This window comes from Cervus elaphus, chromosome 20 (genome assembly GCF_910594005.1).
Source record: "Cervus elaphus chromosome 20, mCerEla1.1, whole genome shotgun sequence".
Taxonomy (NCBI): Eukaryota; Metazoa; Chordata; class Mammalia; order Artiodactyla; family Cervidae; genus Cervus; species Cervus elaphus.
In genome coordinates, this window is record NC_057834.1 from 133559545 (window position 1) to 133681380 (window position 121836).

Consider the following 121836-nt stretch of genomic DNA (forward strand, 5'->3'; position numbering starts at 1 on the left):
GAAAACTAAGATCATGGCATCTGGTCCCATCACTTCATGGCAAATAGATAGAGGAACAATGGAAACAGCGAGAGACTTTATTTTGGGGCGCTCCAAAATCACTGCACATGGTGATTGCAGCCATGAAATTAAAAGACTCTTGCTCCTTGGAAAAAAGCTATGACCAACCTGGACAGCATATTAAAAAGCACAGACATTACTTTGCCAACGAAGGTCCATGTAGTCAAAGCTATGGTTTTTCCAGTAGTCATGTATGGATGGGAAACTGGACCATAAAGAAAGTGGAGTGCTGAAGAATTGATGCTTTTGAACTGTGGTATTGGAGAAGACTCTTGAGAGTTCCTTGGATTGCAAGGAGATCCAACAGTCAATCATAAAGGAAATCAGTCCTGAATATTCATTGGAGGGACTGATGGTGAAGCTGAAGCTCCAGTACTTTGGCCATCTGATGCGAAGAACTGAGTCTTTAGAAAAGACCCTGATGCTGGGAACGGTTGAAGGCAGGAGGAGAAGGGGACGACAGAGGATGAGGTGGTTGGATGGCCTCACTGACTTCATGAACAAGAGTCTGAGAAAGCTCCTGGAGTTGGTGATGGACAGGGAGGCCTGGAGGGCTGCAGTCCATCGGGTCTCAAAGAGTCAGACACGACTGAGTGAACTGAACTGACGTTCTGGGCATTAGGACATGTACATCTTTGGGGGCTAAGATTCAATTTAGCATAGCATTTTCAATTGAATGCATCTCAGGAGTCTTTAAATTTTTGCTCCTCTTTAAAGAAACTGCATCCTACCACCAGCTCTGATGGTGTTTGCAAGAGGGTTTATACTGCAGTTGCAAGGAGCACAGTGCTAGTGAATTAGAAGCAATTGTGTATAAGCCTCCAAGCATGATCTGGGCAGCTTGGATGGTTCCCCTTCTTTCTCATATCCTACATTGTAGACCTTTTATGATAATAAAAACCATCCCTCCTCTTCATCATCAATATCACTCTCCTCTTCTCTTGTTGGGACAAATTGCTTCTTTGTTTTCATTCTTAACTTGACCACTGGGAAGACTCAAGGATGATCTTCCTAAAACACAGCTCTGGAGATAACCCTGTGATAAAGCTCTTCGATGCCATGTGCTCCCAAGATACATTCCAAAGTCCTCTCGCAGGCTCACACAAGGCCCCCTCCCACCTGCTCAATCTCCTGTCCCTCAGTCCAGCTTTTGCCCTTAAACTCTAGCCACACGCATCTATTTGCTGACAGGCATTCCATGTTTGGGCTTCCCAGATGGCTCAGACAGTAAAAAATCTGCTTGAAGTTGGGGAGACCCGGGTTGGATCCCTGGATTACGACGATCGCCTGGTGAAAGGGAACGGCAACCTGCTCCAGTATTCTTGCTTGGAGAATCCGAGGGACAGAGGAGCCTTGAGGGCTACAGTTCATAAGGTTGCAAAGAGTCAGACAAGACTGAGCAACAAACACACACACACAAATCCCGTGTTTGGTTCTTGCTCCTGTAGGAACATGATGGACAGGTAGTTTTTCTTATCCTCCTATTCCATGTTGCGGCATCTTCATCCTCTGCTACACTGCGATGCTTAAATCAGGTACCAGGTCTCACCAGCCTTGGAGACTTGGGTGCTCAGTGTTAGATCAGTTCGTGGTTGGTGCTCAGTTAGTGGTGGGTTGATGAACGAATCAAATGATGGGTAAAGAAATAAATCAGTGAGTAAAGAGAGGGGAGAGAGGGAAATACAAGAAGGTGTGTCTGCGCTTGGGCGCCAGGGTAGGCTTGCCGTTGAACCACAGACAGCACTCATTGGATGGCAGCTCGTGAGAACCGCAGAACATACAACTCAATGTCAAGACCTCCCGTTAAGGTTTGAGGTTCAGCAATGACTGGGCATGAACTTGGGCAGCAGGATAACAACCCCAGGGAACAAAAGGGCATTTCCATATGTGGGAAATTGACTTCTGTGACTTATTTTGTTCATTTGGCTTTTACTGATCGCTGGCGACTCAGAACAGTAAAGAATCTGCCTACAATGGGGGAGACCTGGGTTTAATCCCTGGGTTGGGAAGATCCCCTGGAAAAGGAAATGGCTAGCTACTCCAGTCTTCTTGCCTGGAGAATTCCATGGACAGAGGAGCCTGGCGGGCTACAGGCTCCACACAGAGTCTGAAACGACTGAGCAACTAACACAATACCACGTGCTGGGCACTGTTCCAGGCCCGGGGGAAACGCCTGTCGGGAAGACAAGGCTGCTGCCTCCCTGGTGAAGCTGAGTAAAGGTTGGAGGGAGAGAGAGGTGGTCGGTAACACGGAGCAGCAGAATCGAACAGCTGGTGGTGATCGATGCAGGGATGGGAAACAGGACAAGGCACCAGAACACAGAGTGATGACTTGGGAAATCAGGGAGGACTTCCTGAGTGAGGGGATGGTTGAACAGAGACTGGAGGAGAAGGCTATTAAGAATATAACAATGATGATAATGAGCATTTCTGAATGCTTCCTGGGTGCCAAGTATTATCTTGAGTGTGTGGCATGGATTAACTAATAAAATCCTCACCAAATATCTGTGAGGATGGTGTAATTATTATCTGCATGTACAAACAAGAAAACTGAGCCCAGAGAAGTCAAGGAACTTGTCCAAGGTCACACAGCCAGCAGTGAGTGGTGGTCTGACTCTCGAGTCAAAGCCCACAATTTATTAGATGATAATAGTAATAACAGTAACCACAGTGCATATTGCTTGAGAAAGGCAGTGCTCTAGGTGCTTCATGTGGGTTAACTCATTAGTTCTCAGAAGAGCCCTGGGTAGATAGTATGATTATCTTCACCATTTACTAGGTGAAGAAACAGGCACAAAAGAGGTTAAGAAACCTGCGCAAGATCACGCAGGGGCAATGGTGGACACAGTGCCCTCCTGGAGCCTGAGTTCTTAACCTCCACCCTGCGCATCCTCAAAGCAGCCACGTGCTGGAAGATCTGGGGAAGATGGGAAACACCAGGAGCTGGATGAGGGCAAGAGGCACAGGTTTTATCTCGACTTCAGTGGGAGGCCACCCGAAGAGTGTAAAGAGGGGGCTGATACAGTCTGATGAGGGCTTTGACGAGATGGCTTTGGAGCGTGGGAGAGTGGATCGTGGGAGCAAAGCTGGCAGATCAGCTTCCAGGAGAGAGGTGGTGGAGCCTGAGCGGGAGGAGCGAGCAGCAGCAATCAGAGAGGCGGCGGGCTTGGGGTTTGCAGGATTGGAACTGGAGGCAGAGACAACAGGGATCACGGGTGGGTTGGGTCACAGCGGAAAGAGAAGAATCGGGAATGACTCCGGGTGGAGGATGACTCCAGAGGCCCGTGAGCTGCCCTGGGGAGGGTGCAGGTTAAGGGAGGGAGGAGATGGCTGGGACTCAGACACCGTGGATGGGACCTACCAAGGCTGGGATGTGCATATTGGACACATCAGTGAAGACGTCAAGGGCAGTCCTTGGAAATCCCTGAAAACATAACTTGTCTCACAATAGGAAGGCTGGACAGGACAGCTGAAATAGCCCTGACCTTTCTCTGCTTTTGATTTGGGCCACCTTGCCTCCCCGTGCCTCTGAGCTGAGTAACTCTTAGTGGGTGTGTGTGTGTGGGTATGTGTTTGTGTGTGTGCACGTACCTGTGTGTGTGGATATGTGTCTGTGTCTGTGCATGTATCTATGAGTGTGTAGGTACGTATTTGTGTGCATGCATGTCACTATGAGTGTATAGGCATGTGTTTGTGTGTGTGCAGGAGCTGAGTAACCCTGAGTGTATGTGTGGGTACGTGTTTGTGTGCATGCATGTATCTATGTGTGTGTAGGTATGTATTTGTGTGCGTGCATGTGTCTATGTGTGTGTGGATAGGTGTTTGTGTGTGTGCATGGATCTAGGATGAGTGTGCAGGTACATATTTGTGTGCATACATGTATCGATGTGTGTGTAGGCATGTGTTTGTGCATGTATCTCTGTGTGTGGGCACATGTTTGTATGTGTCTGTGTCTAAGCATGTATTTAAGTGTGTACATGTACCCATGTGTGTGTAGACGCGTGTTTGTGTGTACATATCTGCACACGTGCCTGTAACAGAGAGGTCAGACAGAGGGCTCTGGAACCATGCAGTCTGGATTTGTTCATAATGTAACTTTTGGCAAGTTGTCTAAGCCGTCTGTGCCTCAGTTGCATTATCTGTAAAATGGGGTTGGTGGTAGTAGTGGTGCCCCCCCCCCCCCACTCCAGGTTTTCTGGGAGGTTCCATGACTCGGCACGCATCAAGAACCAAGAAGTGTGCCTGACGCAGAACAGGTTCTCCATAAATATTAGCTGTTGTCACAGGTGTACACATGCACATAGTTGCAGAGCGAGTTTGTGATGGTAAATTTCAGAATTTAAATTTCTGGTAAAATCAGAAACTCGTTACTGAGTGACTGGTCCAATGCTTTCCTGCCTGAGATGCCATTGTTACAGAGTGGATCTAAGGAGGAAAGCTTAACCGAAAGCCTGTCCTCGGCTGTTGGATGGACTGCCTCACCGAAACTGACCAGAATCCCGACTCAGACACCAGTTTCTCCTGCAAGACTCTTCTTACTGGACTGAATTCATCATGTCCAGTCTTTCCCTTCAATGTGTTTGAATTTGCAGCCCCTAGCCTGGATCCTGGGCTTCCTTGGTGGCCCAGCTGGTAAAGAATCCGCCTGTAGTGTAGAAGACCTGGGTTCGATCCCTGGGTTGGGACGATCCCCTGAAGAAGGGAAAGGCCACCCACTCCAGAATTCTGGCCTGGAGAATTCCATGGACTGTGTAGTCCATGGGGTCGCAAATAGTCTGACACGACTGAGCGACTTTCACTTTCACTTTTCAGCCAGGATCCTGGCAGCCAGCCAATGCTAGTTGGATGGATGGGACTTCTAGGGGTCAGCAAACTGTAGTGGTTGCTCTTACCTTGGAAAACATCTTTCCCGTCAGGTTACTTTGGGGACAAATATTTAGTTATCATTTGGGGTAGCTTGGCTATTTTTGATTCTGACTCTTGAACCCTTTTCCACTTAGGGACCACTCTGTGGGATGGTAATACTTCTAACAATCCTAATTGTCCACTGTTTGCATGTTCTTTTTTCCATTACACTTCATCACCCATAGCCATCATGCTTTTAAATAGCATTCAACCATCCTTTCTGTCTTTGGATGGGTTTCCCCTCCCCCAAAGGAGAAAGAAGACGAAGCAGTTCCGCTAATCCAAGTGGGCCTGGAATGCGTTTTTCTTCTCGCACCATTACCACATAAAAGTGGTCAGAAATCACTCAGAGAGTCTTTTGTCTTCTCTAGCAAAGTTTCAGTAATTTGGGTAAAAGGGAAGAAATGGGTTCTTATTGCCCAAAGCGCTAAAATGGGATGGAGAAAGGTCATATAGGCCAAATGGACCACTGTGCGTATTTTCAATATTCAAAGAGTTTCATTTCTTCTCACACTTGGGAGCTGGAGCACACTCAGGCTGGAGGCAGGCCAAAAACATTTCCTCAAAAGACACTCTTCCATCTCACCACCCCATTTGCTTCGTCTATCGGAATTGCAGATTTCAAAGTGCACTTTCCTCCATGGCTCTTTGAAAGAATCTACTTGAAGTCTCATAACCCACTTTCTGAGTTCTGTCCATCAGCGTCACGGACAAGCTTGTCTGACAGTCACAGAGTGTTTGTACATTGTTGTCAGCATACACGGCGGTGTGTTAGGAGCTTAATTCTCTCAGCATTGCTGGATGTTCACTGATTCTTTACCCTTTTCATGACCCCGAACTGAGAGCTTTACAGGGGGTGCTGGAGGGGAAGACACTGAGTCAGGGAGGTCAGGGACCTTGTCCAAGGTTGCCCTGGAGCCTGGGATTGAATCCAGGCCTGTCTTCCAGAGGTGGAGTGCTTGATGCTACAGTATTCTGTCTTATTCTGAGCGTTCTTATAAAAGCCTCAGGAACATTATCACAGTTTACATTTATGTTAATGAATATCAAATACTTGCTCTCTGAGTCTGAATTGTTCTTGGTCCGTTTCACTTTGGTACCTCTCGCATCTTCATCTCCCTCTCTCTCATCTCCATCTCTGTCTCTCTCGGTCTTCATCCACATGTTCATCCTCTTCTCCATCTCTTTAACCTGCCCCTGTCTCTGTTTTTACCTCCATTTCTATTTGTCTATAAAAACTCCTGTTCATTCTTGCATCTGGTCCCAGTGTTGCTTCTCATATGAAAAGCGACGTGGCTGACATAGCAAAGGCATTGGAGAGCTTCATCTAGTCTCTTGGGTCTGGTGTAATGGAGGAGGGCTAGCCATGAGTGTGAGAGAGTTTTAAGCTCCTGCTTCTTATCAAATCACTCAGGAAAACTCTGATCTCTAAAGAGGTGTCAAGCCACACAGTTCCCTTGTCAGATCACCTACAATGGAAGTGGGAAGCAGTGAAATTTAAGTGGCCCAGGGCAAGTCAGGCTGAGGCTGGCCAGTGCTCAGACACCTTGAACTCATGGCTAGAACAGGAGCCCCCCACTGGAGACCAGAGGAACGACTGGTGTCTTAGTGGGCTGGCTACTTCTGATTCTGTCAGGGGAGCAGAAATGGGGGGCTCGGGAGATGACTGAGGAGCACAAAATCCAGAGGGACCTCTTCTCCCCTAGGCAGAGATGGTTCCTGGGTTCACCTGAAGGACCATTTTCAGGTGGGCGGCACTTTATCCTGACCACTTTTCTGGTTTTCCTACCTTTCTCATGGCTGCTGCTCTTGGAGCTGAATGTGGTCCTGGCAGAAATCTGGTTCTTTCTGTTAAAGACATAGCATCCTTGATCCTGACTTCTATCTGCTGAACCAGGATCTGCCGTTAACAAGATCCTCAGGTGGCTCACGTGCACATCAGGGACTAGTTCAAGCAGATGGTCGGGGAAGGATGGTCTCATGAACTCATGGGAAGTTGCAAGTGCAGCCTCTCCCTGAAGGCTGGACTCCTCATGTAATGCTCACACGGGTCCTCCTGCCCTGGGGCAGAGGCTGTGTCCTTGCAACCAGCTCCAGGGGAGCAAACCCAGTCAGAGGGTGAGGCTGCCAGGCACAGCTGTGCCCAGTCTTTGGGGGGAAGGATGCGGGAGAGCTGGTCCAAGTGCCTGGAGAGGAGGCGGCCCCAGTGGACCTGGAAGTTGGGAGTTTAGAGAGGGAGCAGCTTGGGGAGATGGAAGGGAGCCAGGACAGGGCCCTTGCACATCTGCTGATGTCTGGGCTGTGTTTCTTGGCCTCTGTTCATCTCCTATAGGAAGCCTCTGTACCAGGGGTGGGGACCGCGGGGGAGGGCAGGACAGCCCTGCTTTGAAGATGGGTTCCTTTGGGGACATAACTGGCTGAGACATCTCTCCCATGACCCGTGGGGTCTGCAGTAGCTCAGAGTCAGTATATAGCACATATTGTGTATATTCTGCACATAGTACGTGTGGCTATTTACTATACTATACTGTATATATGGGCTTCCCTGAGAGCTCGGTTGGTAAAGAATCCACCTGCAATGCAGGAGACCCTGGTTTGATTCCTGGGCTGGGAAGATCCCCTGGAGAAGGGATAGGCTACCCACTCCAATATTCTTGGGCTTCCCTTGTGGCTCAGCTGGTAAAGAATCCACCCACAGTGCAGGAGACCTGGGTTTGATTCCTCTGTCTGAGAAGATTCCCTGGAGTATTCAGGCCTGGAGAATTCCATGGACTAGTTCATGGGGTTGCAAAGAGTTGGACACGACAGAGCAACTTTCACTCACTCACTTACTCATACTGTATATATAGTATTTATGTATGGTAGATACATATAGCATATAGTAAGGAGACAGCCGGTATAGCAGAAAGAACCCAAGCTCTGGGTGAAAAGTGTGTATGTTGACCTTGTTCTACCCTTGTAGACAAGGAGCCTTGGGGGTGATGTTGGGGGTCCCCTAGGGAGTGTGACCGCTCCTCTGTGTGGTGGCCCAGCTCCCTGTCCCGGGACAACACTTTCCCTGACACCCACTGGCCATGCTCGGCCTTGTTCAGCTGACTGCATTTCAACTGCTGGCGCTTGTTTCTTTAGAGCTGTGGTGGTCGAACTCCGTCACACCTGAGAAACATCAGATTCCTGGTTCAGCAGGTCTCGGGGGTTGGGGGGCATGGATGTCATTTCCAAGCCGAGGCCCTGAAAGGCTGATGCAGGAGGTCATGGGTCACAAAGGGAAACATGGGCGGAATCACTCTGGGGCTCACCTTCCTGCCTCTGTGGGAGCTGGGAGACAGAAAAAGGCGCCTGCCCTGTCTGCAAAGAGCTGCAGAGCTGAGTGGACAAAAGAAGTCAGAGGAGGAAAGGATGCTAACATGGTCAGTGACTCCGTCGTGGCCATCCTTCCAAAATTCCCCCCAAATCCTGGCACAGCCTGAGATGCAAGTGTTAGGATCCCCCATGGCGGAGAAGGAGCTGGGAGTTGGGGGTTAAGCTGCTTTCTCGAGCTCCCACAGTTGGCAAAAGCTCAGAGTCAATTTCATTCAATATTTTTTGTGTGTGTGTGTATTCACCTGAATAGTCAGGGAACTTTCACCTATTTTATTTAGGTTTTCATTTATTCAAATTCCAACCAGAAGCTAAATACAATTGGAAATGGGTAAGCACTAAGTTTTACTTCAAAGGTGTAGGATCATTCAGATTTACTCCAATAAAAGTAAGCAAGCCTTAAGCAAAGTTTTTCTTCATTTAAAAGAAAAGTAAAATAAAGAAAAAACAAAACAAAAACCATACAGTAGTCTTTCCTTATGTTCATTGGGCAAAATGAGTTCTGCTTTTAGAACTTTGACACTCAATGGTGTTTTTTTTCCCTCCCCGCACAATTTAAGATTCCAACTTTAATAACTTTTCTATGTAAAAAAAAACCCCTAAGTTTTCCTTTAGGATGGGGGTAAAAACCAGTATTTCTGCACAATTTGCTGGAATTTTTTTTCTTTATAATAAAAATCTCTTCTTCTCAAAACCAAAAAAGCAAAAACCAAAAGGAAAGTCCTCTGCCTATTATGGCTACTGCAGCTATGAATATATTGCTCAGTTTCATAGCCACTTAGCTACTTCAGACTCCAGATCTGCTTTAACATGTGTAATTGTACCCATACTTGGCAGAATACTCTTTTGTAACAGCAATTTGGGGGAAAAGATCTAGAAATAGAAGACATACATTTATGAGTACCAGGAAACAAACATGACCCAGTAAGTAATATATGAAGCAAGACTGCCTACAATGAGATACTTTTTCATTTAACACTTTAAAAAATTATTTTTCATTGACATAAGAAATCATTTCATTCAGTTCAGTTCAGTTCAGTCGTTCAGTCATGTCCGACTGTGACCCCACGGACTGCAGCACGCCAGGCCTCCCTGTCCATCACCAACTCCCCGAGCTTACTCAAACTCATGTCCATTTGGTTGGTGATGCCATCCAACTGTCTCATCCTCTGTCATCCCTTTCTCCTTCTGCCTTCAGTCTTTCCTAGGTATATTTTAAACCCCAGATGTAATTGTACACTCTGTTTTGTAACTCACACCAATTACTTGGCAGCATGTATATATATATATTTTTAGAGATTTTTATTATGTGGACCATTTTAAAAGTCTTTATTGAATTTGCTACAATATTGCTTCTGTTTTATGTTTTGGTTTTTAGCCTCAAGGCATGTGGGATCTTAGCTCTCCAACCAGGGATCCAACCGGCACTCCCTGTGTTGGGAGGTGAAGTCTTAACTGGACCATCAGGGAAGTGCTGGTAACACGTATTTTGAAACTTTCCCTGCAAACACAGCTCTAAATCCCCATGTGCAATGGCACTACGATGGTTCACCCGAGGAGCGCCTCCTCCTTCCCCCCGTCTCTCCACCTCCCCCCGCTCAGTGCTCACCCCCCTCTGCTCTCGGCTTTCCTTCTGCCAGCCTGGGGTCACTGCTCCACCACCTTTGACAAGGATTATTCCTCCACAGCAGAGCAGTATGCAGTTGGTACTTCAGTCTCTGTAATTTCCTAGCTTTCTAGCCTTTTTCAGTTCACAGCTTGGTTTTCAAACTAAACGTTAGGCTCTGCTTTCCAATTCCTTTGCATCTCTAAAAATACCTGGAAAGATGCTGTGCAGATTGCAGTCTAAGGACAGAGAGGACCAGATCCATGGTCTTGCCTATATGTGCGTGTACATGGGTTGTATGTTGGGAAGGAAATTGTGGGGGTTAAGGGTATGAGAGTTTTTAGTCCTAGGGTCCACATTTGTGGCGATTTTGAGATTTCTCTGATTCTCTCTGCTTCTGGCTAGATCTTTTCTTACATGGGTCCTCATTCAGAGGTGACCCCAATGTTCCTAGTTTTCCACAGTCCCCACCCTTCCCTATTGCTTCACACTAGGTCACATTATTCATTTTCATTACCTGTCTGACCCTTGGAGTATTTGTGGCCTTATCTTAAGCTTTTTCTTAAAGATTTTCTTTGTCAACAGGGTTTCCTCCCTGAATTGAATAAGCTTTCTCTAGGAGTTACCACTATAATTAATTATGTCATATCTCTCCTTTCACATCTTGATCAAACCCTTCTGTCTTTACAAAATTGCCCCTTGACTTCCATTATATTTAATCTCTAGCCTCTTGGCATTCAGTTGACCCTTTAATCAAATTTTAAATTATACCATCCTATTTCTACTTACCTGAAATGTATACTTCATATATGACTACATAACAGAATCACTCAGTTGGTAAAGACTCCATCTGCAATGTGGGAGACCTGGGTTTGACCCCTTGGTTGGGAAGATCCCCTGGAGAAGAGAAAGACAACCCACTCCTGTATTCTGGCCTGTAGAATGCCATGGACTGTAGTCTATGGGGTCGCAAAGAGTCAGACATGACTGAGAGGCTTTCACTTCACTTTTCAAGGAACATTAACTATAACAAAATGGTTTAAATGATGCTTGTGGTACATCATTTAAATAAAATGACTGAAAATTGTCCACCACTGATTATTATTTTATCTCTCCTAGTTTAGTTTTCACAAAGACAAAGTATAGTTTAAAGGGGACATGGAAATAACAATAAATTAATAAAGCCAACCTTGCTGAGCTAAAAAAAAAAATATTTATGTATTTATTTGACTGTTGTGGCATGCAAGTGTGGCATGTGGGATCTAGTTCTGTGACCAGAGACTGAACCCAGGCCCCCTGCATTGACAGCAGGGAGTCCTAACCACTGGGCTGCTGGGAAGCCCCTGGCCTTGCTGAGATCTCTTGTGACTTGCACCTCAGCCCTGCCAGCCATCCCAATACTGAATATATGTTGATGTGGAGAAAGTTAACAAAACTGATGAAAATACATGTGTTAAATTTCCTCTACTTAAGAAAATTTCTTAATCTTAATCAATAGCTTTTAATCTTTTAATTAATCTTGTTATGACTTTTCATAATGAGCGTTTCCTATTTCATTTGTGGTTTTTTAAAATGTGCCATAATTGTAGAAATTCAGCTTTAGTTTGTTTAATACTATGATATAATTGGCAAGCCGAGAGTGGGGATTTGGTATCCTGCTTTATGAGCATTTAAAATACTCTGTTCTGTGAATATGCATTCTTTACTCATAGTCAATGGCTACGCTGCCATTGTATTTGGTGCCTGGAGTTTTTTTTTTTTTTTGTTCCTCCTCTTAAAAGAACCTCAGAGAAGAGGGTGGGGCTGAGAAGGCTCAAGTTATAAAAAGCCTCTTCCTTTTGCAAGCTTATCAGAGGAGCAGGATCCTTGAAGAAAAGCAATTCCTGTCTGATAAACTTCCACGGGTAAGTTACCAACTTTTACTTTTCATCTTTCCATAAGTATTGCAATTGTGTAACTTGTAGAATTGATGTGAGTTTAGTGTCTCTGAGGAAGACACCCTTTGTTTTTTCTATGAAGGTAAGAAACTAAAGGAAGATGAAATTGGAAATTTCTCAAAGATCTGTGTGGATAAGCAAAATGCTAGTGCACAGGTGTCTTTAGTCTTATTCGGATTTATTTAGAAATGTAGAAATCTGTGCTAGATTTTTGAGTGATTTAAAATAGATCTGCAGTTTTTTCCCTCTGATTGGCAGAGTCAGAAATGTCCTCAGATGAGTTTTACTAAAAAATCAGCATCTTACGTCCGCAACTGACTACCTTAACCAATCTTATGTTTCCAAACCTATTGGGAGCTAAACAGGTTGTTCTTTTTTTTTTTAATTTTTATGACTTTAATTTTTTAAACTTTTAATTTTGTATTGGAATATAGCTTATTAAGAATGTTGTTGTGATAGATTCAGGTGAACAGGGAAGGGACTCAGCTGTACATATACCTGTATCCATTCTCCCCCGAACTCCCCTTCTCATCCAGCCTGCCTTACAACATTGAGCAGAGTTCTCTGTGATACACGGCAGGTCCTTAAAACAGGTTGTTCTTAAATCTAGACTATGGTGACATATAAATGAACATTCAGAAAGTATGCATTCAGATGGTCAATGGTCTTGATAATAAAAGGAGAAAGGTATATTTGAGTTACTTTTACACACTGTGGTTCCTTTAGTTTTTTTTTCAGCTTCTGAAACATGCTCATTGCTTGTATCATTTAGAAGCAAGAAAGAAACTCCGAGGAGTTGGATGAATAATTAAAGGTTTTTTTTTCTATTTAATTTTGAAGCCATTATTGCTAATGCTGACTTTTTCAGTGTAAAGATTCTTAAGCAGAAAGTAAGAAAATGGTTATTCCTCAAGTCTGTTCTATATGTATGCCTACAAATATGCTTCTTATGGTAGGAGTTTTAGCTTGTCAGTATCGTAGAGGATAAAGAAATTTCTTCCAAGTTTAGGGCTTTGGATGTACAGTTCTTTAAAATTTGGAACAAAGTTGCTATCATCCATTATTAATTTTTTTCGGTTTTGCCTAAGAACTGATGTGATTCTTGGCATCACATCAGACAATAGAGTTCCAGGCACCACAGGGACCCTCTGCCTTTCTCCTTCAAGCATCTTTTGCTGCCCTGTCCTGCCTCCTGTCTCTTTCCTATTATCTTTGGTTCAGGATACGTGGGGATTTCCCTGATGGCTCAGATGGTAAAGAATCCTCCTGCAATGCAAGAGATGCGGGTTCAGTCCCTGGGTGGGAAAGATCCCCTGGAGAAGGGAATGGTTACCAACTCTAGTATTCTGGCCTGGAGAATCCCACGGACAGAGGAGACTGGCGGGCTACAGTCCTTGGGGTCTCATAAGAGTCGGACGCGACTGAGCGGCTAACACTTTTACTTCATGTGGGATTGATGACTTTAGGAGCGCCATTGGTTTCTGCCATTTCCCCAGTTTTTAGCCATCTATTCAAATCCCAAAAAAATACGGTCAACAGAGGCAATTAGAAAAGCAGGACGATTCCTGTAACCAAACAAATCTCAGTTCTTCTCTAAGGGAGAATGAGGTGTGGAGACAAAGGTGTGTACAGACCTTGCAGGTCACTGTAACTTTTGCAGGCATTGCTGTAGCACTTTTGCCAAAGTGAGAATTAAGAAGATTTCTCTGGATGGTGTCATTTATATTTGAAGCCTTTGCAAGTGTCACACTCATCATTACAATGAATAATTGATGGGAGTGGAGAGTGGAGATGGCTGGGGTTTGGTATGGGGCCTTTTGGAACGTTTTCATCAGAACATGAACAATTTGCTTCCTGTCTCATTCAGGGTTAGTAAGGAGAACTTCTTATTTATTCTTCTTTTTCTTTCTGATTTTTTGGAAATCATAGAGAGACTTTGAACTTGAAAATGGCATCTTAGAACTGGTTTGGACTTGGTGATAGGCAGGCTGAAACACAACTTTTAAAACCAAAAGCCTTTCATGCGTTAGAACAATAACATAGCAAGTTGATTTTTGTTTTCGTTTTGGACTCACAGGACGAAAAAGTATTCTGTTGTTGATGGGTGACCATTTGAAATTTCTAGACTATTTGAAATTATCATGAGTGTCAGCCATAAAAATAATGTCAGCCTACTCCCCTCAATGAACAAAACAAGGTTTTTAATTCTTTAAATTTTGATAGTGTGTTGATACAGTAAATATAACAATCTTTTCTTTCATAAGGGCTTAGTAAAGTGGCAAAAGGAGCTTAAATTTTAAGGATTAGACTCTCAGGCCAGGCTGCTTGGTTTGAATGTTGTATACCCTGTTTATCAGCTGTGTGACTTTGGGGAAGTTACTCTATGTCTCTGTGCCTTGGTTTCCTCATTCATTTAAGAGGGAAAATAATAATCCATATAATTCATGGGAGGATTAGAAAAGTTGACACATGTGAAGAGTGTAGCATAGTGCCTGGCACATAAGCAGCTTTACATAAGACAAAGCTGTTATTTATTCCTAGCTTGATGAAGATATATGTGTCATATGCTGTCAGGACAAATCGTGTTGTTTATAAACTCAACTTGAAACCACAAAAGAACACTCAGCCAAAGTTTTCTTGAGAATAATTTTATTTTTTTCTAGTCAAAGATTCTTTTGTTTTCTAAAATTTTGGTACCATTATTTCATTGAGTCATATACTCAGAATATTTTCATTTTAACATGCAACCAATATAAAAATTATAAATGCCACGTTTTACATTATTTTTTTTTTCATTTTAAATCTTCAAAATACACTGTGTATTATACACTTACAGTGTATCTGTTATACCAGTCACATGTCACATGCTCACCAGGCACAAGTGGCTCCAGCCTGCTGGACTGGACAACTCAGGTCTAGAGCCTGTGCTTCTTAGCAATGTAGTGTTTAGTAGTAGCTTCCAGACTGAAATACTAGGATTATTGTTTGTAACAATGTTATAACTGACCATAGAACTTTACAAAATTAAGGGCTGGATCAGGATGAAGAGAGAAGGGTTATTGGATTTCTTAATTCCAGACTATTTCCAGAGAGGTAAGAATCTCTTACTTAGGCTTCTCCACGTCTTGCTCCAAATAGCCCCTCTCCCCCTTCCTTGTTTTTTATTTTTTTGTGAATGAAAAGAGATGGCAGAAGGTGGATGAATACTAATATTGATAAGTGTTCACTCTTGCACCCAAGGCTTATGAATCGAGGTTTCTCTAAATACAGACTGAGGGCTTCCCTGATGGTTCAGTGGTAAAGAATCTGCCTCCCAATGCAGGAGATGTGGCTTTGATCCCTGGATAGGGAAGACCCTCTCAAGGAGAAAATGGTAACCCACTGCAATATTCTTGCCTGGAAAATCCCATGGACAGAGGACCCTGGTCGGCTACAGTTCACAGGGTGGCAAAAGATTCAGACACGACTGAGTGACTCAACAACAAAATACAGACTGAATACATAACACGTGACCTCCTCTTAAGTGTCCAGTCCATTACATGCTTGTGCTTGAAAAAGATTCCAGTACAAGCTTTGAAAAAAACCTGATTGGTGTTATTTGTTGCCTCCTGGCTAAGCTGAGTGGTTCTGTAGCAGCCTCAGCAGCATCAGGAAACATGTTAGAGTTGCTGAATCTGCATCCCACCCCAAGTCTGTGGGGTCCCTGTGGCGGGGGCGCGGCCCACAAGTCTGAGTTTGAGTGAGGCCCCCAGTGATTTGCTGCCCAGTCATCATGTGTTTCCATGTGGGAAATTGGAGAAAGTGGGCAGTGGTTAGCACAGAGCTGCCATCCTGGTGTGGATGGTAAGCAATATCTTCACGATCTATGGTAAAGTTGGAAACCGTAAATGCTGGTTCAGAATCCACTGTGACTTTAATTGTCATGGAGGTAACTTTCCTGGTGGCTATTAGGACTCCATTAATTTAATAAGACCCATCTGCAATCCGAGAGTAAGGACCATAAGTAAAAATAATTGAGATATTAATGAAAACAAGAAAGATTTTACATCATTCAACAAGTAAGAAGGAGATCAAACCAGTCAATCCTAAAGGAAATCAACCCTGAATACTCATTGGAAGGACTAATGCTGAAGTTGAAGCTCCAATACTTTGGCCACCTGATGCAAAGAGCTGACTCGTTGGAAAAGACCCTGATGCTGGGAGAGATTGAGGGCAGGAGGAGAAGGGGATGAGAGAGGATGAGATGGTTGGATGGTATCACCGAGTCAATGGACATGAGTTTGAGCAAACTCAGGGAGACAATGAAGGACAGGACAGCCTGGCGTGCTATAGTCCATGGGGTCACAAAGAGTCAGACATGACTGAGTGACTGAACAACAAGAAGTTAGTCCTAAATCTGGCCAAACTCTCAGACATTTCTATACTGGAGCCATCATTTTTCCCCACCACAGAATTACTTGCACTGCATTTTACCTTAGTGGTGCATCTTCCACTGGCATTCAGGACTTTATACGAGATGGCCACAGAGTTTGGTGCTGTAGGTATTACAGGGTTATGTCAAGATGTCTCCTATTGTGTGGCCCAGTGTTCTTTTTATACAGGTTTATTTCTTTTAACTTATTATTTTGAGATAATAACAGACTCAGAGTAGCCTGCCACTCAGAGTCAAATGGCTGCCTCTGAGGCTCTCTTAAATTGTAGTTTGGAAACTGTCACTGCTTCTGCACATGCTAAGAGTCAAATTGCTGCCTTTCACACATTCTCAAATATGTATGAAACAGTCACATAGGATTATCCATTTGAAATTGAAAAAATAGTACAGAGAGATCCCAGGTCACCTTCACCAGGTTCCCCACAAAGGTAACATCACACAGAACCAGAGTATAATATCAAAACCAGGAAACCGACACTGGTATCCTCCGCAGACTTTATTTATTCAGATTGCTCTCATCTGCATGCGCAGTGTGTGCCTGTGTGCTCAGTCATGTCTGACTCTTTGTGGCCCCATGGGCTGTAGCCTGCCAGGCTCCTCTGTCCGTGGGAAAAGCCAGGTAAGAATACTGGACTGGATTGCCACTTCCTACTCCAGGGGATCTTCCCAGCCTGGGGATCGAACCCTCTCCTGCATTGGCAGGTGGATTCTTTGCTACTGCACCACCTAGGAAGCAGGTGTAGAGTTTTATGCAATTTCAGCATGAGTAGATTTGTGTAACCACCACCACAATCACGTTGTGGAACTGTTATACTGTTACTGCTAGAAAAATCCCCCACGTGCTGCCCCTTCACAGTCTCACCGTCTGCCCCATCCCACCCAAACTGCAGGTGTTGTTTGTACACTGGACTCTGGATCAGGGAATATGGGTTTGATCTTGCTTTATGGACTCTGTGAAACGTGAAACTGACCGTGTTCCCTTGCTTTGGTCCCTTGCAATTAGGCTGCAATATCTAGCCATGCCCCACAAGCAGGCTTTCCATGTGCTGCAAAAGCCCTTCACTTTACTAGTTTTCCTCTCATTTTAATCTCTGCTCACATCTTTCTCTTCGGTTCCTTGGTATTCAATAATATCTTAGGAATTTCTTCAAATATTTGTGCACTGAGATAGAATACAAAAAACTTAATGGGCAACCCCCCCCCCCCCGCCCCCGCCAATTTCCACCATATCTTCTCCATTTATTCTTTAAACTCATCACCCCCTTCAAAACCCATTTCTTGAACTGCTGCAAGTTGTGCGGGTGCCTTCCGACCTCCTCCTCCTCCACTTTCTGAGGGTGATTTCTGCTGCATTCACATTTGTATTGGCTGAGGTTACAGTTGCTACATCACAATCTTTCCCCTCCAAACAATACACATATTGCCACAGCCTCTAGCTTACAGTCTTGGAGAAGTTTAATGCTAGCCCAGTTTCCTCCCATCTGTAATTTACTTTTTTCCTGCTCTACTGCTTATATATGCAATGCTTTTTGTTATTTTGAATGCTATAACCAGTAACAAACTTAATTAGAGGAAGAGACAGAGGGAAATTTCAGATACTGAGGTGGATTTCTGGACAGATCTAAAACTTTTGAGGGTTGTTCACAATGTCTTTTTTTAGATGTAGGGCTTTCCTTTCACTGGACAATTTTCACTTAACAGTCCTTACATTGTGAAGTTCAACCAGAGTCTAAAGCCTGTAAAGATTCCAAGAACACCTGAGATTTAGTTTGTACCTGTATCTGGGTCATTTTTAAAGCTACTGTCACCTTTAATTCAAGAAAATTCATTGTCCTGAATATTTTTAAAAGTCAAAAATCAAGACATCCTTAATAAAGTTTCAAATTTAGACATTAAAATGTATATGAAAGTACAAAGGACACAAACCATTCCTAACATCCATACACACCAAAGAAATTTTCTGTTTTATCTGCTTGTATGGCTTTATCTTTATTTTTAAATAATTTCACTGGGTACCTTTAAGCCTATTAATTTCACCTGGCATGAGACTTTGGTTTTTTTTTTTTTTTTTTAATATTGAAGACTCAGTTGGCAACCCACTCCAGTATTCTTGCTTGGAAAATTCCATGGACAGAGGAGCCTGGTGGGCTACAGTCCATGGGGTCGCAAAGAGTTGGACATGACTGAGCGACTTCAGTTTCAGTTCTTTCTCTACTCCAGGGAAGATTTATCCTATCGACGTTTGCTATGTCTGCTGTGTGGAACTTTTTCTTCTCTCCTTTTTTTTAAGCAGCTGATTATCAATTTATTTAAAAGGCTGATTTAGACATTGGCAATGGCGGCTTCCACCTTGACTTCTGGCTCAATCTTGATGGAAGGGATCTGCTTGACAATCTCAGAAGGACTGTGTGGGCCCAAGAGTCACTTGTGGATCCTCGTCTGGAATCAATTCCAAGTCTTAGAACCGTCACCACAAGGAGTTTTCCTTGTAGTTATTCTCAGAGTCTTGGGAGGCATCCAAACAGGTCCTTTTACTTTGAGATTCTTTTCCTTCATGCCTCTGATCAGGTCAGCACATACCTTCTTCAGAGACTTCACATTGAAGCTGGTGAGGGTGATGCTACAGGAATTGAGAAATGGGCTTCCTGGTGGCTCAGTGGTAAAGAGTCCACCCACAATGCAGGAGATGTGAGTTCGATCTCTGGGTTGGGAAGATCCCCTGAAGAAGGGAATGACAACCCTTTTCAGCATTCTTGCCAGGGAAATCCCATGAACAGAGGAGCCTAGTGGGCTCATGGAGTCCATGGAGTCACTAAGAGTCGGACAAAGCTGAGCATGCACGCTTGGTGTGTTTATTTGAATTCCTCTTGACATTATATGTTTCATTATTGAAGAAAAGTACATCTTTCATTTTTTCCCTGAACTTTTGGTAAAGAATCCGCCTGCAATGCAGGAGACCCCAGTTCAATTCCTGGGTTGGGAAGATCCTCTGGAGAAGGGATAGGCTACCCACTCTAGTATTGTTGGGCTTCCCTTGTGGCTTAGTTGGTAAAGAATCCGCCTGCAATGAGGGAGACCTGGGTTTGATCCCTGGGTTGGGAAGATCCCCTGGAGAAGAGAAAAGCTACCCACTCCAGTATTCTGGCCTGGAGAATCCCATGGACTGTGTAGTCGATGGGGTCACAAAGAGTTGGATTCGATATGCACTTTTACTTTTACACTTTTACTTTTGAAATTCTGGCCTGTGTTATGAAGCTAGTGCTTTCCTGATGCATTGGCCAACCCTACAATTTTTTAAGAAGTAGAATAATAGAATAAATTGCGTGTGTGATTTACATGAAATCCACCTTATCAGACATCATATCCACATTACGGGGCATGTTTGGTGTCATTTTACTGGTGGAGTCTTACTTGGGGAGGTCCCCCTGGGGGGGCGGTTAGTCCATATCCGGTGCTATCATTTTCTTGACTCCATTTTCCTACTCCTCAGTGAGAATTTCACTAATTTAGAGAACTGCGCTCAGAGAAAGCAAAAAGATGGCCCTAGACTTGAAACTCATGCTTGACAACATTATACTCCACAGCCCTCCAAGTGGTGGACTGTCTCTTTCATGTGGATACCAAATATCTCATTTAAACATCTCACTTCTGATCCAGAGAAAGTAATATCCAAGAGATGACCTTGGCTAGGCTTTAAGACCATAAGAGTTACGTATTATGCTTATGTCATGTTCCGTTGTGTCGTGTCACAGTTTGGGAGTTACACGATCATGTATTCCAGGATGTATGTGAAACTCCGACCCCTAAGTGTTGGGGTTTTGGGGAATCAGCCCATCACCTTTAACTTCTGAAGCTTGGTAAACCATTTACAAACTCACTTCTCCTCAAGTAAAGTCGTTCTTTCTTCTCCATTCCAAGAGACGGAAGCCGCAGACGTCTCCTGGCTGCCCTCGTGGTTGGTTGGGAGCAAGTGTGTAGCCAAGCCCCAGAGCAGATGTGTCCAGATGCTTTCGGGCAGCACAAACCTTTCCCCAGAGGGAGCCTGTTAGGAAGGACCCTGAAGATACACATCTGAAGGAGCAGCACTCTTCCCACAGCTGTGGGGAGGGGTCCTTGAGCCTCTCACCACCGGGAAGCCCTAAGCTCCACCTTTGAGACCACTACTCTAAACTCGGCTTTTTAAACAACTGCTCTAGAGTTTCCAAGTGTGCAGTGTCACAGGCGTGCAGCGTCCCCAGCCAGCCTCTCGTCTGGGGCGGACTTGGCCTTTCTTCTCTGGAGTACGTGGCAGACAGTCCAGTTGAGACCAAGGACCTGGGGCTGTAGGAAGTCAGTGTAATGTCCAGGAATGATTTCAAAGAATACAAAGCGAGAGGGAAAGAAAAAGACCCCCCAAGTTTTTCATCAGCATTCATTATGTTATTCTCAACTCTCTTTTCCTTTCATCTTCGATTTATCATTTATCCTGTTGATCAGTTTAATGCTGATAGTCTTAAAACTGCTCTCCCAACTACCCCACAAAGTCCTACTCTGTGCTCTATATTGTCATAACTGTTTCTCTCTCTCTGCTAGTTTTCATCCCCCAAGATTTAAACACGATCATGCCCCTTGGGAGTTAACAGGTCAGCCTGTGACCCTCCCCTCCCCTGAAGCTACCCCCACCCAGGTGCTCTTGTGGATGGAGAAGTCTGTTCTATGGTCCTCAGTCTCTCACCCCCACTTACTGAAATGTTATCACTAAGGTCATCAGTTATCTTTGTCTTATCCAGTCTCTAGAAACTTTTCCTGTTTATTAAATATGTTTTCAGGATTACATAAGGAATATATTTAATTTTGCCAAATATAAAAAGTGAAAGGATAAAAAAAGTCACTCAGTCCCACCCACACATATAGCAGTGGTTACCATCTTGGTGCATTTACTTCCATGTGCCTTATACACGTTACATGTAATGATTATACACCCCCTTCTTCGATAGTTGCCCTTCCTGAAGGTGCATTGTGTATTGGCTCCTTTGTTGTTGCTGTTTAGTCACTCAGCAGTGTCAGACTCCACGACCCCATGGACTGCAGCACACCAGGCTTCCCTGTCCTTCACTATCTCCTAGAGTTTGCTCAAACTCATGTCCTTTGAATCGGTGATGCTATCCAATCTTCTCATCCTCTGTCATCCCCTTCTCCTGCCTTCACATTTATAGGGAAGCTGAGAGGGTGAAAGACCCACTAAAGGTCACAGGGTGAGTGGTTGAACCCAAGCTGACTGTCTCTCTAAGGTCAGAGCTCCTGACCACTGGGATTTCTTGCCTCCTGCTTTTCTTCTGCTCACAATAAATCTTATTAATTTTCCATGTCATTAAAATACACCTCATTCATGGTACCATCTTCTTACTCCTTCCGCATGTAATGTTCTCCTATTGTTGGAACTTTAGGTCATTTCTAATTTTTTCTATGAAATGAAAATCTAAGTATACCCTTTAATGTCTTTCTGATGACTTCTTTTATCTAGAATTCTCCAAAGCCCCAAGGAAAATATTTGAACTTTTGCTACATTGTTGCCACACTGGTTTGCAGGCTGGAAAATGATTTTTACCTCCCCAGGTCCCCCAACCATATGAGAGAGTTTGCACTAAGCTCTTTTCAACATCAAATGCTGTCATCTGAGACTGTCTCCCCTGGATGCTTCCTTGTCACTGGAGGTTTGTTGTTTTTATTCCTAGGAAGGCATAGCATATGTTTGTGTTTATTAGTGACTTGTGTTTCCTTGTTTGATGGCTTTGGATCTTTCACCCATTTTTCTACAGAATTTTATACTGTTCGACCTAGTGGTATGACTTTATGACTTTTCCTTAGTATTTGATGCATTAACTGGTTTCTCCCTGGTGTGGCTTTCACTGTCTCCTCCTTGTGGTTGTCATTTTGCTTTTCCAGTTCACCTCCTTTCCGGGGTGGACGACCTTCTTTCCAAGGATCCCGGGGGTCCCTGTAGACCCTTTCCTCTCCTCTCCAGACCTCCCTAGAAGCCCTTGGTCCTTGACCCTATGTCCCTTCTCCTAATACCCCTTTCACACCCAAGCCTTAACTCCCAACTGTGTTTAGGAGATGGATAAATGGTATACCTGGCATGTGAGGCAGTGTGAAGGTCGGCCAGACTCATAATTAGTCAACTAGAATATCAGCTGACCTCAGAAAACCGATTAGAAACTAACATGGAATAAAGGCCCCTGAAATGTCAGAACAGGACTGCTTCCTGCTCTTTTTACACAGCCTTCCCATTTCTTATTTGAACTGTGATTAAAAGGCAAAAATAGACATTTTCCGCTGCAATGAAATCAGCAGTTTTTTCCTTGCGAGCAAATGAATCACTTGCTGACCGTTGGTGCCCTACTTAGAAGCCATTTGCTGCTGTATGGGAATCGCAGTAAATCCCTGGCAGGATTGATTTGTGGTTTTACAATAATGTATGTAAAGTACCAATTAATACTCCGAGTCTCTCTGTGAAACGCCTAGAGAGAGAAGTAAAAGAAGCGCTTGTTCTTTTAAACAGCCTGGCCTGAGGGTTCTCAGCGGGCTTTAAAGAGGCCTCCCATCTCTGTGGCATGGGAGGGTTCTGAGGCTGGTACAGGCGATCTGGGAGGAGGAGCCAGGCTGAGAGGTCAGTAGCTGAGTGGCTGAGCTGTGGATCTCAGCCTTTCCACATGCAGGGGTTGTGGAAGGTGAGGTGGAAGTAATCTGCAAACTAAAGGAGGATTTGGGGGTGAGGGGGAGTGTTATATAATTGCTTATGTATTCCGTCAGTCTTGGTATTAATATATTCTGCTTTGGGCTCTGTGCCAGGCTCTGGGAATACAGTTGTTCAGTTGCTCAGTCGTGTACGACTCTGTGAGCCGATGGACTGCAGCATGCCAGACTCTTCTGTCCTCCAGTAACTCCTGGAGTTTGCCCAAATTCATGTCCATTGAGTGGGTGACGCTGTTTAACCATCTCATCCTCTGTCGCCCCATTCTCCTGCCTTCAATCTTTCCCAGCATCAAGGTCTTTTCCAATGAGTGGGATCTTCGCATCCAGTGGCCAAAGTACTGGAGCTTCAGCTTCAGCATCAGTCCTTCCAATGAATATTCAGGGTTGATCTCCTTTAGGATGCACTGGTTTGATCTCCTTGCTGAACAGATAGATCTGGTTTTAGTCTTAAGTAGACAGTCTTAAGTAGACAGTAGACAGGGGGCCAAACAGATCATGAAACCTATCAGGGTACTCATGTCTTGGTGGAGAGTAGGCGGTGCTTCCAGAATAGGCCACCGGGGGGTCTGTGCCAGCCTGGGCATCATTGGTACCTCCCTGAAGAGATGGTGCATAAGGTCGAGAGGATGAGCAGGAGATAACCAGCTGGGTGTTGGGGGAGTTGGGGAAGAGGGCTGCAAACAGACTGTGGGACCCACATGGCAAAGTCGGGGCCCAGTGAGGAGCCTGGCCCAGAAGGAGAGGGAGGTGAGTGAGGTCAGGCTGAGGTACCTGGGTCTGGGGGGCAGCTGTGGGCCACTGGAAGAGCTAGAGAGGGGTGAAGGGGTGGGAGTACCCCTTGGATGTGGTGATGACAGAGGCGAGGGTGGTGGGGGGAGAGGTCACGGGCAGCTGGGGGAGCTTGGTCCCAGGAGCAGACAGAGGATCGGGGTGGGGGCAGACGGGAGTGTAGGAGAAGGATGATGCCATTGTTCTAGGAATCCCATGTTTGCTGTGTCTGCTCGACCACCCAGGGATATGGTGCAGCTGTTGGTGGATAAAGGTCTGAGATAACGTTCGGGAGACAAGAGGGACAGGTTGCTCCTGAAGCTGGGATGGGAGACTCAGATCCCCAGAAGAGCAGGGGACATCCTGGGGGCATCTCCATGGCAACCGAGGCGTCTATGATAGCCCCAGCTCATGGCCTGCTCCTGGAGCCTGGGAGGAAGTTGTCAGGGTCCCCTGGGTCCTGTGTGCCGGCTCCAGGTGTCAGGGTGACTGGGAGCTCACTGGTCTTCGGGCCCCACTGCCCTGTCGATCAAAGTTCTCCTCCCCCTTCTTGTGACTGGATCAGGGCAGGAGTCCTCTCTCCTGCCTGCCAACTGGTCTTCTAGCTGCAAGCCGCTGGTTACAGTTCTCTCCAAATCCATCAACGTGAAAGGAGCCATCCTTCACCGCTTGTGTGGTGGTCAGGGATGCTGGATCCCACCCCCGAGACAAGAGGGTGCACCCGGAGGGGCCCTGCCCAGGCGTGAGGGGCCAGGGAAAGCGTAGGGAGGGACTGAACTCAGGCTGGGTCCCGGAGGAGAGATGAAGTGAGGAGGGCAGAGGCCGGGGGACAATTACCTCGTGAGGGGGCCCGGGGTGGGCGCGGGTAGGGACGGGGCTCTGGGGCAGCAGTCGGCGAGAGGGGAGGGGCTCGGGGAGGGCACTGCGGTAAAGCCTTCAGTGAAGCCTGTCCACGTTGGTGACCCCATCTTCCCCCCTCCCCTCTGTCCACAGGAGAGATGTCGTTCAAGGGCGCACGGCTCAGCATGAGGAACAGAAGGAACGGCACGCCGGACAGCACGCGGACCCTGTATTCCAGCACGTCCCGGAGCACCGACGTGTCCTACGCGGAGAGCGTGAGTTAGCCGTGCCGCCTCCAACACGCAGTTAAGGTTCCTTGGGGATGTACTCCTCCTTTCTGGTGAAGAATCCGCCGGCAGTGCAGGAGATCTGGGTTCGATCCCTGGTTTGGAAAGATCCCCTGGAGAAGGGAAAGGCTACCCACTCCAGTATTCTGGCCTGGAGAATTCCATGGGCTTGTCTATGGGATCGCAAAGAGTCGGACACAACTGAGTGACTTTCACTTCACTCCTTTAAGAAGATCATGTCTCATCGCATTCATGTCTGTGTTTTCTTTTCTGTGTTGTTTGTCAAGCATTCCTGTTTTAAAGATTGTAACTGTAACCTTACGTTGTTAAAGAATGCATTTGTTTTGGGCCTTTAAAAAATAGATTTTATTGAGGTGTAGTTGATTGACAATGTGTTAATTTTTTCTGTACAGCAGAGTGATTCACTTAACACGCACACACATATATGCATCTTCTTCTTCATATTCTTTTTCATTATGGTTTATTACGGGATATTGCATATAACTCTCTGTACTGTACAATAAGACCTTGTTATTTATTCATTCAAGAGTGCACCTATTAGCTGACTTATATCACATTTTCAATACTGCACTTTAAAAAAATATTTAGTTTTAATTGAATGATAATTGTTTTACAATATTGTGTTGGTTTCTGCCATACATCAGCATGAATTAGCCATAGATAGACACATTCTCTCCCTCTTGAACTTCCCTCCCACCTCCCACCGGATCCTCCCCCTTTAGGTTGTCACAGAGCACCAGTTTGAGCTCTGTGAGTCACACAACAAATTCCCACTGGCTATTTTATATATGGTATCTATTTTACATATTTTACACATTGTAGTGAAATACCATGCTCTGAATATTTGTTTTTATGATTTAATGCTTGGTGTTCTTGCTTCCAGCCCTGTGGGTTCACCTTAGAAGTGAGTTTTGAAGTCCTTTATTTAATTCCGTGGCTGGTGGCTCATTCTGCGTCTGCATTTGTTCTGGTGTAGCTTCTAGCCCTTCTCCTTGGTGCCTGTCTCACCTCTCGCCATTCTGTGTCCCTGCACATGGAGTTGCTTGCTTTGGATTTGGGGCGGGGAGGGGTGAGTGGGCAGAAGGCTCCTCTGTTTATCTGTGTGAAGTAGACTTAAAACTAGTGAAGAGCTAGAAGAAATGATGAGGATGAAAGGACATCACAGGGCTTCGAAACTTTTTCATTCAGAGGATATGAGATTTATTTTTGCTTTCTACTTTTTTTTTTATTAATATTGGTAGAAAAGAACCTACAAACATAAATTACCAGCCTAAGGAAAAACAATACAACTAACACTCTTGCACCCATCACCAGTGCTTTTCAGGAGACTCCCATGTGCCCCCCATGTCAAAGCCCTCCATGCTGTCCTGAATTTTGTGTTCCCCATTCCTTGCTTTTATTCATAAGCTTATGGTTTGAATATATGTGCGCAAACAGTGGATGGTTTCATTTTGTCTGTTATGACATTTGTGGAATCCCACAATCACTACTCCTTTGTGGATTCAGTTTCTTGCTAGCTGACCTGTGTTTGTGGTTCCTCCGAGTGGCCAGGTGTAGTGGCGTTGATTCCATCCTGCTGGACTGGGCTTCCTCACGCGCTCCTTTGTCCAGCCTAAGGGGGATGAACATTTGGGTTTCTGATTTTGCTATTAGGAGCAAGGCCATTCTGAACCTTCCTAGATGTGTGAGGTGGTCCCTGGAGAAGGTTCTCTGGGCTGAGGCTGCTGGGTGAAGGTGAACACCTCTCCCTAATGGGAATTGGGGTTAAGACACAGGATTTATGGTGAAATATCATTTAAAGGGCCAGGTAAAGGGGGCATGTGGTTCCTATTCTCTGATGTCTAAGAACGTACAGTAGTGGGCACCAGATGGCTAGGGGAGGCTGCTGAAGGCACGGTGGACCTTTTTCCAGGACAGGGACAGTCCCTTCCCTTTTTGTAATGGCCTCGCTGTGGGGGATGAGGAGTCAGGCTTGGCTTTGGTGCAAAGACAGGAGGAAAATGCACAGGACATTGTCTGAGAACTGTGGGTGCCCAGTGACTTGACGGAAGTGGGTTTGGACTGCCAGCCCCACCTCCACGGGGCAAGACAGTCCCCTAAAGCTGCCAGCCTTGTGCCAGGCATCTGAGCGTGCAGGGCATTCCCAGGACACAGGGACTATTTTGACGGGACAGCGGTGGCCAGTTTCCCAGAGCTGTGCCAATTTGCTCACCACCCACAGTGGGTCTGAGGCCTCCTGCCCGGCCCTTCCCAGGCCTTTGGATCCAATGCTCTCTTAATTTTTCCAGCCTGGTGCGTGTGTCATGGGATGTCATTGTGGTTTCCCTTCACGTTTGCCTCATTCCCGAGGAGGCTGAGCTCCTCACGCATTTATGGCTTCTGTATCCTCTTTTATTTAATGCCTGTTCACGTCTCCTGCCGTTTTCTCCTGCCGTTGTCTGTCTTATTCTTGGTGTCTCATCATCTTTTATATATTCTACTTACCAAGCCTGTGGTGATCAATACATGTTGCAAATATCTTTTCCCACTCTAAGGAGTATATGTATTTTCAAAGTAGTTTTCAATCTTTGCCAATTGGTTTGCTTCTGTCACCTAAAGGGAAGTTTTCCATCACGTGTCAGAATTAGGTCCTGGATATGCCTGACCACCTGCCCGTGGGGGGACAAATGCAAGTCTGAAAAGAGCATTTGCACTTTATCATCTTTGGAAAAGCAAGCATTAGAGGAATGGGAATCTGCAGTAATACATTATTTATGCTAAGCTACCAACAGATCCTTATTTTCTCCCGGTTGCCTTAGAGTTGAAAAAACATACTTTGTGTGTGTGACATTTGTTACAAGATCATGCCAAGCAACTGTTAGAAAAATTTACATTTAGTTATAAAAATTTAAACATCTGCCTCTTTTTTAAAGGTCTGTGTACTCTAAAGGCGTGACAGGATGCTGGGTGCTACTGATCTGCAGTGAATCCTTAAACTCTTTGAAATAAGTTTAGTTCACTCATGAAGAGCAGCAGGGGTTAAGAGCAAATTAGTGATGTGCTGTTCCCATATTCTCTCTCCAAAGGACTTGGTGAATTTCATTGAAGCAAATTTTAAGAAACGGGAGTGTGTCTTCTTCACCAAAGATTCCAAGGCCACGTAAGTACCTCTTTTGCCTCCGATTTTGCTAGTATGTTCAAAGATAAATTATTAACAACCATGACAGCAGACTAGTTCATTATTCAGGTTATTTGCATCTTGCAGTTCTCAGAAATGGTGTGCGAGCAGGAAGAATTTGGCAAGCAGCTTGTCCCTAGAGAGGTATCATTTCATATTTTAAGCTTTGGCAGGAGTGGGTGAAGGTTCCAAGACAGGCTGTCACTCTCTTGGTGTTCCCATGAGCCTGGGAGCCCACCCAGGTGGCCGTGGCAATGAACCTTGTTATTTCATAGCTGTTGGCAGGCAACGGCAGGCATGCGCACACGTGGCAATCTGACCCGCTCCTCTGTCTGGCTGTTGACTGTGGCTTCTCTTGTCTGATTGGGTGTTCATCTATGCTGAGTCTCCCATGTTTTGGAACATCCAGGTTGAGTCACAAAAGCCTTAGGGAGCAACCCCAGGGGAGTCCTCGGTGAATGTTACCTAAAGGGCCAGTGATAAGTGGACTGACTGATGATGTTTCCCACGGAAGGTGCCCTGGGCTCTAATGAAGACATTTTAGTCCTCCCTTTCTCTCATATGTTCCCTCTGCTCCCTCTCTTTTGCCTGCTGGTGATAGGAGACAGTCTAGCTATTGATTCTATAAATTGGAGTATAGTCGATTTATAATGTTGCATTCTTCTGCTCCCTCTCTGCTCCCTCTCTTTTGCCTACTGGTGATAGGAGACAGTCTAGCTATTGATTCTATAAATTGGAGTATAGTCGATTTATAATGTTGCATTCTTCTCTGCTGTATAGCAAAGTGATCCAGTTATACACACATATATATTCTTTTTTAAAATATTCTTTTCCATTATGGTTTATCATTTATTGCTGTTGTTTAGTCGCTAAGTCATGTCTAACTCTTTTGCGACCCCATGGACTGTAGCCTGCCAGGCTCCTCTGTCCATGGGATTTTCCAGGCAAGAATACTGGAGTGAGTTGCCATTTCCTTCTCCTGGGGATCTCCTTGACCCAGGGATCGAACCTGCATCTCCTGCATTGCAGGCCAGTTCTTAATCATCTGAGTCACAAGGGAAGCCCAGCAATGTGACCCTGGGTAAAGCAGTGAGTCTTCCCAGGTCTCACTTGACTTGTCAGTCAAATGATAAAAGCTACCTTGCAGGGCAGTTGTAGAATTCATGATCAAGTATGTAAAGTTCCCTGATACAGTCAATGCTCAATAAATATTTGTTGAATGAATGAATGAATCCAAATGGTATTTTCTACCAGTCAAACAAATTAACACAAAATCTTTCAGGGAAATGTGGGGGATAGATAGCTGACTCACAGAGTTTATACTCTGTCAAAATGCTTCATAACGACTAAGTTTGTACCAACGATAAAATAGAAATCTCTTATTTTTTCTGATGTTCATTTTCTAATTTATACAAAGAAAGAAAGCACATTGACTGAGAACTTTCTATGGCAGGAATTTTATGAAACATCCCACTGAATCCTTACTACAACTCAGAATGTATACTTTGCTGGATTTCTAGGATAAGAGAATTCAGTTCAAAAGATAATAATTAGTTTAAGTTCATGCAGTGAACAGGCAGCCAAGCCAAGGTTGGATCTAAGGCTGATTATAACACTCCTGATCTGCCTCTGGTCAACAGAGAGTCAGTGTTTAAACACAAACTATGGCAGCAACTAAACAATCAGTGAATAGCTAGACTATTATATATAGAAAGGACAAACAACAAAGTCCTATTGTATAGCACCGGGAACTATATTCAACATCCAGTGATAAACCGTGTGCTTCCCTGGGGGCTCAGGGGTGAAGAACCTGCCTGCGCAGCAGACTAACACTTTCACTTTCATATTGCTGGTAGGAGAGAAATGAAGGATTGAACTCAGTTTTCTGATTCTTCTTTGTGCATTCTTTTTTTATGTTTTAATTGGGAGAAAATTGCTTTACAATGTGATGGTTTCTGTCATACAGCAATGCAAATCACCATGATTATACATATATCACCTCCTTCTTGAGCCTCCCTCCCCTGCCCCCAGACCACCCCTCTGGATCAGCACTATTTATAATAGCTAGGACATGGAAGCAACCATGTGTACGTTCTTTTCAGGCCCAGCTCCTTCCCCTTCTAAGAACGACCCTGCCTTAGGCTGACTTTATTCATCAGTACCTTGTCATTTGCAGATATCCAATCTAATTGGCTTAAATGAGTGGTGGTTGTAATGGGAACTTGTGGCTGGAAAGCACAGCCAGATCCAGGGCTTAGTGTCACCAAGACCCCGCCTCTTTTTATCTGTGGGTCTGTCCTTCTCTGGGTGGGAAGGCGCCTCCTTTGTAATGGCAAAATGGACACCACAACTCTGGCTGATACCAGTTCAGCTTACCAGTGAGGGGAAAGAGGGCCTCATTCCTAGCAATTCTACCCAAAGTCCTGGACCCTTGATCTTGGAGTTCATGGCTCTTATTGGCCTGGCATGGGCCATGGACCCACTCTAATCCTTGGGAAGGTGATGAAATATGTAGTTGGCCAGTCTTGGATCATTGGAAGGACTGATGTTGAAGCTGAAACTCCAATACTCTGGCCACCTGATGTGAAGAACGGACTCATTGGAAAAAGACCCCAATGCTGGGAAAGATTGAAGGTGGGAGGAGTAGGGGACAACAGAGGATGAGATGGTTGGATGGCGTCACTGATTCAATGGACATGAGCTTGAGTAAACTCCGGGAGTTGGTGATGGATAGGGAAGCCTGGTGTGTTGCAGTCCTTGGGATCGCAAAGAGTCAGACACGACTGAGTGACTGAACTGACTGACTGGGTGTTGTGTCCATATGGATCTGGTGTGGGAAGGAGGGGTCCTCAAAGGAAAGTCAGGGTGTTTCTACTAGCTGCAGCAGAAGTGGATGGAGGATAGGGAAATCTACAACTACCCACCTGATGGTGTCTGATTGCAGCTCAGGTCTGACCCCAAACGAAGGGACTTGCCTTCGAAGTGAGTAGCCCTCCCCCTCCACAATGCCAGCTGAGGACAGGAACACCTTGGGGTCTCCCAGTGCCTATCTCAGAGGAGACCCAAGGTTGTAGACCAGAGTCAAGACTCCATAAGCTTTTTAACTTCTCATATTTATTATTTTCATCTATCAGCCGTGGGGATGCTCTGTGTAATCTAAATTACTCATCGGACAAAGGACTCAAAGGAAGTGACTGGTAATAGTAATAGTGTAATTTTGCTGCTGCTTGGCACACCAGCTGACGTAAACTACTCCAAACCTCCCCCAGAGTTGTCCCATATGTGCTAAGCCCAGAACACTCATGTTTTTCTTCTTTAACCCCTTTCGGATGTCTGTTTCTTGTGTGGTCACTGGAGAGTGATGCCTGACTATGGCCCCTGTTGCTGAGGCTACCCTCTGACACTGCTGCCCAAGTTAGGGGTTGCCTCCTGGCACTCTCGAGGCTGTATGTTCCTGGATCTGGGTTTGTTCTCTGCAGTCCTCACTGCCTCAGCCATCCTGGGTTCTAGGTAGAGACAGGAAGAACTTTGCTTTTGCTCTAATGGGCTCTGTGTGATGGAACTTTCTACTATAATGGGGATATTCTTTATCTGCATCATCCCATGTGAGTATTTGAAATTGGCTAGTGCAACCAAGGAGCTGAATTTTCACATTAAATTAAATGATAGCCACACATGGCTAGCAGCTACTATATTAACAGTGTAGTTCCGTAGGATTCAGACTTGTCCCAAGGGGCAGAACTAGCATCCTGACTCTCTCCTAATCCTCTTCATCCCCCTTCTCTGTCACGTCTATGCCTCCTCCAAGTATCTGTGCTCCTAATGCCTTCTTGGCATTCTTCCCGCCTCCTCTCCATTTGTAGACCAATTTATGTACATTGGTGCTTACAGGGCTACCAACCCAATCATCAAGATGGAGCCAGACAAGCTTCTCATTCAGGGTCACCCAAAACACACCCCTACTCTTGGAAAGGAAAAGAGTTCGAGAGTCACTCTTCAGTTGTAACAAAGACAGTTGGGACAGGAACTTCCCTCCCCAATCCTGCAATGAACTTGGGTGGGTGTGGAAGGACCCCAAAGGATAGTGGGACAGAAACAGCTAAAGAAAGACGGGAGGAAGCCAACTTGAACCACAATGGTGGGGAGGATCCTGACACCACCGGAGCAGCCTCAGCTCAGGAAGTGCCCCCGGGCTTAGTCGGAGAAAAGACTAAAACAATTGTAATCAATTCCAGTTGACTTTTTTTTTTTTTTCCTCTTGGCCAAACTGAGTGATGCCCAAGAGAACTGTTCCAAAAAAAAAAAAAGAAAAGAGGCAAGGTTACTGGTGGAGGAGTGATTTTGGATTCTAGGTTCTAGCTCAATTTTTATAACTCTAGAAAATATTGAATGTTTTGATATCAATACAGATAATTTCTATGCCCTATAGTAATTAAGATCTGGGCTTCCCTGGTGGCTCAGTGGTAAAGAATCCACCTGCAGTGCAGGGGACATGGGTTTGATCCCTGGGTCGGGAAGATCCCCAGGAGCAGGGAATGGCAACCCACTCCAGTCCTGTTGCCTGGGAAATCCCATGGACAGAGGAGCCTGGTGGGCTTCAGTCCATGGGGTTGCAAGAGTTGGATGTTACTGAGTGACTGAACACACCTACACACACACACACACACACACACATACACAGTGTTAATAATTAAGACTTTTAGTTACAAGGACCCTGAGTTATTTTAACCTAAATGAAGAAATTTACTCTAAAGAAACGGAAGTGTCCTGCAGAACCTGAGAGAGAAGTGACTGGGAGTCTAGAATAGTTAGGGCTATGGCCAGAGCATGTGAAGGCTCAAGAAGTCTTCTCTGTTGTTTTTTATTCCCTGCATTCCTGCTTTCTTCTTTCTCAGTGGAGACGCAAGTGCAGTGTATTGCCTGAATCTTCCATGTCACAGGGATAAAACATCAAGATAGTTTTTAAACAACCGAGATGATGAAAACAGTCTGGAAATTAGATGTGATGCTAAAATCTCTTTTTGTGTTGATTTAAGCTAATCATGTGTAGTCTAAGAAACGTGATGAAACATTTAAGTAGATTTAATGAAATCTGTTCCTTCCTGTCAATATCCTCCTACTCAGGGAAAATGTGTGCAAGTGTGGCTATGCCCAGAACCAACACATAGAAGGCACCCAGATCAACCAAAATGAGAAATGGAATTACAAGAAACATACAAAGGAATTTCCCACTGATGCTTTTGGAGATATTCAGTTTGAGACTCAGGGGAAGAAAGGGAAGGTAAGCAATGGTTTTTCTACTTGAACTAGCTAATCCATATGCTAACACGGTAGGTTACTGAAGTATCTTGAGGTACTTCAAATTGTCTGATAGTGTGTATGAAAGCAGAAGAGATGGCTTGTCAACCCAAACATGACTGCAGAAAAAGACTGTAAAAAAATCAAAAGCTATGATTAGATTATGTGCCATGGCAACACTCCACAGGTGAACTTGTTAAGGCAGTAGTGAGTAGCAGGAAAAGCAGAAAGAGGAGTTCCATCTGTAAGGTGTTGGTAACACCAAGGTTGTGGGTTCAGTTCCCATATGGGCCACCAAATGTTACGGCTGTCCGGGCGTGGGCTGGAAAAGAATTTCCAGACACAGAGTATTTTAGAAGAAAGGATTCATTGAGAACAAAGGACAGAGATAGTGAGAGGTGCTGCTAAGACATTAGGTCGGCTTTCTGACAGAGCAGGGAGAGATGACCGCCAAAGGGAGGATAGAGCGGGAGATGCTATTAGAACAACAGGCCGATCCTGAGAGCTGATGAGTTTTCAAGGGAGAGCTGATGCTTTTGTGGACTTACAGCCAATTTTTATAGACTCAGAACAAAGAAAATTCCTAAGGGAAGGGTTGGCGTTAAGTCATTGATTCTCTATGGTGCATGTGTTACTGAATATAGAGATGGGAGCTGGCTGGTTAGGGACAGGATGGCTCTTGACAAACAAGATGGCCTTTGACAATGGTTGTCATGGAGCTTGGCTCATTCTGGAAATATTGGCCTGTGACCCCAGCATGGAGCTCCACAAGGATGGCTGGCTTGTCACCCAGTATCCTTTCTCCAGGCACAGAGCAGGCTCATGTGATATCCTCGTTGACCCTCGCTGCTACAAAATGCCTGACAAATGCATTTATGAGTGGTCTGGTTTAGTTTGGCATATGACAATCTTGAGAGTAAACATGGCCTTGAATAAGGTGATATTTTCCTTTGCATACCCACACTGCAGGTTCTTACACAGCATTTTACAAAGCTGTTTAATGGATTGTGTCGAATGGAAACAAAAAGGATAATGTGAGAGTTGTGAGTTAAGTTTTATTGGGGGCAAATGAGGACTATAGCCAAGGAGACAGCATCTCAGATAGCTGAGAAGCTGCTCCAAAGAGGTAGGGGGGCAAGGTCAGTGTTACATATGATTTTAGTGAAGGGGGTATGTGTAGTCAAACATCCACTTTGGTAGACGCTTGCTGCTAGTCACGAGGAGCAGGTGTCTCCATGAATGATTTTAGTGTTTTTGTAGATATGAGAAGATGCAAGAATTTGGGCTCATATAATATCCTGAAAATAACTATCTGAAGCCCTGTTCTGTGGGTTTTCCCCAGAGCACAGAGTTTCATTCTTGATCTCCACCCTGAACTCATTTCAGGATGTGTCAAAGGTCAGTGACTACAGTGATTGCTTGCATCCTTGTAAAGGCAGCTCCCTGGTGCTCTCACCGCCGCAGCCTGGGTTTGATTCCCGATCAGGGAAGCCTTTCTTCTTCCTTTCCCTCTGCCACCTAGGGACCTCCCTGGTGCCACATACCACCCTTTATGGCTTCCCTGGTGGCTCAGAGAGTAAAGAATCTGCCTGCAATGCAGGAGACCTGGGTTTGATCCCTGGGTTAGGAAGATCCTCTGGAGAAGGGAATGGCAACCCACTCCAATATTCTTGCCTGGAGAGTTCCAAGAACAGAGGAGCCTGGCGGGCTATAGTCCATGGGGTCACAAAGAGTTGGACACGACTGAGCGACTAATATTTTCCCTTTCAGAGGCAGATGGCAGGTGCCCGTTTCCAGTTGGCCATTATTAACAGTTTCCTTAAATTCTCCTCTGTCCACTCTGTGTCTTCCCAAGGCCTCTGTCCCGGGATGGGCCACCACTGTCTTGCCTCCCCGCCTGTCTTGGCTCACAGTCTATAGTCAGCACTCCTGCTGGAGGGCTCCCTAAAATGTAAATCCCCTCTGGCTTCTACTCTGCTTAGAACACCTGACGGGTGCCCCACTGCCTTTAGGATGAAGTCTCCAGCTCTCTAGCTGGCTTGGGTGTCCCTGCAGGGGCACCCACGTCCCCTTCCACTGCCCCAAGGGGACCTTCCTCCCCTGCCATGCGCTCCCGTCCCTAAGGAACAGGTAGACGGGGCCGCGCCCCCGCCATCAGGAGAACGCCTGCGGACCCTGATGCTTCTGCCCTTCCCCACAGTATATCCGGCTGTCCTGCGACACGGACGCGGAGACGCTCTACGAGCTGCTGACCCAGCACTGGCACCTGAAAACGCCCAACCTGGTCATTTCTGTGACTGGCGGCGCCAAGAACTTCGCCCTGAAGCCGCGCATGCGCAAGATCTTCAGCCGCCTGATCTACATCGCGCAGTCGAAAGGTGCGCGGGTCCCCCGGTGGCCGAGGGGACCGTCCCCGGGCCGGGACGTGGCGCGCGCGGGTTTGTCTGTCCAGGCTGCGCCGCGTCTTCAGAGACTGAACGAAATTGTCCTCTGCCATTCATGCGCAAGACTGCAGATACTCTAGAGCTGTATGATTAATCCTGATCTTAGTTAGAAACAAGATCCTTTAATGAGGAAACAGATCCGGAACTCCGGGGGGTGGGGGGATTTCCTTATTCACAGATCAGGAAGTTGCATGTAGGTAGTTGCATGTTTCTCTTAACCTAACGTTTTCATTTAGTCGTTTTTACATAAAATACTCAGAGTATTCTGGCCAATCAAAAAAGAAAGTTTAATGTTTGCTCTTTCATTTGGGGACCAATAATATGCTTTGAAAAAAGTGACCGTGGCTGGCAGGTTGTGAGCACCGGGTGAGTGTCTGATGCGGATCAAAACACATAACCGTGGCTTTGTTATTTGATATATTTTGCTAATTTTTTTCTTTTGTGATTTTTTTGTTACGATAAGTTTTAAACCTACAGAAGAGTTGTAAGAATAATCCAGTGAATATCTATACAGCCTTTACTTAAATTCACTAGTTGTTAACAATTCCTCATGTTTGTCTTATCTCTCTCCGTAAATATTCACGTATTATGATTTTAAAAATCATTTGAGGGATTTCCCTGGTAGTCCAGTGGTTATTGTTGTTGTTCAGTTGCCCAGTTGCTCTTTGGTGATGCTATCTAACCATCTCATACAGTGGTTAGGACGTGGAATTTCCACTGTAGAGGGCACAGGTTCAATCTCTAGTCGGGGCATTAAGATCCCTCAAGCTGTGGGGTGCAAGAGCCAAAAAAAAAAAAAAAAAAAATCCTGTGAGAGTAAATTTTAGGTATCATGACCTTTAGCCCTTACGCACACATGTTAGCACATGTCTCTGAAGAACATGGCTGTTTTCTTATGTAACTAGTATAACTTTCAAACTTAAGGAAGTTCACATTGACCAATACAGTTATCTAACAAAAGGTCCATGTTTTAATTTTGCTAATTATCCCAACAATGTCCTTCAGAGCAAAAAAAGAAGTTTCTTTTTCCTCTACCTGTATTCTAATTAATTTACTTTTTCATATCATATAAAACTGAAAATCTTTCTTTCCTCTGGAACTGTTCTTTAGTTTTTTTTTTTTTTTTGCCTTTCAGGACATTTTTGAAGACTGTAGGCAACTTTTTTTTTTTTTTTTTTTTTGCAGTATCCCTTTCATTTGAGCTTGACTCATATTTCCTTGAGATTTAATTCTGTTTATCAAAGTCTAATAATTATTTTTTTAAAAAGAAATGCAAAAAAGCAAAATGGCTGTCTAAGGAGGCCTTACAAATAGCTGTGAAAAGATGAGAAGCAAAAAGCAAAGGAGAAAAGGAAAGATATACCCATTTGAATGCAGAGTTCCAAACAACAGCAAGGAGAGATAAGAAAGCCTTCTCAGTGATCAGTGCAAAGAAATAGAGGGAAATAATAGAATGGGAAAGACTAGACACCTCTTCAAGAAAATTAGAGCTACCAAGGGAACATTTCATGCAAAGATGGGCTTAATAAAGGGCAGAAATGGTAGGGACCTAACAGAAGCAGAAGATATTAAGAAGAGGTGGCAAGAATACACAGAAGAACTGTACAAAAACGATCTTCATGACCCAGATAATCATGATGGTGTGATCACTCACACTCACATAGAGCCAGACATCCTGGAATGTGAAGTGAAGTGGGCCTTAGGAAGCATCACACGAACAAAGCTAGTGGAGGTGATGGAATTCCAGTTGAGCTATTTCAAATCCTGAAAGATGATGCTGTGAAAGTGCTGCACTCAATATGCCAGCAAATTTGGAAAACTCAGCAGTGGCCACAGGACTGGAAAAGGTCAGTTTTCATTCCAATCCCAAAGAAAGGCAATGCCAAAGAATGTTCAAACTGCTGCACACACTAGTAAAGTAATGCTCAAAATTCTCCAAGCCAGGCTTCAGGAATATGTGAACTGTGAACTTCCAGATGTTCAAGCTGGTTTTAGAAAAGGCAGAGGAACCAGAGATCAAATTGCCAACATCCTCTGGATCATCGAAAAAGCAAGAGAGTTCCAGAAAGACATCTATTTCTGCTTTATTGACTATGCCAAAGCCTTTGACTGTGTGGATCACAACAAACTCTGGAAAATTCTTCAAGAGATGGGAATACCAGACCACCTGACCTGCCTCTTGAGAAACCTGCATGCAGGTCAAGAAGCAACAGTTAGAACTGGACATGGAACAACAGACTGGTTCCAAATAGGAAAAGGAGTATGTCAAGGCTGTATATTGTCACCCTGCTTATTTAACTTCTATGCAGAGTACATCATGAGAAACGCTGGGCTGGAGGAAGCACAAGCTGGAATCAAGATTGCCGGGAGAGATATCAATAACCTCAGATATGCAGATGACACCACCCTTATGGCAGAAAGTGAAGAAGAACTAGAAAACCTCTTGATGAAAGTGAAGAGGAGAGTGAAAAAGTTGGCTTAAAGCTCAACATTCAGAAAACTAAGATCATGGCATCCGGTCCCATCACTTCATGGCAAATAGATGGGGAAACAGTGGAAACAGTGGCTGACTTTATTTTTGGGGGCTCTAAGATCACTGCAGATGGTGATTGCAGCCATGAAATTAAAAGATGCTTACTCCTTGGAAGGAAAATTATGACCAACCTAGATAGCATATTAAAAAACAGAGACATTACTTTGCCAACAAAGGTCCATCTAGTCAAGGCTGTGGTTTTTCCAGTAGTCGTATATGGATGTGAGAGTTGGACTATAAAGAAAGCTGAGTGCAGAAGAATTGATGCTTTTGAACTGTGGTGTTGGACAAGACTCTTGAGAGTCCCTTGGACTGGGAGGAGATCCAACCAGTCCCTCCTAAAGGAGATCAGTCCTGAGTGTTCATTGGAAGGACTGATGCTGAAGCTGAAACTCCAGTACTTTGGCCACCTGATGCGAAGAGCTGACTCATTTGAAAAGACCCTGATGCTGGGAAAGATTAAGGGCAGGAGGAGTAGGGGATGATAGAGGATGAGATGGTTGGATGGCATCACTCAATGTACATGGGTTTGGGTAAACTCTGGGAGTTGGTGATGGACAGAGAGTCCTGGCGTGCTGCAGTTCATGGGGTTGCAAAAAGTTGGACACGACTGAGCAACTGAACTGAGCTGAACTGAATGTTTATTTTATTAGTTTATCTAATGCTAAGATTTTAAAAGCTTAAAATTTTTTGTTCATCATGGATTTTTTTGGCATCGATTTTTATATTTATTTATTTATTGGCCATGTTGCATGGCATGCAGATCTTAGTTCCCCGCCTGACCAGGGATTGAACCCTTTCCCCCTGCCATGGAAACTTGGAGACTTAACCACTGGACCACCAGAGAAGCCCTTTGAAAACATCTTTACTAAGAATATTAGTTGACAGAACTAAGGTAGCATGTCTCATTCTAGATATGCTTTTCCTTAAAATCAAAAAGAAACTGTGGTTTCTCCCCTTATTTATTCTTAATTTCTTGATCAGCCAGATGGGACCACAGTAGATACTTTGTTATGAAACCCAGCAGCTGCCTTCCTCACCACTAAATCTGAACAGACATAATGCATTCCTTCAGCAAATACTTCTTAAATGCCTGCCATGTGTCAGAAATTGTTTTAGGTACTGGGAATAAATAGAGTAGAAGAAAGCAGACAAAAGTCCCCAGGCTGGGATTCTTCTTAGATGAAGTGAATGGCCGGAGCTGGGGGTTCATTGTCTTCTTGTACTCCGGGTCAGCCACGTGGAGAGCAGCTTCGTCTCCCGTTGCCTCATTTGAAAGGGGAATTGACAACTGAAATCTGTCTGCAAGAAGGAGACTGGGCGCCAAGGGGTCTGGAATTCACATCTTGTGAGAACTGGCCAAAGGAATGGGATCTGAATGTTCTAGGGGCTACATCACATTTACCGTAAAATATTGGAAGGACTTTTATGTGGGAGATAACTAAAGTAGCTCCCTGTCGGGAAGGCAGTAACAAAATGGAGAATGGAGACAAAAATGAACAAAAGGGCTTTCTACCAGTTGGGGAAGGGGGCTGCCTCGGGACTCCTCAGAATTCAGGGAGACTGGTGGCCAAGCCTCAAGCTAGATTCCTGCCTGGGTGGCACTCTGGACTAGGCACATTTTCAACTTTAGATTCTATTATTATGTGAAATCATATTTTTTAGGTATTTTGTTTACTACAGTTTTGAAAACAAAACTGTGAAAAACTCTTGGCCTTGCAAAGATCATCAAATAAAAACCTTGAAACACCAGTGTGAAAGCTTGTGCAATTTAAAAGTTAAATCGTAGGCACCAGGGTCATGCTAGAAGACCCCATGGACTGTAGCCCTCTAGGCTCCTCTGTCCATGGGATTCTCCAGGCAAGAATACTGGAGTCGGTTGCCATTCTCTTCTCCAGGGGATCTTCCTGACCCAGGGATCAAACCCAGGTCTCCCACAATGCAGGCGGATTCTTTACCATCTGAGCCACCGGGGAAGCCCAAAGTTAAATCGTGGGCACCAGGGTCCTGCTAGGAAGATCACTCCAGATCCATGGGGGTGGGAGGCGTGGGAGCAGAGTGCTCCACTTTCCATGATGACATTGCTTAACTTGCTCAATGGCTAAGGGCAGGTGCTTATTAGCCATGAAAAGATTTACCCGAGAGGTGGTTAAAGGGACAGATTCCTTGGCCCCCGCCTCCCAGAGAGTCTGATGTTGTGAGTCTAGAGTGGGGTCTAGAATCTGTATCTGTTTAAGCAGCATCTCTTAGACACTCAGACATCCTCTTCTCTTTCCTAAGTCCATGCCGTAGGTTGAATGTAGTCCAAAGTGTGGCCGGCGATGCTGGGTCCTGGTGCTCATGGGTGGGGCTTCTTTAGGGATCGAGCACAGGATGAAAAATTTATTCAGAGCCTCTGTTCTCCTCTCTTGTTGGCAGGTGCCTGGATTCTCACTGGAGGCACCCACTATGGGCTGATGAAATTCATTGGGGAGGTGGTGAGAGATAACACCATCAGCAGGAATTCAGAGGAGAATATCGTGGCCATTGGCATCGCTGCTTGGGGCATGGTCTCCAACAGGGACACCCTCATCAGGAATTGTGATGTGGAGGTATGGGCAGGACATGAGGAGGTCTGCGGGATCACAGGGGACAGTGACCCTGGCATGGGGCTCTGGGATCCCATCAACTCATAGGAAGTTGGCCTTACACGGTTCCTTTGGAACCTCAGGAGTTAAAAACAAGGATGACATAATCAAAGGAGTTCTGTGAAGGAGTTACCGATGGATGTGTTTTGTTCATGAAAATGTGTTCCCAGCAAGTCCTGTTAGAGTCAGATCTTTAGTTTTTTATTCTCTGGTACTAAGTCTTAGGACAAAGAATCTATTTAATTGCCCCTTTTCATGATCCTGTAACTGTGTGCTCCTCAAGAGCTAAGACTCCATTTTATTCATTTTCTAATCCCTAGACCCTGGCATAGGTCTTGACATATGATGGATTCTAGACAAATATGTTTATATCAATATCTACCTTTACCATATCTACACACACACAAATATATATGTCTGGACACACACACACATATGTCTGGACACACACACACACACACGCACACACTTTCCTGAATGCTATCAGTTTCAATGAATTTATACAAAAGAGCACAGGGCGATGGAACAAGAACTAGATTGAGAATCTGGTTCTTACACTGCCACTGGTCATTTATGTGACAATAGGCACGTGATCCAACTATTTTGAACCTTCATTTACTCATATTTAAAATGATGGCCTGAACTATAAGATCTCTAAGACCCTTCTGCACTTAGGAATCTGGAAAGAAGCATCAGTATAGTTGAACCCAAAGAGTCAGCCTTCCGTGAACCTATAAAGATGTCATCAGGCATTTTGGCCAACAAGCAAGTCCCAAAGACAAGTTTCTGTGTGCTTTTCAGGGATATTTTTCAGCTCAGTACATTATGGATGACTTCAAGAGAGACCCTCTGTACATCCTGGACAACAACCATACCCACCTGCTGCTCGTGGACAACGGCTGCCATGGGCACCCCACCGTGGAGGCCAAGCTCCGGAATCAGCTGGAGAAGTACATCTCCGAGCGCACGATTCAAGGTCAGTGTTTATGAGATGGGATGTTAGAAAAACATATGAACAAAAGTGGCAACAGCAGCATCAACAATAGCTCCCAGTTGTCGAGTGAAGCCTGGCAAACCCATCCTATTAGATGCTCTGCTGCCAAAGAAGAGCCGTTGTATCTCTTCTTTAATATACTAGAAATACTTCTGCCCATATGATAGGTACCCTCCAATGTGTTGGAACATTGATGAATGCTGCCTTGTCCCACTCTGGTTTGGCAATAAATAGACCTGCTGTCCATTCTGCTTGACAACATTTAAAACCTGGTAAAATTCACAGTAGCAAATTGCACTGATGAAGCAATGGGATTTGCTAGAGTAGAAGTGATAAAAAACCAACCCACTAGCTTAGCAGTTAGATGATTTACTTTGAATGTTGGCTATTTCTCTATACCATTGTTGTTTAGTCACTAAGTCCCGTCCAACTCTTTTGTGACCCCATGGACTGTAGAATGCCAGGCTCCTCTGCCCATGGAATTTTCCAGGCAAGAATACTGGAGTGAGTGGCCATTTCCATCTCTTAAGTGATTTTCCTGACCCGGGGATTGAACTCGTGTCCCCTACTCTTTACCACTGAGCCAACCAAAACCACCTAAAACATTGGTTTCAGGGGGAGAATGCAACCATTGAGTGAAAGCCTTTATTTGCTATGGAAAGTGATAAATACTGTCTTCCTACTGCTGAGCTATTGGTGGTGAGATGTGTCCTGTTGTGGAACCAGATTGCCTCATGATCTAGTGACAGTCTCCATCACAGAGACTTGTTGGAGATAATCTCGATCTTTTCTTTTCTCAATGGGAAGTCTGTGGCGGAAGACATTTATATACAGTCATCTCTTTGGAGAAAACACATAGTTACGCAAATTTTTCACACACTTGAGAAAGCATAGATTATGCAAATGAGTGGAAGTGTAATTATTGTTAGGATAAATTTGAACCTGGCTTAATATATATTCAGTTCAGTTTGGTTCAGTTGCTCGTTTGTGTCCGACCCTTTGCAACCCCATGGACTGCAGCACTCCCAGCTTCCCTGTCCATCACCAACTCCCAGAACCTGCTCAAACTCATGTCCATTGAGTTGGTGATGCCATCCAACCATATCGTCCTCTGTTGTCCCCTTCTCCTGCCTTCAATCTTTCCCAGCATCAGGGTCTTTTCCAATGAGTTGGTTCTTCGCATCAGGTGGCCAAAGTATTGGTGCTTCAGCTTTAGCATCAGTCCTTCCAATGAATGTCCAGGACTGATTTCCTTTAGTATTCGCTGGTTTGATCTCCTCGCAGTCCAAAATATTTATTAGCAAAAGTCAATCATTCACAGACTTTATCATTTTAAATATTAGTAAAAAATTGCAGTGTGACCCATGTCATGGTTTGGAGCCCAGAGATGATCCATTTTGATCAACTGATTGTCAAGTTCATTAGGTCTGCAGCCAGCACCCCTACCCTGGGCTCAAGGGGCAGAAGTTCCCTTGAGGTAGGTGAGTATTTCTGATGAGCCCAAAATATATTTTATGTTTTATATTTTACAGATTCCAACTACGGTGGCAAGATCCCCATTGTGTGTTTTGCCCAAGGAGGTGGGAAAGAGACTTTGAAAGTGAGTCTTGGTTTGGTTTTCTAGAAGATCAGTCAACAAGTTGGCTCAACCAGTCTGCATTTTCAGGGTTTGGGGGGCTCACCTAATCTAATCTGATTGCTTTCTTTTCTACAGCAAGTAAGTGGCATTTTTCCAATCACACAGTGTGTTGCCCTAACAGACTTATGTTGTTTCCTCAGCTGAGAAGATTTAGGAAGAGACTTTGTAGCAACAGGAATAGTCTGTGTACTTGCTGTTGGCTTTGGCCATCAACCAGCCAAATAGGAGGGCTTGACATGAACTCACAAGACTCAGGGATGGTAACCAACACGCATGTTGGAAAACCATGGCCACCCTGTGATCACACACACCTAGAATCACACGAAATTTCTGGCAGAGTTAGTTGGAATCATAATCTAATGCTTCTCTTTGTTTATTATTTTCTGTAACAATGATCCATTTATTTATTCCTTCATGAGCAGGTATTTGTTAAGTACCTTCTGTGAGACCTACTGTTGAAAACATTATTAAATAAAGATTTTTCAGGGAAAGACTTTTCAGAGAAAAATTAGAGATTTTTTTGCAGCGTGAAATAGTCAGTATGGAAATGCCTGAAGAGGCAGTCATATTACAGAGGAAGAGAGATGGAGAAAAAGTAACTGAAGGTGGTTACATTTATTGTCACTCAGATTTTAGATTTAGAATTAAGGTTTCCAGGGAGGTTCTGCTTGTCTAGAGTATTGCATTTCTGTAGCATTTCCCTCAAAGTCTGTTCAGCCAGTTCGCAACCCACAGATGCTACAGGAGAGAGGAAAGAGGAGAGAGGGAGGAGAGACTGCCCATTGAGCTCTTCATCCTTCAGCTCACTCTCCTATCACCCCCACTCCTGCCCCAGCACGGCCCCGACACCCACCTTTGGCACAGGTAGGGAGGTGAAGATGGATCCCAGCCTGATCTGATGAAGGCTCCACACTCTATGAGCAACGTCTTCTCTAAGGGAGACAGCATTCCTGGCTAAAGGAAGGGGCATCGCAGTGTCTCCTGTGCTCACGTGTACATCACTTTGTCTTGTTGTCTAGTGATTAAAATTCTTCAGACCTGATTCCCTTATGCTGGTCTCTGTGGTTTTTATCAAGGAAATAAAAGTATGGTAGGTGTCTATCCAGAAAGCAAATACATTTTTCTTTTCTTTACATAAAAGGAGAAAAGAAAATTATTTGAGGAGGGAAATATGTGAGTCAAAAAAGTGTGCCAGCTCCTGGGAAGGTATTTTCATACCTTAAAACTATGCATATTATTCACCTCTGTCATATAAGCCATCAATGAAAATGTTGAGTATCATCTTAAGAGTTGTCATTCGAATCTATGATGTCAACATTTGGAATGATCAGTTTTGTATAGAGGGATATTTTGAAGCACTTATTTGTGGGAAACTTGCCAGTCGCACGTGTCCTTACTATGGAATTTGATATTAACACAGGACGTAAGACAACTGGCTTGCATTTCTGATTCTTAAAGCGGTTGCAACTATTTGCTTTGCTTCTGATTGAAAATGAACCTCCCCTGCCCCCACAGAAGGATACAGTGCAGAGTTGTGTCCATGTGATTTGTTCACCACCTTGATTAGAACCTCGGTCCCGGGCCGGGTTCTGTTGATCCTCTGGTCGACTCTTAGCTCCCTTCTCGCAGGCCATCAATACCTCCGTCAAAAGTAAAATCCCCTGCGTGGTGGTGGAAGGCTCGGGGCAGATTGCCGATGTGATCGCGAGCCTGGTGGAGGTGGAGGATGTCCTGACGTCATCCATCATCAAGGAGAAGCTGGTGCGCTTCCTGCCCCGCACGGTGTCCCGGCTGCCTGAGGAGGAGACGGAGAGCTGGATCCGATGGGTGAGCGGTGGGGGGGCAAGTTCACAGGAAGGGAGGGGCGGGTGTCTTCACTGCCAGCCTCCACCAGCAGCTCTGGGTGTTTATACTTTCTCAGTGACTTTGAAACTGCACTCCAGCCCAAACAGGTTTTTTTCCTTGGAAACTGAAGCTCCTATACATTAAATGACTTGCCGAGTCTCCATACCTCATAAGGTGTAGCGGATGGGGCTTAAATTCCAGTCCGCCTGGTTTCAAAGCTGATACTCCTTCTTTCACACTCTGCCAATAAGCATTGAGCTTCTGTGTCTTGTATCAGCAGTGGGGGGTGAGGGGGTGGGGGTTGGGGGGTGGGGGGTGAAATCCCTGTGATGATGTTTTAGAAATGCAGATTCTAAATCAAATCTGTATCTAGTGGAGAAGCTGTTACTACAGAAAGATTGCCTTTCTAAGTTAACTGGCCTGTGATTCATTCATAATCTCTCATCTTTCCTATTGGATCATGTAAGAAATGTGTACTGATTGAAATATCTCTGGCTTCTTATTGCTAAGCCAGTAAAGTATCTTAACATAGTGCTCTGCTTTCTCCCCTTTCTCTCTGGATCATGCCTGGTGTTGACTTGAAATGCCTTTCATCTTGTTGACTGTTCAGTTTGTGATAGAGTTCACGTTGATAGGAGTGGGGACATTCCCATCAGCTCATTTGAAAATGGCCTTCGATCTTTGGGTATTCTTAGGAGCCTGTGCTGCCACTTGGAAAGTTTTCCATAAAGGAAATAACAGGATGTAGACAGCAAGAGTTATTTTAATCATGGAACCCATTTCATCATTAGAGTGAAAGGTTGAATTTAGTATAAATAGTTTTCATAAGTTCTTTAATTAGCTTGGTATTTCAGCAGCATTTTGTTGTGGAAGAACCTCGAAGTGTCAAATTTGGCAAACTGAAATCTTGGAGTAGTGAAGACAATCTTGCTCATGGTAGCATTTGTCATTGTGTTTTTTTCTTTTATCGAAGCATAGTTGATTTACAATATTGTGTTCATTTCAGGTATACAGCAAAGTGATTCGTATCTCTATCTATCTATCTATCGATCTATCGATCTATCCATCTATCTATCTATCTATGCTGTGCCCATTTGCTCAATCATGTCTGACTCTTTTGTGACCTCATGGACTGTAGCCCACTAAGCTCCTCTGTCCATGGGATTTTCCAAGCAAGAATACTGGAGTGGGTTGCCATTCCCTTCTTCAGGGGATCCTCTCAACATAGGGATCAAACCTTCATCTCTTACATTGGCAGGCAGATTCTTTACCACTGAGCCACAGGGGAAGCTCAGAGATAAATATTTATAAATATATATAGAAATATATGTATGTGCATGTATGTTGAGTTGCTTTAATTTTGTCCTACTCTTTGCGACCCTATGGAGCATAGCCCGCCAGGCTCTTCTATCCATGGGATTCTCCGGGCAAGAATACTGGAGTGGGTTGCCATGCCCTCCTCCAGGGGATCTACCTGACCCAGGGATCAAACCCGTGTCTCTAATATCTCCTGCACTGGCAGGCAGGTCCTTTACCACTAGGGCCATCTGGGAAGCCCCATATATGTAACTTTCTTTTGCAGATTCTTTTTCATTACAGATTACGACAAGATACTGAATATAGTTCCCTGTGCTAAACAGTAAACCCTTGTTTATTTTATATAGAGTACTGTGTATTGGTCTTTGTCCTTATTTAAAGCAAGCATGAACAAATCAAATTCTGGTAAATAATGAGAAAAATCAAGCCTACCATCGAGGCTGCCAGGTACTCAATATTAAATGAACAAACAGCGAGACCCTCTTGGCTTTATTTAATTTCACATGACTGGGCAGTTAGGTGATGATCCAGGGAAGGTACGACAGGACCAAAGTGACCAGGACACAAGTCCTTTCTGGATTAAGCTTCACTACCAAGACTCAGAATTAGAAGATGCAGCTGCGTCTTCTTCCCACACCTGAGAGTCTCTGTTGGTGCTGAATGATGCTCTGTCCAACAAACGCTCAGGTGATGTTCCTACTTGAGGTGCTGCGTTTTGCAGATTTTGCTAGAAAGGGTAAAGCTGGTGGTTTTCTGTGAAAGTTCTTGCTGGGATTTGCTTGTATCTTGTTCAAGTCCGGTTGGGATGAATAGAGTGATATCAGCTTCATTGATGATGAAGGCCAAGTTGAAAGATGCAGCTTAGGGGTGCAGCCACCACAGACCTCCTTATGCTGAGCCCCAGAATGAGACAGATGAACCCACCCAGACAGAGGCAGCCCTGGAGGATTGCCGGCCCGCTGTCAGGTGACACTTGTGGTGACAGCTGACACTAGATCTCTAGCACGCTGCAAGGAGCAGATCCCAACGAAGAAGCAGGAGGGGGCTGGCTGGGTAAGGCCAAAGTTGGCAGTTGCCTATGTCACTCCCCAACCCCGAGCCAGTCGAGGTAGTGGTGAAGAATCCGCCTGCCAGTGTAGGAAAGGCAGGAGACATGGATTCAATCCCTGGGTTGGGAAGATACTGTAGAGAAGGAAATGGCAGCTCACTCCAGTATTCTTGCCTGGAGAATCCCATGGACAGAGGAGCCTGGCGGGCCACAGTCCATGGGATCGCAAAGAGTTGGACATGGCTGAACATGCACACACACAAACACCCTGAATACCCAGGAGCCTGATTTGAATAGAGTGCCCTCTGGGTGAAAATATGTGGGTGAGAGAAATACATATAACCCACAGTGGTTATTTCCGGTTCCCAATATATTCAGACCTAAACAGTTTGAGTCATTTCAAACATATCAAGGGAGCAACCCCAAAGCATAGATACAAACCTGAGACTTTGTGTGTTGAGCAATGTCCTCAAGGTAGTTTCCTGTGATGGATGGAAGAAATTCAGTGGTCAGTTCAAGGATGCTCGCAGACAGAGGAATAGACAACTCTTAACTCACTCGTCAAAGATGGCCCTGGGTCCATTCCACTGACTTTCCTCTTATTCCTTATGCACATTGATTGTAGAGTCCAGACAAGGTCATGTCCAAAGGGCCATGCCACTGTATGGGTCCCCATACCCTTTATGAAGGATTTTTTTTAAAGTTTTTTTTTTTTTTTTTGATGTGGGCCATTTTTTAAAAAAAGTCTTTATTGAATTTGTTATAATATTGTTTCTGTTTTACGTTTTGGTGTTTTGGCTGCGAGGTATGTGGATCTTAGCTACCCAACCAGGGATTGAATCTGCACCCCTTGCATTGGAAGGTGAAGTCTAAACCACTGGACCACCAGGGAAGTCCCTTTATGAAGGGTTTTGATTTTCTGCTTCAAGAAAACTGCTACAGAAAGTCACGTGAAGCAGACTAAATGTCAGACACATTTCACTTTCTATGATTATTTTGCCCTTTCTGGGGTGCATATCTAATTCATATTCATATGCTAATGATTTATCATAATTATAATCATGTCAATCAGAAGACATACATCCATAATAAAAATTAGCCTGGCATTTTAATTATGCATGTATATGGGGTTTGGCAGTTGGTAGAGATTTCCCAAAAGACAAAGCTTGAGAGTGGAATTATTAATGAATGAATGTATACATTCAGTCAAATATTCGTTGAGCAGCCTCTCAGGGTAATTGTGGGTGGCCTCACTGGTCATGTGGACAAGCATCCCCTAAGCCTGGCCTCACAGTTTCTCATCCTTCTCAAGAGACACCATATACTTGCCCCCTGGGACCAGGCCCTGCTCCCCTACCAGGGTTTCTCATAGTTCTCTACTCTGCCTTCTCCTACCTGCTCAAGAACTTGACCCTTCAGGGTCTCCCAGCCTGCCAGCCAACCTGGTATCATTCATTTCCAACACTTGCGTTTATTCAGTAGTAATTTATTGAGCGCATACTGATGCCTGATCCTGGAACAGACATTTCAGAAAGAAGGGTATTCAACAAAGAGTGCTTGTCCTCAGAGAGAAAACAGAAATTGGGGAAAAAAAATTCCTGTGGCATGATTACAGAACAGTGCAGTGTTTAATTTCACACCAGAAAAGGGAGTTTTGAAGAAAGTTAGCAGCGTGGATGCGCTGGGCTTGAGCCAAGGGAGCCTGGCCTGGTGTGGGAGGCCTTTCAGCGGAGGGCTTCTCAGAGGAGGTGATGTGGGAGCTGAGATCTGAGTGATGGGTGAGGGTCAAGGGTGAGGGCTGGGCTTGTTTGGGGCACAGCTCCTGAGACTCGAGGTAAGCTCGGCTCCCCAAGGGACTGAAAGATGGCGATGAGGGTGGATGCTTTTGGGTGGAGACTGTGGGACTTAGGAGGGGCCAGGCCAGGGAGTCCTTGACCACTGTCTAGAGTTTTGGTCTTGCTTAGGTGTGTCAGGAAGTCACCGAGGGGTTTGAGGCAGGGTGAGGTGTGATCTGAGTATGTTTCAGTTGAGGTCACAGAGGCTGCAGTTGGGGGTCAGGATTCTAGGGGGGTCAGAGTATGGGTGGGCGCCCCTGCAGAGTCTCTGGGTTCCATCCATTTGCTCTGTATCCATGCTCATCTTCTCCTTCTTCCTTTTCATTCCAAAGGAAAAGTTTTCTCGGCCCTTCTGTGCTGCCCACACCCAGCTGACCCCAGAATCTTGGGACCTGGACCCATCCTCACCTGTCATTTCTGGCCAGACCCCTTTCCTTTGCATGAACTTTGCAGCCAGTGTGGTGAGAGGACCCTTCCTTTCCTGCCATCAGCCCCTCTCCCTCTCCGTCAAACTCACTGTGGTCTGTGCTTTCCTGCAGTTTTCATCTATTTCCTCATCACCCTCAGATGCCTTTTGAACGAAGCCCTTGAACACCACCTTTCCTAGGAAACTGCAACCTTAAGGTCACCTCCTAAAGTCAGTATTCCAGGGCTCTCCTTTTTCTTTTTGAAAAATTGAACTCAAGTTATAATACTGTGTTCTATCAGGTATACAGCCAAGTGATTCAATCAGGTATACAGCCGAGTGATTCAATTATATAAATGCATATATAAATATATATACTTATTATTGTTGCTGTTCAGTCGCCCAGTCGTGGCTGACTCTTTGTGACCCCGTGGACTGCAGCACGCCAGGCCTCTCTGTCCTTCACCATCTTCTGGAGCTTTCCCAAATTCATGTTTATTGCATCGGTGATGCTGTCCAGCCATCTCATCCTCTGATGCCCTCTTCTCCTTCTGCCCTCGATCTTTCCTAGCATTGGGGACTTTTCCAGAGAGTCAGCTGTTCGAATCAGATGACCAAAATACTGGAGCTTCAGCTTCAGCATCAGTCCTTCCAGTGAATATTCAGGGTTGATCTCCCTTAAGATCGACTGGTTTGATCCCCTTACTATCCAAGGAGCTCTCAAGGGTCTGCTCCAGCAACACAATTTGAAGGCATTAATTCTTTGGTGTTCTACCTTCTTTGTGGTCCAGCTCTTACAACCGTACATGACCACTGGGAAGACCATAGCCTTGACTCTGTGGACCTTTGTCAGCAGAGTGATGTCTCTGCTTTTCTAAGTTTGTCATCGCTTTCCTGCCAAGAAGCCATTCTGATTTCACAGTTGCAGTCACTGTCCTCAGTGATTTTGGAGCCCAGGAAGAGGAAATGTGTCACTACTTCTGCATATTCCCTTTCTGTTTGCCATGCAGTAATGGGGCCAGATGTCATGATCTTAGATTTTTAAATATTTAATCTTAAGCCGGCTCTTTCACTCCCCTCCTTCATCCTCACCGAGAGGCTCTTTAGTTCCTCTTTGCTTTCTGCGATTGGAGTGCTATCATCTGCATACCTGAAGTTGTTGATGTTTCTCCCGCCTTTCTTTATTCCGGCTTGTAACTCACCCAGCCCAGCATTTCTCATGATGTGCTCAGCGTATAGGTTAAACAAACAGGGTGACAGCAGACAGCCCTGTCCTACTCGTTTCTCGATCTTGAACCAATCAGTTGTTCATACAGGGTTCTAACAGTTGCTTCTTGACCCACATACGGGTTTCTCAGGAGACGGGTAAGATGGTCTGGTATTCCCACCCCTCTTAAGAGCTGTCTATAGTTTGCCATGATTTACATGATCGAAAGCTTTAGCATAGTTGATGAACAGAGACAGATGGTTTTCTGTACGTATATATGTACACACATATATTTTTATGTAAAGAATATGTATATATTATTTTTCAGATTCTTTTCCATTATAAGACATTACAGGGAATTCCCTGGTGGTCCTGTGGCTAAGACTCTGTACTCCCAATGCAGGGGTCCTGGGTTCAATCCCTGGTCAGGGAACTGGATCCTACATGCCACCACTAAGACCAAGAACAGCCAAATAAATAAAAATAAATATATATTCAAAAAAGACAAGATATTGCATATAGTTCCCTGTGCTATACAGTAAATCCTTGTCATTTGGACAATCCTTGTTGTTTTGCATTTAGTAGCGTGTATCTGTTAATCCCATACTATTAATTTATCCGTCCCCTCCCCTTCCTCCTCTGGTAACCATAAATTTGTTTTCTATGTCTGTGAGTCTGTTTCTGTTTTCTAAATAAGCTTATTTGTATTATTTTTAGATTCCACATATAAGTGATATATTATTTGTCTTCCTCTGTCTTATTTCACTTAGTATGATAATCTCTAGGTCCATCCATGTTGCTGAAAATGGCATTATTTCATTCTTTTTTTATGACTAATATTCCTGTGTGTGTGTGTGTGTGTATTCACCCCATCTTCTTTGTCCGTTTATCTGTTGATGGTTGCTTATGACTTGGCTGTTGTAAGGAGTGCTACTATGAACACTGGAGTGCGTGTATCTTTTCAAATTAGGGTTTTCATCTTTTCTGAATATACACAAGGACGCTTTTTAGTTCACATCTTCATCCTCAACCTGACCTGAGGCTTCCCTCTCTGCCCAGCCAAGACTCTGTAGTTCCAGATCTTCATGTCCAAATGTTGCTGGGAAAACCCACCACCTTGAAGTCGGTGTAACCACAGCCAGACTCGCTTCCTCCTCTAGAGGGAGCTCTTCATTTTCAAGCTCCCTCCAAGTGGGCCTGAAACCTTAGAATCCGGAGGGGCTCTGCCTCTCCCTAGGCTTTTTTTTTTAAAGTCTTTTATTGAATTTGTTATAATATAGCTTCTGCTTTATGTTTTTTGGTTTCGTTTTGTTTTTGGCTGTGAGGTATGTGGGATCTTATCTCCCTGACCAGGGATCGAACCTGCATCCCACCATTGGATTGCCAGGGAAGTCCTTCCCCCAGCTCATGAATCTTACAAAGTGTCTTAAAATTAAACATTACAGAGAATCACAAAGGAAAATATAGAGAATCCCTCATCTCTTTATTCAATCACCATGTTGTCTTGGCTTTTTATTCACATTGAATTTTCTTTCCTATAGTCTAAGCCCTTAGGACTACACTTGGACAATTTCTGTGGTTTTTCTGTTCTTTTCCTGATTTATTCACTCATTCAATGATTGAGCGCCTACCACGTGTCACATACACACACACTCACACTCACCCCAGTCATTGTGTCTTGCAGCTTTCTGATAGATTCTTTTTGATATACGTGCCCTTATAGAAGCAGTGCTTTATGCTCATCATGGTCAAGGACTCACTATTTCAATTTAGAAATTAGATGCTATGAGTATGGGCACTGTAGAGGAGGGAAGGAAATCTGAAACATTCTTATAGGTGGTCTTTAAAAAAAAATGGAACAAGACTTTCCCCACCAAAAGAGAGAGAAATTTATACTCCTTGGGCCTGAACTCAGTTGGCTGACAATTCTGCTCTTTAAATCTTACCAGCTCAAAGAAATTCTCGAAAGTTCTCACCTACTAACAGTTATTAAAATGGAAGAAGCAGGGGATGAAATTGTGAGCAATGCAATCTCCTATGCATTGTACAAAGGTGAGTAAAAATAAATCTTCTAGAAATGTGACTTTCTGTGGCTTTTAATGGCTGGCATTTATTTTTTAAGCAGCTTTACTGGAAATATAATCTTGCATTTAATTTTGATTATCATAGGTTGAAAGTTAGAATAACTATTATAGACCTCCTTGGATGTATGTATTTAATAGAAGAAGAATTTTTATGTCATTAAAATATTGGTTAAATATGATCACAGTGCTTTCCAAAGAATTGTCTCTAATAGTGGTTTAAAACCTTTTTCTGAGCCTCAGACATCTGGGAGAATGTGATATAAGCTATGGACCTTTGTCCTAGTATTCCACATCTATGTAAACATATGCCCACACACTTCACACACACATAATTCTGCATTCAGTTTCAGGGGCTAACACATCTCCTGAAGCTTGTGAATGAACCTCAGTTTTAAATCCTCATGTGTGAACTTTGCTTGCTGAGAATCCCATCCAGATGGAATTACCTGAAGTAAATAGATCCTTGACAAAGACCGTGAGGAGTTGAGCCACCTGATTAATATCTGTAAAGTATGCAGAGCAGAGCAAGGCACCTCAGAAGTGTGTTTTAAGCATTAACTATTTATTAGAAACATTCTTGTCATACTTGTCAGAAATTTGGTTGTAAAGATATTTATTGAAATGGGGCTACATCTGTAGAGATACATAGATACAGAAAATAGTAGCTCTGGAAAAGACAAGTAGAACATTGCTATAATATAGCTCTTTATTTCATAGATTTAGATATAGTATAAGTCAGATGTGGCCCTGGAAATGTAATATTTATGGAATCTGGATCTATAGGAAAATATCAATATACCATAGTTATACTGTTAAGATATGGAATGGAAAGATATTATCACCTTAAATGACCTTCATCATATACTTTGGGACATAGAAAATATGGATAAGAATCAGTGAAAATAAAGTGTCAGTGAAATGACAGCTCTGAGTGTCTGATTCCTTTTTAAAAAAATTTTTTTTGTTTGGATCTGGACCATTTTTTAAAAACCTTTAATGAATATGTTATAATATTGCTTCTGCTTTTTATGTTTTGGTTTTTCGCCTGCAAAGCATGTGAGAATCTTAGCTTCTTGTCCAGGGATTGAACCCACACCCCCTGCACTGGAAGATAAAGTCTTAACCGCCGGACCACCAGTGAAGTCCCTCTGAGTGTCTGACTCTGAGAGAACATGTTTAGAATCTCCTTTGACAAATGGCTCTGATAACTGACCGTGTGGAATGGTCCTGATATTCTTGTTTCTGGGTGTTTGGTAAGTTGACTTTTCCCCGTCCTCTTACAGCCTTTAGCACCAATGAACAAGATAAGGATAACTGGAATGGGCAGCTTAAGCTCCTACTGGAGTGGAACCAGCTGGACATAGCCAACGATGAGATTTTCACCAACGACCGCCGATGGGAGGTAAATAAGAAGCCATCCTTGGTGATTCCAGTGGCAGGTCTAGTCCATTTCTTAGAAGGCCTTTGATGTTGAATCTTGTAATGGACGTTCTGTCTGGTGCATCTGTGTTGCTAAGACTCACTTTCTTCATCTTGCTGTTGTTCAGTCGCTAAGTAGTCTCCGACTCTTGGCGACGTCATGGACTGCAGCACGCCAAGCTTCCCTGTCCATCACTTTTCTCCCAGAGTTTGCTCAAACTCATGTCCATTGAGTCAGTGATGCCATCCAACCATCTCATCCTCTGCCGCCCCCTTCTCCTCCTGCCTTCAATCTTTCCCCGCATCAGGGTCTTTTCCAGTGAGTTGGCTCTTCATATCAGGTGGCCAAAGTATTGGAGCTTCAGCTTTAGTATCAGTCCTTCCAGTGAATATTCAGGGTTGATTTCCTTTAGGATAGACTGGTTTGATCTCCTTGCTGTCCAAGGGACTCTCAAGAGTCTTCTCCAGCACTTCTTCATCTGTAGTATGGGATAATAACATTGACTTCGTAGGTTGGTTGTAAAGAGATAATAAAACTAAATATACTATAATGTAAGGTAACATCAAGCTACCCACATCAGCTAAAGTTTACAGCTTTTCAGCCATGCCATGAGAGGCAATTCTCCATCTGGGTGTAGAGGTGAAGATTTCCTCTTGGGGGAAATATATGCTCGACAGCAATACTCATTTTGTGCCATACTCCACCTTCCTAGCCAAATTCTAATGAGAAAATCATCAGACGTGAGATGCATAAGAGACAAATAGAACAAGTTGATTGAAGACATACAATGAATATCATAGAAAATTGGGCCTCCCCCAGGCAAACCTTTCCCTCTAGTATGGAAGTTGTATGTCCAGGAAATCTGTATTTTTTTCCAGTAAGCTGAGTTTTCTCGTTTAGAATTAATTTTTTTACATTTATTCAGCGGCACTGAGTCTTAGTTGCAGTATGTGGGATCTTTTGTTTCAGCATGGGAACTCTTAGTTGCAGGATCTAGTTCGCTGACCAGGGATCGAACTTAGGCCCCCTGCATTGGGAGCACAGAATCTTAACCACTGGACTACTTGGGAAGTCCCTCTCACTTAGAATTTGATGAGAGTCATAAGGCTACGCTTTACAGCAGCATCCTCTTGTATACAACTAAACTGAGATCCACTTCAGGAATTCTGTTTCATAGGAAAAATTATGAACTGTCATACTTGGATCTACATGGCAGGGGCTTCTTTGTTTCAGCTCTTCAGTCATTGGTGGGCAGTGAGAATTTCATTCTATATGTGTATAACAGTATAAGGCATGTGTATTTCATAACTTTGTATCCTTCCCAGTCAGATTCAGAAAACACTTTTAGGCCTATCATCATATAATCAAAGATGAAGAATTCATTTATACTAACGTGATCAATTTTAATGATAGAATACAAATAAAGTCATGGCTTATGGACATTTAAATTATTCATTTCTTTAGCAAACACTATCTTTGTTTGGTTTTTGCAGCATAATGAGCCCTATCTCATATGGCAAGCCTTGAGTTAGTTGAGGGAAAGTAGAATTGCAGGTAGATTTAGTTAATTGATTCATAAATGAACCCATGTGTATGAACTGTCTTATTTAAGTGAGGTTAGATGGGACAAATAAACATAAAGTTGGGCACATATTGAATCAACTATTTAATTTTACTGACTTAGATAAAGATAGTTAGCATGAAGGGTCTAATGGTTGAGAGAATGGACTCTGGAGCCAGCCCCTCTGCATGACTTAACCTCTGCAAGTTACTTAACTTTCTATGCCTCCGTTTCCTTGTACAGTGGTGAGTTGGGGTCAGCTCATATTGTTTTTAGCAATAAACAAAGTTGACTGCTAAAATTTGTAGGGATTTTTGAGTCAGTTGTTAAATATAGTCATTAAAAATCAAATAATATAAACTTAGAACTAAATAAATTTTATTAAAAACAAAGGCAATACTTAATCAGACTCATCCCTTTCTAACTGTTTTACTACATTTGCTATGATCTAGCTTCGGGAAGTTATGTCTGTTGTGTCTGTGTGCTGGAAACTCCGTACCTGGTAGTCTGTGTCGAGGCCCAATTGCACATTCAGTGATATCACATGATAGCTGAAGACTGGCTGTGGTGGGAAAATTTACACCATAGTAATGGGCAAATGCCCCAAATCAGGGCTTATTTTCTTCTAGAGAGTTGATTGTAAAGTATTTACCAGCATACCACTGCTCATTTAAAAATGGAGATGGTAATTAATAGCAGTACCTACCTCATTGGACTGATACAATCAGATGTTCCTAAAGTGCTTAAGACATAGGCACCTGTTAAGTCCAATGTAAGTCTTTGTTTAAAAATAAATACAGATCTTTGGAATGATGGTTGTATTTGTGTAACCTCTTATACAGCACAAAGCAGTTTCACTGTGCTTGTTCACTTGGCCCTCATGCCAACCATCCCAGGGATTATCTCATTTTGATGGTTAATAAGCCAGGGCTCCATGGGTACCACTGGGGAGCATTCTGATGGCATTTTGGGGGCCTGTTCTGAACTTGAAACTCTAAAGGCATCTGGACCCATGTTACCTCATTTCATTCCCACACACACCTATTTTAGAGATGAGAAAAATGAGATGCAGAGACACAGTCTCATTCAAGGTTGCACATAAGGTAAGGTAAAACCAAGATGTGGAAACAAAGGCGTGTCTGGCTTTAAAGCTGTTCTCTTTCCCTGTGTTCCAGAGGTTATCAGTGAGTGATCCCTAGACCAGGGGTTGCACAGGCTTAACCTGGGAGCTGGTTAGCAGTGCAGATCATCAGGGCAGCCACCGCTTTCTGCCTCTGTCCCACTGGGAGCCACAGTGTGGGGACTCAAGGGCCCCTTGGCAGTTCCCTCTGCAGGCAACGTGTGATCCTCCTGAGACCAACATCAGAAACAGAAACTGCTATTGCTGCCCTTGGCCGGGGATATTCCCCTGAACTAGGTCTCAGACACATGAAGTGCGGAGAGTGGACTGGGTGGGCAGCAGGGAGACGTGTGGGGTTTGGCGCTGCAGCGCCCAGGCTCCTGGAGCCTCCCCCACTGGCTCCAGCTGATGGTTCTCCATGGTGTCAGATCTTCTGGTGTTTACTTGTGAGTGTTAGTCGCTCCATCATGTCTGACTCTTTGCGACCCCATGGACTGTAGGTAGCCCGCCAGGCTCCTCTGTCCTTGGATTGTCCAGCCAAGAATACTGGAGTGGGTTGCCATTCCTTGTTCCAGGGGATCTTCCTGACCCAGGGATTGAACCCAGGTCTCCTGCATTGCAGGTGGATTCTTTACTGTCTGAGGCATCTGGATTGTAATGCTGGAATTGTGGATTTTTATGAACCATCTAATTTTTTTATTAATTAATTTTTTTTTGCAGTATAGTTGCTTTATAGGACTTTATAGTGGTTTTGTAGGACTTCCCTGTAGCTCAGACAGTAAAGAATCTGCCTGCAATGCAGGAGACCAGGGTTTGATCCCTGGGTCAGGAAGATCCTCTGGAGAAGGGAATGGCAACCCACTCCAGCATTCTTGCCTGGAGAATCCCATGGACAGAGGAGGCTGGTGGGCTGCAGTCCATGGGGTTGCAGAGTCAGACACGGCTGAGCGACTCACACACACACACAGTCACTTTACGGTGTTGTGTTAGTTTCTGCTGCTGCTGCTGTTAAGTCGCTTCAGTCGTGTCCAACTCTGTGTTAGTTTCTATTGCATAGCAGAATGAATCAGCCGCACATGTACATGTGTCCCCTTGCTGCTGGATTTCCTTCCCATTGAGGACACCATGGTGCATTGAGTTCCCTGTGTTATACAGTATATTCCTATCAGTTTTCTATTTTATACATAGTTTCTGTTAATGTGGGCAGCTGAATCAAACTGTAAGAAATATTGGGTTGGCCAAAAAATTCATTCAGGTTTTGCAACACCAAATGAACTTTTGGCCAGCCCAGTACTAAGGAGGACAGTGGGAAACAGTGGTATGGCCTGTAGACCACTGGTTTGTGCCTGAAGAATGTATTAATTTTCTTTATTAAGATTTTCAATAAGCTTCTATGGGATAAGGCTTATCAGGAGCCCAGAGTGTAGAGATGAAGGGAAATAATAACTGGGTATCATTGTCAGGTGTTCCAGTAACTCATGGTTTTTTAACATGGCCAGGCATTTGCCTCATGGTATGTGAAGGGCAGCAGGGTGATCCCACGGCACAGAGGGAAGAGTTGGTTGGTGGTTGGTTCATAATGGTGTCTACTGTAGACCTCAGAGAAATGGTGTGAACTGGATGGCAAGTTCCCTGCCCCGTGACAGAGCCAGTGCTTCCTCTATACCAGACATTGGGATCAATTCTTGATCAATGTCATCCCTACATGGTGTCGTTATCTCCACTTTACAATTGCATAAGGCCAAGTCCCATCCAAGCCCACGTCTGGCTGATTTCAGATCCCACCATGCTGCTTCCTTCTCCTGCCTCAACGCTTGAGCTAAAACCCAACATTATGTTACAACTGAAAAGATAAATTTTATTCCCGAAGCAGAGCTGAAGGAAAAGCTGATGATCCTATTGCTTTGTGGTTGAAAGTGCGATGTAAGCTGAGAAAGAAAATGCCTTGCTGCTTTAATTGGGTTTAGGCTGTGCGTTCTCTCTCTGCTCTTTCTCCGTAGTCTGCTGACCTTCAGGAAGTGATGTTTACAGCTCTTATAAAGGACAGACCCAAGTTTGTCCGCCTCTTTCTGGAGAATGGGTTGAACCTGCGGAAGTTCCTCACCAACGACGTCCTCACAGAGCTCTTCTCCAATCACTTCAGCTCCCTGGTGTATCGAAACCTGCAGATTGCCAAGAATTCCTATAATGATGCCCTCCTCACATTTGTCTGGAAACTGGTTGCTAACTTCCGAAGAGGCTTCCGGAAGGAAGACAGGAATAGCAGAGATGAAATAGACATAGAGCTCCACGTATGTACTGGGATGGTTGTCTGCCTGAATTCTCTGATCTCTTGAGTCTTCCTTCAGAAAAATTTCTCTGCCTCTCTAGATTCCTACTCCCTACTCATCACCATCATGTATTTGCTAATTTTTTGCTAATTTTTTTGTCCTACTTCATTTATTTAAGCTAGCAAATCCTATTGAGATAGCAAGTGGTGCATTTTCTTGCTTTATTCTTTGTGCTATATTTACAACTAGTTATTGCAGTGTTTATTAATTGCAAAGGTTGGTGTGATACACTTTCTGAAGGCAACAGAGAACAGGGGCAAACAAATGGCAACCTGTTCGTGCCTTAGCCTTTTGGACGTGATCTGCCTAAAATAGTTCTGTGCTACCCATGCAAAAGACTGGAGAATTGCCAAGTTTTCCTTTGTGAATGAAAAGGGAAGAGAATCTTTCCGAAAGGATAATCCTGGTTTCCATTTGAGAGGATGTTATGGATGTACCACTTATATTCTTTCAAGATTTTCTACTTAAAGGACAGGCAGGGCCAGTTTCCTGCACCTGCAACTCTTTGCTGAAGGCCTCCTCTAGTCAGAGCCCATTGAGGGTCAAGTTGGTGTATAAATACCCCAGCAACTTTCCTGCTCAGAGGGGATAGTTCTGAGGCCTGTGTCCTACACTGGCCCCTAGAGTTGCCTAGTGGGACTGTTGTTGAGTTGCTAGGTCATGTCCGACTCTTTGCAGCCCCGTGGACTATAGCCCGCCAGGGTCCTCTGTCCATGGGATTCTCCAGGGAAGAATACTGTAGTGGGTTGCCATTTCCTTCTCCAGGGGACCTTCCTGACCCAGGGATTGAACCCACATCTCCTGCATTGGCAGGCAGATTCCCACTGAGCCCCCAGGGAAGCCCCAGCTAGTGGGATTAGTTTCTGGTTATTTACTATGATAACCCTGTTGGTCCTTTCTTTTCTAATTTCATTTCCTCAACCTCCGAGTGGTTTTCTTGGAATCACTTCTCAAATAAAATGCTTGTCTCAAATCGTTTTGCTTCTGGGAAAACTCAAGCTAGGTCATTATCTTTTATAGTTCTAGAATTTTAATATATGTGTGTGTTGCAAAAATCTAAATGAGCTAGGTGTTTGAAGAAGCTGGAAGTGTTTTAAAAGCTGTTTGTTTCTATTTATAGTGAAACTCTCCACAGTATCCATAACTGTGCCAGAAACATTTTGTATCTTGGTAAAACTTGTAGGAAAGATTAAAAGGAATCTACAGATAGAGTTGTTTTTCTATCTGAAAAAGATTCCCTTGGAAGATATGGATGGCTAAATGAAGCTGGGATTCTAACTGAAACATTAGGAATTGAAACTTTGAATAAACACTCCAAAGAAATAAATATAGTTTTACATTGTGATAATTGAACTTTAACTATCAGAAAGTCAGAATTTAGATTGAGCGTTTTTCTAGATAAGAAGGAGATTTATATGGTGAGAAGGAATTGCTTTCTCTTCCGGCTGTCATTCAGTTTTTAAATTGCTGTCAGCACATTTTTTCACCCTTTATACTTTTCCATCTACTTGTACATTGCCTTTTATGATAGATCAAAGATTCTGTGTCAAATTATATCACCTGGTGCATTGTGGAGATGAAACGCTCATCCCTATTCTGTGAAAATGGATTCAGGCACCAAGTTACAGAGCCCTCCAAACACGGGGTGCTCCCTAGGGCATCCTGACCCCATTTTCCTTCTTATACTAGTGTGTCTGCTAAAGTAATGTTCCAGTTGTAAGTGCTGACTCCCTGCTCTAACCCCTCCCAGGATGTGTCTCCCATTACTCGGCACCCCCTGCAAGCGCTCTTCATCTGGGCCATTCTTCAGAACAAGAAGGAACTCTCCAAAGTCATTTGGGAGCAGGTAAATGCCCAATCCCTTGGCAAACATATGCTTTGTTGTGGTTGTTCTGACCCTCTCAGAACTCACACACGTGTGCACATGTGCATCCATGCTCAGTTGTGTCTGACTATTTGCTACCCCAGAGAGTATAACCCACCAGGCTCCTCTGTCCTTGGAATTTTCTAGGCAAGTATACTGGAGCTAGTTGCTGTTTCCTTCTTTAGGGGATCTTCTTGATCCAGGGTTTGAAGCTCTGTCTCTTGCATCTCCCGGATTGGCAGACGGATTCTTTACCACTGCACCACCTGGGGAGCCTAATCTTAAAGCATCACTAATGAAATGAAATGTTTGATGTAATGAAAATGGTTGTGGCTTCTTTTTATGTGAACAGAGGTGTGTTTGGGAGGGGAGGTCTCTGGAAAGTCCTGGGCTTTGTGGGCAATCCAGGAAGCACTTACTGCTTAGGTGTGTGTGGATGTGTGATTGTTTTCCAAGAGGATGAGGTTTTTAAGTTTAGTTTAAAAATTAATTTCTAGCTTTATCACATTATAGACAGGAAAGTAGGGCCTGTACAAAATCTGCCCTGGGAAATGATTGATATTTTTCTCTGTGATTCCATACATAATGATTTTTATAAATGATTTATGAGCAGTTGAAAAGCAGTTACCTTCTCCATTTTTAGAGCCTACAATCAGGTACTAAATATTAATTCACACACAGTCTCACTAACTCATTGTCAGATCTTTGTGTCCTTGGCCACTTTCCCGCCTGAGCTCTTACACCGTGGAGGTGGGTCTTCAGACCTCCCACTGCCCCATCGAACTATCAGCTTGTCCTGCAATGATCTTCATACTGTCTTTTTGTATGTTAATTTCGTGCTCAAGACTATGAGTATGTTCAGGTTCAGGGCTCTCGGTGCACACTGCACCTCTTGCTGGGAATCCATTCCCTGCTTTTGCCACAATTTTTTTCCTTGTCTGACTTTGACGTTGGCTTGACCACAAGGGATTTAGAATTAACTGCAGCATGCTCACCTCTCTGAAAGACCAGGGGCTGTACACTGGCTGCCCTGGGGGCCAGCAAACTTCTGAAGACTCTGGCTAAGGTGAAGAACGACATCAACGCTGCAGGGGAGTCGGAGGAGCTGGCAAATGAGTACGAGACCCGAGCAGTGGGTAAGTCTCCGGGAATGGGACCCGGGGCTGGCACAGTCACGCTAGGGGGCAGTTACTGACTTTCCTAAGGTTGAAGGTGGGGAAAAATGGGGGCTTCCTCTCTCCACAGCCTCCCAGAGCCATATGCAGGTCAAGTCTAAGTAACTCAGCACCGTAGGGGAGCCTTGGAGTGTTGCTATTCAGAAGCCGTGACAGGTCTGAGGTTTTATCTGACGTGTGAGCTAACAGGTTAGCCTGCCAGTCTCCCATACCCATACCTAGGGAAGACCCCAGAGCCCTAGTTAGGGGACACAGAGTTTGTTACTAATGGGAAAGGCAACATTCAGAACAGCATCCAGGGTTGTTCCTCGTGCCTTGATTCCCCACGGGGTGATGTGAATAAGAACTGGTGTTGACAGCCCCACAGCTCCCCTAAATCAGGAGACTCGGCCTCTATAATAAGAGATGACAGGCGAGCTGCCCAGCTGCCCTCCAGGAGGAGGTTTCTCATCACCTGGAACAGAAGAGGGCAGAGGCCTTGCTGAGTCTGATGCTCCCGGAACATCTGTCCTCTGTTTGCTACTCACCTGCCCTTGAACAAAGCTTATCAGTGCCCCTGCTCAGAAGTCCTGGATCATGTGGTATGAGAAATCCAGGACCAAGTTGCCTCCCAGCAACACAGAATGTTACGCCAGTTCTATTTTTTTTTTTTCCACTTGGGAGTTTTAAGTTTCCAGACATGTTTATCTGTTGTCTTATCTAATGAAGAAATTCTCATGAGTTGAGTTTCTCTATGTTGGAAAAAAAAAAGTATCTGATTTTTTTTCTTCTAATATATTTAAAATTTGAAGATATCGTGTTGATTTTGGATTGACTTAGCTAGTCTATGACTGCTAACATTTTGACTTTTAAAATAGTTCCTCTGAGGATCAGCACACCAATCTCTTTGTCACAAGAGCACAAAATATGAGCTTATGTGTCAAAATATGAGCACATCCTCAATGCAACTGGTCAGTGTTTTTTATTACATCATTTTGGCTTTTTTTTTTTTGGCACTGTGCCTTAACTGCAAAGACCCTCACCAAGAAAGCGCAGAAGGTAAATGAGATGGCTGAGGGTTTGAATCCTCTCCCCACTGGCTGAGCCCCGCCAAAACTCCCTGGGTTCACTGCAACTCAATGGGCATTTCTGCCACCTGCCACCAGGAGGTGCTGTAATGGGCGTGGGGTGCACATTACTTGCTCCGTAGGGAATTCTCTTGTGTTGGCCTTCTCTCTGCCTTCTATAAGCCAGGATAGTCACAGCCGGGATTTTGTGGAAGTAAGGGCTTGACTTGGGAAAGGGGCAGGGTGAGAAAGTTCTGTGTATTGGTCAGCCCTGCCTCCCTCTTCCCTCTCTCTGGGGATGCTGTTGCTTAGAGCTGTTCACGGAGTGTTACAGCAACGACGAGGACTTGGCGGAACAACTCCTGGTCTACTCCTGTGAAGCCTGGGGCGGAAGCAGCTGTCTGGAGCTGGCGGTGGAGGCAACCGACCAGCATTTCATTGCCCAGCCCGGGGTCCAGGTAAGCAGCACACCGTCACCAAACAGCATGCCTAGAAATGGGCCTTTCCCATCAGCTGGGGCTCTGGATCCAGTGTACCTCTAGCTTGGTGTAGGGATGGGCCAGGTTACACAACCTCTCTGAGCCTTAGTTTCCTTATCTGTAAAATGGGCAGAGTAGGGGGTAAAGAAAGGGTTGCTATGAGGATTTAATGCGACAGTATGTGAGTGGAGCCAGCCCTTTATGGTAGCAGTTACTGTTACAGCCATTATCAGTAGTGATGGCAGCAGAGAATTTAGTATGAAGTGGGTTCAGCCACTGTAGATGCTTCCTGCCTTGAATTATACTCACAGCAATTTGCGTCTCCTGTCTCAGGTTTGGGAGGGGAGATGTTTCACCCACCGTCCCAGCTGGAGGAAAGGGAGGAAGGTAGGGAAGAGGACAGACTGACACTCCTCTACACACTCCTTGTACATGCAATCACATTTCATCTTCACAGAATGCGTCCAGGTCGACATCATACTGTTTTACTGAGGAAGATTACACAATAAGAATTACAGTTGGTTAAGGTTCATAGGTTTAGTGAATTTGGACTCATACAGCCTCTATTTTAAAGTCCACAGAACTCAACATAGGACAGGACTGAACATCAAGCAGGTTTCAGTGGTTGAATCATAGCCCCTTAGAATCCAGGTAACCAATAGAAAAGAATAAGGATCTCAATTCAGAGAGTGAGGGGAGATTTGAGGGCTGGGAAGAAAGGTCGCACACCATCTGGCAAGTCATCGCACTGATAAGGACCTGTTCCTTTGTCTGTTTCCTCTAGAATTTTCTTTCCAAGCAGTGGTATGGAGAGATTTCCCGAGACACCAAGAACTGGAAGATTATCCTCTGTCTGTTTATTATACCCTTGGTTGGCTGTGGCTTTGTATCATTTAGGTATGAAACCAAGCCACACAATAGTGTGTGTGTGTATACATGCATCTGTGAATGTGTGAGCACCTGTGTGTGTACATGCATCTGTGTGTGTACAAGCACCTCTGTGTATGTATATGCATCTCTGTGTGTAGACGTACTTGTGTGTGTACAAGCATACGTGTGTGTGCACATGCATGTGTGTGTACACACACCTGTGAGTGTATAAATGTCTGTGTTTATACATATATCTGAGTGTGTAGATGTACTTGTGTGTGTACAGCATCTGTGTGTGTGTATATGCACCTGTGGGTGTATAAGCATCTGTGTGTATACAGATATCTGTGTGTGTAGATGTACTTATATGTGTACAAACATCTGTGTGTGTACAAGCATCTCTCTGTGTGTACTTACATCTGTGTGTAGATGTACTTGTGTGTGTACAAGCATGTGTGTACCAGTGTCTGTATGTGTGCATGTACTTATGTGTGTACAAGCACCTGTGTGTGTATAAGTGTCTTGTATGTGTATAAGCATCTATGTGTACATTCAGCTGTGGGTGTACGAGCATCAGTGTGTACATGCTTATGTGTGTGTACATTCCTCTGTGTGTGTACAAGCATCTATGTGTGTACAAGTGTCTATGTCTGTGCACATCTCTCTCTCTGTGTGCTCTCATGTAAAGAAAGCATTGTAAGGCCAGGAATTGATGACGTCCACTCTAGTGCCTGCACACATTAGGTCTGGGATCTCCGTGGATTTTCTCTGGGTTTGAAACAGGTAGAAGTGGGGTCATGTCCTTATATCCGAGGCAGAATTTAGATCTGGTAACTGAGAAATGCCAAGGCTGAATTCTGGCTGCCTGGCCCCGGCCCGGCTGTGGGTCTGTGTTCCTCTGTGTTCAGAAGGAGAGATGAAGCCCACACAGCGCCGTTGGCTGGGACGGTGACAGGGCTGTCCCCTCTCGGTCCAGGAAGAAGCCCCTGGACAAGCCCAGGAAGCTCCTGTGGTACTACGTGGCCTTCTTCACCTCCCCGTTCGTGGTCTTCTCCTGGAACGTGGTCTTCTACATCGCCTTCCTCCTGCTCTTCGCCTACGTGCTGCTCATGGATTTCCACTCTGTGCCCCACGCCCCGGAGCTGGTCCTCTACGCGCTTGTCTTTGTCCTGTTCTGTGATGAAGTGAGACAGGTAGGTCAGCCCTCATGTGGGCGCCTCCTCCTTTCCTCACTGGGTGGTGTCTTCCTAATGCCACGGAGGATCAGAAGTTGCTCCTGAAGTTCCAAAGTCACTGTTTCCCCCAAACAAATGTTCTCATTAGGTGATCACCCATGAACATGAAGACACACTTCCATGAGATCTCTTAGCCCCAAGCCCATGCTTTGCCCTGTAATTAATGTTAATGGAGATGAATTACTTGGGATCAGAAATGTGTTCAAAGAGCAGGTTGATCTTGGCCTCTAAACCCACTCCTGTGTTTAGGGTTTAGGAGCTACTTGTGGTCCTGTCTGTACCATCACAGGGGGAGGCAGCGCCATGAGTGGCAGGGGGATTGGAAGGACTTTCCATTTAAGAGCATCTCGATGCTCAGTATGTCAGATTGACAGTGTTGGGAATTCATATTCATCCTTGTGAATTTCAGGGAGTTCGTGTCAATTATTCATGGTGCTTTTCTGTAGTTTCTTGGGATCTGCATTGTTCAACATCCCCTTCCCACTCTTTTTTTTTTTCCCCCAATGGAAAGTGATTTTATTATTTTTTTTCATTTATTTTTATTAGTTGGAGGCTAATTACTTTACAATATTGTAGTGGTTTTTGCCTTCCCACTCTTGAATCCAAACTTGGGCCAGGCTGGGCGTGTAGCAGTGCTCAGTTAATAGTTGTTGAATAAATAAATGTTGATGGTGAAGGTCAGTGCTGTCCCTAAACCGTCATAAAAAGTCATCCAGAAAATCCTTTTAAAATGGTAATTTGCAAAGTGTATGAGAATTGCTCTTGCTGTCACTCTCGTCCCATATGAGCCCAAATGCAAGAACATATCCATTCAACAAGTACGGCCTAGTGCCTGTAGGTTATGAGGCGCTGTGCCAAGTGATACAAGATGTTTGGAGGAGCAAAGGATACCGGTCTTGACCTCACAGAGTCACTACCTAGAATGGGAATCCTAAATTGGTTTCAACTATCATGCCAACTCTAATAGATGCCTTTCGGTGGCTTCTAGGGTCCCTAGGTTGAGAAAGACTCTGAGGCTCTGTTTTCAGCAGGAGAGCGTCTTAATGAATTAGCAGCATCTGCCATGGGCACAAGGGATGGCAGAAGTCCTGGCACCAATGTCGGGGATCTGCCTTTGCTTGTCCAGTAGGTGGGAGTTGCAGGTGTGGACTGGAGATGGGGTACAGGCAGAGGTGTGTTGAGCATAGTGAGATTATCAGGCCTGTGGTCTACCAGCAGGTCTCCCCAGGTCCTGGTTCTGCTGATGTGCAAAAGGCTTCTATGGTTTCAGATCAGCCTCACGGGAGCCCCAGCACTGGCTCAAGAGGTCACGTTCAGTCCAGGGCCCTTCTGTATGAGTCCATGAGGGCTAGGGCTGCGATGATGAGACAGCTAGGGCTGTGCTGAGACAACACAAGTTCATCATCTCATTGATCTGAGGGTCAGAAGTCTGAGATCAGGTTGTGGGCAGGGTTGGTTCCTTCTGAGAACGTGAGGGAGAACCTGTCTGAGGCCCCTGACTCATTCCTGGAGACTTACTGGCCATCTTTGCTGTTCCTTGGCCATAGAGGCGTTGTTTGATCCCTGTGCTCACACTCACACCACCTTCTCCCTGTGTGCGTGTCTGTCCCAGTCTCCCTTTGTCACGAGGACGCTAGTCATTGGGTCAGGGGCCCGTCCTGCTCCAGTATGACCTCATTTTAACTAATCCACACCTGCAAGGACTCTACGTCCAAACAAGGCGCCGGGGGTCTTCCTTGGAAGTATCAATTTGGAGGGGACATGGTTCAACCCACAGCTCCTTCCATGCAGTCTATAAGTGCTGTCTTTACTTGCTAGTTCTCTCTCTCTCTCTCTCTTTGGACTTAACTACATATCAGCAGCCAGCATAGGAAAATACCTGCTTGAGAGAATCAGAGAAAGATGGAAGGAGAGTCAACAATTAAAACAGAAATGGGCCATTGTGAGAGTTAACCAAGTTAAACTAGGACCTCTTGAGTTGTGTTGTCATGGGAGTTGGCGCTGCCCAGGGTCACACATGCTTCCTCCTAGACCAGTGGGGTCGCGGGCTGGGGCCCTGCCTCCCTCCCTTTGCTCTGCTCCCGGGTGTGGTTGACTGCCTTTCAAAGCCACATCAAAGAGAAAGCTTAGCTACTGCAGAGAAAGAGGATGAAAGGGCGAGTCTGGGGGGCTTTGTCTGGCTGCAGGGGGAAAGCCCTGAGTCTCACACCATCTTGGAGGCTAGCAGACCTCTTGTCCTCTGCGGATGGGGGATGCCCAGCAGGGAAATAAGTCATGAGCCCAAAGAAGTGGAGAGGGAGAGAGAAAGAAAAAACCAGCAGGAATTGCAAGCAGCATGGTTGTTGTTCAGTTGCTCAGTTGTGTCTGATTCTTTGTGACCCCATGGACTGCAGCACGCCAGGCTTCCTTGTCCTTCACTATGTCCCAGAGTTTGCTCAAACTCATGTCCATTGAATCGGTGATACCATCCAACCATCTCATCCTCTGTCGTCCTCTTCTCCTCTTGCCCTTAATCTTTCTCAGCATCAAGGTCTTTTCCAATGAGTCAGCTCTTTGCATCAGGTGGCCAAAGTACTGGAGTTTCAGCTTCCAATTCGGGGTTGATTTCCTTTAGGATGAACTGGTTGGATCTCCATGCAGTCCAAGGGACTCTCAATAGCATGATAGTAACTGAATTTCTTTGATCTTCTGGTTTCCCATCCATAAATGGGCATCTTTCCTACTGTAAGCGGTAATTTTTTTTCAGTTTTATTGAGATGTTATTGACATACAGCGCTGTATCCTTTCAAGGTATGTAGTATAATGACTTAACTTACATAGAACTGTGAAATGATCGTCACAGGAAGTCCCAGAGAGGAACAACAGGATTGGGTGCCTTGTGAGGCAACCTCACCCATCTCATCCACATCAACTCTGCTGGGGAGTTCCAGCTCCTCGCCCAAACTCTGCTCCTGATGAGAAGTGGGTGGCAGGGAAATGACTTCATTTGGACATTTGTTTCTTAGTCACATTTGATCCCCGGGGACTAGCACAGGGGCCAGTGCTACTGTGTTTCCGACAAGTGTGTGTATCTTTTTAAAAAATGAATTGACAAGGCAGGGTCTTCCTGACTGAACCCCAGAGCTGTGCTGTGACCAAGAATAAGTGGGAAGCCCTAAGGCCAGAGCCGGGCATTGGGGAGGAAGCTTGCAGGAAGGGCTCAGGGGTACCTTTTTGGGCAGTGGGTGCTGTTGGCAGCTGCTTCGTGGAACAATTGATAAAGAGTTCTTTTCCTGCTCTTGACTGCCCCTTACTCACGCTCCCAACATTTCTCCCATGGTCCCACTCCTGACCCTGCCTCCTGGCTGCATCATGGAGCCTGCGATGTGAGTCCCAAGGTCATCTGTATCCTCCAGGCACCTAAAGGAGCATCAGGTCCAGAGAGAGGGCTTCTCTTGGGCTGCTCTGGGGGCAGAGCTGGGCCTGAATGGAGGACGCAGGGAGAGTCATCCTGGCTCAGGCCAACACACTTCATCCACACCCTCCTTCTTTGAACAGATATTTCTTGAGCACCTACCAGGTGCCAGGCAGTGTTTAGACCCCAGGGATGAAACAAGCAGGCAAACATCTCTGTCTTCATAGACTTTTTACCAGTTAGAGATGGCCGTCAGGGTCATTTGCAAGAGTTTTCAAGGAGAGGAGGTGAGCATGGCAGGTAGTGTAGAATGAGCGAGTTTTGAGTTGATGGGGAGGTTGGCGGAGAGGACCCAAGAGAGTGAAATTCTCAGTCCTCTCAGCACAAGCGTGTCCCTTCAGATTCGGATGCGTGTCAGCTGTCCGTCACTGATTCGGGTCATGCAGGAAGGAGCCTCAGGACAGGTGCGTTTAGCTTGGAGAGGGGCTCTGGGCAGGTGGAGGTGTGAAGGGCTGCTCAGGAGAGACACAGCGGGGACTCTGCGTGGGAGCAGACGGTGGGCTGGTGTGCTGCCCAGTTACTCCCCAGGCTTGATGTGACGCCCACAGCGTCCGACTGGGTCCCGGCTGTCCTGCCTTCCAAATGGGTGATACTTGACCACGTGTAGCTCTGTCCAAGTTTGTCCTCTCTTTCTCTGTAAAAAGTTATTCTTTTAAATTTGTTTTTAATCGGAGGATAATTGCTTTCCAACGTTGTGTTGGTTTCTGCTGTACAATGACGTGAATCAGCTGTCAGTATAAACACATCCCCTCCCTTTCAAGCTTCCCTTCTACCTGCCCGTCCCACCCCTCTGGGTCATCACAGAGCACCGAGCTGACCTCCCTGTGTTACACGGCAGCTCCCCACTAGCAATCTGTCTTACGCATGGCGGTGTACCCATGTCAACGCTACCCTCTCAGTTTGTACCCCCATCCTCCCCCAGCTGTGTCCACAAGTCTGTTCTCTATGTCTGAGCCTCCATTCCTGTCCTGCAGTTAGATTCATCAGTATCATATCTCTACATTCCATATATATGCACTGTACGCGTGCATGTTCAGTCATGTCATGTCTGACTCTGCGACCCCATGGACTTTAGCCTGCCAGGCTCCTCTGTCCATGGTATTCTCCAGGCAAGAATACTGGAGTGGGTTGACATTTCCTCCTCCAGGGGATCTTCCTGACCCTGGGATTGAACTCGTATCTCTGCGTCTCCTTCGTTGCAGGCAGATTCTTTTACTACTGAGCCATCAGGAAAGGCATATATATATATGCATTAATATATGATACTTGTTTTTATCTTTCTGACTCACTTCATTCTGTGTAACAGGCTCTAGGTTCATCCTGTAAAAGTTCTTCTTGAAGGGGGAGTTTGAATTCAGCAACCTTTGCGCATTAAGGCGATGGTGAAGGACATGCTTAGGGTCAGGAGTGTGGGGCCCAGGCCAGCCCTGCCATCCGAGAGCCGCTCTCATTGTGTGGTCTGTGAGCCAGTCTGCGTTGCCAGCCAGCCTTGCAGATTCTTGTCATTTCAGGACTCTGACACTAGAGGTCGGTGTTTCCCCTCGGGTCTGCAGTCTCAGGCCTTTGGAATCCTCCATGCGGTTGGTTTCCTCAAACCATCAGTTCTGCCAGCCTGGTACTGTCTTAATTAACCCAATTCACACTTGTTAGCAAAAATCAAAACCAGGCGGGATGTTACCTGTTTCAGATCGTGTCTGGGTGTCAAACGCATGCTCCTCAGTGTCTGTCTGGGTCCTCTTGCCCGTGGGGGGATGGTGGTGGCAGAGGTTGCTCTGTTAAGTGGAATTTTTAACCAAGGCAATCAATAAGTGCAAACAGAGTTAGTTGCTAAATAGCTCTTAGGTCTATTAAGCAGTCTGTGAATGTTTATTTAAAATGAGGCAAGTCCCAGCATCCCTTCATGGAGAGCACACTCATTCTTCAGGCCCTTGAATCCCCCAGTCCTGAGAAAGATCGTGAAATATGGTATTTTATGAATGTAGCCTGACCCTGGCATTCCATTCAGAAAAGAGACTGCTGTTCCTTTTTAAAAATGTCTTCTTACTGTAACAGTGTCTCCCAGCCGCAGAATTGATCTACTTACTGTTCCTCCCATCACGAGTTCAGAGGCTGAGCCAGGCTGGCGCTGTCCTATTGCCCTGTGCCTACCTGCCTCGCAGGCCAAGGTCTCAGAGAGGGAAGTAGGTGGCAGGTAGAGCCTGTCCCAATCACCCTCATCACCCCTGGGTGGGTGGTGATCCACGTCACTGGGGTCACCCAATGGACTGTTAGAGATCTGAGCCCACGAGATCTGCCACTCCACCGGGGAACAGGGTCAGATCAGGCTGCTTACATCTGGGGGATTTTTTTAGTGTTTTTTTTTAATTAAAGTTTTTATTTTGTATTGGGGTATAGCCAATTAAGGGCTTCCCCGGTGGCTCAGTGGTAAAGAACCCACCAGCCAAATGCAGGAGATGCAGGAGACCCAGGTTCAATCCCTGGGTTGGGAAGATCCTTTGGAGAAGAGAGGGCAACCCACTCCACTATTCTTGCCTGGAGAATCCCTGGGACAGAGGAGCCTGGCGGGCTACAGTCCATGAGGCCGCAGAGTCAGACACGACTGAAGTGACTGAGCACACACTCACACAGCCAACGAATAATGTCATGATAGTTTCAGCTGAACAGTGAAGGGACTGTTCCATGAATCCATTCTCACCCAAACCCCCTCCCATCCAGGCTGCCACACAGCACTGAGCAGAGTTCCATGTGCCATGTGGTAGGCCCTTGTTGGTTATCCATTTTAAATATAGCAGTGTGTACCTGTCCATCCCAAACTCCCTAACTGCCCCTCCCCCAGTGCACCTGGGGGACTGTAATACTTTCTTGGTGCTTGATTTCATAATGCTCTCACCCCCTTGTCCACAAAAGTTGCCATTTGCATTTATCAACGAGTGAAGAGAAGGGCTTCTTGAGAAACTGATGCTGTCTCTTGAATCTCTTCCATGTCTAAGACTGGGGGATCCCCGTGGAGTGTAAAGAAGTGGGGTGATGCTGGAGAGAGGAAACCAGATTTCAGAACCCCCAGACCCACCACTTGCTGCCTTTCTGTCTTTGGGCGAGTTCCTTTGCTTCTTTTTCTTAGGCCTTGGTTTCAGGTGCAGAATAGGAAAGGAGATATCTGGATAGCGGGTGGCCCATGGTGGTGAGTCCATGTAGTAGATTTGAAAAGTGCCATGTTCCTTTGATGATGCATCTTTGTTGTTATTTTTTTCTTCCTTGAGTAAGGCAGGTACATAGTTTCCTTATCTGAGCTCACTGGGAGCTTTGGTCTTACCTCCCCTCTAACTCTTATCACGTTTCATTTTAAACATGTTTAACATTTATCTTTCCCATGGGCCAGTGGATTCCTTGAGAGTCCACAATGCACCCAGTCTGATGACTTTGTGTCTCAGGAGTCCAGCACAGATATTTGCAATGCTGTGGACTCTCAGTAAATATGTTCTGAATGGATGAGCAAATGACAGGTGACATGACCTCCCTGGAATCACCCAAATCTAGTGCATGGATTGGCAGAGAGGCTGTCCTGATGCAGCCTCTTCTAATGGATAATCTTATCCCTCTTTAAGTGTGTTCCTGACATGCTTTCTTCTGAGAAATCATGACTGATATATACACATAATGACAAAAAGATCCCTGAGACACATCATTCCTGTCAGTCATTTCTGTGACCACATCTGTCCTCTTAGGTGCCATGTATAGCACCTGCGTGCCAAAAAAGGGTTTTTAAAACTTCTAAAAAAACGTTCCTTTTTTCAAGATGTTTTATTGTCATGTGTCAGAAAATATTTATAGTAAACACACAAATCTGTGATGACAGTGGTATGGGTAACACCCTTGAAGAGTTGTCCAGCGCACAGCCTACACCACTGTACATGGCGGTTGGGGGAGGGTTCCAACTTGGCCCACACAGGCTCTGCAGGTTCCTCTTTAAAGAACAGTAAGGATCCATGTGTCTTTTTTTTCCTTGACTTTGTTAGCAACATATGAACAACAGAACAACAAGCATGCGACCTTACTTTCCAATCCCCTGGGAATCGCAGGGAGCAGTTGTAGGGCGTATTTGGTACGTCACAGACTCAAAATGGATCTGGAGAGAAATATGTGAGGACAAATAAACCTGGATGCAGTTGATGTTCCAGCTGTTGCATCCTTTCTGTCCCTCTCTGCTCTGCAGTGGTACGTGAACGGCGTGAATTACTTTACTGACCTGTGGAATGTCATGGATTCACTCGGGCTTTTCTACTTCATAGCAGGAATTGTGTTTCGGTAAGTAGTCCTCACCACGTTTTCAAGCATCAGGTGTTTGCGGATTCTCTCAGGTGGAAAGGTGGAGGAAAGACATTTCAAGCCCAAGATAAGTGAGATAGGATGAAATATGGTCCGGATATTTTATGAATACCGGGCTTCCCTGGTGGCTCAATGGTAAAGAATCCACCTGCCAATGCAGGAGACAGGGGTTCGATCCCTGGGTCGGGAAGATCCTCTGGAGGAGGAAATGGCAATCCACTGCAGTATTCTTGTCTGGGAAATTCCATGGACAGAGGAGCCTGCAGACTACAGTCCATGGGGTCACAAAGAGTCAAATACGACTTAGTGACTAAACAACAACAACAACAACGTTATGAGTATAGTGGTGGCGGTTTAGTCATTAAGTCGCGTCCGACTCTTGCGATCCCATGGACTGTGGCCTGCAAGGCTCCTCCGTCCATGGGATTCTCCAGGCAAGAATACTGGAGTGGGTTGCCATTTCCTTCTCCAGGGGATCTTCTACCCACTTAGACCCAGGAATCGAACTTGGGTCTCCTGCACTGCAGGCAGATGATTTACCAACTGAGCTATGAGGGAATAGACTATCTCCAGAACACCATTCAGAAAAGCGGTTACTATTCCTTTTAAAAAAATGTTTTCTTACTATAGCAGTCCCTCTGAACCCCAGAATTGGTTTGCTTATAGTTTTTCCCATCACGTGGCTGGAAGGCTGAGCCGGTCTGGGGCTGCCCAGTTGCTATGTATCCTCCCCGCCCCTACCATTTAGAGATTAGTACAAATGCCCATTGTCTCTGCCTCTTGTAGACACAGCCTGGTTGATATAAAGTTGTGTCTCCTCTCATCCCCCCTCTTGGTGATCTGTAACTGGAAAGGGGTTCTTCATGGTTTTTCTCTTTGTGTTTATAGAATTTGGGGAGAGGAAATTAGAAATTGAGGGCCCTAGAGAATGATGAGGGTGTAAATATCACACAGTGTTTTCCTTTGAGGCCATATAGTCTAACATGCGTTTAACTTCAACTCGAATATTGGTTCTGGAGCCTGCCCTCCCAGCTGCAAGGTTTCCTCAGTCTCAGAGCTTGTGATTAGAAAAGCCAGTTGGAAATGTGTTTGGAGGGAAAAAGCAACGTGACTCCACCTGATAGGGATATTGGGGTGCACCCAAACTATGAACCCCCTTGCCCAGTCCTGCTCCTTCCAGACCTGCCTTCCCAGTAGCTTCAAGGTGAACCTCCTTGCTCCTTCTTCTGATGGAGCAGAGAAGCTTGACTGTTCCTATTTACACCCACTTAGAATGAGAAGATTTACAGTGAGTGCTCACGCTATGATGTGAACTGGGTAAAGCTCGATTTCCTCCTTCAAAACCTCCCTTTCTGCTGGGGTTAAAGGCCCAGCTTTTGGATCACGGTTGGACATGATTTCTGGATCATTCCAGTTAGAAAGCACAGGTTTTCAATGAACAGCAGATGGTTAGTTAATCAAATGATCTGGTGCAAATGAGGTAAGCTTCACTGGGGGGAACATGGCAGGCTCAGGTCCCAAGTGGCTGGCATCACTGTGGAAGCCTTGTGAGCCGGGAAGTTAGTGACGGCGGGCTTGGGCCCTACAGTAGTTACAATAAATCCCCTACATTCGAACGTGTTGTGTTCGGGGAGTGTGTTCATTAAGTCTGACAAAGTTAGCCTAGGGACCCACGTAACACAATCTGCTATATAGTACTGTACTGTAATAGATTGATACTACTTTTCACACAAATAATACATTAAAAACAAACACAAAAAAACATTTTTGATCTTACAATATGGTACCTTGAAAAGTACAGTAGAACCAGCTAAATCACTGCTGCTTTTACACTTGCTTCTGGACATCCTAGGCTTGACATAAAGTTACAGTGCTACTGTAGTCGACGCTGTTGTTAAGTTACTAAGTCACGTCTGACTCTTCGCAGCCCCATGGACTGTATCACCAGGCTCCTCTGTCCACGAGATTTCCCAGGCAAGAATACTAGAGAGGGTTGCCATTTCCTTTTCCAGGGAATCTTCCCCACCCAGGGATCGAACCTGCATCTCCTGCGTTGGCAGGCGGATTCTTTACCACTGAGCTGCTTGGGAAGCCCAGGCTACACAGTACTCTACAGTAAAGTACACAAAGCACGATTCTAGAGGACGCATGCCCTTAACAGGTATACCAGACAGCTGAGCTAACTTACATAATTGGACGTGGGGACCCATATTTGCATCTTTGAAAGTTTGCATCTTGAAGGTTCATGTGTAGGGGACTTACTGTGTTTAAGCGGAAGGACTGAAGCTTTGGAAATCTTGAGAGCTCTATTGTGCGTGATGGCCTCATCTCCCCTGGAGCCCACGAGGGCAATGCACGTGGCCTTTGGTTTCCAGTGACTGAAGGGCAGGTGTAGACCCTGGTCTATTTCCACCTTCAGTTCCCAGGCTTTTGGCTGTTTCTTCACATTTGGCTATTTTTAAAACTAAAACTTTGATTGTAAATCAACTACACTTCAGTAAAATTAAAAAAAAAATTCTAGCAAATAAAATCCAGAAATAAATAAAAGTGATACAAAAGCACAGCTTTGAAATGTTTTGTCAGCATCTCACAAATTCTTTCCCCTTCTTTCCACAGGCTCCACCCTTCTAACAAAACCTCACTGTACTCGGGACGAGTGATTTTTTGCCTGGATTACATTATATTCACCCTAAGGTTGATTCACATTTTCACGGTCAGCAGAAATTTAGGACCCAAGATTATAATGTTGCAGAGGATGGTAAGACTGAAGAGTATTTGTGGTTAGTTGTCCTTCTTCTGACTATACCCAGGGTTCCTTTCGTTGCTGAGAGGGACTTTTTCTCCACAGAGTGATGGTTGCATTTCATAATCAGTAACATTTGTTTTTTTTGATCTGTTTTCCTCAGGGGCCCCTTCCGGGTTAAAATTTAATGAAGGATGACTATTGAGAGTAAACTGCATAACTCAGCACATTACTAGTAAAGATCTCTATTTAGACTGTCCACGTTACCAAGTGCTTCCACTTGAGTCTTAAGTATTCACTAGGGGTGGCACAGTGGTAAAGAATCCGCCTGCCAATGCAGGAGATGCAAGAAACTTAGATTTGATCGCTGCATGGAAAACATCCTCTAGAATAGAAACTGGCAACCCACTCCAGTATTCTTGCCTAAAGAATCCTGAGGCCAGAGGAGGCTGGTGGGCTACAGTCCATGGGGTCACAAAGTTGGATACGACTGAGCACGCATGCATAGGCAGGATAGGGAATTTTATACCCATCTCATAGATGTGGGCAGTTGGGTTCAGGAGGTTCACATGTTTGTCTGGAGACATGAAGTGAGCTAGAAGCACAGCGAGGTCTGGAACTTTAATCTTCAAACCACGTAATACGGACCTTGGGGAAGCACCACCAGACCTGTTTCACAGGGTCAGATAACAGAAAGATGATTACACCCTGACCATGTTGCTTCTCCCAGCTTGTTTTCCACATGACCCAAACCTCCGTGTTTTTGTCTTTAAATCAGATGGGTGTTTGAATGAGCTCATCTCAAGGTTCCTTTCCAGCGCTGAGCTCCTTTGAGTTTGTGGTTTTAATTCAAAGCATATCTGGGGCATCAAGTCACCATGAAGTCATGCTTTGTGTGCAGAACATTAAAAACAGTATAATGGTGCATTGTTGTCTAAAAAGGAGACTTTTTCCTTAAAAAAAAAAAGCAGTAGCTCAGGAGTTGGCTGGAGAGGAGGGGGGTGCTGTGGAGTTGGGGCCCTCTTCTGCTCCCAGGCTGGTCTCATTCAGAAAGTTTCTGCTGCTGAGCTGGCCTGGGGACCTGCAAGCAAAGATGCATCCATCAGTGGATGCCCTGAGACCCAGGGGTGATGATGGCCATGTTTAAAAATTGGTGAGCGGACGATGCTGGCTGCCTTAGGTTCCTGGGGCCCCTCTGCCTTCTCCGTGGTCAGTGGAGCAGCCGAGCCGCCCTGGCGCAGTCCTGACTCTGCTCTCCTGTCCTCCTCCCTCGACAGCTGATCGATGTATTCTTCTTCCTGTTCCTCTTTGCCGTGTGGATGGTGGCCTTTGGCGTGGCCAGGCAGGGGATCCTTAGACAGAATGAGCATCGCTGGAGGTGGATCTTCCGCTCAGTCATCTATGAGCCCTACCTGGCCATGTTTGGCCAAGTGCCCAGCGATGTGGACGGTGAGCCTGACGTGGCCTGGGTGGGGATGGCTGGGAGGCGGAAGATGCTTCCAGAACCAGCCCCCGGGGAGCCTCCAGGGCTCCCTGGTTTGACCCTGAGGCCTGTCCTAGGAACAGGCTGCGGGTGTCTGGCTAACATCAGGAGTGCACACTAACTCTCAAAGCCTTTTCTGTCTCCTGAGCAGGATCTTATGTACCCTGGCAAGCTTGTCCCCAGCATCTCAGCCTGCAATTTTAATTTTTTTATTTTTTCATTTATTTTTATTAGTTGGAGGCTAATTACTTTACAATATTGTAGTGGTTTTTGTCATACATTGACATGAATCAGCTGTGGATTTACACGTATTCCCCATCCCGATCCCCCCTCCCACCTCCCTCTCTACCCGATCCCTCTGGGTCTTCCCAGTGCACCAGGCCTGAGCACTTGTCTCATGCATCCAACCTAGGCTGGTGATCTGTTTCACCCTAGATAATATACATGTTTCGATGCTGTTCTCTCGAAACATCCCACCCTCGCCTTCTCCCACAGAGTCCAAAAGTCTTTCCTGTACATCTGTGTCGCTTTTTCTGTTTTGCATATAGGGTTATCATTACCATCTTTCTAAATTCCATATATATGTGTTAGTATACTGTAATGGTCTTTATCTTTCTGGCTTACTTCACTCTGTTTAATGGCCTCCAGTTTCATCCATCTCAGAACTGATTCAAATGAATTCTTTTTAATGGCTGAGTAATATTCCATGGTGTATATGTACCACAGCTTCCTTATCAATTCCTCTGCTGATGGGCATCTAGGTTGCTTCCATGTCCTGGCTATTATAAACAGTGCTGCGATGAACATTGGGGTGCATGTGTCTCTTTCAGATCTGGTTTCCTCAGTGTGTATGCCCAGAAGTGGGATTGCTGGGTCATATGGCAGTTCTATTTCCAGTTTTTTAAGGAATCTCCACACTGTTCTCCATAGTGGCTGTACTAGTTTGCATTCCCACCAACAATGTAAGAGGGTTCCCTTTTCTCCACACCCTCTCCAGCATTTATTGCTTGTAGACTTTTGGTTAGTCTGACTGGCATGTAATGGTACCTCATTGTGGTTTTGATTTGCATTTCTCTGATGATGAGTGATGTTGAGCATCTTTTCATGTGTTTGTTAGCCATCTGTATGTCTTCTTTGGAGAAATGTCTGTTTAGTTCTTTGGCCCATTTTTTGATTGGGTCATTTATTTTTCTGGAATTGAGCTGCAGGAGTTGCTTGTATATTTTTGAGATTAATCCTTTGTCTGTTGCTTCGTTTGCTATTATTTTCTCCCAATCTGAGGGCTGTCTTTTCACCTTGCTTATAGTTTCCTTTGTTGTGCAAAAGCTTTTAAGTTTCATTAGGTCCCATTTGTTTATTTTTGTTTTTATTTCCAATATTCTGGGAGGTGGGTCATAGAGGATCCTGCTGTGATTTATGTCAGAGAGTGTTTTGCCTATATTCTCCTCTAGGAGTTTTGTAGTCTCTGGTCTTACATTTAGATCTTTAATCCATTTTGAGTTTATTTTTGTGTATGGTGTTAGAAAGTGTTCTAGTTTCATTCTTTTACAAGTGGTTGACCAGTTTTCCCAGCACCACTTGTTAAAGAGGTTGTCTTTTTTCCATTGTATATCCTTGCCTCCTTTGTCAAAATAAGGTGTCCATAGGTTCGTGGATTTATCTCTGGGCTTTCTATTCTGTTCCATTGATCTATATTTCTGTCTTTGTGCCAGTACCATACTGTCTTGATGACTGTGTCAGCCTGCAATTTTTAAAGCTTCTTAAAAAGAGTGTTTCTCAGATTTCTGACAGCAGCATGGCCAATGACACCAGAATCCTCACTGGTGTAGAGAAGAGTGTTGTGGGTCTGTCCAGAGTTACAGGGTACCCGTTTATTTCAAAAAGTGCCATAGTGAAAAATTTTGTTCTGGAACCTGGAATTTGAGCTTCTGGTATGAGCTCACTGCCAACTACCTGGAGGCAGGTTAATGGTAGCAGAGATGGCATTAATTTGATCACAGCCAGTTGGCATAAGGAAAGCGTGGGGCATGTGCAAACTGGTGTGTTTTGGATAAACTGTAGAACATCTTTGTGATGCTGGCAGTAGCTTGGGCTCATCGTGTTCTGTCCTGCCACAAGAAAACCCCCTCGATGTTCACCCAGCCCTAGGCTTGCGTTTCCCAGCTCCTTGGTGTTTTCTCAATTATCCCCATGGCCTCATGTGGTCTTTCTGGTGTCTTCTGCTGCAGTCTCTTCCAAGACCTTAGAAACGGCTCTGATGGAAAGGCATCTTGTTATTATTGTTCCCCAATCTGCACTCTGTACTTGCCATTTTACATAAGTGGGTGTGTTTTGTCCTCCCAACAGTCCTACATGTTGGTGGCCTTAGTCCCACGGGAGGCGGTTCATGGTGACCTAAGAGTCAGTGACAGGTAGTGTTCGAGTCCTGGTTCCGTCACTCATATGCTGTGTGACCTGGGATGCAGTTGGCACCTCTGCCTTTAAGTTCTGTTGCAGGTAACATGGGTGCAGCACCATCTTCTCTGACTGGCATCTCACCAACCAACAGGGCCAAACTCATACGCTCAGAGGAGGATCTCGAGTCTAGAGTGACTCCTGGAGTGCCAGGCGGTTACATCCACTGCCTTCTCTAAGACTCCCAGGCAAAACTCCTCATCCTCTCTTCCAGACCCAGACTTTCTCCAAGGCCCCCATTCTAGGTTGTTGCCACCGGTCACACAGATGCCTATCAGCCTCTCAATTTACCACCCCACCAAGTGGTGACAAGATACCTGGTAGCCATGTTTATTTTCTATACCTGTGGCTATTTCTGTTTTGTAGATAAGTTCTTTTTTTTCGTTTGTTTACCATTTTTTAGATTCCACATATAAGTGATAGGACTTCCGTTGTGGCTCAGCTGGCAAAGAATCCACGTGCAATTTGGGAGACCTGGGTTCGATCCCTGGGTTGGGAAGATTCCCCTGGAGAAGGGAAAGGCTACCCACTGCAGTATTCTGGCCTGGAGAATTCCATGGACTGTTTAATCCATGGGGTCGCAAAGAGTCGGACAGGACTGAGCAACTTTTACTATGAGTGATATTATATGATATTTGTCTTTCTCTTTCTGAGTTTTTTACTTAGTATGATGATCTCTAGGTCCATCCATGTTGCTACAAATGGCATTGTTTCAGGGGAATATTAGTCAATGCGTGAACACGTGATTCTGAGGATTATGCCTGGTTGGGTAGAGTGCCTTGGAACAGTGCCCAACACAACGCATGATCTTCATCTTGTGGCCCTCTGGGGTGCCTTAGTGCTGTCCTTCCGAGTGTCCTCACCTGCCTGTTGTTTGCTGCATCCTCAGGTACCACGTACGACTTCTCTCACTGCACCTTCACCGGGAACGAGTCCAAGCCCCTGTGCGTGGAGCTGGATGAGCACAACCTGCCCCGCTTCCCCGAGTGGATCACCATCCCCCTGGTGTGCATCTACATGCTGTCCACCAACATCCTGCTGGTCAACCTGCTGGTCGCCATGTTCGGGTAAGTTCTCAGAGACGCGCTGAACGTGATCGGTGACGCGATGGATGTGCTCGGGAACGCGCTGGACGTGCTCGGTGATATGCTGGAGGTGCTTGGGGACGCGCTGGACGTGCTCGGGGACGCGCTGGACGTGCTCGGGGACGCGCTGGACGTGCTCGGGGACGCACTGGATGTGCTCGGGGACGCCCTGCTTGGGTGTCCACGCCTTGCCGGGCCCCGTGCTGGGCCGGGCTGGAGGCACTGGGAGGGAGGCAGCAAAGGTCCCCCTTTGCTGCGTATAATAGAAGTCTCTAGGGCAATGATGGTCTAGAGTAGGGAGGGGCCTTGAAAAGATTATATTACAAATGTAGTGTGTCCCTGTGAGCTATAACCTGAGTTTATTTGACCCCAAAGACAGATGACTATGACCCTCTCCAGCATATTCAGACTGTATGTTAGATACCCTCTTAGCACCCTCCCGCCAGTATCACGATGCTGGCCTAACGGTGACTGCATCCCAGCTCAGCTCAAGGTCCTCACTTTCTATGGACTCAGATGGATGGTTTCCAGGGCTTAAGGGACTCAGCTGTTAGGCAGTTGCTGCTTTAAAATGTTGAGTTTAAGTACAAGTCAAGAGCACAGGGTCAGGAGAGTGACTCTCCTTGGGGCTTGCATCTAATGAGGTTGGCTTGAGAACTCGATGGAGACTCTGAAGCATTTTTATTGCCTTTGGCCATTCTCTTTAATACATTTAGAAAATCATGCTTATCTCACCCCTTGTTGTTTCTTAAGAGGGTTTCAAAGAGCCCCATGTGGCGATTACAGTGGAGGTACCTTAGTTTTTTATGCTGTTGCTTGAAGTAGCTGGTTATATTGAATACATGAATCCTGGCACACAGAGAAACAAATAGTTTAGAAACAAAATACAAATTAAAAAATTATTTGTTAAACCTTGGACTGAATGAAAACTATAGTTGAACCCCCAAACTGGGGAACTACGACAGACAAGAAATACATTTGATTTCATTAAGCAAATGTTTTAGGTACAGGGGACCACAGATGGAGTCACGTGATAAATGATAGACTGGGGGCAGTCTTTGCCTGAATGTGAGCAAAGGCTTCTAATTCTTAAGATAGAATGAGCTCCTGCACACTGGTAAAGAAAAGATGAGCCAGTAGAAAATGGGCAGAGGGAATGCAATTAAGAGAAATTCAAATGGTCCCGAATCATATGGAAAGGGGCTTACCCTTGTTGTGGGAAAGGTCAGATGAAACCAAGAGTGAGGTGCTGGTTTAAGATCTGTCAGGTAAACAGACATCACAAGAAGGGTTGGGGGTGGTTCTGGGAGTCTGATTTGTCTCCAACTTTTGGGAGAGTGATCTAAAAATAGCTATTAAAAGTATACAAACGTTTGGCCCAACTCCTTCATGTCTGAGAATCTTTACTAATGGCACATATGTAAGAGCATTTATTAGATCATCATTTGATGCCTGTCAATAAGGTGATGACAGAACAAAACGTGTTCTAGCCATACCATGGAATATTATGCAGCCCTTAAAAAGAAAAGGCGGGGGTCTCTGTTTATTGACTTGGAAGGATATTTTGTTAAATATAAAAAGCAAAGTGCAGACTTATTTTAGGGTATAATCTTATTTTCTGACAATAAAAAACCAAGAAATCTTAAAAAATCAAGTATATATTTCCCTCATCACAATGATCACATATTACTTCTACAATTAAAAAAAAAAATAAAAAAAAAATCAGTCAGTTGTCACAAAGAGCTGTGAGGGGCACCAGGATTGTAATCGAGGGTCATCTTTCTCTGTTGGTCAGTGGCCTGCCCTTGAGTGAGGCTGGGTGGGGGGGACACATGCATCTGGGGACATCACGCATCCATGGCACTGAGCAGCCAGCGGTCATCTGGTCTTTCGGTGCACAGAGACATCTGACTCTAGTCCAGGTGCCTCCAAAATGTCACTGCTGGAGGAGCCAAGATGGCGGAGGAATAGGATGGGGAGACCACTTTCTCCCCTACAAATTCATCGAAAGAACATTTGAAGACTGAGCAAACTTCCCAAAATGTCACTGCTTTGCTTAAAATTCTGGAAGTATTTTAGTATTTCCTCACAGTGTTCGGGGTAAATTTCAACCTCCTCCAAGGCCGTCTGTGACCTGAGCTTTGAAAACACCTTCAGGATTCCATCCGCAGGCATCCCGCCTGTTCATCCCTGACTGAGGTGATCTGTCCTGCCTGACACTCTTGCAGATGTCACTACTCTGTCGGCATCACCTGTTCCATCTTGACTGCTTTCTCCCCCTTCCTGCTTGTTCTCTAAGGAGCCCAGCACCATCCTTGGCCTGAGTGGTCCATGTGCCCTCACTACTGTGCATAGCAACCCTATGAACCCCCTTCACAGCTACCGCCTCCTCTCCTTCCAGACTGTAAGCTCTGGAGGGCAGAGACTATGTCTGTCTCAGTGCCTGGCCCTTCCTGGCTTTGTTCCGTGGCTGAAAAGAACAGGATTCTTTCTGCTTTTAGTTCATTATTCAGTCCCCAGTTAGGAGCTTAGCTTCCTGTTCTGTTACTCAGGGTGAAGTGTTCATAGTGAAGTCACTCAGTTGTGTCTGACTCTGTGACCCCATGGACTGTAGCCCACCAGGCTCCTCCATCCATGGGATTTTCCAGGCAAGAATACTGGAGTGGGTTGCCATTTCCTTCTCCAGGGGATCTTCCTGACCCAGGAATTGAACACAGGTCTCCCGCATTGCAGGCAGATGCTTTACTAACTGAGACACTAGGGACGCCACTAGGGATGTGTTAACAGTGAATGTCAAACTAGTGATGGGTTCATCACACAGGTAACATCTGTGTCAGGTATGTGGGCCACGGAGGTCATGTGGCCGTTGGTCCCACTGGCCTTAAAGAGGGAATGTGCAACCACTCCCCTCCCTCCACCATCACTGGCTCTAACGGGGGTCCGGAAAAGGACTTAGGGATCCAGACACCTGTATTGCTTAAGGGAAGCTGGACCATCTCAGGCTGCTGAAAGTCCCCAAGTCTGAGCTTTCAGAGAGAGGTGGCAAGATGAGTGATTATGTTTCCACGTGAGGGCAGAGAAGGGAGGACCAAGTCCTAGACTTGAAGCAAGAGTGGGGAGGAAATGAGATGACTGGGATTCTATTTGACAGTGATAGCCTCTCCTATCAACCTTTATGTTGAACCCTGGGCAGCCCCTGTAAAAACCGACGGCTGATATAACATCTACAACAATTCAACGAAAAGGCCGACAGCTCCCAGTGCTGTGGACTTTGAGTGACGTGAACTCAGTAGATCTCAAGAAGCAAAGAGGAATAGTGCTTAGAGCTTGCCCGAGTCTGAGTGCTGTGAGTGTGTGTGTGTGTGTTTGTGCTCAGTCGTGTCTGACTCTTTGCGACCCCATGGACTGCATGCAGCCCAACAGGCTCCTCCGCCCATGGGATTCTCCAGGCAAGAACACTGGAGTGTGTTGCCCTTCCTCCTCCAGGTGTTCTCCAAAGCTAATCTTGAGGACTGTGTCAGTTTGTAATTCATTATGGCCCTGACAATCATACAATAATAGAATTTGGAGCTGAGAGGGACAGGAGTCTGGCCAGTGATTTTTGGGTCGAGGAAGTGCAAGTTGGGCAGCTCAGCCTTTGCGGTGCTGGCCACGCTGCCGTCCAGCTTGCTGTGTCCATTCGAGCTTGAACCCGAGTGCTTTCCGCGTGAGGCCTGAGCCGTTGGGCCAGGCTGCAGCCCACTGTTGCCTTCAGTACTTACGTGTGAAAGCTGGAGGAGTTCCCTTCCCGGGGGGGCTTCCTGGATTCCTCTTGGGCTCAAGCAGAGGCCTTTTCTTTGTTAATCCCTGTCTGGGCACTTGAGAGCAGCCCCCTTGCCATCCTTGGGCTAATTAGTCAGAACACTGTCTCAAAAGATGGTCGTAATGGTTGTTTTGGGCTTCCCTGGTAGCTCAGCTGGTAAAGAATCTGCCTGCAATGCAGGAGACCCCGTTTCGATTCCTGGGTTAGGAAGATCCCCTGGAGAAGGGAAAGGCTACCCACTCCAGTATTCTGGCTTGGAGAATCCCATGGACTATAAAGTCCATGGGGTCACAAAGAGTCGGACACTACTGAGCGACTTTCACTTTTCGAGCCCACAGCTCTGGGCTATGACCCTCATCCGGCATCACATCAAAATATTCATGTAATAGCTTAGCTATACACAATGGCAGCCTTTTGAACTCAAAGTAAATGAACACTTGGGATTTTAAAGCGATATTGGAGTGTTCTCTAGATGGTATTCAGCGGGGAAAGGAAATGGATGTGAACATCTGTGATTATTCCACATTAAAATTATTGATCACAGGCCGTGTGTGGCTTATCAGAGCACGGAGTGAACTTAATTGTCAGTAAATAACTCGGGGTCACCTTAACACACAGCTGTGGTGCTTACAGATGCTGTGTCCTGAGGTTCAATACACCAGAGGCTTTTCTGCTGAAAGGGACCCATCAGACATGCCCCGTCTAGGGTGATTTCTAAGAATGATTTTTTAATCTTAGGACTAATGTATGCTCATTACAAATATGGAGCAGAATAGAAAAAAAAAAAATCACATGGTACAGACTTAAGCGTTTGGGTGACTTCATTAGTCCCAGGCAGGCTATTGAACCAGGAGGAAAAGGGAGCAGATAATGGGAACAATAATAATAGCTAATATTTATTGACACTTTATTGGGCTAGGCACATCCAAGTGCTTGACATGTGTGGCCTTATTTAAACGATTCATCATTTTGTGTAGGTGTGGCTTTATAACCATTTATAAATGAGGAGCTGGAGGCAGGGAGAAGTTAAAATCTCTGCTATTTGAGATGTAGAGAATGGACACGTGGAGCCGGGGGTGTGCGGTGGAGGGGAGGGTGGGACAAGCTGATAGAGGAGCACTGACATGTACACGCTCCCATGTGTATGACAGATAGCTGGGGGGAAGCCGCTGTCTCACACAAAGAGCTCAGCTTGGTGCGCTCTGATGACCTAAGGGAGCAGGGGAGATGGGGCCCGACTAGGGAGGGAAGCTGACAAGGGGCGGGATGGATGCTTACCTATGGCTGAGTCACGTTGTTCAGCAGAAGCTATCACAACATTGGGAAGCAATTATATTCCAAAAAAAAGAGAAATCCCTGCTATTTGAGGGCGATGGGCCTGATAGTGATACAAGACGATGTGTTGTGATACAATATTAACAGCACGAAAAGGCTCTTTACGAACAAAGGACCTTGGTGCAGAGGGGGGGTCGTTACTTCTGACAGATCCAGGGGGTGGGCAGCAGTGAGCGCATGAGACCTTTGCCCTTTGAGGTTTGGTTGGAGAGGGAGAGGCAGAGGAGATAAAGCAGTCTGGGGAGGACCAGCGACTACAGAGGGGAGGAAGTTGGCAGCGGTAGGTTATGGAGTCTTTTCTTCTGCGGCAAAGAATTTGGAGTTTTTCTTGCAGGTGAAGGGGGATTTTCATGGGTCTCTACACAGGCAAGCAGCATAATCTTAGTTGTGTTACTTTGACAAAAACAAAGTCGACATTTAGCATCTCAAAAACCAGTGCCATGAAATCGCTGACTGTCTCTTACCATTCGCTTTGATGTGTTTTTGGTGCTGCAGAGTCAGAGGAGAGCCTGGATGTGCAGAACATCTTAACACACCCACTGGGTCAATGCATGGGTGCAAAACGTCAGGGTGAGCCAGGGTCCCTGGGTATCGCTGGTGTGTCAGGCAAAGAAAGGCAGATGGTAAAATGCCTGATATTTGTGGAAAGCTTGGAAGAGAGATTGATCTGCTTGCAGTCTAGCTGGCAAGTTTCTGGTATTTCAAGTGTTTCTAGATTCTGCCATCGTTTTAGTGTCTACTTTTTCTTTGTGAATTTTTTGCAGACTTGCCATTCTGCTCTGTGGATCGGTCTTTCTGTTTTCATTTTTACTACCAAACGGCTTTAATTACTGATTTTTAAAAATCATTTTAACATCTGTTGTATGAAGGCCCTTCATTAGTCTTACTCAGACTTTTCCTGAGTTTTCTTGTATGTTTAATCAGATGGAGGGCCTAAGGCTTATCTTCTGAAATCTGTTTTTCTTTCCTGTTCCAAAAATTTTGTTAATGAATTTTATTGTGCTGATGTTAACTTTGTAGATTCATTTAGGGGAAGCTGACATCTAAAAGAAGTGCCAGAAAGAATGGGTTTTTCTCCACTTAATCAAATACATATAGTTCCTCAGTTTTATGGACTTTTTTTCACGTGTATATAGTCAATGTTTTGTACATTTTTTCCTAGCCATTTGTGGTTGTGAGTGACATAGTTTTTCTATTATGGTTTTTCGATAACTGTTTTTTGATATGTAGGGAGGTTATGAAATATAACTTATTTTGGAATAAGTCTCTTTTGTTATTGTTGTTTAGCCGCTAAGTCATGTCTGGCTCTTTGTGACCCTATGGACTGCAGCATGCAAGGCTTCCCTGTCCTTCACTATCTCCTGGAGTTTGCCAAACTCATGTTCACTAAGTTGGTGATGCTTTCCAACATCTCATCCTCTGTCGCCCTCTTCTCCTCCTGCCCTCAATCTTTCCGAGCATCAGGGTCTTTTCCAATGAGCTTAATAAATAAGAAACAGGAGGAAACTTCCATGACATGATGAAAAGAAAAGAGAGGGAAAAAAAAAGAATTCCATGTCTCCTTACTGAATTCTTTTTTCTCTCTCTCTTTTCTTCTTATCATGTCATGGAAGTTTCCTCCTATTTCATATTTATTAAGCTCCTTCTTTCTTCTTCTTCTTTTTTCCCCTCTTAATCAGAAATGGATGTTGCATGTCGCCAGAAGACTTTCTAGCAACAATTGAAATGGTATTTTTTCTTTTGATCTATGATGTATTATGAAAATGATAAATTACATAAGTGACCTTAATATTTAGTTATCCTTTTGTTCTTTGGTCAGGCACATTACTCTTTTAACGTAATGCTGAATTTCAGCCATGTGTATTACAAGGCTATCTGAATCCTAAACATTTATATCTCAGTAACAGTTTCACTGTCAAGGGATGTCTGAGAGTTCATCTCTCCTGTCTCTTCATCCTCTTGTACTCAGCTGCTCCTCGGGGACAGAGCTTCCACCGGCTGGGTAGCTGAAGGCACAGATATTATGAGAGATGTTTGGTCAAAGGGGACCTGCTCAGACTTCCCTGGTGCTCCAGTCGTTAAGATTCTGTGCTTCTAATGCAGGGGGTGTGGGTTCCAGCCCTAGCTGGGGAACTAAGATCCCACATGCTGCATGATGCAGCTAAATTTTTTTTTTTTAAGGTGGAAACCTTGCAGAATTTCTCCCAAGGAAGACACTAGATGTCCAGTGCTTGGCAGGGAGAGTGAGGACCATCAGAGTTGGGTGGATGAGAGCCTGAGCCTGAGGGAGGGGCCCTGAGCTGCTCTGGACACTTGGGTTTGCTGAGGGGGTTGGGATGCATTGACAGCAGAACTCAGCCCCTCCTCTACAGAAATGGAAAACCATGTCTAAAGAACATTAAAAATCACTCAAGCAAAGCGCTTTGAAGCAGTGCGCAGTTATCAGCCTCCCCTGGGGACACCTCATGTCTTTTTGGCCAAGTCTGGAGCTGACTCAAGAGAAGAAGAACAATTTGGAAGGTCTGGGGTGGGATTTGGCTCAGGGTCACATTTGTCCCTTTCTGCTGCTCTCTGGGGGAAGGTGGGCCTAAGTAAAGGTGGACCTCAGCATGGTCAGCCCCAGAAATATGTGATTTCTGCAAAGCAGCCTTGGGCATTCATGTCCAGTAATCAGCCAGCTCGTTCACACCCCTTGGGATGCATATCAGGGCTTTTACTGCTTGACCAGGAGAGGAACGCCGCTCACTGGATCCACCTGGACCCTGAAGTGCAGAGGAAGCAGTGGTTCCAGCTGGGGGCTCTGTGGAGCCTGCTGGGTTGTCCTAAGGAGCCCGTGGGGCAGAGATGGGAGGCAGAGTTCTTCAAAGTGAAGAGTGCTACCAACACCAGCCCTTGTTGTGGGCACTGGTCTAAAGTGCATTTCAGACCAGGGCTTGGCAGCCTTTTCTGTACGTGCCGGCCAGTGTCTTGGCTTCGGCCAGATGTGCGGAAAGAAGCCATGCCTCGTGACCCTGCACCATCCCCTCCTCTCTGCTCATGGCCCCTTACAGAGCAGTTTTGGCCTCTGGGTCACATTGCCAATTCCTTTTCTAGATGACCTGGGAGTCTTAAGATGTGTTCCGTTGCCTCTGAGTGACTGGTGAAGCTAAGATGTCAATCTCTTCCCACTAGGAAGGACCCTTCTTGGCCATAGTTCTACTCAAAGCTTCCAGGAAGAGAGGGAGAGCTCACCTTCTCCAGCTCGAGGCATCCTGAGTGTTCCTCCCTTCAATAGGAATGAGTAATTCCTTTTGGATAAAACTTCAGAAAACATTTGATGCATGACAATGGATACAATTTTTTTTTTTTTTTAATTTGGGGCATTGCAATAGCAATTGGCAGAAACCATTTTTGGCTGCATAGGTAAGAATTTAAGATGCTTCTCCTAGGGCATCACCATTTGCATGGTGATACTGGTTCTGGCACAAAGAATAGAGTAGAACGTGATTCCTGGCAGGCTGCCCGCCTGGACTTCATTAACCTGGGCGTGCCTGCCATCCTCTCTCGTTGCAGCGACAGAAGCCTGCGGTGTCCTTTGCAGACGTAGAATCAGCAGGGACTGGCCAGGACAGATAATGATGCTGGGTGTTCGTCTCCGAGCAACCTGACCTACATTTGGAAGAAGCGGCAGCTTCACTGCCGGGTTCAGTTTGCTGCACGCTCATGCATCACAGTCCTGTCTGCTTTTCACCTAGAAAATCTACCACATAGAGATGACACATGATCAATCAAGAAACCATTTTACATGCCTAGCCTGGGAGGTTACAGACAGTAGATACTGAGTAAATGTGAATTCCCTCTGCTTTAAAGATCACCCCCTATTGAAGAGGCATTCCCTGCAAAAGCCTGCCCTGCCCAGACCCCAGGACCTGGAGGAGTCTGATTCATCAGTCAATGCCAAGATAAGCAGAGCCAAACTTACAGGCAAAGCCACAACCATGCTCTGTGTAGGCTAAGGCTTTGCCTGTATGTATGACCATCACTTGCCTGAAGATATTTAAGTCTTAGGTGGTAGTGTGGCAGAGAGCAAGAGTGAGGTCTCACAACAAATGTATCCCATTTAGTCTGCCTGAGAAGTTTGGCCTCTGAAGTTTTTACCCAGAATTTGGAGAATTTAATCTATCTGCAATCAGGATTTGCTTGGAGGTGATTTCTAAGGGTTCACTGCTGCTTCTTTGGCGCTTAAAGGGGTGGTTTGGTGTTAGCAGTAAACTGTCTTGGATGATTGAACTTCAGCGAATGGTAGAATGCTCCGCAGTAATCTTTTACTAAGTAGTCCAGGCAGATCACTGATTCAATGGACATGAACTTGGGCAAACTCTGGGAGATGGTGAGGGACAGGGAAGTCTGGTGTGCTGTAGTCCATGGGGTCACAAAGAGTCGGACATGACTTGGTGACTAAATAACAACCAAGCAGGTCCTTTTGAAATGAGCATAACTCAGAGCATTCACGCTCCACGTCACGAGATGGCATCACGCAGTGACAGAGCAAACAGGCTCTGGGGCGGGTCGTCGGGTCCAAATTTTGGCTTCATCACTTCCCAGTCTGGGGACTCAGACAATTTATCTACCCTGGTTCTGCCTCAGTTTCCTGATCCGTTAGTCATAGGTGATGGTAGCACTTATATGCTACAGGGTTGTTTGCAGATTAAATCAACTAATATAAATGGACTGCTTAGAACAGGGCCTGGTAGATACAAGTGTTGGCTACCTTGCAATCTTGGTTTAATTCATAACTGATAAGTCAGTAGTGTAATCAGACATTTTCCCAATAAATAGACGTCCTAATTTTCCTTATGGGGATCTCTTTCTCCCTATGAACTGTGATTTACACAGTGAAACGGTATTGTTAAGTAAAAATCCAAGCCTTATTATTTTCACTCATATCTAAGCATTTCCCCAAAGTATAAAAGTTAGTTATAAACATAATTTTTAATGACTGCATAATGTAATCATATGGACTAGCCATAATTTGTGATACATTTTCTTAGTGTTGAACATTTTGGTTGCTTCATGCTGCTGGGTGGATGGTGGGGGCACCAGACCCCAATGAATGTATAACCATTTCTATATTCTCTTTTCTCAGTGTCTCCTTATTCTTAGGTTAGATTTCCAGAAATAAAATCAATGGGTCAAAGGGATAGATATTTTTTAAGGCCCTTGATAAATATTAACAAACGGCTCTCCCAGATCGTTTATAATTAAACTCCCACAATGACGTAGGCAAGTTATTCCTATGAGAGTCATCCCCTTGGGCCTCTCAGTATGAAACACGATACCGGACTAACGGACAAAGAGAACCCTTGAGAGATCTTGAAATAGGAATCATTTTAAAGTTCGTTGGACAATCTTTTGTGATTAGCGACAACAGCAAGACAAAAGCCAGATCTAACTTTGACCCAGCATGGACGGAAGAGTGCCTGAATTGTTCAGGCTCTGATACCAGCATGAATTTTTCTCTCCTGTGTCAGCGAGAGCTTGATGCTGATGTCGGGTATTCGGCGGTGAAATGGCCAGGCCTGCGGAAGGCTGAGCCTTGACCCTCTCTCCCCTCCCGCCAGCTACACCGTGGGCACCGTCCAGGAGAACAATGACCAGGTCTGGAAGTTCCAGAGGTACTTCCTGGTGCAGGAATACTGCAGCCGCCTCAACATCCCGTTCCCCTTCGTGGTCTTCGCCTACTTCTACAGGGTGGTCAAGAACTGCTTCCGATGCTGCTGCAAAGAGAGGAACACGGAGCCCTCCGCCTGCTGTGAGTGGCTCAACCCTGGTGCTGGGGCCCAGGGGCAGGGGTTCGTTTCTGGGAGGGTGTCTGGTCCACATCTCAACAGGTGGGGTTAGTGACAGTTATTTCAGCATTCACAGGGGTGTGTCCTGAGGCTTCTCTGACGGCCCAGTGGTTGAGATTGAGCTCCCAAGGCCGCGGGGCATGAGTTTGATCCCTAGTCGGAGAACTGAGGTCACACATGCCACACAACTGGAAAAAAAAAAAAAAAAGTGTTCATCTGTGAAGGTCAGGCATCAAGCCCCCCCAAGTGACTTATTCAGGAGGAAGAGTAGATTAAGAAAGACAGCTAGATCTGCTGGGATGGCCTTGTTACAGGGGGCTCGCTTTTGGATGGACATCATAAGGGTGTAAGTAGGATGTTGAACAAACACGATGGGTGGGATGGTGTCAAAATGTGACTTGGTTCTTGCTCTCTGTTGCTTCCATGACATTTATTCTCTGGGAGATCTTAGGTCTGATTCTAGTAAGGCTTATTGTTGCAGAAACCAGTACTCAAGAAACCAACTACCACACTCGGAGAGTTGGAGAATTCAGGTTTATTACACCGGCAGGCCCAGAGGAGTTAGCACTCCAATCTCTGAGCCCCGAACAAAGGGATTACAGAGTTGTTTTTTTATATTTTTTGGGATTACAGAGTTTTTGTAGACAGACTGTAGTGGGCAACACTAGCTGTTAGTAGGCTAGTTTAAACTAAGGGGTTTTGCTTGTGTGGGAACAGCAGTCAAGATGGGGAGGGGGATGCCTGACCTGGACAGGCATGATTAAGCAGGTTTGCAGGGTCTGGGCAATTGCAAAGAGCAGGACAAGGGTGAGTGAGATAAACTCCAGTTCCTAGTATTGCAAGTCCCCACTTTCTGAGACAACCTGACCTACGTGATCTAGACTTTGCAAGGGGCAAGCTGAGTTACAGAGGCAGAAGGAGAAGGAGGTTATGTCAAATTTTAACTTTTCCTCTTCATGACTTTTCTGGTGGTTCTTAGAGAAGATCTTCTGATGGTCTTACTTGGTAAAAGAATCTCAATTTAGGAATTGGGACCTGCAGTCCGATAGATGAACCAGCCCGCTTGCAATCTTCCAGAGGGGAGGCTCCCCTTAGCACCCCTTCTCAGCCAGTGGATTCATCAGGAAGGGTGGGCCACCAGCTTTCCTCTCTCCCCGCCTCCTTCCCACTCACTCACCAGCTGCCCTGACTGACCTTCTGTGGGTTGGAGAGCAGAAGGGAAAGGAAAGAGCGGAAACCCTCTGTGGAAACAGTGGCGCTGCCCTGGGCTGGCTCTGTGCTCCCTGGTCTGTGCGGGATTCCAGCTGACCCGCGATCGTGTGGCACGTGGTGGGTCCTTCAGCTGAACCCTGCTTGACCCCTTCACACCAACCACTGCTCCTGGGGTTTGGCAATGCTTTCTCCGGGGGCTGCTCTCCGACCCAAGCCTCTGGCCTCCAGGGGTGTCTTCTGCACACTCTCCCTGCTGACAACCCACACTGCCTTCCGGAAGGCAGGATCCACACGGCCGTGGGGTTTGCTCTCTCTCTCATGCTTGCCCACCGCCTCAGCCCTGTTAGATGCCAGGCAGGCGGTTCCCCACCAGCCCTGTTAGACGCCAGGCAGGCAGTTCCCCACCAGCCCGTCTCCTCGCCCCGGCTGTGGGAGCTGACTCTCTGACCCCTGACCCTCGGTCACACCTGGTTCCACCAGAACCCACATCTGGCTCTCTCCCCTGAGATCCTAGGGTTTCCTAATGCCCCTTCCTGGAGCCACTAAGCTGGGCAAGTCTTCCTCACCCACAAATGTGCTTCTACCAGATTCAGCCCAAGGGAGAGAGAGGCCTATTTTCATTCCTCTGGATGTTTGGACACAAAGAAAGAGTTGGAAAGAGCACCACTGGCTCCTGTAGCTGTCCTCTAGACTCAGGCTTAAGCTGGCGGCTCCATCTCTGGGTGGGCGTGGAGCAGATCTGCAGGGCAGGCGTCTGCACATTGACGGGGCCCAGACCCTTTGGGGTCCACAGGGATCTTTCCATTTCTTTTAAAAGCCAGAAGGAAAAGAAAGAATTTTTAGGTGACAGAAAATCTATTGGTGTATGCATGGGAAGCCACCACTTCCCTGGTGGCTCAGGCAGTAAAGCATCTGCCTACAGTGAGGGAGACCTGGGTTCGATCCCTGAATTGGGAAGATCCCCTGGAGAAGGAAATGGCAACCCACTGCAGTACTCTTGCCTGGAAAATCCCATGGATGGAGGAGCCTGGTAGGCTACAGTCAGTGGGGTCGCCAAGAGTCAGACATGACTTCACTTTCACTTTCATATGCGTGGGTGCATGTTCAGTTATGTCTAGCTCTTTATGACCCCATGGACTGTAGCCTGCCGGGCTCCTCTGTCCTCATGGAATTTTCCAGGCAAGAATGCTGGAGTGAGTTGCCTTTTCCTTCTCCAGCGGATCTTCCTGACCCAGGGATCCAACTGTGTCTCCTGTGTCTCCTGCATTGGCAGGTGGATTCTTTACCATTGAGCTGTCTGGGAAGCCCCTATTGGTATATACTTGTCTTTATACCAACCCGGTCATATAATCTTTTTAGTATTTTCTTCATCCAGGAAAGGGCCCATGATGGCAAAAGTGCCAGTGTCGAGGGCCTAGGGTGACTGACTTATCTCAGTAGCCACAGACCATCCCCACAGTAAAATTAGAAGTCCTGCATCCCCGGGACTCCAGCGATTCAGGGGCTCAAAGAAGTCATCAGTGGCTCTGTGTGCTGATTAGAGATGCAGACTTGATGACCCAGGTTGGATCCAGCCCTAGAGCCCTTGGGATTTTCCTTCTGTCCCTTTTTCTGAGGAAAAGCCAAGAAGGGTCTCACTGAGTCTCTAAGCAGATCTCTTGTGCCTTACTTAACAACTTCATGAGACCTGGTTGCTTGAAACAACTACTGTTTATCTCTTCACTGACTGGGCTTCCCTCATGGCTCGGACAGTAAACAATTTGCCTGCAGTGTGGGAGACCTAGGTTTGATCCCTGGATTGGGAAGATCCCCTGGAGGAGGGCATGGCAACCCACTCCAGTATTCTTGGGCTTTCATGGTGGCTCAGACGGTAAAGAATCCGCCTGCAAAGCAGGAGACCTGGGTTCGATCCTGGGTTGGGAAGATCCCCTGGAGGAGGGCATGGCAACCCACTCCAGTATTCTTGCCTGGAGAATCCCATGGACAGAGGAGCCTGGCGGGCTGCAGTCCATGGGGTTGCAGAGTTGGACATGGCTGAGTGACTAACAATGCATGACTACCATCATGGGATTCATGTTCCATTTTGGGCCAATCATTCATGTCTTTCTAGTATATCCCAAATATTTTGATGATTCATAAAGTAAAAACATGAATTTTACTAACCTAGATATGATAACTGGCTGTAATTAAGAAAAATTTAATTTGCCAAGAACCATCATTTTTTTGTTTGATTCCTGCAAAGAAAAATGCAGGAAAGATACTCAGGAATATGACCTTCAATATTGTTCGTAATTTGCTTCTGTGTTACCCCTGCAGCCGTGATCCCCTAAAATCTGGCTTTCAGAATGTAAATGTACAACGACCCCCATCTCATGTCACAGTTTAAACAATCTTCATGGTCGACTCTTTTAACAGCATTATTTCAAGATGTTAAATGTCACTTTGGGGATGTCATTAGCTATCATGGGTATGTAATTGCGTTTCCTAATGAGGAAAAGTGTTTTGACAATTTGGATAAGTTACTGTCTTTCTCCTCATTGTTTTGCTGTGGAAGACAGAGTGAATCATTTCTAACCAAAAGAGTAAGTCTTTATATCAGGGATGGGAATTGAAAGCTGAGACCTGGAATTTGTACTCAAAGACTATACCCAAAGATCAGAGGAGTGTCATGAAGCGTCTCAGATCTACCTTTGAGTCTGTTTTGAAGCCGTGTCATAGATGAATGACTGTAGAACCTGTCGGGGGGCTCAGGGGACCAAACCAAGCCTGCAGACGTGGAGGCAAATGCAAAGTAAATTTAGGAAATGTGTTGCCAACTAGAGTCTTTGGCAACAAGTTTCATACTTCTTCCTGAAGTTACAGAGAAAAAAATAAATGATGGAGAAATCGTGTGGGGAGGAAGGTTTGATGAAGTATAAAGGAAAGTGAAAATGAAAGTAAAAGTGGCTCAGTTGTGTCAGACTTTCTGTGACCCCCTGGACTATACAGTCCTTGGAATTCTCCAGGCCAGAATACTGGGTAGCCTTTCCCTTCTCCCGGGGATCTTCCCATCCCAGGGATCGAACCCAGGTCTCCCTCATTGCAGGTGGATTCTTTACCAGTTGAGCCACAGGGGAAGCCCAAGAATACTGGAGTGTGTAATCTATCCCTTCTCAGGGGATCTTCCCCACCCAGGAATCGAACCAGGGTCTCCTGCATTGCAGACAGATTCTTTACCAGCTGAGCTATAAAAGCCATGTCTAACAGTTAGGCCTGTCTGGAAATGATGTGGTACCTTGTGAGGTAGGGAATTCCCCATCGCCAGTGGGATTCCAGTTGGGGGTGGGGAGGCAGAGGGGCTACATGGGAGGCAGGTCCAGTCTCCAGTCCAGAATCAATAGAATCGGGAGACATGATGTATGGGTGAGGACAAATCAGTCCTTTGGATTCAGGATGGGTTGAGAAGGCAGGAATAAGTGCAGATCTCCTCCCCAAACTTATTTGTGATTAAGCATAATAACATAAATGTAGAAAACAGACATGTGGACACCGGGGGTTGAGGAAGGTGAGAGTGGGGTGAATTGGGACCTGTCTGGTGGTCTCCCATCCCCATTCCATTTCTGTATTCCTTCCTGAGACTAAGAACTGTCTGGAGAGAGCATCGTTGGCTCACTGTTTCTCCGAATGTGGTGAGCCCTTCAAGGAGACAGGTACAGAATAACACGGCTCTTTTCTGACTTGTTTGCTTTCTCTAGTTGAAGCTCCTGTCCACTCGCTGGCCAGGTTGGTGGATTTGTTTTCATTAATTTATTTTTTTTATTGGGGTGTAATTGCTTTACAATGCTGTGTTGGTTTCTTAGTGAGCACACACACACTACCATGTGTAAAATAGAAAACTAGTGGAGAGCCTGCTACAAAGCTCAGGAAGCTAGTTCATGCTCTGTGATGACCTAGAGGGGTGGGGTGGGAGTGGGTGGGAGGGAGGTCCAAGAGGAGGGGACTTATGTGTGCATATGGCCGATTTACCCCGTTGTACAGCAGAAACCAGTACAACACTGCAAAGCAATTATTTGTTGGTCAGTCGCTCAGTCGTGTCTGACTCTTTGTGACCCCATGGACTGCAGCTCACCAGGCTTCCCTGTCCTTCACCATCTCCTGGAGCTTGTTCAAACTCATGTCCACTGAGTCCACTGATGCCATTCAACCATCTCATCCTCTGTCACCCTTTTCTCCTCCTGCCTTCAATCTTTCCCAGCATCAGGGTCTTTTCCAATGAGTTGGCTCTTTGTATCAGGTGGCCAAAGTATTGGAGTTTCAGCTTCAGCATCAGTCCTTCTAATGAATATTCAGGGTTGATTTCCTTTAGGATGGACTGGTTTGATCTCCCTGAAGTCCAAGGGACTCTCCAGAGTCTTCTTCAATTAAAATAGATAAATAAAGAGAAAGCAAATCCCCCAATCTGGCCAGCAAGTGGACAGGAGCTTCAACTAGGGAAAGCAAAGACAGCAGAAATGAGCCGTGTCCATCTGCACCTGCCTCTCTGCTGGGCTCACAGCAATCAGAGAAACGGTGAGCCATCGATGTTCTCTTCAGACAGTTCTTAGTCTCAGGAAGGAATAAAGACATGGGGGGGATGGGAGGTGGAGGACAGGAGCCTCCAGCCACTGTGCAGTGATGACAGAAGACAGGGAGCCAAGAGCTGTTTACTCCCTGGAGATCCTGGGGCATCTGGTCACCACCTGCCCTTCTGTCTCTCCTCCGGGATGGCTAATTCCTGAGCCACAGCATTCTGTGGTCATCGACTCCTCTCACGGTATTGATTTCCTTCCCACGTTTACTTTGCATTTGCCTCCAGTGATAGGAGAATCATGGGGTTTAAGCTCCACATGGCTCTTCTTTGGAGAAAAAATGCAAGATTTTTCAAATAACTTTTCAGAAAAGGTAGAATCCAAGCATCCCCGTTTAGTACTTTTTGGGCAATGCTTTCAAGTGATAGTAAAAGGTATGCTACCCAGTGATTACAGTTTTATAAAACCCATCACTTTTCATGAATGAAAAAGTACTTATTTATAGAACATTTGAAAAATACAGAAAAGCTCAACTAAGGGTAAGAGCAGATGAGCTTCAGATGGTAAAGAATCCACCTGCAATGCGGGAGATCTGGGTTCGATCTCTGGATTGGGAAGATCCCCTGGAGGAGGGCATGACAACCCTCTCCAGTATTCTTGCCTGGAGAACCCCCTTGGACAGAGGGGCCTGGTGGGCTGCAGTCCATGGGGTCACACAGAGGTGGACACAGCCGAGTGACCAAGCACTGCACAGCACATCTAGAGATAAATATTGATAGCCTATTGGTATTGATTCTGTTATTTTTAGGTGGGTGTATGATAATTTGATTGTTCTGTGCATACATATTCAAAATCTAATTTGCTCATTTAACTAATAACCTCCTGTAGAACATCTCTCGTCACCATAAATATATACTTTTATGATAATTTTTAGCTGTGGAATATTCTAGCCTGTGGATATACCATACTTCATTAAACCAATCCCTTGTTAAGCATGTATGATGGTTTCTTCTCTTTGGTTACTATGTCACACTATGATAAGCAGTTTTATATATTCATTTTTGAGTGCATCAGCGACTTTTTTTTCCTTTGAGTTCTTTCTAGAGGAGAAATTTCTAGATATAGTGTATGTACATGTTGAAGTCTTTTGATATGTCTGTTCCCATCCCTCCCTCGTTCCCTAAGGCTGTAACAGTTCACAGATTTTCCGCAGTGTATGGCAAACCTGTTTATTCGCCTCTTTGCCAACTCCTGGTACAGTTATTATTGTAGACCCTGCTGTTTCCAGTTTGGTTGTGAAACTGCCATGTTGTTGTCTCAGTCAACATTTCCTTGACTCTTAGAGAGGCTGGAGGTTTAATCATTGGCCTTTTTTGCTGTCTAGCCACCTGAGTTCAGGCATCTATCCTTTTCCAGTTGATTATTAAGTTCTCCTACTGGGCTTCCACATATGTTTAGTTTGAGGAAAAGACATTGAGAGTGACTTTGCTTGGAAAAATCCAGTTAAGAGAAATTCAGTTAGGAATTATTTTTTTAAAGTGAATGACCACCATTGAAAAAAAAATCTGGACTTGCTATCTGGGATCCGCTTCAATTCTGATCCGTGCATATTGGTTCTGCCTTTGACTCCCAATTAATTCTTTCTACATTTAGGAAAATCTTATAGCAGTTCCTAAACTCTAACATCTCGAAGAACAAATTTAAAACTAAACACTAAGTAAACTTATTCTGAGTGGACACCTGCATGAACATATGCACTTTTCTTTCCCCACGAATTCATATGAAGGGTTGCTGTCCATTGCACTAGTCCTGGAAACACAAGTGACACGTTGATCTGCTCTTTTGTTTGCATGCCATCTGAAAAGCTAAGTCACTGTAAAAAGTGTTAGTCACTCAGTTCTGTCTGACTCTTTGCAACCCCGTGGACTGTAGCCCACGAGACTCCTCAGTCCATGGAATTCTCCAGGCAAGAATACTGGAGTGGGTTACCATTTCCTTCTCCAGGGGAACTTCCCAACCCAGGGATCGAAACGGGGTCTGAGGAATTGCAGGCAGACTCTTTACTGTCTGAGACATCAGGGGAGCCCTACTGTTAAAAAAAAAAAAAAAGAACTAAAAATCTTGCTGGAACATTCCCCAGGCCAGTTTTGCAGCATACCTGGTTTAGGTGAGAGGAAAAGACTAGAAATAAGATTTTCCTTGAAGTCTACACCTAGACTGCATATTTCAAGAGGGTAGGGATGAAGTCCAGTGATGATTCTCCTTTCCTCCAAAGTTTCTACCCCAGTGTTAGGTTGAGAATAGACAATCCATCAGTAATTATCCAACTGGATAATCAGTGTAGCATTCTGATGTCATCAAAATGGAACATAGGAAATATGAGAACCAAATTGACTAGTGAAATGATTTTGTTAGGTCACAAAACGCATAGATGGGCTATGGATGGATCTCTGTTTGGAATGAAAAGTGCATTCCTATTTCATACAAGCCCCAATTCCTCATTGTTACCAAGAAATTCATTACTATTCCATCGCTCTGCTGCAGTCACTAGTGAGTAACAGTCAGATCAGCCTGTGCAGGACGGATCTAATTCCTTTGGTTCCAGAGTATGGCAAAATGCCTAGCAGGTGTTGATTTAGGAAGGAAAGGGGTAAGTGAAACAACTTGAATGTTTTTCTTTGTCTCATCATCCAAGGTTTCAGGAATGAAGACAACATGACTCTGGCATGGGAAGGTGTCATGAAAGAAAATTACCTTGTCAAGATCAACACAAAGGCCAGCGACCCTTCAGAGGAGTACGTCAGCATTCATTCCTGCTTTGCGAGGCTCCCCTCGTGTATGGAAGCTAGCAGATCACAGGCAGCTTATATGAACAAACTCTGTGTAAAGAAAATTTATACCAGAAAGTGGCAGCATAAGGCTCAGACAGCCAAAGGTGACAAACACAGAAGGGTGTGTCAGCCTGCTAGGAAGGGCAAAACCTCCGCACCTGCTATCTGATGGGCCTCCTGATTGCAGGGAAGAAAGAGGTGTTGATATCTGGGACCCACAAGGCAAGGCAGGGTCCACACATGTATCTCTGCGAGGAAGAGACAGAGAGATTAGAAGATGGCAAAGCCTTTTGGTTGGTCTGTCACAGACTGTTGTCCCTGAGAAGTCCTGAGCATCCTCTGTGAGGCACATGGGGTTGCTGTGAACATCCCAAAGAACTAGACACATCACTCATTCCATAGATGGTCCACGAAGAATGTGGGATGCAGGGCCTCCAGGAGCATGCCCTTTGAACTTAAAGTGGGGTTAACAGGGTTAGTCAAATGTAATTCTGAGAGCTCCAAGCACACCTCAGAATTCAGTCTAAGAAAGAGCGAACATAAGAACAACTACTCCCTTTGTTAGACTTAACACAACTCTCGGGAGCTCGGGACGTGAGGCGTGCCTTTTCTCTTCGAGCAACAAGGCAGAGGCCTCTATTCTCCTCCGTCCCTGGACTCAGAGGTCTTAGTTTTGGAAGGAAGGAATGGACCTTATGTGTCATCTTCCACCCCCCACCCACATCAACAAAGGCTGCATCAATTTGCTGTCCTTCCAACTGGGACAAGAGTGCAGTTCTGCTTTGGTTGGGTATTAGGAAGAAAGTAAGAATGATAAAAGCAGCTGATGTTAATTTAGTTGAAGATGAAAATGATCTGTATTTTGTTCTTTAAAATGGAGCCTAATAACCCCTTTTTTCTCTCTCTCTCTGTTCTCTCTCTTTTTAAACATCTTTGAAGAATAAGGCATCGTTTTAGACAGCTGGATACAAAGGTAGGGTCCTGTTTATAGTTTGGGAAATATTTTTTAAACTCTATTATCTTTGAGCTTTCAGCTAGAGGCCAGAAATAAATGAAGTTAATTGTCTTGAAAAATGGATATGACCCTGTTCTGTGTTCAGTTGTCTTCATTCACTGCGTAAAGTCTGACTGCTGGAACAAAATTGTTTCTCAGATGTTCCTAGCCCACATGGGAATAGTCCTGAGTCCCATTTCTACAGCGTCTGAAATTTCTCCTGCTTCTGTCTAACCCAGGACCCCATTTCTCTTTTCCTCTCAAGAGAAAGATGCTTGCAATGACAAGGAACACCAGGCAGGCTCAGAAAAGCAGCTTGGGAGCATGGGAGCCTCTTTGCCAGTCTTTATTGCCACTCTAATTTGTCACCTACTGAATTTGAATTACAAATTCACAAATACACACGTAAATGTCAAGCCTAGAGAGAGAGTTGGCCACCTCCACCCTGAGCTGGGCAGCTGGAAATTATGATTTGGTTCAGGAGAAGTGACAATTGATTCATAAATACGGGCTCCCTGTTAGGCTCCGAGGAGGAGGTGGTATCACTCTTATCGTGGTGTTCTGAGGATGGGCCCTGGGTGTTGCAGTCACATGTCACATTCGCTGCTCCCCCCTTGCCACCCCCAAGATGTGCCATTTCACTGCTGACAGTACCCCATCAGGAGTGGCAGGGTTTCTAGTACCCAGATCCCCTCCTATAAGAGAGTCTCAAAAACATTGAATAAATGAACCAGAAGTGCTCTCTTCAGAGCTCCAGCCCACAATTCCTTGCATATGTATTTCTGTACTAGTTATCAGCAGCATGTAAAACATCAGAGGCCATGTGTCCATGGGTCTCCCTTCCTGTGGTCTGGTCCCATGCAGGATACTGAACTGATGCCTAGAACCTTCCTACCTGTACCTCCTGCCCCCATAGCTTGTCTCTTCCTTCATCTCCTTCCCTCCCCTGGAGCCGCCTGCTCCATACATTGGTGTCAACCACTCAGGATGACGAGTGTAGAATGTTTCTGTCACAATCAGCTTTAGTTCCCTACACTTCAGGGACTTCAAACAACTATCTTATTTCCCTCTCGCTTTCCTGGATCAGGAGTTTGGGAAGGGACCAGCTGGGCAGTTCTTCTGCTTCTTGTGGTCTCAACTGGAACTAAGGCCAGGACCTGGCACCTTGGTGCTCCTCCTCATTGCTTTTGTCCCCACATGACCTCTGATCCACATGGCTTGTGCATCTCGGGTCAGTTCCCTTTGTTCCATAGGGGCTGGCTTCCAAGACTGAGGAAGTGCTCCCCAAGGTGGGACCTGGACCTGGCATGACATTGAGTAGAGAAGCCCCAGACCGACTGAGATCTAGCTGGGAGAGGAGTAAACTCCACCCGTCCATGCTCTACCCCTCGAGGTGGGAGTGACGCGTAGACATGGAGAGACGTGACAGCTATCTTTGGAACCACACCATCACACAAGAGGATACCCTGTTTCAGCTGCTCTCCTTCTGATGTACTATTGCTGGTTTTTAATTGAGTGACTAGGAAGACCCCTAGTATGTTAAGGCTGTATATTGTCACCCTGCTTATTTAACTTCTATGCAGAGTACATTATGAGAAATGCCAGGCTGGAGGAAGCACAAGCTGGAATCAAGATTGCCGGGAGACAGCAATCCCACTTCTGGGCATACACACAGAGGAAATCAGATCTGAAAGAGACACGTGCACCCCAATGTTCATCGCAGCACTGTTTATAATAACCAGGACATGGAAGCAACCTAGATGCCCATCAGCAGACGAATGGATAAGAAAGCTGTGGTACTTATACACCATGGAATATTACTCAGCCATTAAAAAGAATTCATTTGAATCAGTTCTAATGAGATCGATGAAACTGGAGCCCATTATACAGAGTGAAGTAAGCCAGAAAGATAAAGAACAGTACAGCATACTAACACATATATATGGAATTTAGAAAGATGGTAATGATAACCCTATATGCAAAACAGAAAAAGAGACACAGATGTACGGAACAGACTTTTGGACTCTGTGGGAGAAGGCGAGGGTGGGATGTTTCGAGAGAACAGCATCAAAACATGTATATTATCTATGGTGAAACAGATCACCAGCCCAGGTTGGATGCATGAGACAAGTGCTCGGGCCTGGTGCACTGGGAAGACCCAGAGGAATCGGGTAGAGAGGGAGGTGGGAGGGGGGATCGGGATGGGGAATACGCGTAACTCCATGGCTGACTCATGTCAATGTATGACAAAACCCACTCACTACAATATTGTAAAGTAATTAGCCTCCAACTAATAAAAATAAATGAAAAAAAAAAAAGATTGCCGGGAGAAATATCAATAACCTCAGGTATGCAGATGACACCACTCTTTTTTTTTTTTGACACCACTCTTATGGCAGAAAGTGAAGAGGATCTAAAGAGCCTCTTCATGAAGGTGAAAGAAGAGAGTGAAAAAGCTGGCTTAAAACTCAACATTCAGAAAACTAAGATCATGGCATCCATTTCCATCACTTTATGGCAAATAGATGGGGAAACAATGGAAACAGTGACAGCTTTTATTTTCTTGGGCTCCAAAATCACTCCAGATGGTGAAGCAGTCATGAAATTAAAAGACACTTGCCCCTCAGAAGAAAAGCTATGACAAACCTAGACAGCATATTAAAAAGCAGAGACATTACTTTGCCAACAAAGGTTCGTCTAGACAAAGGTATGATTTTTCCGATAGTCATGTATGGATGTGAGAAATGGACCATAAAGAAGGCTGAGGGCCAAAGAATTGATGCTTTTGAATTGTGGTGTTGGAGAAAACTCTTGAGAGTCCCTTGGACTGCAAGGAGATCCAATCAGTCCATCCTAAAGGAAATCATTCCCGAATATTCATTGGAAGGACTGATGTTGAAGCTGAAGCTCCAATACCTTGGCCACCTGATGTGAAGAGCTGACTCATTGGAAAAGTCCCTGATGCTGAGAAAGATCGAAGGTGGGAGGAGAAGGGAATGACAAAGGATGAGATGGTTGGATGGCATCACTGACTCAATGGACATGAGTTTGAGCAAGCTCCGAGATGGTGACGGACAGGGAGGCCTGGCGTGCTGTGGTATGTGGGATCGCAAAGAGTCAGAGAGGAGTGAGCCTCTGAACAAGGAAGACACCATTGGGCTAAGTGCCATCAAAGCAGACATGGCCCCCAAATTTCATGAATGGACCCTTTGTTGAATGTTTTGGGTATGGGAGCATTTTCAAGCCAAATTACGTAGGATTAAGTAGGAATAACACTTTGCAGTATCAGGCGTGTTTTCCAGATTGCCTGAGTCTACATTATCAGGGGACAAGGTCAGCAGCTGTGAAGACCCTAAGTCCAGAGAGGCGTGGAATGTTCCAGACTAGAGAGGGACAGCTTGAACGAGGGGGAACCCCGAGTGGGAAGAAGGGGGAAGCTGTGTCGTCCTGTGAGGGAACTTGTTGGCCTCTTTAGGGGTGGGGTTTATTCCCCCCCCAAACCTCTGGGGACACTTCCTTCAAAGAGCCCTCTCAGCAGTCAGAGTGGCCACATCAGAGGGGCTTAGACAGTTTGGCTTGGGAATAGAGGCACTAGGGGTGTGTCCAGATGTGTGGGTCAGTGTGCAGAGAAAAAAGGCTATTTTTGGTTCTGTTGTTCTACTTGTTGGTCCACTTCAGGTGGCTTTGAAGGGAGTCAGTGGAAAGTGGACTTGGGGTTGAGCTCAACCTTCTGTGTACCTTGCTGGGGGGCACTCAGAGCCTGGGCAGGATGGCAACACGGGGATGGAGCCGAGTGTGACTGAGGTCAGAGGTCAGCCGGACATCCAGGCACTGGACCAGCTGAACTGCCTCCCAGGGTTCAGGGAGGTCTCCTAGTCCATGAGCTTCTGGGAGGGCTGGGGAGGGTTGTGGGGGGCGGTGGGCCTGTGCAGTGGGGGCTGTGGGGGCTGCTGAGGGGTCCCAGATGGTGGCAGTCACAGTTGGGGGCTGTCCACACATACGTGTGAGTCTGGGGTCTGTGGGGCCTTCAGGGGAGGACCTTGGGTCCAGGCCCCTTGGCATCTCCCTGGCTGTGGAGCCCAGCCTCTTTGTGGGTTCCTACAAGAAGCCCCCCCACCTGCTGCATTTTGCAGGTTTTAGTAGAATTTAGGCAGAGCCCTGGGAAGCCATAGACCACACAACACAGAGCCCTCGGCCTGCACCCACGGATTTCACTGGCTCTCTCCCCTCTTTCAGTCCCGCCCCCGGCCGCCCTCTCTCCTTTTTATCTCCTCCCCCATCCTCTGCGCCTTCTCCTCTCAACAACAAAAGTTTCTCCTTTGTATCCAAAGAGAATTTTAGGGCTGGCCACTTGTTTCTTTGAGCAAGCTCTTGATGTCTTAAACCATACTAAACAGTGTATTAAAGTCCTTTTACTGCAACAAATACAGAGATTTCCCCAAACCCTCCAGTGGAAAAAAAAAAAAATTCTCCAACTCATTCTCACACCAGAATACAAAGTCATTCCTTGACCTTAAGTCTGTAAGTAGGAATCTTACCATGCCTTTATTTTAGGCAGCCCTTGTGGTTTCTTTTTGTCCTTTTCTAAGAACAGTTAAATGATGAGGTTAATACTGGAAAGAAACCATAGTTAAACTGAGAGTTTTCCTTGAATGAGTGATTTAGCAAGTTGGAAGCCAACTGTACAGAGATTGCGTTATGTCTATAGCTTTTACCAGGTTAACAATATGGCTTGTAATTTGAAGTGATCTTTATCATCTTCATGTATCTTGTGTAAAAACTTGTGAAATATGCATGTATTGAAAATATTGCCTTTTACCTAAATTTGTTTTGCTATTTATACTGTGTTTTTGGTGAAGGGAGACACTTTATTTGCAAAAACTTGATTAGTATTATATTATTTTCATTAGTGTTATGCTTTTATCAAAGCAAAGCTTTATTGATATCTTATCATTTATTGGTATTAGTTACATATAACATTATGATTTATATGTGTAAATTATATATGAGTAAATTATATATGTGTATATTATATATATGTATATATATAGGTTATATATTATTTCTGTGTTGTTAAAAATCTATCATTTCTATGTGGGAATCAGTAGTGATTAAGATTTGTGCTTCCCTGATGACTCAGCGGTAAAGAATCTGCCTGTAATTCAGGAGACACAAGTTCGATCCCTGGGTTGGGAAGATCCCCTGGAGAAGGGAATGGCAACCCACTCCAGCATTCTTGCCTGGAGAATCCCACAGACAGAGAAAGAAGCCTGGTGGGCTACAGGCCATGGGGTCGCAAAGGAGTTGGGCGTGACTTAGCGACTCAACAGCAGTAGCAAAAACTAATCCTAATTGGTGCTCATGCTTATTTGCTAGTGATTTGATTTCAGAAAGTCTGTAGTGAACAAGCTCTGAAATATCACCTGTCTGATATTCTGCCGTACTCCAGGCATGGGCCAAACTTCTTATTTCATGTATAGTTAATCTATTTCATGGAAAAGCCTTAGAGTCATGATTTAAAATTTAAGTTGGAAAATTGATCTTAAGACCAGTTCTGTTTTTCCCCTTTCTAAGCTTAATGACCTCAAAGGTATTCTGAAAGAGATTGCTAATAAAATCAAATAAAACCACATGGACTCTGATGGAGAAAAATTTAATTCTAGCAAGGTAAGTCATTTTAATAGCTCTCTTCTTTTTTTTGCTCTGAAATTTACATATTTTGAGACTAATTCAAGATCATGATATTTTCTCAGTTATTTTATTTTCACATGTGATCAGATTTGCAAAATAACAATGGTGTAAAAAAAATCAAACAATCAAGGGATATAGAAAGAATATAGGTGGAAACCCACCTCCCATAACTCCCCCTCATGCCCCCAGTGCAAGACTGTTCCCTGGTCCAAGATGAGCACTAGTAGCATCTTTTTGAATCGTTTTTTTCAAAACTTGCAAATTATATAGCTATTTTGACATTAATTGAATTAAGGTCAGACTATTCTAAGACTTGGCAATTTTTTCTTACTCAACGCTAGATCATGAGGGTCTTTACAGATCTGTGCTTCAAATATGTACCTCATTCTTATGATGCATCATTGATGATTTTTGCTGTTAGGGGATACACAAAGTGTGGGTCTTTTGGTTGGTTTGTTTTATTTTCTCTCAACAAATGAATGTTGATCACATCTTACTACCAAAAATGTTTTAGTAAAGATTTTAAGACTTTGGGGGCTTCCCTGATAGTTCAGACAGTAAAGAATCTCCCTGCAATGTTGGGAGACCCCTGGGTCAGGAAGATGCCCTGGAGAAGGGAATGGCTACCCATTCCAGGATTCTTCCCTGGAGAATTCCACAGATAGAGGAGCCTGGCAGGTTACAGTCCATGGGATCACAGAGTTGACTGAGCCACTAATGCTTTCTTTCACTTTCAAAGTTTTTAGCAATAGCTCATTCGCACAATAAAAATGTAATTCAGTTAACTGGCAAAATTGAGCCCAAGGCTTTGTACCATGATCTGAGCATTTACTTTAATTAAGTTTTCTCATTACCTGTCCAAATGCTGAAACCAAATGTTAAAAATGTTGTTAGGGAGTTGTAGAGCTAGGAGGAAACAGCTATGAGCATTCCATTTGATTAGAATTTTTTTAAGGAAGTGAATTGCATGGAATGGAAACACAGTTAAGGCTCCCTCCCACCTTCCTTCTTTCCCTTTGTGTTTATTGAGCACCTTCTAAGTGCTAAGGCTCAGACCCTGATTTCTACCTTTGCATAAATCCTCTCACAGCAGAATTTCTATTCACAGAGTGGCTGTGTTATAGGGATAACTGTATTTGGTTTATCTGGTCACTCAACACTTTTCCTTGGGTCCTGACAATTACATATCATATTCTAAGCCCTCTATCCTGGAAGATTTTGTAAGGGCAAGATTGGCACATATTTTATTTGTATATTTATTTTGTGTGAAGACAGGCATAGCCCCACAAGTTGCTCAAGAAAACAAACCTTGAATATTTAGGAAGAATGCATTTCAACTCTTCCATCATGGTGTTTCATGAACACAATATTATACTTTACAATAAATTATAATTTGAGTTTTGAAGCATTTGTTATTTTGTTTATGAGCTGAGTCATAGAAAAAACAATTAGGAAGTGATGAAACAATTTAAAATGATTTAAAAACCCATAGAGGTGTAGTAATCAGAGAAGATGTACTCATCCACCTCTTAAAGATCTAATCTCATCTCTCTTTTTTTTCCAAGAGTGTTGACTATGAGGAAAATGAGCACAGAGACTGGTTTCTTAGCAACCTTCTCTTTGCTTAGACTTAATTTTTTTTTTAATGTAAGGAGAGTTAATTCACTGGTGAATGAAGATGAATTGGGGGAAAGACATCACTTCATGTCCACGTGGGCATCTGTGAGCCTGGGGATGAGAAGAGTGTGAGAACACGGAGGCCCGAGATAGTCTTAACTACAGATATCTTTAGAAACAATGTGCTTGGCACGTCCAGTTTGTTGGTATACTTTTTACTTCGGGTAGAAGATCCATTTTCTTTTTTTGATGTCGTCTGTCTGGCATGTCCTTAAGAAGTTCGCTGAAAATGTAATTTTATAGGCAACCACCTACATGCTGCTAAAATATATGTTTTTTGAAATTTTTAATTTTAGTATAGCTGCTGTCAAATATTATATGTTATAAGTGTACAGTATAGTGATTTGCAATTTTAAAGGTTAATTCTTTAGAAGTTAACTCTATTTATATAGTTATTATTATAAAATGTTGGCTGTATTTCCCGTGTTGTATCATTTACCCGTGTAGGTTATTTTCTACCCATTAGTTTGTACCTCTTACTCCCCTCCCCATATCCTGCCCCTCTCTCCTACCTCTCCCCACTGGTACATGGTGCTGAAATATTATTATCGTAGTGTCTCTCTGATACTGCTTTCTCTAGAGAGGTGAGGATATCTTTCCTAGGAGTAGGGGCAAGGAAGTGAATGCCAACTCAAGTGGGTGTAAGCTGAACACCAGTGAAGGCAGGGCAGAAGGGACATCTGGGGACAAGTCCTTATCAATTTGCCCATCGGGGCTCTCCGTCTTGAATCAGCCTTTGACTCAATAACTTGGGATGAGATGTTTGGGTATAAATATTTCTTTCTCCCATGCTAAAATTGAAAAGAAGTAAGAACCAGGGTGAGAGAAAGCTATTTGTTTTCTCGTACCCTTACCCCTTCCCTGAGGATGGGTGGAGTGAAGGTGGGGTGGGAAGTACTTCCTTTGGGCACCAGAAATTGTTTGATCCCTCCATAATGATCCATCGGTTCTTGTATTGGCTGCACTTAAATTCTAGTTCATCTCTTCAGTACATTATTGCAGTTCTTAATGTTACTATCAACTCATCCTTGTGCAGAAATCACTCAGCAAGTAGGGCACTTGGAAGCTTTCTGGGTCTTATCTTTGAGTTGAGTCTTAACTGTTCAACCACAGTCATTTTGTTCACATTGGCAAAGTGGTCAGAACTCACCTCTTTAAGGGAGAAAAATGGTCATGTAACCGCTTCAATACTGAAAGGCAATGTCTCAATGCCTGGTATTGCATTTAGGCCCCCTGTCAGTATGTTACTAGTGTGTTTTGAAGCAGACGGTGTCCTGAGAACAGAAGAGGGAGATGACTCTTAATGCAGTGCTCTTCCTTTGTCTTCACAGGTCGTATCAGACGTCTACATGGAGAAGATTCAAGGGATACTGCTGAGCAGTTGCATCTTGACAACAGCTGTATTCCTGACTAAGCGAGAATTGTTCAGGCCCCTGGGTGCACCACGATGGCTTTAATCATTCCAGTGTGCTCAGTCTGAGGATAAAATGTGTCTGATTTCACTCAAGAAGACGGATGTGAAGGAAGAACATTTCCTTCCCCATGCTTCCCCCCAGGCCGCCCTGTTGCTCTCTGCGTCTCCGTGGCTGGAGCCCTCTGTGGATGCTTCAAGCTGCCCGGAGTTCTCCCATTTCCTTCTCTTGTCCTCCTTGGACCCATGCACATCAGGGAACATCTCTCCTAGGAATAGCAACCTGGTCCTGCTTTCTCTCCTGGATCCTTACTTTGTCTTCAACGGATTCTCTTTTGTTTCTTTTTTTTTTTTTGGTATTATGTGACTAATTATCTGTCATAGTGTTAAAAGTTTCTGCAGTCAGGTCAGATTCTAAGACATGCTACAGCTAGAGGACTCTGCTTTTTTTTTTTCAGGAGAAACTCTTATCATTTTTCTCTCTGATCTTAATCATTCAAGCATAATCTTCCTGCATGTGCCCCCAGAACCCCACTTGATGGAAGTATCCCCTTCCTAGCAGTGTGAAAAGGCACCTGAAAATGAATTCCTCAGAGGCGCATCTGATTTTGTTTTCACTGAATGTTCCTCTTACTTATTATTTTCCCATTATAAATAATTCATGGATATGATAGGAAATTCATGGGTATTATAGAAAACATAGACTATGGGGAAAGTAGAAAATATAAACAGTCTCACTATCTGAAGATAATCACTGCTAACAAGTCAGGGTGTTTATCCAGATCTGTTTTTTTTTTTTTTTTCTATGCATGTTTTATGTCTCTTTTAAAATTTTATATAAAGTCAGCATACCACATATACAATTTTACATAAGCTTTTTCACTTAATATTTTATCCAAGATGTGTTCTTTATATACAGGGTCTTCTTAAACTTTACATTAACACTTGCATGCTATTCAGTCTCTAATGATTTCTGCTATGTTGGTCATTGAAGGTGGTTTCTTGTTGGCCAATGGGGTGAGCATCTATGTGCATGAATCTTTTTCCATAGTTGGGAAAATTTCCCATGGCTAGATTCCCAGGAATATGTACTTCTTATCAAACTATTTATAAGGTTTTTTTTCAGAAATGTTTAGCAAATAGGAATTATTAGCTTGATATCAGTTCAGTTCAGTCACTCAGTTGTGTCCAACTCTTTGCGACCCCATGGACTGCAGCACACCAGGCCTCCCTGTCCATCACCAATTCCCAGAGTTTACTCAAACTCATGTCCATTGAGTCAGTGATGCCATCCAACCATCTCATCCTCTGTTGTCCCCTTCTCCTCCCGCCTTCAATATAAGTCTTATCAAAGCATTTACAAGGCTTTTTCAAAAATGTTTAGCAATTGGGAATTATTAACACAATACAGAACCTAGAACTCCTAAGATAAAATATTGCATCTAATCCTTAGTTTAGGAAGAAACCAGTAGACTTATTTCAGTAACATAGAGGGTGAGGGCATTGCTATAGAATTCAAGGTATTATCTTATTGAACACCTGTAGTCTCAGCTTTGTCTGGAAATGGTGTTATCTTTGGGCAAAAGAAGTAAATAAAGTTATTTAAACATCCGTGATTAGTTTTTCCACTTTGAATAGAATGTACTCAGTGGCTAAAGAAGAAAATCTTAGAAGGAAGCTATTAAATGATTATCTCATTAGAAAAATTACAAAAGCATGAACCAAAAAAATGTTTTTCTGTTTTGTCTGTGCAGTAGTTAAAATGACTCCTCACAACATTCAGGATGTTTGTAGGGAATGAACACAAATAAAAGATGTCTTTTTACCTAAACCTCTTTAATGACCTGACAAGGAATTTTAGTAGTGGGGATGATCAATGCATGGTTTTGGATTCTGAAAGGTGGAACAAAATTTACTTGACAAAAATTGTCGATGAATGGAATTTTCAAGTTTGCTCTGTTAGCAAGGGAATTTCATTTTTGTTTCACCATAGCAACTAGAAGAACTGCCTTTTCTGAATCCACCAAGAAGAGGCTTGTGTTATCGCCATAGTGACTGGAAAAAAAACAAAGTATTTGGCCCTGTCCGTAAGACCACATAGAGAATGACAACCATCCTAACCTTTTATCCTCAATTCAAATGATGAATGTGAATAAAATCAGTAACTTGAAACTCTCCTAGAAGATAAAAATTTAGCATAACTCTTGGCTGATCTCCTTAAATGTGCTTTTCCCTATATTCACATTTTTACAGACTGTGCTTTTGTTAGTGTAAGAAATAGGCCATGTGCACATCAATATCGTGAGTAAAAGCAACTGTTCCATTGACGCTGATGACGGAGAACTTGAACAACGCTCCAAGTTCACTTGGAGGAGCCGCCCAGTGCTTCCAGCTCGGCTTGTCTGGCAGAGGTTTCTGCACGGTTCCTCTCCGTGATCTCCGTGTAGGACACTCCTTGTTTTAGGTGTAGCTCATGAAAACAGCACGCGTCTTGGCTGTACCTCTAATCAAAGGTGCTGTCTTTGTATGTGGTACTGAAAATGTCCTGTGTGTGTGTGCATGGCCGCTGTTAGCCTTGCGGCTTGGTTCAAATGACTGTGTTGAATTAAATGAGGAGGAAACTTCATGGGTTGCCTTTGTCATTCTTTTGAGAGTGAAAAAAAAAATACAATACCTCCCTCCAGATTTATTTCTATGGGGATTTGACTCGCAGAGTTACCTGAGCTGACTTTGATAAGCAGATAATTCGAGCATTCTGATCAGGTGCAAGCGAAGGCTGTCCCCCATGGTTCTGATTCTTGCCATCAGGGCCAGGTTTGGATCCATGGTCACCTTTTGGTGCCCCCAGTTGGGCTCCCGTCTGCACCCCTAGGGTCTCCAGCTTCTGTGACTTGGAGACACCCTGCTAGGTCACCACCCTTCAGATATGTGTGGTTATTTCTGAGCTTACAGGGTCTCCTGTGGGCTCAGGATCTGTCTTGGGGCCAAGGTAGTGCCTTATGTCCACAATCCCACATACTGATGGAGGCTGGGGCCCAGACTGAGGTACTCGGTTTCCATGCTGAAGGCAGAGTCCTCCAAAGCCACCTTGGTTCCAGACACAACTGGGGAAGTGTGTCTCCCTCCTGCCACCCCGCCCCCTTCGTGGTCCATGTGGAGGACTGAACTCGGAGGTTGCCATGGACACGGCCTCTGCCCACAGCCTCCACCTCAAAAAGAAAAGGCTTAGGAGTCAGGCCCTCCACTGAGTTGGGGCTGGATTTTGGACACAAACATCCCATTTCCTTTCCTGACCCACCCCAAGCTAGGCACATGTGGACTGGACAGGTCTTTATTCTCCTGAAGATGGAAAACATGAGGGACAAAACAGCCTTCAGTGGCCTGCCCCGTACATCCATCAGACCTCAGTGAATGTTTCTGAACCATAGTTTAGGATCAAGCTGGGGCTTTGGGACTCCATGGGCTCATTTATAGCCTCAAATTTTTAATCAGTGTTTTTCCCCTTGCAGAAGCCTTATTTGACTAGGAGCCATTTCCCTCATTTTTCTCATAATGTGCAATGTGTTGTCAGTTAAGTGTCCACTGGGAATACTTCCTGGGGATTAAGGATAAAATAAATTAAAAAATAAAAAATCAAAATAAGAAAGGAACAGGAGGCCCTGCTTTCCACCATCTTACAATCCATTACAGGAGACAAAAGAAAAGTGAAAATGAAGTCACTCAGTCATGTTCGACCCTGCGATCCCAAGGATTGTAGCCTACCAGGCTCCTCCATTCATGGAATTTTCCAGGCAAGAGTACTGGAGTGGATTGCCATTTCCTTCTCCAGGGGATCTTCCCGACCCAGGAATCGGACTCAGGTTTCCTGCATTGCAGGCAGATGCTTTACTGTCTGAGCCACCAGGGAGACAAGATTGATTTAAGATAAACAGGGACCTGATGCTTCCTGGTGGCTCAGTGGTAAAGAATCCACCTGCCAATGCAGGAGACCTGGGTTTGATCCCTGGGTCGGGAAGATCCCCTGGAGTAGGAAATGACTACCTACTCCAGTATTCTTGCCTGGAGAATTCCATGCACAGAGGAGCCTGGTGGGCTACATTCCATGAGGTTGCAAAGAGTCAGACACGACTGAGTGACTAAGCATGCATGCATGCATGACGCTGCAGGCAGTAAGCCGAGTGCAAAGGCTGTGAGCGTGGACCCAGGAGGAACTGTGTGGGGTGAAGTGTCCAAGAGACAACTGCTCCTGCGGCAGATGGAAGAGACTGGCTTCCCCTGAATGCCCCCATGTTTGTATCAAAGAAATGCCTTGAGAAGCTCCCTGGGGTAGACAGCGAGACCCAAGTGGCTAAAGCCGGTCACTAATTGCTATTCACCAGCAGGGCTGAGGTGTTTGAAGTAGCTGGGGGGGAAATTGTGGCAGGTTTATTGAGATGAGGACAGAGAAGAAAGGTGCAGGCCAGGAGGGGCGTGTTAAGGGGTGTGCAGGGAGCACTTCTTTATGATGGCACCAATCATCAGGAAAGAAAAACAAACCAGGAAGGAATCCTGGCAACAGACGGAGAACACGTGCAGGGACCATATCACACCTGGGGCCACCCATGGGCGCCTGTCACACTGGACCACCGCAGCATCCTTCTACATGTCTCCATCACAGTGCCCCCTCCTCCTGATCCTTGGCACTGCCCGAGGGTCATCTTCCTGATGCTCCCCACTGAGCATCCTGGGCCCTGCTCATGAGTCTTCAATGGCTCCCCATTGAACTTCTGCCCAAATCCCAAAAAGGGAGCTTATGACGAGCAGCCTGGCCCTCACCCTCCCCTGCAGACACACGATGTGACCTCCTGGCCTAGATCCCAAGCTCCAGGAACAGCTGTCCATGTGGCTTTCCTGGTCTGAGTCGAATGCTGTGTCTTCCTCCCTGCCTGTTTCTTACCACTGACCATCCAGCATCCTGTATCCCAGGAAAGCCACACGGCTTCTGCAGTTTTGCTATGTGCCTCAGTGGATCATTTACTAGGGAGCGGAAATCTGGGACACATTACCTTGCTGTGAATCCTAGCTTCACTGCTTTCTGGCGGTGTGACTTTGGGAAGGTTACTTCAACTCTCTGTGCCTCAATTTACTCACGTGTAAAATGACATCCTTCCCTTCAGAGAGGTGGGAGGATTAAATAAGATAACTTAAGAGGTGCTGAGGTCCAGGCTGGCACTTTCTTACTGCTCAGTGAAGGTCTGCTGCTGTTGTTGCTCAGTCGCTAAGTGGTGTCCAATTATTTGTGATCCCACAACTGCAGCATGCCAGGCTTCCCTATCCTTCTCTATCTCCTGCTCAGACTCATGTCCATTGAGGCACTGAAGCCATCCAACCATCTCATCTCCAGCCACCCGCTTCTTCTTTCTTTTGCCTTCAATATTTCCCAGCATCAGAGTCTTTTCCAATGAGCTGGCTCTTCACATCATGTGGCCAAAGTATTGGAGCTTCAGCTTCAGCATCAGTCCTTCCAATGAATATTCAGTGTTGATTTTCTTTAGAATTGACTTTTTTTCCTTCTATTTACCATGAAGTGAGTCAATGAAGATTAGCACACTTTATTGTCACTCTTTATTCTTAGTTTGTTCCTTTGTTCAAAATCTCTCCACCTCTCCTACTCTATTATCAGGGCCCAACTTGGGAATCACCTCCTCCATAAAGCCTGCCTTGTTTCTGCACTCCCAGAGCAACACTTTCCTGAGAATTTCCCAGCTCTTCCACATCCTGGCCGTGTGGAAGGTATGAGCGGGTCACCAGAGTGCTAGAGGGGACTTCTCGAGGCCACAGACCCTGGCCAGGCCCCCACCCAGCCTCCCTGGAGCTGGAGGGTGAGCACCTCACTCACTGACCTCCCGCCAGGATGGGCATCCTGGCCAGGAACCTGTGGTTAACAGTTTCCACCATGGTCCGTGTGGGTCTCACTCCCTCCCTTACTGTGACCTTTTGGAAGGAAGGGCTTTGTGCTCCCCCTGTGTTTAGCTCACTGCATCTAGACAATGCCCGATCTATTGTAGGAGCTCAATCAGACAGCTTGGCTGTTGGACCAAGCTAGTCACCCTTCTCCACGTGCCCTGTGGTCTCCTTATCAGTCTGTTCCTTCTCCCTTCTTGGCTGGTTAGAATTGGACTCATCCCTTCCCAGGTGGGCTCAGCGGTAAAGAATCCGCCTGCCAATGCAGGAGATGCTAGAGATGTGGGTTTGATCCCTGGGTTGGAAAGATCCCATGAAGTAGGAAATGGCAACTCTCTCCAGTATTCTTGCCTGGGAGACCCCATGGACGGAGGAGCCTGGTGGTCCATGGGGTTGCAAAAGAGTCAGAGATGACTGAGCAACTGAGCACACACACATGTATCCCTAATTAAGCGCCTGCCCTGTCCTCGCACCCCAGGCAGAGGTCACCAGTCCTCCCCACGTGAGTTTGGAACCTGATTTGTAAACTTGACTGTAGCCCTTCCAGCTATCCATGAGGTGTCATGGTTGTTGTGTAGGAATCTGCCCTCCCATGGGCTTAGGAGCTCTTGTGGGACAAGTTCAGTTCAGTTCAGTTGCTCAGTTGTGTCTGACACTTTGTGACCCCATGAACCGCAGCACGCCAGGCCTCCCTGTCTATCACCAACTCCCGGAGTTTACTCAAACTCATGTCCATCGAGTTGGTGATGCCAACCAGCCATCTCATCCTCTGTCGTCCCCTCCTGCCCCTAATCCCTCCCAGCATCAGGGTCTTTTCTAATGAGTCAACTCTTCACATGAGGTGGCCAAAGTACTGGAGTTTCAGCTTCAGCATCAGTCCTTCCAATGAACACCCAGGACTGATCTCCTTTAGGATGGACTGGTTGGATCTCCTTGCAGTCCAAGGGACTCTCAAGAGTCTTCTCCAACACCACAGTTCAAAAGCATCAATTTTTCGGCTCTCAGATTTCTTCACAGTCCAACTCTCACATCCATACATGACCACTGGAAAAACCATAGCCTTGACTAGACAGACCTTTGTTGGCAAAGTAATGTCTCTGCTTTTTAATATGCTATCTAGGTTGGTCATAACTTTCCTTCCAAGGAGTAAGCATCTTTTAATTTCATGGCTGCAATCACCATCTTCAGTGATTTTGGAGCCCCCAAAAATAAAGTCTGACACTGTTTCCACTGTTTCCCCATCTATCTCCTATGACGTGATGGGACTGGATGCCATAATCTTACTTTTCTGAATGTTGAGCTTTAAGCCAACTTTTTCACTCTCCTCTTTCACTTTCATCAAGAGGCTTTTTAGTTCTTCTTCATTTTCTGCCATAAGGGTGGTGTCATCTGCTTTTCTGAGGTTGTTGATATTTCTCCCAGCAACCTTGATTCCAGCTTGTGCTTCTTCCAGCCCAGCGTTTCTCATGATGTACTCTGCATATATAAGTTGTAGGACAAAGACCTGGTCTTTCTCACTATTTCATTCATTGTGCTCGCAGACACACTGTGTGCTCACAAAGCTTGGATGTTACAGAAACCCTGTCCCCAGGGATCTTACTGTCTGCAGGGAGTCCTGAGATTTGGGGGATGATGGGGGCTGTAGTATAGGGGTCCAGGGGCAGGTATGAGGGCCTCTCAGCCGAGCTCTGGGGGAGAGGCAGGAGGGATTCCTCAGAACCAGCAAAGCGATAGAGAGGGTTAATCCAGGACAGGAGGGGAGTGTCGGAAGTGGAGGGAACACACAGCAGCTGGGAAGTGGCGGAAAGCAGGAACTTGAACCAACTCACGAGTAGCATGCTAAGTTGCTTCAGGTGTATCTGACTCTATGTGACCCCATGGACTGTAGCCTACCAGTCTCCTCTGTCTATGGGGATTCTTTGGACAAGAATACTGGTGTAGGCTGCCATTTCCTTCTCAAGGGGATCTTCCCGACCCAGGGATCGAACCCATGTCTCTTGTCTACTGCATCAGCAGGCAGGGAAGTCTGGGAAGCGCCACCTGGGAAGCCCTTGAACCGGCTCACCTGGGCTCAAATCCTGACCCCAGAGTACACTTAGACCTGACCTGGCAAGAGGCCCCAACCCACGCGGCATTCGCCTTGAACCTGTGGGTCCCTTATTAACTTCCTTTAAATTCTTGATTCTGTACTCTTCGCAAAATGCTTCACCATGTAGTGATCATGTGAAATTCCCCCTACATGTCGGGAAAGTTTAGCTGGGGAAGACAGCAACTAGCAGACACCTCCAGGGAGCCACGCTCATGCAGCAAAGAGGGTGGGGGCTGCCTGCAGGGGACCAGCGTGGGGGGCCACTGTGACACGTCTTCTTCCCACCCTCAAGCCGGAGTGCCTTCTTCACACAGACACACAGAGGAGCACTTGCTTTTATTTTGTGTGTTCATTCACTCAGTCGTGTCCAACTCTTTGTGATCCTATGAACTGTAGCCTGCCAGGCTCCTCTGTCCGTGGGATTCTCCAGGCAAGAATACTGCAGTGGGTTGCCATTTCCTACTCCAGGGGGGTTTATTTTAAAAATAAGCCAAAAAGGATGTAGCTCTCAAATTGAGATTTAATATGTGTACACACACACACACACACACACACACACACACACACACATACACAGTTCTGAGGTAGGAGAACAGTGTTTGCAGTAATTTTGTGTGCATGAATGTAAAACCTCACGTGCTCCTTTGCCTTCCTGCTGTTGTGTTAGTTGCTTAGACGTTTCCGACTCTCTGTGACCCCATGGACTGTAACCCACCAGGCTCCTCTGTCCATGGGATTTCGCAGGCAAGGATACTGGAGTAGGTAGCCATTGCCTTCTCCAGGAGATCTTCTTGACCCAGGAATCGAACTCAGATCCCCCAGGCAGATTCTTTACTGTCTGAGCTGAGTACAAAAGAACAAATTGTGTTACAGCGCTGTGGTGACCCCAGCTGAATAGATGTTAAGCAGTGATGGTCTCTGTCCCCGTTTCCTGTCCCCCTGCCTCCTCCCCCTGCCTCCGCCCCCTGCACCCCCCTCCCAAGCCTCCTCCAGCCTTTCTCTTCCTCATTGTCTCTCTCCTTCCAGTTCAGTGCTGGCAGATGACTCTGATGTCTACTTAATTTTTCTTGGAGATGGGTGAAGAACAAGAGCGAAGTTGCCCTTCCACGCTGACAGAGAGGCTTTTCGCCTCCGATTTCACCTCTCACGTCCCCTGGTTCAACCTCCGGGCACAGACAACCCCCCACCCCCTACCCCTTGCAAAGTGAAAATCCCCTGGGCGCCCTCAGCTTTGCTTGAATCTGCTCGCAGAAGCTGCCAAGCTCTCTTATTATTCCAGAAATGGATTTTCTTTCAAGCCCCACTGTCAGTTTCTTTCAGGCAGATCAGGCGATTTATGGATGCTTAAGGAAACGCGTGCCTTCAGTGACCCAGAACAGAAGACACTCAGGAGTCCTGGCTCTGGTGGCAGGAGGGCGGGGGGCGGCAGCACCCTCACGGGGCTTCCCTCACAGCCCACCTCCTCCGGGAGACCCCAGGCACAGCCTGCATTCTCTCTCCCTGCAGACCCCATGCTGTCTACCCATCAAAGCCCCAGCTTCTGACCCCCGCTGTCCTTGGAGAGTCTGGAAACAAGAGACTCTCATAGCAAATGAGGGTTGTTTCCAGGTCAGGAGAGTCATTTCCTTTCCACTCCAGAGAGCACTCGGCGTTCCAGCTCCAGAATCCTGGGCCATGTTCCTTCCTCTTGAGCTTTCCTCTGATCTGTCTGAAATGAGGCGACACCGTTTCTCCCCTGATCAAGCAAAGAGAGGCTTTCATTTTCAGACTTGTGGTGCATTTGACTTGGAGGGAAGCATTTGGGGGTTTGGCAAGGGGGAGATAAATTCACTTTCGTCAAGCACTCACTGCCTGCCTCTGGATGCAGTGTGCCCAGATTAATTCTCAAAGAACGAGGACACCTGCGGGTGAGCAGCCGCCTTTAAGCCTCTCTGGGCTTTGGGCTCCTCATTAGGGGGAGGAGAAGTTGAGCTTCATTGCTCCCCAGGCCTTCCGCTCTCTGAAACACCAGCCTTCTCAGCTCCCTGGGTAGTTGAGCAGAGCTTGGCTTTGGCCAGAATGCTGATGGATTTTCTCTTCTGGGTCATTTCGATGGCTTTGAGCTTACTTCTGTAAATGTGTCTGGGACGAGGGGGTGGATATGAACTGAGGAGTGCTGGCAATGATCTTCCCTTTCACCAGCTGCCCAGGCTTCAGAGGCTTCCTCAGGCCACCTCTTGTAGGAATGCTTATGGTGACAGGACTGTGAGTAGATGGACACAGGCAGGTTAGTGGAAGGGGGAAGGGGGCCCGGATGTGAGGGAGTGTTTACAGAGTGTGGAGAGACTGGGGTCCTGGCCTGTGTTTATGTGCTTGTGTGTATGAATGTGTGTGTAGCATGTGAATGCATGGGTGTATGTGTGCATGTGCCTATGTGAGTGTGCTTGTGTGCATGTCTGCATATGCA

The 121836-nt window shown here is 45.3% G+C and overlaps 1 protein-coding gene and 1 long non-coding RNA gene across 2 annotated transcripts; one reads left to right on the top strand and one right to left on the bottom strand.

Moving 5' to 3' along the window:
• Positions 1-24796: 24796 nt before the first annotated feature.
• TRPM8 (transient receptor potential cation channel subfamily M member 8) lies at positions 24797-113984 on the top strand. Its single transcript, XM_043877762.1, has 25 exons — positions 24797-24918; positions 28017-28090; positions 33233-33389; positions 35607-35784; positions 40802-40974; positions 41812-41986; positions 43537-43604; positions 45273-45470; positions 53251-53353; positions 54669-54787; positions 59487-59777; positions 61567-61662; positions 62687-62816; positions 64214-64359; positions 65165-65277; positions 66227-66443; positions 74153-74244; positions 76882-77023; positions 78286-78457; positions 81835-82012; positions 92768-92958; positions 101450-101549; positions 102525-102558; positions 108154-108246; positions 111279-113984. Exons 1-24 carry the CDS (start codon positions 24802-24804, stop codon positions 108202-108204), a joined length of 3315 nt encoding a protein of 1104 aa, XP_043733697.1. The 5' UTR covers positions 24797-24801; the 3' UTR covers positions 108205-108246; positions 111279-113984.
• Positions 66438-76818, bottom strand: LOC122677597. Its single transcript, XR_006335852.1, has 3 exons — positions 76528-76818; positions 71618-71711; positions 66438-68364 (listed from the first exon to the last, which is right to left on the bottom strand). It is a non-coding gene; the product is annotated as an uncharacterized LOC122677597 (long non-coding RNA).
• Positions 113985-121836: the final 7852 nt, after the last annotated feature.

What these genes read in the sequence shown, in the direction of transcription:
- TRPM8 (XM_043877762.1), top strand. Translation starts at nt 24,802, where the DNA reads ATGTCGTTCAAGGGCGCACGGCTCAGCATGAGGAACAGAAGGAACGGC. An exon ending in ATAGCAGGAATTGTGTTTCG is followed by an intron (nt 74,245 to 76,881) that starts GTAAGTAGTCCT and finishes TTCTTTCCACAG; the next exon opens with GCTCCACCCTTCTAACAAAA. An exon ending in AGTGCCCAGCGATGTGGACG is followed by an intron (nt 78,458 to 81,834) that starts GTGAGCCTGACG and finishes CTGCATCCTCAG; the next exon opens with GTACCACGTACGACTTCTCT.